General features: G+C 39.3%; 2 protein-coding genes across 2 annotated transcripts; one reads left to right on the top strand and one right to left on the bottom strand.

Moving 5' to 3' along the window:
- Positions 1–23,232: 23,232 nt before the first annotated feature.
- Positions 23,233–60,679, top strand: Frmd7 (FERM domain containing 7). The gene is given in 13 exon segments (XM_074062210.1): positions 23,233–23,385; positions 38,951–39,055; positions 39,830–39,872; positions 42,001–42,034; positions 44,443–44,540; positions 51,843–51,957; positions 52,130–52,277; positions 54,732–54,827; positions 56,204–56,367; positions 57,634–57,702; positions 57,795–57,870; positions 58,859–59,876; positions 59,879–60,679. Coding segments are annotated over 13 exon segments (2,184 nt in total). The 3' UTR covers positions 59,944–60,679.
- A 975-nt stretch (positions 60,680–61,654) lies between these two features.
- Stk26 (serine/threonine kinase 26) lies at positions 61,655–115,252 on the bottom strand. Its single transcript, XM_020151888.2, has 12 exons — positions 115,082–115,252; positions 114,824–114,974; positions 82,762–82,992; positions 75,543–75,599; positions 69,412–69,520; positions 69,167–69,324; positions 68,202–68,387; positions 66,839–66,987; positions 65,700–65,793; positions 65,225–65,287; positions 65,008–65,144; positions 61,655–63,476 (listed from the first exon to the last, which is right to left on the bottom strand). Exons 2-12 carry the CDS (start codon positions 114,863–114,865, stop codon positions 63,452–63,454), a joined length of 1,251 nt encoding a protein of 416 aa, XP_020007477.1. The 5' UTR covers positions 114,866–114,974; positions 115,082–115,252; the 3' UTR covers positions 61,655–63,451.
- Positions 115,253–144,179: the final 28,927 nt, after the last annotated feature.

Consider the following 144,179-nt stretch of genomic DNA (forward strand, 5'->3'; position numbering starts at 1 on the left):
ATATATTTTTCCATTATTTAAAGAACTTTCCACCTGTGTATGTATTTAACTCTAAGGTGTGTCTCATGTATATGGGATATGATTATGTCTTGCTTTTGTTTGTCTAGTTTGGTAATTTTTGCCTTCTGAGTGGGATGTCATGCTATATGTGTAGTCAATGTAATTATCAATATGGTTAGATTTGTATCTGCCAATTTCTCATATGCCTTCTAGTTTTCTCATTTTATTTATGCATATGTTGCCTTATTTGCCTTATCTAAGGTGAATAAATATTTTAGTGTACAATTATAATTAATATATTACTTTGCTTCTAATATGTTATTTTGCTAATGCTTATTCTAGGGTTTGCAACATGGATCTTATAATTTACTTCAGAATAATACTAACTTAATTTGAGTGAATTATAAAATAGAATAAATCTGGGAAAAAGTAACAAAATTACAGGAATCAGAAAACACTTCTCAAGAATAACCATAAATGTAAATGACCTTAAATCTCTAAATAAAAGATGCAATTTGGCTGATTAGATCAAAAGATAAGATCCAACTATTTGTTGTTTATAAGAAACACAACTCACTGACAAAGGTACATACAGGCTGACCGTGAAAGAATGGAAAACAATATACCAAGCAAGTGGAAGCTGAAAACAAGCAGGAGTAGCTATACTCATATCAGACAAAATAGATTTCAAGCCAAAATTAGAAGAAATAAAGAGGATCAAATACATATATATCTCTCTCTATATATTAGTAAAGTGAAAATTCATCAATATATAAGATATAATAATTTTAAATTTGTATTCACTAAACATTGGTGCAAAAAGTACTGGACATAAAAGGACAGATTGGTCTAGATACAGTAAGACTGTGTGACTTCAATACTCCAGGCTCATCAACATAGATCAACTATGCAAAAAGAATTAATAAAGAAAGTTCAGATTAATCTGTACCATAGACCAAATAGATTGAACAGACATCTGCAGAATTTTCCATACAACTGCTGTGAAATACACATTCTTCTCAGCAGCCCATGAAACTTTCTCTAAAATAGATTACATTTTAGGCCATAAAGCAAGTTGTAACAAGTACAAGAAAACTGGGTAATATTTTGTATCATATCAGATCATAATGGAATGAAATTAGCCATCAATAGCAAGAGAAACTACACAAGCACATGGAGATTCATCGATGCACTTTTGAATGATCATTGATCATTGAAGAAATCAGGGGGAAAATTAAAAATTCCTAGAATTAAATGAAAACACAACATACCAGAACCTATGGCATAAAGAAAAGGCAGTTCTAAGGTGGAAACTTATAGCTATGAGTCCCTGCATTTCAAAATGAGAGACATCTCAAATATATAACATAATAATAATGCACCTTGGAAAAACAAGAACAAGAAAGTCCCCAAATTGGTAGATGGAGAGAAATTAGAATCAATGAAACAAAGAGCTGGTGCTTTGAAAAAATTCAGATTGCTAAACCCTTAGTGAAACTAACCAAAAGCAAGAGAGAAGAGACCTAAATTCATATAATTAGAAATGAAAAGGGGACATATAACAGATGCCAATGTAATCCAGAGGCTCATAAGGGATTGGTTTAAAAAATTATATTCTAGTAAATTGGAAAATCTATAAGGGATGGATAAATTTCTAGACACATATGACCTACGAAAATTGAACGAAGAGGACATTAAAAAGAGCTAAACAGATCTATAGCAAGCGATGTTATTAAAGCGTATTAAAGAGTCTCTCAACAAAGAAAAGGCTCAGGACCTGACCGATTCACTGCTGAATTCTACCAGATCTTTAAAGAAGAAAGCAACATCAATACTACTGAAACTAGCCATTAAAAAGAAAGGAAATGAATGCTGCTAACACCATTCTACAAAGCCAATACTACCCAGATACCAAAACAAAATAAAGACATGACAAATATCCCTGAAATTTTGACCAATTTCCTTGATGAACATAGCTGCAAAAATTCTTGATACATTCTTGATAACACATTAGTAAGATCATACACTATGATCAAGCTGATTTCATCCTAGGGATGCAAAGATGGTTAAAATATGCAATTCAATAAATGTAATACAGCATAAAATAGAATAAAGTAAAAAAAACCACATGATTGTCTAATAGTTGCTGAAAAACTCTTTGACAAAATCCAACATTCCTTCATGATAAAACCCCCGAAGAAACTAGGAATAGAAGGAACATATCTCAACATAATAAAGGCTATATATGAGAAATCTATAGCCAACACTGTTCTGAATGGGAAAAAATTGGAAGCATTTCTCCTAGAATCAAGAGCAAGACAAGGATGCCCACTCTCTCCACTCTTACTTAATAGCAATCAAAATTTAGGAACAGGAATTAAGCCAAGAGAAAGAAATAAAAGAATTCAGGATGAAGTCAAATTATCCCTATTTGTAGATGACATGATCTTATACTTACAAGTCCCTAAAGACTCTATCAGGAAACATTTAAGAATTGATAAATGCTTTCAACAAAATAGCAATGTACAAAATCAATATACAAAAATATGTGGCCTAGGAAAGCCAACAATGAACATACTATGGAAGAAACCAAGAAAATTATTGAGTTTACATATTGTGAATATTTCAAATTCACAACAGCCTCAAAAAATACCTAGGAATAATCTTATTAAAGGAGGTGAAAGACCTCCATAATGAAAACACTGAAGAAAACCATTGAGAAAGACATTAGAAAATGGAAAGCCCTTCCACGTTCATGTGCATGAAAGCCATCTACTGATTCAATGCAATCCCCATCAAAATCCCAATGACATTCTTCACATAAATGGACAGAAATCCAAAAATTCATACTAAAGTACAAATGATCCAAAATTGCCAAAACAATTCTGAAAATAAACAGCAATACTGAAGGTATCGCAATACGTGACCTCAAATTATACTACAGAGTCACAGTAATAAAAACAGCATGGTACTGGCAAAAACAGAAATGTAGATCAATGGAACAGAATAAAGAACCCAGAAATAACCCTACACAGCTATGGCTATCTGATTCTTGACAAAGATACAAAACAAAACAAAACAAAACAAAACAAAACTATGTTTGACAAAAGACAGATTCTCCAACAAATGGTTTTGGGCAAACTAGAGCTCCACATGTAGAAGACTGAAATGAGATCCCTATCTCTCACCCTGCACAAAAGCCAGCGCAAAATAGATCAAAGGCCTTAATGTAAGATAAGGAATTTTGAAACTGCTATAGGAAAACATGGAGAAATCACTTCAAGATACAGGCACAGGCAGTTATTTCCTGAATAGGACTCCAGTAGCTCAGGAAATCCGAGCAAGAATTGACAAATGGGATTGCATCAAACTTAAAAGCTTCTGCACATCAAAGGAAGCAATTATCAGAGTGATAAGACAACTTATCAAATGGGAGAAAATCTCGCAAGCTATTCATCTGACAAGGGAATAGAATCCAGAATACAGATGTGTGTGTCACACTGTACCAAGCTTTAGACAAAATGTTTGTAATCTGTCACCCCAACAATGTGCAACCTCTGATATCTTTACTTAGTATTATTCCTCTTGTTTTTATTTTAAAACCGGGTTCCTTAGGAGCTGTTATCAGCTCTTTATAGCTTAGTGATCAGCCAAATATTGGTCAGAGGTTGTAATTCATGTCAGGAGGTCCTCCTCTCTCTGAGCATGGATCTGTGTGTGTTCAGGGGACACGCTCAGATGTCAGGCTGTTTTCAAGTCTTCCCAGATTTTCTTTTTGCTAGCCTTTCTTATGATTCCTCTGGGTGTATGTAGTCCCTGTCAGCCAGGAGCGTGTGGGTGGCTTAAGCCTGTTCTGATCCCTGCTGCATATGTGCACAACCTCCTATTAATTCAGGATATGTGGGAAACATATCAGCACCCTACATCCATGTCACTTCTACAAACACCTTATTACTTTCTTGGCTCGTCCACAAGTCTCTTGATTGCCCCAAATGGATGCATGACCTCAGTCTAAGGTATTCACTGGCTCTTCCTGTTCACTTGTTACTAAGTTTGTCGCATTTACTGAGAAGTTGCCAGCTCCATCCACTGAAGTAGCAAAACAGCTAGCTTGCACAGCCTGCCCTCCTGGGTTTATTAAGCCACCTACAGAATTTAGATATGGTGAGCTGAAATATGGTCAGGCAAAATCACCAGACATAAGTTGTTCTTACACAAAATTCAATAGTTTTCATGTTTGAATTCTAGAATTTTGAAATTTTTTTCCTAAATATCATTCCAGCTGATGAAAGGATTTCTTAATCTTCTGCCATGCCAGAATTCCCATCCTATAGTTAATATTTTTATAATGACTTTATTAAATTCAATTATTATTTCTCATATTGTTTGGTATACTAAAATGCTAAGCATTTTTATACACGCAATCATGTCATCTGCAAATTAGAAAATTTTACTTCCTCCTTTCCATTCTGCATGCTTTAATTTCTTTTTCTTGCCTTACTGTGCAAGCCAGGACCTTCTGTACAAAGCTGAATAGATGCAAGAGGAGGCAACCCTTCCTTTTTTTCTGATGTTAAGGAGAAAGAATCAATGTGTTATTTATTATGTCCTCTATATTTCTCATAGGTAAACAGACACATAATTCATGCATAATTGAAAGGAGATGCTGAGTGGAAAGAAATTAAATGGTTGATCCTTTAGTAGTCATCTCTTCTACTAATTAGCTAAATTACCTTGAACAAGTCACTTCCCTTCAGGTTCTTTTGCTCTAAAATGAGAGAGGATTTAGCAGACCACATGTTACCGGTAGTTTTAGAAATTTAAAAATATTCTCCTTTCATCTTATGGAGTGGCTCAAGTAGTACACCTAGCAAACATGAAAAATTGAGTTCAAATCCCAGTACCACCAAAAAAATTTCTTCTTTTTTACAAATGTTTTCTAAAGAATATGGAATAAAAGCTAAAGTATACAAATGAGATTATATCACACAATAAAGGAAGACTCAAGAGTGAACAGACATCTTACAAAGTGGGAGAAAATATTTGTCAGCATTCATCTAACCAAGGGTCAATATCCTGAACATATAAGCAACTCAAAAACCTTAATAACAAAACCCCAAATAAACCAATTTCTGAAATGGTCAAATGATCTGAATAGACTTTTCTCAAAAGAAAAGAACCAACAGACATATGAGGGAAAAAAAGCTCAATGTCACTAACTGTCAAAGGAAAAAACCACAATGAGATATCATTTTACCCCAATCATGATGGCTGTTATCAAAAAAAGCAAAACATTAACAAATGGTGGTGATATATAGGTATAGAGAAAAGGGCACACTTTATACACTGTTGGTGCCAATGTAAAAGAGTACAGCCATTATGGAAAACAGTATAAAGGATCCTCAGAAAACTAAAATGGTCTAGCTCTCTAATTTCTGGGTATATATCCAAGGGCAATTCTATCAGTACATCAAAGAGACACCTGCACTCCTGTGTTTATTGCAGCACTACTCACAACAGCCAAGACATGCAAATAGCTGAGGTGTCCATTAACAGATAAGTGGAGAAAGAAAATGTAGTACAGATACACAATGAAACATCATTCATCCGTAAAAAGTTCTATCACTTGTGGCAAAATGGATGGAACTGGAGGACATTATGTTAAGTGAAATAAGCCAGACACAGAAAGATGAATAAAAAAAAGCTATAACAGGTTGATATCATAGAAGAAGACAACAGAATAGTGAGTACTAGAGCAAGACAGAGTAGAGATTACGGGGTAGAAGGAGTTTGGATAATGGGTAGCTGGGTACAGTTAGGTAGGAGACCTAAGTTCTAGTGTTCTACACCACAGTTGAGTGGCTATAGTTTACAACAACCAATTATATGTTTTATGAAGAACTGAAAGAGAGGACTTTGAAGGTTTCCAACACAAAGGAATGAAAAATGATGGAAATGCTATTAGCTTGATTTAATCAGTAGACATGGAAATATCACACTGTACCCCATAAATATGGACAGTTATTATGTGTTGATTTAAAAGCAAAAAGTATTTTCTATAAAATTCTAACATTTGAAAAATAGGGCTTGGTGCTGGTACTTGCCCAGCATCTCAAAGTGCTGGGTTCTATCCCCAGCACTGCAAAAAGAAAAAAATTAGATAAGTAAATAAATAAAATAAAATAAAAAAATCTGATCTGGTCCAGTTGAAGTAGGACTGAAACTTAGGTCACTCATGTTCTCTGCCTGGTCCCTTACCCTGGTAGCAAGGTTCCATGAATGGAATAGTTTGAAAGGACACACATAGCATTATCAACATGATTCACTTGAAGAAGTAGAAGGGTAGAAGCAGCATAGGGATTGGCATCCATAATTAAGTAGCATATATTATATGTAAAACATATGTATATAATGGTTTTATATTTAGTGTGATACGTATTTATATACATACACATGTATGAATATGGTGTATATATCAATAAGATGTTAATGGTGGTTATTTCAGGAGTGCCTAATTTAATCTTAGGTGACTTTAATTCCTTCTTTAAGTTTTTCCTTTTTTGTGGTGCTAAGGATGGAACCCAGGGCCTGTCACATGGTAGGAAAGCACTCTACCACTGTTACATTCGCAATCCTGTTCTTTATATTTTTTTGTTAAACTTTTTTAAAGCGAGCTGTTTTTAAATTTTTGAGACAGGGTCTCGCTATGTAGTCTAGGTTGCTCTAGAACTGTTTATTTGCCCAGGCTGGCCTCCAAGTTACACTCCTCCTGCCTCAGCACCTGCAAGTGCTGGTTATGTGGGCACAAAGTGAACATTTATTTGTATAATCAGGGGAAAATAAAAGTTGTTTCGATGAAGAACATTAAGCAAAAAAAAAAATACACATAAGAAAATCTTTTAAGCCCTGATATTCTATTAAAACCACTGGTAAGTAACAAGATTGACGACATCCAAGAATATTGGCACTTTAGTAAGGGATCCTAAAATTAACAGGCTTTAATCCCAAAGCAATAAGGCAGTAATGACAAGATGCCAACAAGTGGGGCTATACTTTGGCCAGAAGTCTTCACTTCAATCTTGGTTCAACTTACATCACAGATCGCTCTTGAGATCTTGGGTTAAAAGCAGTTGTGTGGTGCCTTTTAGTTTTGTTAAATTTCATTTTATTTGTTTCAAAACAATGATGGTAAAATCTATGTCAACAGACTCCTCTGATTCTCTCCAGCTCACGAAGCCTGGAATCCACAGCCACTCTCCTTCTGCTCCTCTTCTGGCCTCCTGCCCAGCTCTCCCTCTCCACTTCCCTGTGCGTGGAGAGACTAAGTGAGGACAGACTGGCCAGGATCATGTTTCCAAGGGTGAGTTCAACTTTGGATTTTCACTTTAAAGTAGAATATGAAGTTTCCTTTCGAGCAGTTTCCTGTTTTGGATCACAGCATATTTGAAAAATTTTGCCAGTAAAAACTAAAGGAATAAAATCTAGGTGGAAAAAGAGAGAGGAAAAGAGATAATCAGTTCTTTATTTACCATTTTAAACCTCAGCAAAAAAAGTGACATATATGTTTATTTCCTTGGTATTCACTATTCAGTAAACTTTTTATTAAGGGCCTACTGTGTGTGTTCAGCTCTGGAATATATGACGTCACCAATCTGAGTCATTTCTTTTTTCCAATAACCCTGTGATTTAGAGTTGTCGCCTTACATTACAAGTTAGGAACTGAGGCACAGAGAGCTAAAGTGACCTGCCCCAGGTCACATTGCTGGTAAGATTCAAAATAGACTCTTTGGTCACCAGAGATACTGTTTTTATACCAGTCTTGCAGCTGCCTCTCCAGTTGGAGTTGTTGTGGAGACTGTGCAGTGAGCTGTCAAAATATTAGCAAAGGTATGCACCCTTGTCCATCAGACGACAGCATTTCATTGGTCTAATTTTACCAGCCTATTTATTTAGTGACATAGTATAAATTGGTTCAATATAGACAAAGGGTGGAATTTTTGGCTTCTTGCCTAATCTGGTTTAAATGTACTTTTAAAGATGTCTCCTTCAAAAACCACTGTTTTGCTTAATGAGGAGACACTAGAAGCTTTCCCACTAAAGTCATGAGAAAAAAGAGTACTCACTATTGAGCTAGTGTTATTTAACATCTCCTTGGGAATACTGGACAAGCAAATTGGACAAAAGAGAAAAATGAGTGTTATAAGAAGTGGAAAGGAAGAGAAAACACCATTGTTATGCACAAATAGAATTGTATTGCACCTGAAAATCTAAGAACCAAGTGAAAACTACTGCAAATATTTAAGAAAACTCAGTAGGTAAGATGTAAAATTAATGTGTAAAAATAAATCGCCTTCACATATGCAAGCAACTGTCCGTTAGAAGATGTAATAACAAGTAAGATCTCCATTTTACAAAGCAACAAGAAAGATTATATACCTAGGAGTTAAATACATACGGAATACAGAAAACCTACATGAGGAATTCTTTTAAACACTTTGATGTTCATCACCTAAACTCATTGATCAATCCCAGCATTGCTAAAAATGAAACAGCCAGACATACGCTTCCTGATGTAATACGATATGACGTACCCTTACTCAGAAAGTGTAACCTGAATCTGATCAGGCACTTATAAGATAAATGGAGAGTAGAAGGACAAATTATACCATAATGAAGCAAGCAGAAAAGTCCAGAACATGTGACATTACATAGGGCAATTGATTTATTCCTCAATAAATTGAAGGCATAAAAGGGAGAGGGATACTGCTATAGACGAAGAGATTTAACAAGCAAATGTAACGTGTGGATGTTGTTCGGATCCTGATTCGCACAATTTCAACTATAAAAAGTATTTTTGAGTCAACTGGGGAACTTTGAATATGGACTGTGTATTAAATGAGAATAAGAGGAAGAGTTTTGGTAGGTGTAATTATGGCTTTGAGGTAATACAAGAAAATATCCACATTTTTTAAAGAAATGCACATTAAATAAACGTAAAGGGTAAAATGAAATTATATTTGGGATTTACTTTATAATAACTCATGGGAAGTAGAGACAGAAAGAAGTGTCCAACTCTTAATATCGTTTGTATTAATTTTCTAGGGCTGCCCTAATAGGGTAGCATAAACAGAGAAAAATATTTCTCACTGTTTACAAGGCTAGGAGTTCAAGATTAAGGTATTAGCAGGTTAGTTTCTTCGGTGACCTCTCTCTTTGGCTTGCAGATGGCCACCTTCTCATTGTGTCCTCAATGGTTTTTCTCTGTGCCTACACATCCCTCGTGTTTCTTTGTCTTAATGTCCTCATATAAGAATACCAATCAGAAACTGGATGTGGTGATGTATGCCTGTAATCGCAGTACTTGGGAGGCTGAAGAAGTAGGCACTTGAGCTTGAGAGCAGCCTGGGCTACATAGTGAGACTGGTTTCAAAAGTAAAAACAAAACACCTGTCAGCTTGGATTAGAGCCCACCTTAAAGGTCTTCTTTTAGCTGAATTATCTCTTTAAAGGTCCTGGCTCCACATTCTGAGGCACTGAAGGTTAGAGCTTTGATATATCAATTTTAAATGATGAGTGTATGAGAGTTTGTCCTATTTGCTTTTATGGATCAAGAAAAATGTGTATTAGATACAACAGTCAAGAAGAAGACATGAAGGTAGACCTGAGCACATTGAAAAGCCTAGCTTGTCCATTGAATAAAAAGATTCACCATCAGAAAGACAGCAATTACCCCCAAGGGAACTTATGATTTTTAACACATCTCAGTCAATATACCAATATTCATTTCCTAGAACTGAACAAGATTATAGTATGTAGAAAAACAAGTAAACAAGAATAGTCAGGAAAACTGTAAAGGAAAACAATGGGGTACAAAGCAGACTTACTAATAATTAAAATAGCATGATGTATGTGCTTGATGGAAGAGCATAAAATCCCAAAATAGACCTAAGGACATATGGAAATTTAATATCTGATAAAAGCTGCTTCTCAAATCAATGGAAGTAGAAACGAACTTTCTATTCAATGATGTCTGGACAATGGGGAAGCCATTGGAGAAAGATTAAATTAGACTCATGCCATACATCAGTACAAAATTCTAATAGATCAGAGATTTAAGTTTTTTTAAACCCAGAAAACCATTTAAGTAATAAAGGAAAACCTTGCTGTAAAAAGCCTTTGTAACTATCACTCAAAATTCAGAGGCCTTTTTTTTTTTCTGAGAATGGAACTCACTCTGCAGCCTGGCCTTACTCATAGGCCAGGTTGGCCTTAAACTCATGGTCTTCCTAAGTGCCAGGATGACAGGTATCTACCGCCATGCCTGACAAGAGGCCATTTTTAATATGGTTGACTAATATCACAAATCAAAACCTTCTCATGATATTTGAGTGTGCATGTATCCATACACACACACACACACACACACACACACACACACACACAATAAGCAAGGTTAAAAGACAAAGGACAAATGAGTAAAAACATTTGTAACTCATCACAGACAAAGGACTAATTTATCTAATTTTATTTACTTCCTTGTTTATTTTTACTTATTTGCAGTGCTGGGGAATCAAACCCAGGGCCTCAAGTATGCTAGGCAGTTCCTGTATAACTGAGCCATGCCCCCAGCCCCTCCCTAATTTTTAAGAGTTCCTAGAAATCGAGGAAAGATAATAAGCAATGTTTTAAAAGGCAGTTGTGGAAGTACATGAACAGATTGCCCACAAAGAAAGAAATTCACATGGTCCTTAAACATAAAGAAATGTTCAACTTCTCTCAAAATATAAAAAATACAAATTTAAAACCACTTTGACCCTGAGCGCTAGTGGCTCACGCCTATAATCCTAGCTACTAGGAGGCAGAGATCACGAGGATCACAGTTCAAAGCCAGTCTGGGCAAATAGTTCCCAAGACCCTATCTCGAAAATATCCAACATACAAAAAAAGGGGTGGTGAAGTGGCTCAAGGACAAGTCCTGGAGTTTAAACCCCAGTACCGCAAAAAAAAAAAAAAAAAAGGCACACATGCTGAGGTTATTTTTTCTCCCCTATCAGTTTGGCCAAAGTTGAAAAGTGTGTTACCACACCCTGTCTAGCCTGGGGAGAAAATAGACATTCTTCTACATTACAGTCCCCATATTAATTTATTATGGTTGCCATAACAAAGTGCTACAGTACTACAAAAATTTATTTTCAAATATTCTGGAGTCTATAAGCTTAATTTTAAGGTGTTGGCAGGAATGGTTTCTTCTGTGGTCTCTCTCCATGGTCTGTAGACAGCCATTGTTTCCCTGTGTCTTCTATGGTCTCTTTATGTGTCTGTGTCTCACCCTAATAACTTCATTTCGGTTCAGTTACTTCTGAATTATCTCTTTAAAGACTAACCTTATCTCCAACTCTCCAAACGCATTCATATTTTGAGTGGGGGTTAGAATTGCAACCTAAGGGCTTTTTTTGGTGGTGGGACTGGGGTTTGAACTCAGAGCTTCACACTTGCTAGGCAGGAGCTCTTAATGTTTGAGCTCCCCCACCAGCCCTACAACCTAAGTTTTATGGGACACAATTCAACCCACAGCCCTGATGAAGGGAAATCTAAAAATAGTTATCAAAATCACCCATGCATTACCCTTGACCAGCCATGCCATTTCTGGAAATCTGTTCTACAGAAACACCTGCACACATAGGAACTGAAATACATATGAAGCTATTCATTCATTTCAGCCTTGTTGAGTTAGAAATATCCATTTCAGACTGGTTGAGAAGGCTATGGTTCATCTATGCAAAACAGTACAGCTGTAAAAAGCAACAAGGAAGCTCTCCTTGCACTGCTGATGGGAGGGCTTCATGATGTATCAAGTAAGAAAAGGCAGGTAGAAAACAATGCAATAGTGTGCTACTTAAATAAGATAAATCATTTTTTGAAGTACTGGGAATCGAACCCAGGGCCTCATACATGCTAGGGAAAGACTCAACCACTGAGCTAAATGCATTCATACAGTATTTGCATAAGGAAACACTAAAATCTAAACAACTACAACAAAAAAACAAATGAAATTGGTTACTGATAGGAATGTCATGGGATATAGAAAGAAGTGCACAGGAGTGGAGGAGAGGTTTTCTGTCTCCACAGACAGAAACATTTAGACATTCAGATGATGTCTAAATCATCTGAATTCAAAGTAATTTAATCAATATGGTTAAAATATAAGGATAAAGGATACTAGTTTTCACTTCTAAATCTTGTAAATTGAAAACAATTAAAAAGCTGTATATTTTAAAGGCTATATATATATATAGCTTCCTAGCTCAGCCACGGATTTGCTAGTACAATGAGCCCAGCTGTAATCTTTTTACTTTTCAGGATGGAATCATGATGCTTTCTTTCTTTCTCCTTGCAGAAAGGCACTGAGTTTAACGTCCAGTTGGATTTCCATTGACCACAGAAGAACCTGCCCAAATACTATGGAACCCCAGAACTCTGCTGCACAAAAGCTGTTGGTTGTGCAACATTTCAAGAATACAGGAGTGGGCCCTGCTGAAAGTAGGGATGCCTGGCTGGGGGTGGGGACACAAGTGCTCCCTCTGCATCCAGCTGCGAGTGAGATTCCTGAAGGAACCCCTTCCTGTCACAGCACCCACAGCACTCAGCCTGCTCGCAGCCCAAGGACCTCTCCGGGGATGCTACACTTAAAAGTGCAGTTTTTGGATGATTCTCAGAAGATTTTTGTGGTTGATGTAAGTGGAAATCACATCGCTATTGTTCCTTCATTATTCATTCAATAATAGTCATTGTGGACAGCCCATTAGCTGGCAATGTTGTGTCTTCTTTAGGACTGAAGGGAGGACTGTGGATTTTAGATTTGGAAAAGAAATCTGTATTTAATATCACAATGTAGCTCATATTTCCCCATTAACCTTTCTTCTAGAACATGTTCTTTTTTGTCAAGGGACAAAAAAAAAAAGCAGATTTTAAAGATACACTAAATATTTATAAAAAGGGAAGACAGTCATAACTTAGTTTTCTTACCCAATAAGGTATTATTATTGTTCATTGAAATTATTTGTGTGTGAGTCTCCCCCCTCCCCGGGTTCTGAGGGGGGGTTCTAAAGAAAGGTTTTTTGAAGAAAACCTATGGGCTTCAGGGTATAGAATTATGCAGTTCTACCAAGAAATTCAGGCAGTAATGATAAGTATGAAATAGAAAAATAGGATAAGAGGCGATTTAGTTTGATTTAGTACTTATAGTTCAGAGTTCTTAATATAATTCCTAGCTTCAAGATGATTGCATACAATTATACCTCATCTCTTCAAGAAAGAAGAGATGAATTAAGCTCGTCATTTGGTGGTCAGGTTCTAGCAACTTAAGATACGTATCATTTGATGTCAGGATTTATGTATGAGCATTTTGAAATGTTCGACATTTTTTTCGAAATCCAACCTGCTGTTTGCTCTGGTACTTACATTAGCTACTAACAAGGAACAAATAGTTCATTTTCCTGGAAATTCATATAAAATGTTGGTTGTTTTCTTTTTTACGTAAACTGACAAGTACTGTTGTTCAGCCGTGATATTGGGTGTGTGGGTAGCCCATTTTTTTAAATGAGTATTTCGTTTTTAGTTGAATCATGTGCTCTGAGAGTGATGACTTCCTGACTTTAACTGCTGTTTTGCTGTCTCTTCCTTTCAGTTTTCTGTGCAAAAGGCATTTCTAGGTCCACAGACCTGAATGATTTGTTTTTGTAGCAAATAGCTTCCATTAGAGGTATGAGACATTTCCTATTCTTTCTTGGAACTATATTTAAGTGGTGGAAAATGTCTTTTGAGTAGCTTATCCATTTGCAGGCTGGTGGTGGACACTCTCAGGGCTCCAATACCTGAATTAGTGTGCTGGGTATTCAAAAGACAGTGCTTTAGGCTAAGTTTTTAATAGACATTTCAAGCAACTCAAAGAGAAATCTTTGACAAAAAGTGACAAGAGTTTTCTGAATGTGCAGTTCTAATTCAGATCCAATTAGGTGGGGAGTGGGGAACACAGTACTGTCACTGCACAAAATTCACCTTCTTAAGAGCCAATTCCAGCAACTTGAAGCCAGCATGATTTGGCTTCAAGTCAGATTGTCTCTTTCCAGCTGCAGTGCTTTGTGTTCCGGAATGATAATGGGAGAGATTTGATACCCAGCAATTCCGGTGTCAAAGCACTGGATCCCTTTTGCTCTGTGGAAGGCTGCTTCTTCATAAGTAGCAATCATGGTGTTACCAAGAGTGGCAACAGTGCTGGCTGCAGTGCTGTAAGCATCTTTGTCCTGAGTGGATGGAACCTTGTCTTAGCTTCCAGTCACCAACAGCATCCTCGGTCCTTTACAATAGTGGGTAAAGGTGGTGATGATGATGATAGCAGGGGCGAGTCAGTGACTGGTGGATAGCATTTTAATATTTACGAAGCAATTTCACATCCATTAGTTCATTCGATCTTCCATTCCACTCTGCAAGTGAAGGTAGGAAAAAGATCTTTTTCCATATTGTAAATTAATAGATGGGACTCAAAGATCTTAAGTTGTTTGCGTAGGACCACAGAGCATATAAGTACAGAGCTGGGATTTCTAATCCAAACATTCTCCCCCTTGCTCCTCTATATGCAACTGGACCTGGAACACTTATCTCTCAGTAGATGTGTAGGCCTGAAATATTGCTTATACACATTTTTCTGTTGTCCCCCAAAAAGCATATTATTTGGCAAAAAGTGAACTTTGATGACTCTTGTGAACTAGTTAGTAGTTCTTTCTTTCCTTAACCATGGATTCTTGAGAAGCTATTTGGGAAAGTGGTTGCTAGAAGGCAGACAGGCCACAACTTGAATATTTTCACTGATTTAGACACTTAAAAAGTAACTGGAAAATGGCCTCTTTTGTTGATACTAACATCCTGAACAGGATGAAGAAATGCTTGGATTCACAGTGAAAAGAGCTCATCAGTGGCTAAAGAAAGCCACATGGAGGGGCTTCTGATACCAAACTGAAGTCTCAAGAAGTATGGATCATCCCTAGGGAGAATGGCCTAGAACACAAGATTCTAAAAAAACAAGTTGGCTGCATGAGGAACAATAGTGGACTTTCAGGCACTTCTGTTGATTTTATCAAAAGCACAGTGGTAGAAATATGAAAAGGATACATGATCAGACAGAATAATATCACCTTGGGAAGGTTGATTGACATCAGAACCCTTTATCCCACCTCCAGTTGATATTACCTGGATTAATTTGCCAGCATCCAAGATCTGGCTCAGACCTGCAGATTACGATGCCAGATTTGTCAAGCACTTCACAAGAACTGAAGTCAGAGACTGATTGGAAAAGCAGAATGCCAGGGTCAGCATTTAGAGTGGGATTAGGAATACTGGATTCCTATCATTAATTACATAGGTAGCCAAATGATGTCAGAAGAGCCAGATCTGAGAAATTAGATCTATAATGGCTTGATAAAGCATCCATATCCACAAAGCCATCAATGAGACCTTTTATTCACTTAGCCATTCATTTAGTCATTTAGTTAGCAAGTTGTTATTGAAGATCTAATATATCTCAGGCTATGTTCCTTCTACAGTTGACTGTACCATAGGGGGTAGGTAATTTTTTTTTTGGTGACACTGGGGTTTGAACTGAGGGCCTCACACTTTCTAGGCAGGTACTCTATCACTTGAACCACGCCTCCAGCCCAATAGGTAAAGTTCTTGAGCAAGATCACACTCTGGCCTGGGCAGTGCTAACTGGGCCTTGGTGATTCCTTCATCTTTCATTGCATGATTGACGTGATATGTGTGTGTGTGTATGTGTGTGTGTGTGTGTGGTTGTCCTATTCTGTCTTCAACTTATTAATAATACTGTCCGTTAGATTACTGGGAAGAATGTCTGGCTCCAGAGACATCCTGTTTGTTTGAAGTTTCTTTGCTCTGAGGCACTGTGTGTTGATTTTATAGATGAACTCTCTGAAAATATTAGTCAACCTTTTCCTTTGTGAATTTTCAAGAGTGTGTAGGGAGTGCAAGATAGGTATGGGACTTCAGAATTGTTGCAATGTGCCTACTAAAGTGTAATCAAATGAAGAGAACGAAATTAGTGAAAACTTCACCTTACTTTTCAAGCTCTCCTATTTATTTCATAAAACTGATCGTTGTCAAATCTCAACACCACCCTTAGTGCAGTTGTTCTCATAAACAGCATGAACAAGAAGGGCAGTATATCCTAGGTGACCAAGGAGGGCTTTCTAGAATGATGATGAGAGTGAATAGGCAGTAGGAAAAGCGGAGTAAGGTAATGATTTTAAAAAAGGTGCAGGTTTTAGTGTAAATTCAATTTTCCTTCTTCAACATGAGGACCAGGAATTATCTCAATAGGAAAAGAGAGGACAAGACTAAATCTAAGGCTTTCTGAGATCTTAGAGTCAAAAGATTAAGGTTTTTACCTTGACTATGAATCCCCTGACCTCTCTTCCACACACACACATACACACACACACACACACACACACATACACACAAACACACACGTACACACCAGTAGTAGTGATAAGTGTCTTTGTCATTTTAAGCCAGAGCTATTTGCTCATCTCAGGTTTAGATGGAGAGTTTCATGAAACAGTAATCCCTTCACCATACTGACACAGTTTAGTCAACATCTGCCCCCACCCTTGACCGCTGCCTTTCTGTCTTTGTAGAAGATATTATTTCCTAATTTCTGAAACCACATTTCCCTTTGATAGGCACTGGAGGCAAAAGTCAAAACAAGAGATCGAAACTTCTCTACTCTTCTGTTTATCTGATTGCTAAGTGATTGTACTGGTCATGCAGTGATTACCCAGTGTGATAACACAGTGAGTCAGCTCACCTGATTCCCCTGGGAGTCCATCAGAAAGGCCACTAGGTCTCATTTGCTGACCAAGACGAGAGGAAGTTGTGTCCAGATTGAACATTATTAAGCTAAATAGGACAGCCGCCATGAGTTGTTTCTTTGATCAGTGGTAGTATTTACCTTAGGGATGTTGGTCCAAGAGTTTGTTTTTCAATTTGTAATGATGAGGGGTCTTCTGTAGTTTGGTCAATAGTGAATTAGATAACCTCTTTCCTCACCTCATAAGGCTAAGTTCTTCCACCTCCCATGAGCGGAATCGCTTGGGTGTAATAGAATGCTTCTGGATTAGGAGCCACAAAATTGCACCATGTTAGCTGTGCAATCTTGAATCCTATAGCTTCCTGGGTTGTCGTGAGGAGTAACATAAATAAGATAATATTTGTTTGAAGTCTGATAAACTAGGGTAAATTTGACTCTGCCACTTACAAGCTGTGGGGCCTTGGGGATCTTATTTGAGTCTTAGTTCTGTCAACTGTAAAAACCTAGACTTAAGATATCAGGAAAACCTTCCCAAAGAATAAACTGTTGAAGTTGCTGCCTAAGAACTAAAGTGAAGAATGGGAGCTGGAATGTGGGGGTGGAATGGTGATCTGTGCAAAGGAAAGTACGAAGGCCAAAACATAATAAGAGATAGACAAAAAGGTCAATCTGAGTGAAGATGGGAGTTGAAAGAAACATGGAGAGTGGCTAAAAATCAAGGCTCAATAAGAGAGTCAACAACTAAATTATTCAGGCAATGTATTCTATTATTTATTTATTTTGGGTGATGGCACTGGGGTTTGAACTGAGGGCCTCACATTTGCTAGGCAAGCAGTCTACCACTTGACCCACTCCACCAGCTCTAGGCAGTGTATTCTACACAGAAGAAGTCTGGTCTGCATTCTGAAGGTAGTTTACAGAGCTCTAGGGGGACATTAGCACCACTTCCTGATTTATTAATTCATGTATTCATTCACTTAAGCAATATTTAATGATGTATGTGTTCTAGGTGCTGGAAATTCAGGTAGAACCTGCTTAATAACATCAAGTTTAGTTGCTCCAATTTTAGATAACCAAACTACCTTCTCACACATATGCCCGGACACCAATCTGCTTGCAAGGGGTTGAAGAAGTTCAGGAGGCACCACCTCAAATATGCTATTGCTTATTTCTAGCATAACTGCAGAAGGGCCATTTGGCCTGTGTATTCCTCCATGAAACCAGCTGATAAAGATTCTGTCAGGAGGGATGTCTCTCACGTACCGAGCCTGGAACATACCCTTGTCACGAGACTGGTCAGTAGAGCTGCAGTGAACCTGAGTAAACAAACTCTTATCCTCCACTGTGTCTACAGCCCACACCACCGCCATCAATCTCTTAGTGACATCCCTAGCATTTACTGCCCAAAGCCATGTATACATTTATTCTGCCATTCCTTAAAAAATTTGTTGTTCTTTCTCTAAAAAGTAAATAAGAGTCATGCTTGGTCCATTTCTATGGACTTCACTTTCTTTGAAGATCCCCATGTATGTGTAAAATTAATAAAAACTTTTGTGCTTTTCTCTTGTTAATCAGTTCTTATTAACTGGGCTCTTTGATGTGGCCAAAGAGCCCACACAAGAGCTACAGAATATAAATTTAGTCAATGGTGAATACAGATAAAGGAGATGCTAATGAGGTGGAATTTTGAGAACCATTTTATGGCCTTCTTTGGGACATGAGGGCCAAGTGCAAAGAAATGATCTTCAGCTTCCTGCTTAAGGTAACTGACCATCAGGCTGGAGAATGGAGCAGAAGCAGCAAGTTGAGGGGGTTAGTGATCAGTTTGGCTTGGAATTTATAGATAGGGTATGGAAAATAATACATCTGGGGTTGGGCAGATCTTAATTCTAGTTCCCTTCTCTGACAATTTTAAGATGTGGTACCTCAAGAGGGTTGCTTCACCTCTTTGAGCCTGTGCTCTCATCAGTGTAATGGGACTAGTCACAGCACCTACTTTAGGAGGACATTGCAAAGATAAGTGGGGTAGCAGAAGTAAGGTTCTGGACACAAAGTAGGTGCTTAAAGCTTATTAATTCCCCCTCGCTTGCTAACAGACCTCTTTATCTCTACATTTTACAAACCAACATAGAGCACTCTTTCGTCCTCAGCTTGGAGGGTTTTTTTTTTGTGGGACTGGAGTTTGAACGCTTCACATTTGCAAAGCAGGCACTCTACACTAGAGCCACACCTCTAGCCCTGGAGTTTCTTTTGATGATGCTTGGTTTTACAACCCACCTCCATGCAAGGATCTGTGTTCCCCCAGTTCTTCACTTCCTCTGGGGCTTCTTGGGGTTAATTTATCCTGGCTTTCTGTAGGGGTGGGCTTCTGCTTAGTCAGCAGCCCCAGGGAATTTGGTCTCTGTTCTTCCCCTCCCCCCCAGAGTCATTAATCCTGGGAGGGTCCATAATAACTGTCTAGAGTTACCTAAAATAATGTAGGGTTGGTTTCCTTTAAGGAAGTTGATAGAAACAGCCAAACCCCTTGCATCTGACTACGTTGTAAATTACTCTGTGGTTACTACTCATAGGAATGCTAACACGGTTAATAACAGCAACAGTATTACCAAAATAGTCATCAGAAATAGTATTTATCTCTCTTACATTATTCTTACACAAATCAAATAAGTGAATGTCATACATAACATAGAATAGTGCCATTTTAGATGGCAAGCACATCCCCTGGTGCTTATGTCCAAGCTAATGGGGCCTAAAATATTATGTTTATCTCTATTTGTACAGGCATGTAAACTGAAGCACAGAGAGGTTGGCTTATCCAAGATCTATCGCTATTTAAGTTAGTGGGTGAGCTGGAGTTCAAGCCACAGTCTACCTACCTTCAAAACCCTGGCTGGTCTTCGTTTAGGCAGGGGGATTATAACTCAAGTGGGATTGCTTTGTGTGCAGCAAAGCTTCCTGGTTTTCCAGGACTCCATAATATATCCTTTAGTTCCATACAACCTGCCCTCCCTGGGTACAGGATCAATGTTTGTTGATAGGCCAAAAAACCAACCAGAGCAGCTCACCACCACCCCTGGCTTGTACCAAGAAGGCCGACTGGAGGAACTCTGAAACCAGCCCAGAAAAATCAGCCTGGAATCATTAGGTCCCAGCCTAATGATTCAATGTTGGCTGTCTCTTTGCCAGGGATTTATTTGTCATTGCAGGGGGCCCATGTTGCCTGGTGAATGCTTTTGTTTAAACTGAGTTTGCTCTGTCACATCCTAAGGTGTGTTGATTTGAGGAATAAATTGAACCAAAAAAGAAAGAGAGTGCTTGTGCTTTGTCTGGCCCCAGGCCAGGCAGTGCAGTGAGCCAGGTGTAGTTTGGGTGCTGCTCCCTTGTCCCATCACCCTTTTGGGGGTCCCCTCATCTTCTGCTGTCACCTGGCTGGCAGACTGCCTCCTTGCTGGAGGTTAAAGGAGAGGCCTCCAGCCTTCTCACTCCACCCCTACCCTGCTTCTTCTTTCCCTATCCCACAGCTGAAAGGAGGAGGGAACCAAACCCAAGAATATTTGAAGCTCTGAAGGGAGGAGACTGGGGAACTGGCTTTGGAGCCAGGTGGGTGGCAGTTGGGTATTTTGCTCAAGTGTGCATTCGTGGGAATGTCTGTGGAGGGTTGCAGTGAGTCGGGGCCTTGCCATCCCTTCACCTTTCATCACTGAGCTCCTAGGAAGGCCTAGCTCAGTCTCCCTGCTCTGTGGCCAGAGCTCTTTTCCTAAAGAGCGAGGTTCCTCTGAACTCTATAGGCATTTGTCACTTTCTTCTCACTACAGTTATCTTGTGTTTGCATCATTGTCTGACCTGTGCAAACACAAATGCATTGCATTCTTAAGAGCTTAGCCTTAGCTTGTGTTTTAACAGAATGAAGTTGTCAGTTGTAACTTAGAGAAAGAGAAATTCTTCAAGGTAGTCCAATGTCTTGGGGTCAAAAGGGTATGGCCTGAGGGGCAGAACTACCTGGGAGGTGGCAGGACTGGCCCAGCTCTTTCCTAAAAGGGCCTGGAACCTGTCAGCCCACCTCAGAGAGTAGTGCTAGCCTTCATGATATTTGGTGACACGCCACAGCTTGGTGTCAGGCTATCAGAACTGGAAAGACACTCCTTTAGACCTGTTCTACTGCACAGAGATCAACCCCTCAGTGTTGATTTGCACCCCAGGAGGTAGTGCAGAGTTGGCCAATGAGGCATGAGAGCAAGGCACCCCTGGAAGATCTGCTGAAGGCTGCAAGGCTCAGGAAGAATGGAAGGTGACAAGTGCTCAAGGAGACACTTCTCAAGGGGCTGTGGAACTCTCTGATGTATAGCTTATCTGGTTCTAAACACAGCTGCTGTGCAAAAGCTACAATTATTTCCCCCCACGGAATCTTATTCCAGTCCCCTTTTCTTTATTCCCTTTCTTCTTCTTTTCCCACTTCCTCCTTCTCTTCTGGGTCCAAGGTGTGGGGCCAGAAAGGGAGGTCTGTCTGGGTGAGCTGACCCCAGGCCCTGGAAGCACTTAGGCATGGCGCCTTACCACTAATCGCAGGGCTTAGCTGTCTTAAACAAGAGGTCCTTTGTCCTCTGAGATTCCTTCTATGATGATGAAATTCACCTTTCAACAGACTTAAACAAAGACAAAGGTTCTCCAGAACTTCACACTCAACATTTGAAGTGATTGAAAGAGTTCTGTCACAGAGTGACTGTCAATTGCCTTTAAAGCTAGGGACACCATTTCCTGACCTAACTCGCTCCAGGAACTTCAACTTATCTTATTTCACAGGATCATTAGTTAATAAGTTTGTGAGATGATATGGTAATGCTTCTTCATTCATTCTTCACTCATTTAGCAAATTCTTAGGGTTGTCACTGCTTCCACACGGTGTGTTGGCTGTGGAGGATGCAGAGAGGAAAAGAAAATTGCACCCATCGTCCAAAAGCTCACAGTCTAGAAGGAAGAATCAGAAATGTGGACAGGTACTTACATAACAGTGTGGAGTATGCACACAACAGCAGCCAGGGTGCTTTTTTCTGGCGCAGTGGAAAAGGGGCACCTAACTCAAATTGAAGTGTGTTTCGGGAGGAGGGTGGGCACATACAGTTTTCTGAAGGAGGCCATGTGTGATCTGAGCCCTAAATGACCACTACTAATTAAAATTTAGACATGTGTTGGGGAGTTGGTGGATGGGGGTGGAGAACAGAGTTGAAGTTTGGTCCAGACAAAGAGAAAAGCAGGGATAGGTATGTGGAATAGCTCAGCCTGATTGTATCTTAAAATTGAGGGGAGAGGGTGTTGAGAGAGTGGTGAGAGACTTAGAGCTGAGACAGGAGAGACCAAGCAGGAGCCAAGTCAGAAATGGGGCTTTTTATAGGAAGAAATGAAGAGTCAGCAAGGTTAAATAGGAGCCCAAGGTCATCCAACTGCAAGTAGGTACTTGAGTCAGGAATTAGATGACTCCAGGGCGCAGCTCTCTCTCCTGTAGCCTGCTGCCTCCTGACTTCCAGTTTGGGTTCAGAATATCTTTTCACTGTTTCAGTGAGCAGAGGCAGTCACTGTCATGAATTCTTCCTACAATTCATATCAAATTTCAGTATTTAATTAAAAATTGTCACAAAAATTCATGAAGCATTTTAGTATTTAATGAGAAGCCTCAAACAAAAATAAAAACAACAATGTGGCCTCAATGAGCTGGGGAAATTCACTTTCTAGAAAAATGTGGGTGCATTACAACCCACATTGGTTCATCTCTACCAGACCTCTTCACTACTTCCCAGTCACCTTCTCATAGTGGCTTCTGGACTGACTATCTCTTGATGGTAGAATTACAGGTACTTTTTTCCTTCTTTCTGCTTTTTTTGTGTGTGTGTGTGTGTGTGTGTGGGATCGGTCTCACTGTGTTGCCTAGGCTCGTCTCCAATTCAAGTAACCCTGAATGCAAGTGATCCTCCCATGTCAGGGAGGATGAAAGGTACGTACCACAGTGCCTGACTCCCTGATTTTTTTAATGAGCACATATTGCTTTGGAGTAAGGCCAAACACCCTCCCCCCAAACAAACAGTAAAAGAAACATCATTTTCAAACGTTGCCCCAATGATAAATATGTGTGGTAATACATACGCTAATTAGCTCAATTTAGCCATTCCACAATCTGTACATATCTTTAAATGTCCTACTGTACATAATAAATACAAATCATTTTTATTGACTCATTTCAAAATAATACATTGAAAACAAAACCAGTTACAGAATAAGGTCCATTTCCTGCATAAGCAATCGAAATAGGAAATTCCTCTCAAAATAGCAGTGCCAGAATTTCCAAGCTGCTTGGAGCCATGTTACGTGCCATGCAGAGGTTACAGGCACCTGGCTCCAAATATGAAGACTACATTGCCCACTGGCTCACAATCACCACTCAGCAACTTCCCAACCTAAAGCAACGAGTCGAGCGAAGAGCTAATGTGTGTCCAAATATTTATGTGTGCCGGGTACGTGCATTTTATTCTTTCACTGTGTGAGCACATTGACATCCTTAATAAGGTAGGTTTTCTCACTACTCCTAACTGACAGACGAGCACCTGGGAAGAAAGTTGAAGTAACTTGCTCAAAGTTGCAGACTAGGGCTGGGGATATGGCTCAAGTGCTAGAGTACCTGCCTAGCAAGTACAAGGCCCTGAGTTCAAACCTCAAAAAAAAATCACAGACAAGGAAGGGGTAGAAACAATATTTGAATGGAGCAGTCTTTATGGCTTGTCTTTCTAGTGCCACTGCGCTACAGTTACCTCAGCGTTTCACACCTTAACATTATTTTATTTTTTTGGTAGTACTGGGGTTTGAACTCAGTGCCTCACGCTTGCTAAGCAGGTGCTCTACCACTTGGGCTACTCCACCAGCAGTGTTTCACATCTTAAACAACTCTCATGTGTGCAGAAAATGGTCAGCAGTTGGGGAGGGAAACTAACTTGGTGAAGCAGGACCTCCATGAGCTGTTGGGGAAGCATGCATGGGACAGATGGACAATGGCAATGGTTCAGAGAAATTGACAAGGCTAGAAAGGTCTGTGGCTTCTAAGGATTCCATGAAGCCAAAAAGAAAAGCCATTTTTTTAGCTCAATGGCTTGGATTGAGTCCCAAACACAGAGTGAGTTCTGTTAATTCTACGAAGGCAAGAGATGCCTGTTGAATAAGTTAGCGCTTTGCCTGAGACATAGTAGAAGGTCAATAAATTTGGGTTGAATCAATGAAAAAAATGCATTCTGTTCTCACTCTCAGCTGCCAGGCAGCTAATCCCTGCTCAAAGGAATTAGCTGATAAAATATCAGTTTGCTGATAAAACCAGGAAGTAAAATCTTAAGTCAGGAGGGATGTGGCACAAGCTTTTCAGGTATTACATTAACAATTTTTTCTCTGGACCCATCCTGTACACATGTATGGTCACAGGAAGCCCTGTGGTAATTTCACTATTTGAAATGGGGTTGCCAGAAATGGGAAATGCCCCATGTTGGATTCCAGACCATAAATAGGAGAGGCCGTTTCTACACTTTCTACACTACCAGGGCTCCCCAGGCTGTATGTGGATACCTCCAAGAACATGTTTGCTTGTTTCTACATTTGGAGGAATGTGGATGAAAGCCTCATAAATTGGGGAAAACAAATGTCAAATTCAACATTCAGAAGAGAGGAATATCTTCGGTTTTGATTTCTACATAGCAACGACTCACTTAACCAGTTTCTCTACACAAATAATTTCACTTAGGCAGTTAAAGAAGAAAGGTATTGGAAAAGCTTGCATTGGGAGTGAGCAATGAATTTTAAGACACAAAGGTTAGTATCTTGTGGGACCACGTTTACCACTGAAGATTGCTGATAATTTACAAATCCTACTTCCTTCTTCTAGGTTCCCCACAATTCTATATTTTGCAAGTTAAACCAGGTTTTCTCTTTCTTTCCAGTACAATAGTATTTTAGAAGTATAGTAGGAAATATGTGGATTAAGATGTTCTGGCTTGACTATGTTTGCACCTGGGTATAGCTATTTTAAGTTGTGTTGCACATCCTAACAATGGAGCTGCCATATTGAAATCGTCTTGAGGAGGGAAGATGGAAGATGGCAGAGGTCCTCAGACTGAGAAGAATATGTAACTCCTAAACTTTGGTTGAACAGTCCAGATTACTTCAAAACTCTCACGTATGTGAGTTAGTACCCAGGACTTGTATGGTTATATGCCAGAACAGGATAGAAGGAAAGGGGCAGACAGCTACAAGCAAATCCAGAAGTTAAATTATACTGCTGAGTCACAGGTTCAGCAGATCTTTATGAAGCACCTCTGGTGTGCACAACAAATGTGACAATCAGTCAAGAGGGAGAGTAGAGGTAAGTGGGTTCTAACTGGCTTCCAGGAGGCCCAAGTCAGTACCAAGTAGCAGGAAGCCAAATGAGGAGACCATGGGAATCAGGGCAAGGAACTCAGATGTCTGGATGGGGAAGGATAAATGAGATGACAGGTCCTAAGCCACTGCCACAAATGTTGAGCTTGGCAAGAAGCCAAGTGAGACTGAAGCAGGGGCCCCTTAGAGACTTCCTGCTCCAGGGCAGGAATGGTCCCTTAGTGTAGTGCACAGGTGTCAAAAACAAACACACCTGGCTAACAAGAGGGTGACGGAATGACACTTCATGGCAGGGAGTGTCGCATGAGTGATAGCTCCCCTGACTTCTCTGTGTGCTAAACAGAAGCCCCTAGAGGTCTGCTGTGTTTTTTTCTTTTTTTGGTGGGAGTGGGGTTTGAACTCAGGGCTTTGCACTTGCAAAGCAGGCACTCTACTGTTTGAGCCACACCTCTAGTCCATTTTGCTCTATTTTGGAGATGGAGGGGTCTAGTGAACTATTTGGCTAGGCTGGCCTCTAACTGTGATCTTCCTGATCTCAGCCTCCCAAGTAGCTAGGATTATAGGTGAGAGCCACCAGCATCCAGCTTATGGATTGATTTTTAATTTTTTGTATCTGGCTTCAATAAATGATGGAACCTAAGCTAATCATAAATAAATGAGAAATTTCTGGTAGGCAAAAAAAATCAGCTATGATCCCTTTACCCAGGCTTTAACATGGTGGTATATACTTTATATGTCAAAATACCACTTTCTACAAACCCTAAACTCCCATTCCATTTAGTCTGGAATGGTTTCCTGAATGTAGTGAGAAGATTTTCTATTCAGTCAAAGCAGTAACCTTAATATGCTAAGTTTCATGGCCTCTTTTTAAGTAGATGCTTCAAAAGGCATTATTCCTTAAAGACTTCTTTATAGGGTTTCTGTGAAAGTCACAACCTGTCAGAAGAGAGTGGCTCCCTACCTGCTCACAGTCCGGCTGGGCAACTGAGTGTTTTCTAAATGAGGCAAAGCCAATTCCAGGAAGGAAGAGATGGGAACCAGGAGCGAGGGAGAAAAGGGAGGCTAATGAGAGAAAAGAGAGTCGACAATACAAGCCAAAGATGATGGTGCCAGGGAAACACAGACTGAAGAAGAAAGGAAAGAGTGAATCAAAAGAATGACTTTTAGGGGTTGGGCTTGGTGTATAGCTCACTGGTAGAGCACACACTTAGTATGTGTGAGACCCCAGATTCATCCCCAGCACCGCATAAAAATTTGCCCTTATTTTTTTTATCCTTCATATACCTAGATATTAATACTAGATATTAATTTGCCCTTCCTACTTAAGGACAGCCTAGTGTAATGAAGTGAGCCCATTAGTGGAGCCAAAAGATCTGGGTTCCATTCCTCCTGAAAGACACCAGGCAAGTGTCTTACCTGCTCTGAATCTCAGTCTCCACACTTGTAAAATGATGGGCTTGGAGTGCGTGACATTTAATTCATCTCTATTGTGTCTCCACTGCTAGATATATACAGAATCGATTTCAAGTTTAGAAGAAAATTCCCAAGTACCATTTAGAATCTGGTGTGCACCACGCACACCACATGGATTTAGTGCTAAAGCATTACGTGGAAACAAACAATTATAATTGTTTTAATTACCCAGAGTAGCTAGTAATTTTGACAAGACTTGGGAGTACTGTCTTGCGAATGCTGTTATTACCTTGTCACCTTGCAACACTCTTTCCAGTATAGGCAGGATAATTTCAGTGTCCCAGGAGTGGAGGCAAGATTGCTATTAGGGTGGTAATCTTGTGGTTCCCCCTCCCTTTTCCCTCTAGTATAAAGGGTAACTGAGTAGTGAGAGTCTCTTAGACACCATCCAACTAATCTAGCAGAGAGCATGAATCAGATCCATCCTCTCCAGGTCATTGCCAGGCCTCCGAAGGCCCCAGGCAATGACCCATTATCATTCCCTGTAGCTTTGAAAAGGTGTCTGCCAGAAAGTATCACCTATCACATCCTAGACTAGCTATGTAATTCCGGAGTTCTCTTGCTAATTTGGTTTCCTCATTATCAATATAGCCGAGGGTAAAGGGCTGGTGGTCAGACAGCTACTTACTCAGTTTGATTCCCCAGGACCCCCCAGGACAGTCACGGTCACTTGGGCCGGAAATCATTCTTAGCAGCTGGTCTCAACCAACTTCAAGCCTCCCATCTTTCACACATGCAGCACTTTGAACTGGCTTTATGTTTTCAGAAAGAAAATAAAAACCAGTTGTAATGTGGTGTGAATTTCACACATTCAGAAGCAACTGAAGGGTTGTTCTCCCCGTTTAGGCTAAGTACCCAGTTAAACCAGGCTGCCCTCCCAGGTTTATGGCTGAGTCCTATGGGTGGTGGGGAAAGGGCCTCCAGTTGACTTCCTACTTAGTCTTTGTTGTTTTACGTGTGACTGCACCTTGCTTTCCACTAGATGCTAAAAGCTTAGACTGCCTGAAGAGAGCTCCCTGTTTTAGAAGAAAGTGCCAGTGCCTAGTAATTAGTGTCTCAGGCTCTGTGCAGTTTTCTTCTTGGTGACAGCTCACTCAGTGAAGTTCTTCTGTCATGCATTTCCTAGTCCCCTGGACAGTTACCCAGTGGACAGTTCCAATTTATGCTCAGTTTAGTTCAGAACATAATTGAGTTGTGCCCGACTATATTGGTAAATGTGTAAGATGTGTACTTTCTTTTCTTGCGATGTTAGAATGTCTTTTTTTTTGTAGCGCTGGGGTTTGAACTCAGGGCCTCACGCTTACTAGGCAGGTGCTCTCACTGCTTGAGCCACTCCACCAGCCCAGAATATTTCATTTTTTGATGAAAAATAAAGCAGTCTTATAAAAAAAAAAAGCTGGTCTAGTGTTTAATCCCCAAGAAGTTCCAGGGTGCCTGGATGTAGGCCATGGATGACCAGAAAAGAGAAAAGCTTGCCTTCAGGGAGTCCCAGCTCTCTGTAAATGAGTCACTATGGTTGCTTTTTATAATTAGGGAGTCAGACTGAAGAGGAGAAATTTTATTTCACTGAGACTCAGCTTTGTCATCTGTAAAATGGGAAAAATAAAACTTGTTTTTAATAATGGTTAGGGAAAAAAGGAAATACCGTGTATAAAAATTATTTTGGAGACTATAAACCTCATAGACATGAAAACATTCATCAGTATTGTCACAGATTTTAATTTAAAAACTTCTTTGTGTGCTGGGTGCTGGTGGCTCATGCCTACCAACCTAGTTACTTGGGAAGCTGAGATGAGGAGGATTGTGGTTTGAGGCCAGCCCAGTCAAATAGTTTGTGAGCCCCCATCTCCAAAAATAACCAGAGGCAAATGGACTGGAAATGTGGCTCAAGCAGTAGAGCACCTGCTTTGAAAGCATGAAGCCTTGAGTTCAAACACCAGGAATGCCAAAAAAAAAAAAAGAAAGAAAGAAAGAAACAGTGAACACATGAGAGGTGGAGTGTCAAAAGGCTATTTTATCAGCTTATGCCAGCAGAGGGCTTTAGATATGACAAGCTGTGATTTTCTTTTCAGTCCTGTGCAGAGTAGGGCATGCTAAAGGAGGGACTCAACTACTAGCAGGGATTGGTGAGGGAGGTTTGCAAATCCCTACTTGTAGCTTGGTCATTGTGGAAAGAATTCAGTAATGGGGCGAGTAGCAGTGAGACACACTGTTTGGGTAGCCCCTCATTGTATGTGTGGTTGATAGGCCAACTGGTAAACAAAGAAATGGCAGGAATGAGCAAAGGGGTGAATAAAAGTGAATCAAAGACTGCAAAGTCACCAGGCTTCTCCCTTGTCCTACCTGCCTCTGGTCTACCGCACCTGCTAGGAGAAATGTCTCACATTTCAACTGTATTTTTTAGTATACATTCACAATACAAAGGAGTTTCGTTATAATTCCATGGATGCGTATAGTGTACTTTGAACACGTTACTCCTTCTTGTATTTCCTTAGCTTCTTCTCCCCCTCCACGTTTTCAAACAGTGTTCAGTGGGTTTTATTACATCTTACCTTTTCTTTTGGTGGTACTGAGATTTGAACTCAGGGCCTCACACTTGCTAAGCAGGTGCTCTACCACTGAGCCAATCCGCCAGCCCATCTTACCTTTCCCTATTGTTATTACTACTGCTTTAGCTCAGGCTACCATCTTTTTTTTTTTTTCTTTTATTATTCATATGTGCATACAAGGCTTGGTTTATTTCTCCCCCCTGCCCCCACCCCCTCCCTTACCACCCACTCCACCCCCTCCCGCTCCCCCCCCAATACCCAGCAGAAACTATTTTGCCCTTATCTCTAATTTTGTTGTAGAGAGAGTATAAGCAATAATAGGAAGGAACAAGGGGTTTTGCTGGTTGAGATAAGGATAGCTATACAGGGCATTGACTCACATTGATTTCCTGTGCGTGGGTGTTACCTTCTAGGTTAATTCTTTTTAATCTAACCTTTTCTCTAGTTCCTGGTCCCCTTTTCCTATTGGCCTCAGTTGCTTTAAGGTATCTGCTTTAGTTTCTCTGCATTAAGGGCAACAAGTGCTAGCTAGTTTTTTAGGTGTCTTACCTATCCTCACCCCTCCCTTGTGTGCTCTCGCTTTTATCATGTGCTCATAGTCCAATCCCCTTGTTGTGTTTGCCCTTGATCTAATGTCCACATATGAGGGAGAACATACGATTTTTGGTCTTTTGAGCCAGGCTAACCTCACTCAGAATGATGTTCTCCAATTCCATCCATTTACCAGCGAATGATAACATTTCGTTCTTCTTCATGGCTGCATAAAATTCCATTGTGTATAGATACCACATTTTCTTAATCCATTCGTCAGTGCTGGGGCATCTTGGCTGTTTCCATAACTTGGCTATTGTGAATAGTGCTGCAATAAACATGGATGTGCAGGTGCCTCTGGAGTAACAGTCTTTTGGGTATATCCCCAAGAGTCAGGCTACCATCTTCACACACCCGAACTGCAACAGCAGCCCCAAATTGTCTGCTTGTTACCTGTTTTGTCCCTTCCCCCACTCACCCTTGTTGATTGCAGTTTTGTTCACAATAGCCAAATTGTGGGAATAGCCAAGGTGCCCAACAACCGATGAACTGATCATAGAATATTACTCAAACATAAAGAAAAATGAAATTATGTCATTTGCAGGAAAATGACATCATCATGCTGAGCAAAATAAACCAAATACATTTGGTTCAAAAAGCCAAGTATCATGTTTTTGCTTATTTGTGGAAAAGAGGCCTAAAATGATGGTGCTCAAATATGGTGATGATAATGATGATAAGACATGCGTGGAGGAATATGTGTGTGGGGGGACCAGTGACTGGGGAAGGAGGAAGAGAAAGGGTACAGAGGGGTGAAGAGGATGGAAGTACACTGCATATATACATAAATATAAAGTCAGTGTAATGAAAGCACCAAACACTGTTTGAAAAAGGATAGAGGAGGAGGGAGGGAGGGAGGGGGCAGGAATACAATGGAGGGTGTGAAGTCGTGCAAAGTACACTGTGTGTACAGAATTACCACAATGAACTCCCCTTGTATTATTAATGTATGCTAATTCAAAAATAAAGTGAAATTTAAAAAGCAAGCAAACAAAACAACTCCAACTCCCAACTCTGACCATGTCAGTTCCCTGCTTGAAACCATTCAGTTACCCCACTCCCACCTGGCCCCCCACCTATGGGCACACAGCTTCCTATGACACAAAATCGACTTCTTTGGTACATAGGGCTCCTTTGCACTCTTCCTGGTTGTTGTATCTCTCTTTCTCCCTCAGCAGTGCACTCACAGGTTCATTGTCCATACGAGGTGTCCTAAGGTTTTCTGCCCCTGACACTCTTCTTTTGTTCTCTTTACCTGGCTAACTCCACCTTTTGCTTCAAGCCTTGTTAGGTGTTCCCTCCATTAGAAATCCCCATGCTCCCCTCTTGCCCATCTTTTTGGGTTAGGTGCCCTTTAGCTGAGGTCTCATGTTACCCCTGCATACATACCTCAGCGAAGGCACTTGGGCTTTGGAATGGCTTTGATTAACCATAGATGTGACTGCCAGCCTAGTGCTTCTTCATGGGAATGCCTGTGTCTTGTTCACTTCAGTTTCCTTGAAGAGCAGGAAAGTACCTGGCACGGAGTAGGTCCTCAATACAATATTGAATTGAAGGGGTGGAAGAAAGGGTCACAAAAGTGTAAAGCCGTATACAGAAGGACAAAGGCAGTTGTATCAAAATTAATGTGAGAGTATGGGTGGGTGAAGATCGTGTCAGGCAAACAAAAAGAATTCAGAAAAGAGAATAAAGAATTTTGGAGAAAACCTGCTAACAGAGTGAGGGTGAGCTTTTAAAGTGTTTATTAAGGAGAAGGTTTAGACTAAAATAGTTCTCTGCTTCCGTCCTTCTGTGGAGCTGTTATGGCTGTCCTTCCTATGAAAATGGAATCAGAGCGTTCCAATGACCTAAGGTAACCCACTCAATTGCCACTGGAGCAATGACCAGCTCCATAGAAATCAGTGCTGACTTCTTTGAGGAGAAACTAATAATCATAATTATGATTATTATATTATAAACCCTAATATTCCAGATCTTGTTATTGAACACAAATACTGCCCTTGTTAAAACAGATCCTGTAGGTGGTTCAAAAGCTAATTAATAGCTAGGTGACCACTCAGTAGAATTTATCCAAGACTGTCCTGGTTTATATCTGCTGTGACAATATAATTATAATTAGTGCCACCTGTTACCCCCAAAAGTGCCCAGGTTTGGTTGCTAATTGATATGGTCAGTTTACAAATAGTCAATACTCACTGAGTTCTTCCTTTGGGACAGACACCACGTAAAGTCCTGTACTTGAATATTCATAGTAGGTGCTCACTATGACCTTATCTGAAATTGGGATACAGTTCACATACCAGAAAATTCATCCTTTTAAATATACAACTAACAGGATTGTAGCATTTCACCATGTTGTGCAACCATCACAACTAATTCCAGAATATTTTCATCCCCAGTAGAAAGTCCACACTAATTAGCAGTCACTTTCCATCCCTTGCCCGCTGCCACCAGCTCCTAGAAACCATTAATTTGCTTTCTGTCTACGTGGATTTACCAATTCTGGATGTTTCATATAAAGTAACCATACAGTATGTGGCCATTTGTGGTTAGCTTCTGGCCATCCTATTTTATAATTGAGGAAACTGAGGCTCAAAGCGATGAACCAGCCGGCCCACGATCACCCTTTTAGTGAGTGGGTAGAGATGTCAGAAATAGACCCAGGTGTATCTTGCTCTATGCAGAGCCCACATTCTTAGCCACCGTGGTGTGCTGCCTTCTCATATTCGTTGCCGGTGTTCGGCACATTCTTGGAACTCCTCTTTGGCCTTCTGTAACTAGATGCATTCTTTACAAAATACCTCACAAGTATTCATTATCTGAGAATGGATTTAATTTTTGGAAAAGACCAAACATGAAGTTGGGTATGGTAACATATGCCTGTAATCCAGCACTCAGGAGACTGAGACAGGAAGATCGAAAATTTGAGGACAGCCTGGTCCACCTAGAGAAAGCCTGTCTCAAAACAAATAATAAAAGCCAAAAATGATAAATAAATATGCTAACTAAAGTGACTTATCAAGTTAGGTCATTGCTATGGGCTGGCTTGTGTCCTTCCAAAATTCATACGTTGAAACTCTCACCCTCAATGTGACTGCATTTGGAGATAGGATTTTTATTTATTTATTTTCCTTTTTTCATTATTGCTGTGCTGGGGGCATATTGTGACATTTACAAAAGTCTTATACTATATCATAGTTGAATTCACGCCCTTCATCATTCTTGGAGATAGGATTTTTAGAAGTTGATGAAAGTTGACATTAGGAACTAGAGAAAAGGTTAGTTCGAGAAGAATTAATTTAGAAAGTAACACATATGTACATAGAAGCAAAACTAGGAATCTCCCTATATAGCTATCCTTACCTCAACTAGTAAAAAACCCTGGTCCTCCTTATTAATGTTTATAGTCTCTCTTCAACAAAATTAGAGATAAGGGCAAAACAGTTTCTGCCTGGAAGCGAGGGGGTGGGGGGGAGAGGGAGGGGGTGGGGGAAAGGGAGGAGGCAGGTGGTAGTGGGGGAGAAATGACCCAATCATTGTATGCACATATGAATAGAGGAAATTAAAAAAAAAAAGAAAGTTGACATCATAAGGATGGGGTCCTTATCCAATACTATTGATATAAGAAGAGGAAGATCTCTCTCTCTCTCTCTCTCTCTCTCACACACACACACACACACACACACACACACACACACGAAGATATAGTGAGATGGGGCTGTCCACAAGCCAAGAAGAGAGCCCTCACCAGAACCTGACCATGCTGACACCTTCATGTCAGATTTCCAGCCTCTAGAACTGTAAGAAAATTAATTTCTACTGTTTGAGTGCCCCAGTCTATGGTACTTCGTTCTAACAACCCAAGTTGACTAAGTCCTATTGTGGGATAACCATAAAGGAAGATGAGTGATTATCAACTCTGACACCAAGAACAATATCCTAAGGAAAGTGCTAGAAATATTTTGAATGGCAGAATCAACAATGGAAATCAGACACTTTGTGTGGCATGCTATTAACTTTTATACCTATTGCATTTCTCTGGAAATTATAACAAGTGTCAGGAAATCTGTAAATACCATATTATGCTACTATTTTAATATGCTATATTTTGTTCTAATCTATCCTTTTCTGAAACCTTAATTATATAGTCTGGATTTTTTAAAAGTATGTACTCAACATTTGTATATATTAGAATCTCTTTCCTAATGCTGTTCAATGGCCAGTTAGTTGATAAAATTTATAGAAGCAAGAATCCAGAATAAATCATATATAATACACACAAATCTTAAATTATTAATTTATTTATTCTTTTTGGAGGGCCAGTATTGGCGTTTGAACTCAGGGCTTTGTGTTTGCTAGGCAGGTCTCTACCACTGGAGTCACGTCTCCAGCTAAATTATTTGTTTTAACATAAAAGCATACATTTGTATTCAAATGTCCATCTTTTGATGTAGGGCCAAGATCTTCTTTTTTTTAATGTATGGCCTTCTGATCCCATTCTTCTATATATTCTTCCCATAAATCATACCCTTAATGCATCTGTGACTTCCAATATTGGTATACTTGACATGGAAAAGTATTGCAGATGTGTGGGAAACAATTTGAGTACAGAATTCTTTCAGATTTTGGTATATTTTCTTCTCCAATATTTTACAACTGTTATACCCCAAACCAACCTGATGACACATTTGGAAGGATTCTCCCTTATTGAGTCTTTACAAAGATATCAAATTAATTTTCATAGAAACAACTCTTGTTTTTATTCATAATAATTTTCAATATGCATTTAATTGTGGATTTATAATGACAAGTAGAACTATCAAAAATACATTCGTGAAAATATTTATTGGTGAATATGCACTCAGTCTTTGGATGTCAAGGCACGCAATCATACTAGAGTGACCTACTTACTAGCTACCAGCTGGCATGTGCCAGTTTTTTAAAGAGGGAACGGAGCCAGATGCCAGTGGCTCGTGCCGGTAATCATAGCTACTTGGAAGGTTGAGATTGAGAGGATTGTGGTTCAACCACAACCTGGGCAAAAAGTTAGTGAGACCCGATCTTGACCAATACTTGAGCGCAATGGTGCATGCTTGTCATGTAAGCTACATGGGAAGATTGTGCGTTCCAGGCCAGCAAGGGCAAAAAAAAAAAAAAAGAGTTGACCAGACCTCATCACAACAGAGAACAGCTGCCATCATCCCAGTGATGGCAGGAAGCATAAAATAGAAGAATCACGGTCAAGACTGACTTGAGCAAAATGGGCATCCATTTTATCTGTTATCTCCAAAATAACAGAGCAAAAGGAGCTAGAGGTGTGGCTCAAGCAGTAGAGTACAAAGCCCTGTGTTCAAACCCCAGAATCATAAAATAAAATCATATAAAATCAAGAGGTACTGTATGCATCATTGAGTGGAATTTGGTTAGGAGACGTTCTACTGTCCTTGCTTATTTAAAAATATCCAGACACGTACAGAGTGAAAAGCTAAAGTCCCCTTATGCTATCCCTGGGCAGACGATACTGTTAAGAGTTTGTTGTGTTTCATTCCAGGCTGACTTCATTGCATTTATCTATCCTTGTGCATTGCTTACATCTTTTGATGTGCCAGACATCAGACTAAGACCTTAATGTGAGTTAGCTCATTTAATCTTCACAACAGCCCTATGAGATAATACCACTTTTATCTCTATTTCATAGTCGAGTAAATCGAGGCTCAGAAAGTTTCTTCAATTTTCCCACAGTCATACACTGATTGTTTTTCCTGCTGAAAGAACTATCATACTAATGTGCATGAATCAAGTTAAACGTTTGGTTCAATTCATCTGTTTATTCTGTAGACATCTAATTGAATGTCCACTCCTTGCCAAGCTTAATGGCAGGTTTGGCTTTTGTCTTCAGGTACCTGCAAAAGGTAGATCAATTTGTGAATTACATAATTTCCCCCAATTAATTCTGTTAGAAAGTGAGTAGAGAAAGATTACAAGTCTATTTTAACAAATTGGTATATGACAGCTCTAGGGGCATAGAAAGTTGGGTAGATTGATTTTCAGAGCTAGTCTCTTTGAATATTAAGTACTGCTTTCATGAGATAACATTGAATCTTCCAAGAATCAGTGTCTAATGGTTAATGACCCAGTAAACTGGACATTATAAATACAAGCTTCGAAAGATTTCTTTAAATAATGAGGGCTGGGGATATAGATCGGTGGTAGCTTGTGTAACATACACAAAGCACTAGGTTTGATTCCTAGCACCATGAAATAAAATATGACATATAAATAGATACATACATATATATTGGTTTTTGTATTTGAAAATATATATCTTTTTTAAAAAAACAGATACTGCTCTACTGTAATCCAAGGGAGATGAGGACAAACAGGATTAGGATTGCAGTTTAAATTCCTGGAGTAGGAGGACTGACTGGGGGTAGAGACTTTAGATCTGCTAAGAGCTGGATTAGAAGGTTGAACCGTGCTAACTTAAATAGAAGCAAACAATTGTACTGAGAATCAGAAGTCCAGAAAAAGAAGAGTTTTATGTAAGGAGATATTACGAGAAAGACAATCATAACTTAAAAATTGAGAAATTGGATCATGATGGTAGAAAAACATAAAGGCTGCGTGTTGAGACAGAACCAAGACTGTATCTATTATGCAATACATTCCACAAGGCTGGGTAATTTCAATGTACACTATGGAGGACAGAAGGGAAATGCCTATCCAGGAGCTGGGGGTGGAGGGCCTGAGCCACATGAGCGCCTGACCTCCAGCTGGCACGAATGCCAAAGGCTTCCAGAGCTATTTGGCCACATTTACATGAATGGAAGAATCAGGGGATTATTCCTATAAACATGGTATGGGATTTTTACAGAAGGGAGCAAAAAGCAAACCTTGGTGTAAAATCTTCCAAGAATGGCTACAGATTTTGTGACTACAGAAACATTTACATATACAAACACATGGAATGTGACAGCCTTGATAGAGAGGATTAAGTGCCCGGATGGAAAATAATAAAAATGAAGAGGAAAATGGAAAATCTTGAGCTTCTTAGATTTGTTTGCAAAGAAACTGGAGTCTGTGATGGAATTTGGTGCTCGTGACTGAAATGTTTCTTTGGTGTTGGAAAAAGTATTGCTGTCATCCCCCTCTCTTTAGAAATTCTTTTTTTTAATAATAAAAATCCCGTGGCAGCTCCTTGTCTGGAGGACTTTAAAAATAGGAGAGATTTCATCTGTCTGGAATGGTCTGTGTCAGCACTTGCCCTAGGCTAGGTTGCCACATAGGCAAAAAACGCCCCTGCTCCATTCCCCCAGCCGGCGCCCCCTCCCTCAGACCCCCATGCTCTTTGTGCCCCCACCCCCACTTCCAGCTCTAGCTCCCTTTTCCTGGGCTGTAGCTCCAATGCCATCTCCCACATCAAACCAAACCCCTCTTCTGCAGTGCAGCAGCTCTCTGTCCAGGTGCTAGGGATGCCATAGGTTTTGCCCTTTGTGGCTTATTTGCTTTTAAAAATAGGACCCTGGTTAACCCAAATGGCTTTTGATTTGGTGGAGCTCTGGGCAGTGTAACCAAGTGAAGGCAAGTCCAAGGGGAGAGGGGCGTATTTTTGGTCAGTGAGGGAAAGAGGGAGGTGGGCCGCCTTCCTGGAAGCTATTAAATCCCAGATGTGGGCTCCATTCAGTGTAGTACTGCCTTGGGGTTGGGGGGGGCGATGGACTCTCTGACCTCTCAAGGTTGCTGTTAATTCTATAGGTTGGTGATTTCCAGCTTGGTTTCCCCACACCCAGCTTCCTTTGCAGCATTCTGAGGACCTTGTGACTCGGCTTTAACTAGGGGTTTTCAGCAGCATGGCTTTGTGCCTATCAGCCAGGGCCCAATTTTCCCATCACATCCAACCTGCAACAGCAGCTCATGGGTTCAGCAGTGGTGGTGGCTGAAGATCAGCCCCAGCTCCACTGAGCTCAAAGAGATTTTCCCAGAGCACTCTTCAAAGCTCTTGTTCTCAGAGGAGCCTAAGAAAGACACTGCTTTGTGCTCACAGTGTGGGGGGGCTTTATCAAGAAAAAATATGTGTGGCTTTTGTGAACAGAGCATGCCACATGCAGATTTGGTGGGCAAAGCTCAGAATAAAATCTGTTCAAGGAGCTCATAGGATTCATTTGGTCAGTTTCCTGTTGGATCAACAAGCATTCAAGAGCTGCTGGGCTCTGAGTTAGACCTGGGGTATAAGAAGAAATAGCAAGGCCTGTCCCCACTATGGAGGAATTCAGTGTGAGGGGGAAGATAGACACGCAATGCAAGAAATGCCTCGTTTGAAGTAAGCCAGGGTGTTTTGGAGCACCAACCAGGCCTGTCCTCAACCCTGAACTGATAACATCAGGGAAAGCTCCCTGGGGAGATGACATCCCAGCTAAGTAAGAGGAAGGCAACAAGGGCAGGCTGTGGAGAAGGAATGACACAAACAGAGGCATAGAGATATGAAGCATGTGTAAGGAGCCGTAGACAGCCTGCAGTTATTAAAGATGAAAGTGTCAGGAAGAGGAGGCAGGACACAGGAATGCAGAGGTAGTCAGGGCCAAAAAAGTGAGGGAGACCCTGGCCTCTCTGGCTATGGGGTGAAGCTTTATCCTCAGGAGAATCCCTGAAGGATTTGAGGCAGGAAAGTAGTAGGGGTAAGGGAGACTTACATCTTGATTAAACTGTCAATTGGGGGAGAATCATTCAAATTGCTTGTGAAACAGATTGATGAAAGATTTCCACTGAAAGGGGAAATTTGCAGGCCTAGCCATAGTTAAGTACTCTCTTTTTTCAAAAGGGTCCAATATTAGTCTGAGGATTTTTTTTAGGGGTGTCCCTAAAACCACCTGGAGATAAGATGCATGTGTCTGTCTCTAAAGCTCTCAACATCATTTAGGGGAGTGCAGGCCCTCTGAGGGTGCTTAAAGGAAGTGGGGCCTTTCCGGACCGTCTTGTTGCTGCCACCTTTTATTGCAGTGACAATATCAGGTTAGGAACGCAAACTGTGCTGTGATCTGTTTGTTTTATTTAGCAAAAGTCATGTGGAAAGGCACTGTTTAACCTGAGTTGCAGTCAACTAAATCTTGCTGAAAAGGAATATTTTGGATTAGAATTCTGCAGCCATTCCGGAAATAACGTAAGTTGATTTTATTCTTCGTGTCTTGAATTTCTTCTAACTACAGTTTGCATGTAGGTAGGTAGGGCCGAACCCCAACCCCCCTGATTGAAAAATTAAAACATTTCTACCCTTGCAAAATAACTGAATTTAATACCTATTTTCCCTCTTCCCTCCTTGTTCATTGACAGTTATCTCAGTTTGCCAAACACAAACTCTTCTGTGCCCACACTTCTGTTTTGTCACTCTCAACAGCTATCCACACTTCATCCGGAATGAAGACTCCCGACCTCACGTGAATACTGAGGGCATTTCCTTTGCTGTTTCTCAGGCCCTTATGCTCCCGAGGTCCTTCTGTTACATCCTGCTGTGGCCTTATCTGTAGTCTGTTACCTTCCCAGAAAGGCTCATTAGCTCTATTAAGCTGGCACTTGGGGGACTGCATGATTCAAATGTAGAGCCAAATGCCTTCATTAGTCTTTGTAGCCACTAATAAGCCTCGTATGTGACACCTCTGTCATCCTACTGAGGCAGGGGAGCAGTGATTCAAATGTCAACAACAAAGAGTTTATAGATCAACAGTGTTCACTGTCTTGGGAAAAAAGGAGCGACTGATGGAGTGTGGTGGAGGGACGTCATGTCTTGGACAGTCTTGTTTGTTTCCAACTATCTTTAGAAATCTAAATAGTCCTGGTATTTGTTCATTTCATGTTGACCTTTATCTGGTACAAAAAGGGCAAAAATCTGCACTCCACTGCCACCTTCTACCAATTTTTTTCCTCAATGTTATTACAGGTTTGGTTGGAACTTCTGAAGCCCATAACAAAACAAGTAAAAAGTAAGTATGGAAAATCATTTAAGGAACATAGTTCTCCGTTCACACTTGAAAAATATTTCAGGAACCCCTCACAATTCCTCACCTTAATATTAAGGGACAAAGGGCCTTGGATAGATGATTGCAATCCTTTACACATCCAGTAAATTTAGCAGTTGAGAAAATTGTCTTAATTTGGCCTGAGATGAAGCAGCTCACGTTGCTGGGGAACGCGGGTAATTACAGCACTCTGTGGATTGGCTCTAGGATTATTCCTCTTGCTCTAGCCTGTAAGTCTTCAAGCACCCTTAATGTCAATCTGCGATGCCACTCACCTCCCTCCTGAACATCTCTGCTTTTATCCTGTCACAGGCATTGCCTGTTGGCTTCTGTTCATGTTTGAGTGCCTCCTGTGAATGAAAGAGTGCCCCCTGAATTCCACGATCTTGTGTGCTGGTTCTCAAAATTCAAGATGCGTTATGATCCCCTGTGGTTCTGGCTAAAATGCAGGTTCCTGGACCTCATTTCTGGGTTGGGGGGCCAGAAACCTACATGTTTCACAAATTCCATAGGTGTTTCTGAGACAGGTGGAGTTCAATCAACACTTTCTTTGTTTGAGACAGGGTCTCAGGATGTCGCCGAGACTGTCCTTGGAATTGGCAATCCTCCTGCCTGGCCTCCCAAGTGCTGGGATTACAGAAGTGCCATACCATACCCCATTCAATCAACACTTTGAGCAACACCATTTCATTGTCTCTTCCTGGTTCCACTCCCCCACCCCCCAAGCATGTTACATGTTGATGCTTCCCACAGTTCTGTTTGTCCCCGCTGTGTAAAATCATTTGTCACATTATTCCAGCAGCCTTTGAACTGATTCTCCCCAATCTGTCATCAACACAACTCTCAGGGATTAATTGAAAATAGAACCCTGACCATATCTTCCTCCTGCTTAAAATCTTTCCTTGACTCCCTGTTACCCTCAAAGTCCAATCTTCTATTCAAAAGATGTTCTAAGCACTGGAGTCTGACTATTTTCTAGCTCCACCCCTGCTACTAACCATTTATATTCCTCTTCTGTTGCCTTTAACAAAACTAATCTCACAGCTAAAATGTAGGATGCCCTATCGAACTGGAATTTCAGATAAACAAAGAAAACTTTTGTATAAGTACATCCCAGGCAATTGCTAACTGAAATCCAAATTGAACTGGGAGTCCTGCATTTTTATTTGCTAAATCTGGCAGCCTTACTCAGATGTCAGCTCCTCTAAGCAAGACTTCCTTGATCTTCTCCAAACCCTTTTGTCTGTCTGGTGTTACCCCTGTTTTCAGGGCTTTGTAGTGGTGTCTGGTGGCATCTTTCCTACCAGATTGGCAGCTATTAGCTGTGTTTTTACTCCCAGTATCTCCCTGGTACAATACTCAGCTCATGATAGGCACCAGCAAGTATTTGCTGAATGAATGGTGCTAATGCTGAGTGTATGTGGTTACTTCTGATGCAAACAGTTACCTCTTCATTCTCCTCTTTCTCTTCCCCCTCCTCCTTTCCATGCTGGGGATGGAACCCAGGGCCTTGTTCATGCTAGGCAAGTGCTCTACCACTGAGCTACATCCCCAGCCCCAAATTTCTTATTTTCAAATGCAAGAAGGTGGGCAAATAAGTAGATGTGGTTTTTTAGATGTATATTTTAAGGTAGAGACATTGGTCTTTATGAGGTCCTGAAGCCAGGTGATACTGATCTGCCCAAGTGAAATTGACCATCTCTCAGGCAGGAATGCAGAATTCCAGGTAGCGAGTGGTTTATTTTTCTGGGTGGGACACTTCTTAGGAGAGGGCATAGTAGGTCCCAAAGAGGCACATGGTTATAAAAAGAAACTCAAAGGGAGAAAGGGTGGGAGGAGGGATGGGAGAACTTTCCCAATTGGTATCCACATGGGGACATAAGACTATACATGTGAAAAATTGAAATACAAAATAATTAAAGTCTGTTGGAAGGAGTAATGGAGAGGGGAGGGGAGGGAAGAGAAGGTGTGTGTGTGTGTGTGTTTAAGACCTGTAACTGTTGTGATGGACATTTAAATAAAACTTATGGAGATATTGTGTTTTAAGATCCTAAGGAAGTTGTTTTCAAATTTATGGTGAAATTTTTCCCAGTGGATCCTGGACATCTTCGGGAAGAACTCACAAGGTATGGTTCTTACCTGTGTGTCTGCTGCATGACCTCACCTGAGAATCCTTATTCTCTCTCAATCAAGGAAGGGACTCTGGCTTGGCTTTAAGTCACTCTCTGGGAGATGGTGTGGGACTTGAGAGAGGGAGGGCCTGGTTGATTCCCAAGTGTTAATCTTCCAAAAGTTTGGAATCTCAGGAGAAGGAAGGGTAGCATTCTAGAAGTGGTAACAAACCTGGGTGACTCCTTGGCGGTTAAGCCATCAACTGTCACAGCCATAAGCATGACATCTGTGTTTTGATCAGCATAGGAAGATGCCAATAGATTCCCATGGTCATTGAAAATGTGTGTGTGTGTGTGTGTGTGTGTGTGTGTGTGTGTGTGTGTATCCTATAGGCAGAAAGTGAAACATTCTGTAATGATGACATGTACTTACAATTATGTAGACCTACTCTTGCAAAGATACATTGTTAATAGAACACTCCCCCAAACCTTACTCTGCTTTCTAGATGTACACTCTTTCTCACACATAGAATTGATCTCATCTAGCTCAGCCCTTTGGTTTACAGATGTGGAAATATCTCTTGGGAGGTAGAGTGACTTGGCCAAGATCACAGAATTTTGGCAGTTATTCCTCCTAATGTCTCTCCTCCTACAGGGTTCATGGATAGTTCATCCTCACCCCTTTAGTACAAGGGACTTTTCTGAAGTCTTTCAGAAGGGATATTTGTAGAAGTCACTTTTTTACAAGATCCCTTTCAGCTCTTTCCACATTTGTGAGTTACAGTCCATTTTCCCAGATTACTTGCTATCTTGACATCAGTATCACCTGCATTTGCTACCCTGTTTCAGTTGAGTTTTAAATTGTGACCAATTTTGATGGAGATAAACTTTCTCAAAAATATGAGAAAATCAATGTGATGATAAATGATTCATCAGCCACTCGGAGCAAGGATTTAGTATTTGCAGTAGGCAACTGCCTTCTTAACAGCAAGGACTGTGTCAAATGACAGGAAGTTTCTTTTCTTTTGGCAAAGAGCAAAATGAAATACATGGTCCCTTTTGTAACTGAACTCATTATTGTCATTTACACCTACACTTGAAAACATTCAATGGCAAAGGTTAGGCTTCCTTTAAATTTTCCCTCATTGGTCATTTCAGAATACTTGATGTAGCTGAGTTTTTACAAGGATGCTCTCTGTTTGAAGCAGGTACATGGATTTGTGAGAGTGGTGTTCAAATACAGCTTTTCTACTTGAATAAATTCTAATGCATTAGGAGTGTTCACAATTTGAAGGGTTGTAATGATTACTGCTTTTGTAAGCTTAATAACCACCTGCTAAGTGTTCTCAGTCTGGATTTTTTTCTATCACCTGCAATTAATTTTGATCTATCATGTTGCATTCAAGGCCTTAGTTACTAAAACATTCTACATAGAACTTTATTTAGAAAAATCACATTTTACATAGAGAAATGCCCACAGTAGATACTCAATAAATGCTTTAATATATAAAGTAAAACATTGTAATCAATTTTTGTACTGTGAAAGAAAGCAGTCAGCAGTAGGATCTTCAATATACATATTTTCCCCCAAAAGTTGATTCTTTTTTGATAAGACCTTAAAGATTGGGAGAAATGCTACCTGTTTGGCAGAGCCCTAACTACCAACCTGCATTTGATGGGTTCCTGATGAGGCTTTGGTGACAAAAGTGGAGATGTGGTTGAGTTCCATTCAGTAACCATTGATTCCATACCTACTTGTTTAAGCACTGAACTGGGCTTTGGTGACATGGATTTAGCAGTCCAGGAGAAGGGAATAGCACAGGCCCAAGCATGGCTCCACTGCCTCGATTCCTAAAACACACTCTTTTGGATAGGAGGACTATCCAAATAGCCTGGACTCAGTGGCAGACCTGAGTTGTAGCCACAGTTTCAGTATCTTTGGGTGATATGGCCTTGTCAAAACTGCCTAATCCCTCTGTTTGCAGAATTGTAAAATGGGTTGATGGCTTCTGCTCCACCTGCCCCCTGAGTTGTTCCTGCAGTGCTTGACCAAGCTTTGTGAACAGTGCAGTGCTGGCCTCCCGAGTGCAGTCATGCTTGCAAGGGCTCTTGTTCTCTCTAGTTTGGGATGTGGCTTGTTCCATGGCAGAAACCAGCAGAGGAAGATTGCCCAAGTCCCTCCAGTTGGTGACAAGCTTTGGCCAGGGCAATTCCTAAGGGTTCCAAAACCTGCCAAAATGCTGGATCAGCTGAGTTGTGGGCTAGGGCTGGTCTGGGGCTGAAGCAAAACCTATGCATTAGTCACCACCCCCCAAAAAGGCATCTCACTGGCTGGGGTGCTGTTCCTTCCTTGAATTGTCTTGAATCTGGGAGAAGTGTATTCCTGCTTCTTTGTCAAGAGATTTTTCCTAACTTCTTTGAAGGTATCTTTTTACTCTTCAAATAAAGAAGGATTTGGCTCTGGGACGGCTTCCATGCAGTGACAACTGTACAGCATTGATGGTGTCTCACATCTTACAATGTAAGTAAAACCTGTGTACTTTGGGGCCTATCAACCAGGTAGAGAATCAAACAAAGGAGGTGAACATCTCCATTGGACCTGGCACTATGCTAGCCTAAGAGGAGAGAAGGCCAGGAGGAGATACAGAGGAGTGACATGGTCCAGCAGAACAAGGCTGCATCACTGCAGTAATTGAGATTTGGATCAGATCCTATTTCTACTACCTCCAAACAGTTGTAGGACAAGTCCCCTAACTTCTCTGACTCTGAATGTCCTTGTCTTTCAAATATTGACAAGTGTACCTTCTCACGGGGTGGTTCTGAAGATTAAACGTAAATGCTGATTTTTGTCTAACAGTTCACTTCTCCTTACTGCCCCTGAGTTTGCTGTTCAGGAGCTGGTTTAGGCAAATCTGGGCATGGACTTGGCCAGGCAGGCCCTGACTCCCTGCACTTGGCCCAGAATGTCTGTGCTACTTGCTCTTTGCAGTACAGTGTCACATTCAGTGTGATTTCTGTGTTACTGTTCATCACGGTTGCAGAGAACAAAGCACAGAATCCATCAGGTAGAGAGAGGCTAAGAGGGAAAAAGGCCTCAGGCATCTATTAGTGCTCCTTATATCCCTGCAGCCAAGTAATTGGACTGCTTTGAAAAAGTAGACAGTAGGAGGCCTGGGGAATAGTGGGGGCCTGCCTTGGCGGGGGGACACTTAGCAGGCCAGAGGGTAGGGTCTAGGCAGCTGGAGATAGCATCTGTTCTTCTAAGGCCAGCTGGACTTTCTCTTTCTCTTAGAGAGGCCTCCCAAGAATACATTGTTCCTTACTAATCCTGAAGGATCATAACCACTTCTTTGTTTATTTCATAAGTTCGTTTTTGACCTCTGTTCCTTACCTTCCTACCAGTCCATAAATGGTAAATTTCTAATTTCACTGGGAGCTCCAGAATGAAGTGTTTGGATAGGGACAGTGTCTGAATCAATGTTTATCAAGTGACTCCTAGCTGGGACAAGTAAAGAGAGCCCCAGGATCTTAGAAAGGCAGTGAGCAGTAAGAGCAATAGTAATCGGGAAAGACTGATAGAGAAGGTGGCTTTAGTTCTGGGCCTTGAAGGGACATATAGGAATTGGATAGGTAATGGTAGATAGAAAACAGCATAAACAGCAAGAAAGAAATGGAACAAGAAACAGCTTAGATAGAGGATGCAGAATGGTCCCACATTGGTCAGGCATAGTGTCCATTTAGAAGGGGTAGTGGAAATTGAAGCATCATTTTGAAGGGTCTTAAGTGCCAAGTTCATTAATCATGCATCCAAAATTGTACTTGGCACTGAGGTATGGAGAGCGGAGTAGAGCAGATTGAGAAAACATCCTTCTCCAATAGCTACCCTCTTAAAGTGGCAGTCAGAGATGTGAGGCTCCTAGAAGACTTCCTTTGTTGGGCAAGTGAATGGATTTTTGTTGTTGCTGTTTTGGTTTGATTTTTGGCTGTGCCAGGGTTTGAACTGAGGGCCTTGTGCTTGCTAGACAGGTGCTCTACCACTTGAGCCACTTCACCAACCAAGGGGTCTTTCTTTGGGGGAGCCCAATTTCATTCTTAACAGTTCAGCCTTATGAGGTGGAGCATTCCCTAGTGGCCATTCCAGGCATAGCACAGAGCTCTTCAGCTTTTCCAAGGAAAATTTTGTCAATAAAAGCTCATTCCAATGTATCAACTATATCATACTTGAATTCATCCCCTCCACTGTCTTCTTTCATTGTAAGAACCCTTGTAAATGCTACAATGTATTCCCACCTAGCACAACAACAATAAAAAAAACCCTTGAAATTCCAAAAAATAAAACAAACATAAAAAAAAAAGTTCATTCCATGGAAAAACAGCTAAAGCTCCATTGAGTTAGGTTTACTCAATGCATACAGGTTAGACTCATGCTCTAAGGTCATGTTTGTAGTACAATCAGATTGCTCATGTATCTGCTAATTCACTGATTTATCCAGTATTTCTTGAATGCCTGCTATATTCTAAACATTCAGAAACCCCCACCTTCTGATCTCCTTTGCTTATGTCTCTCTTACTCACCTGAATGTCAACGGTAGGCAGAAGGAGGCCTGCTCTAGGCAGACACTCCCCTCCAAAGCCAATTTGTACACTTCGACAATTTCTTTTTGGCAGTAGTGGGGTTTGAATTCAGTGCCTCGTGCTTGCTAGGCAGGCACTCTACCACTTTAGCCACTCCACCAGTCCCAATTTGTACATTCCAAATGAAGCTTCCCTCTTATAAACTCCCTTTGTAATTCATTTGATACAATGTTATGCTGGCTACTGTTGTAGAGATCATAGCAGTGAAGTAAGACAAAAATCCTTGCCCTCATGAAGCTCACCTTTGGTCATTGTTGGCCAACATAAGACAAATTGTATGATAACCATTAGAAGGTGAATAGAGCAATGGGGAAAAGGAAAGCATGGAAGGGAGATGGGAATTCTGGGGGTAGGTACTGAATAAAGTTAAAGTGGTGAGAGTAAGCTTAGTGTGAAGGTGGTAGTTGAACAAAGACTTAAAAGAGGTGGGAGAGCAAGCCATGCAGCAAAATCCAGGCAGAGAAAACACTCAGTGCAAATACCTGGAGTGGGAACATGTCGGGATGTTCCAGAAACATCAGAAAGACTTTTGTGGCTGGTTGGAGCTGAGTGAGAAAGAGAGAACCAAATCATGGAGGGCCTTAAAAGCATACTAAAGACCTAGAGCATGACTCTAGTTGAAGTGGGAAGCCATTGAAACAGAGAGGTGAAATCATCCAAATTGGATTTCAAGAGAAGCATGTTAGTTGCTGTATGAAAATAGACCTTAAGAGGGAATGGTAGAAGTGGGGAGACCAGATAAGAGGAAATTGCAGAAGAGAGAGCTGATGGGAGTTTGAATCAACATGGTAACGGTCAAAGCGCTCATAACATCTGTTACCTTCTGTCTCTGGTAATGTTGACTCATTTGTATATCACACTTTTCTTCCTAGAGTGTCATAGTGTTACATAGACAGAAAAATAAGGATGGTCTTAAGTGTTCTTATGTTTTCCATGGGGCTAATGTGAACTCTTGTACTTAGTGTGTTGTGTGTGTGTGATTTTAAAATAATTCTATTGAGGTAAAATTTACCCATTTGAAATGCATAGCACAATGATTTCAGTAAATTTATAAAATCATGCAACCGTTACCACAATCCAGTTTTAGAACATTTCTATAACATCAAAAGAAATCTCTTGGGCCCACTTGCAATCACACTGTTCCTATGTTAAGCTCCAGGCAACCACAAATTTACTTTCTGTTTCTATACATTTGTCTCTTTTAGACATTTCATGTAAAATGGAATCATAAGATATTTTGAGATTCATACATGTTCCAGATAGTTCCTTGCTATTGCTAAGTAGTATTCCATTTTATGGATTTAGCACACTTTGTTCATCTATTCACCTGGTCATGGATTGTTTTCAGTTTAGCCATTAAGAATAATGCTACAGGGCTGGAGGTGTGACTCAAATGGTAGAGTGCCTGCCTAACATGTGCAAGACCCTGACTTCAGCCCCCAGTACCACAAAAAAAAGAAGAAAGAAAACGAATCATGCTATAAACACTGGCGTACGATATTTGTGCCAATGCCCATTTTCTTTCTCTTGTGTATGTTCCTAGGAGTGTGAGTGCTCATTCTTGTGAAAAACTATGTTGAACATTTTAGGAAGCTGCTCAACTGTTGTCCAAATTCTTACAGTAATACCAGAAATGTACGACGCTTTCAATTTTTCTATACCCTCACTGACACTTGTCTAACTTTTTAAATTACATTCTAGTAGGTATCAACAGTCAGCGCACAGCAATTATGATTACCATTTTCTCAGTGGTTAGTAGTGCTGAACACTTTTTCATGCTTATTTCTGTTTTCTTTGGTAAAATGCCTATTTAAACCTTTTGCCATTTTCAAATGAGTTACCGTATTATTAAGTTTTAAAAGATTTTTTAAATGTTCTGATTTATATGATATGTAATTTGCAAATTTCTCTCCCAAGCTGTGCCTTGTCTTTTCATTTTATAATGATGTCCTTTCATTTTAAATTGTCTTTTGAGATACAACATATTATTATTTTAATGGAATTCTACTTTCTAAATATTTTTTAGTGTTAATGTTAATGTTTTCAGTATTGTATCTAAGAATTCTTTGCTTAACTTAAGAACATAAAAGAATTTTTTCTACTTAGTTTTCTTCTAGAACTTTCATAGGTTTATCTCTTAGTGTAGGTTCATAACCCATTTTGAGTAAATTTTTGTATACTTGGTGTGTGGTAGTGGTCCAACTTCATGTTTTTGCATGGGATGTCCATTTGTCCCCAAACCATTTGTTGAAAAGACTATTGTTCTCTTATTGATTTATCTTGGCACCTTTGTCAAAAACCAGTTGTAAGGGTTTGTGTCCAGACACTCAATTATGTTCTAATGATCTGTCTGTTCTTTGTCCATTACTACACAGTCTTCATTGTGGTAGCTTCAGAGTAAGTTTTGAAATAGGAACGTGTACATCCTCCAAATTGACTTTTTCTTTTCAAAATTGTTTTGCTTATTCTGTATCCTGTGCATTTTCTTATAAAATTTAAGATTATTTGTCAATTATTACACAAATGTCTGCTTGGATTTTGAGGGGGATTATGTTAAATTTATAGACCTACTTTGGAAAAATTCACCATCTTAACAATATTGAGTGTTTTATTTTTTCTCACCCACCCTCAACAATATTGAGATTTTAAATTTATAAACCTGAAATATCTCTCCACTCATGTAGATCTTTTAAAAATTTCTCGAGGCCACATTTTATAGTTTTCAATCTACAAGTGTTACATTTCTTTTGTTAAATTTATTCCCTGGTATTTTGTTCTTTTTGATGTTATTACAAATAGAACTGTTTTCTTAATTTGAGTTTTGGATTGCTCATTACTAGGATAGACAAGTACATCTACTTTCTGCATATTGATCTTTTTCTTGCTGCCTTCCTGAGCCAGTGTGTTAGTTCTGATAGTTTTTGTGGATTTCCTTAGGACTTTATACATGCAGGATCATGTTGACTCCAAGTAAAGAGAGTTTATCTTTTGCTCTTTAGTGCAAATTCCTTACATATCTTCTTTCCTGATTACACTTACTGGAATCACCAGTAAGATGTTGGTTGATATCTTTGTATTTTTACTGGTTTTAAGGGAAAGCATTTAAATTTCTTACTATGTGGTATGATTGTGATGTTAAGCTATAGGTTTTTCATAGATAGCCTTCATCGGATTCAAGAAGTCAATTTCGTGTTTGTTGAATGTTCTTAACATTGTCCATGTATTTTACTCAATAGGAGAGTGCCATGGGAGTCCATGGAGAGTTTATGTACTCTTACAGAACATATACAGCTAACAGGTGTGGCTATCACTGTTTTCATTTTATCTGAGATTAGAAGTCACAATTTAGAACAAAGTGTTTCAAACTTTGACTTCGGGGAAGTCAATGACCAGGAAGTAACTCAGAGAAGTCTGATAAGGAGAGAAGAAACATAACAACTACAAAGAAGACCAAAGAATTCAAAAGTCAAAGCAGTCTGAGGCCACTTAAGCCAGGGCAGATAATCCAAAATACCTCGGTTGCAGTGTAGGCACAATGCTATAGTGGATGTTTACAGCAATAAGCTGGAGACATCTAGAAAAGAGTAAATTATGATCTTGGATAAACTGCCAGCTCTTTGGAACTGCCAACTGATTTCAAAAATGATTCATCTACTGAGGATTCCAGATAGCTGGGGATTTACTGGGCTCTCAATGTACAGAGTGATGATGACTTGGCTGTGCCTGGCTTGCATTATATTTAGCATTTTTATTCCCTTACTTGATAAAAGATGATCAGGGTGGAGGGAGGTTGGGGGTGTCATAGGAAAATATCAGAATGGTGTGGCTTAAATGAGAGAAATTTGTTTCTCAGCATTCTGGAGGTTAAAGTCCAAGAGATCAAAGTGTTGGCAGGATTGGATTGTTCTGAGGCCTCTCTCCTTGGCTATCTCCTTGTTGTGTCTTCACATAGTCCTTTTACAGTGTGCTCACATCCCCAGCATCTTTCTGTGGGTCCAAATTTCTTCATTTTATATGGACACTAGTCAGACTGGAGTTCAAGTCCCCTCCCCAGTATTCTTAATTTAAATATAACTACTCTTTAAAAATTCTCTTTCCAAATTGAGTTGTTACCAGAGAAAGGTGAGGGGGTTCCCACAGCTTCCAAGTTTGCATACAAAATTACAGGTCCTTGAGATCCACTTGTGAAAAGCATTTCAAGGTGTCTAACAAGGAGACTCACAAGGTGGAAATTTTAGCAAGGACTTATTTTAGTATAACCGAATAAAGTAGGGAGAAGTGTGTGCGGGTGGGGTCAGGGGAAGATGGAGAAACATTTCCTGGTCCCTATGGAGGAAATGGGAGTAAAGACTCAAATATGTATCTGTAGTCTTATACTTTCTGAGCTGGGAGAATACACGCCATCGAGTCCAAGTCTAGCAACCCTAGTCATTAGACAATGGATCTGGGTGGCCAAGATGGGAGTTAAAACATGGAGATGTCATTTAAGCCTACTCAAAACACAGGGAAAGAAAGTGAGTTTTAGGTCTTCTTTTGCCAGACATGACTTTTATTTTTTTTTCTGTCTCTCTGCCCATTCAAGGAACCTTGCAGCTTGTTAACATCTCAAAGAGGAAGGCAGATGCAGATAGTCACTGAAAGTCTCCCTGTTCTCATCTAAAAGAAGATGAGAGGGGACTAGCTGCTCTGGCTTTTCAGTTTTTGCTTTCTCATTCCAATGTCTGAGCCTGGCCCTTTCACTGTTTATTAATAATATAATTTTATTGCTTTCTCATCTATGTATCCTGCCTCAAAGTCACCTTTGGTAGTACTGGGGGTTAGGAGTTCAACATATGAATTTTGAGGAGACAAAATTCAACCTATAACAGGCATTAATTGGAAGGTTGTTGGGGGAGAAGGAAACCCTAACAAAATATGCAACTGTGATCTTAAAGCCTTTAAGATCTGTAGTGGGTCTGGAGCTTACTACACAGAGACTTCATAGCAACCTACTGCTCCTGATTCAAAAAATAGCCAGTTGATTTTCCCCTATAGAAATACAAATATACAGAAAGTCCATGGTGGAAGCACAGAGCTACAGTGGTTACAAAGAAAGGACTGTTTGGTGGAGATCAGAAGGTTTGCCAGGTGCTCTATTGCTAAACTCTTCAATAGAAATGTGAAAAATGTCACTTTTTCTGTCATGCAGCAGAACTGGGAGACTTTCATGAAGAAACAGTTAGGAAACATCTGGCACAAGCCCGGTACTTACCAAATCAAGACTGTTTAGAGAGCAAGATCATGCACTTTCATCGGCAGCACATGTAAGTACTTTTGCTGGCCACCTGCTTCCCTGGTGGAGAATGCTAAAGCTGGATCTGCCTCTGAAGCTTCAGCTTCAGGTTGAAGAAAACACTGAGCTCCTCCTGGAACTCTCAGGAAGGAAGCATCATTCTTACTGCATTTATTAAGCTCATAAATCCTTTCCCCTTGCAGTGGCAGGAGCCCAGCTGAATCAGACATTCTGCTATTGGACATAGCGAGGAAGCTGGATATGTATGGCATCAGGCCTCAGCCCGCCAGTGACGGTGAAGGGACGCAGATTCACCTGGCTGTTGCTCACATGGGAGTACTGGTGTTACGGGTAATGACTCTTGGGTGGGTGGTTATCTTGAGTCAAACATAGGCATCGGTTCCCAAGGAGATCACAATGCATGGTCTTACTACTAGTTAGAAAGGGAAGTAATGGTTGCAAACGTTTTTGGGGTGAGTTCTGTCCCCTTAATGTGCTTTGCTTTCATGTGCAATCTATAATCAGCTGTCTTGATTCTGAGGACTTCACACATCAAAGGCCAGCATGGTGGGGCAATAATGTGAAGAGGTTCTTTGGAAATTCTGGACCAGAACGTTTGTGCATCCAAAAAGCTTAGGCTGTGACATTGTCCCTCCAGAGAAACCCTGAGGGGGTTCAAAATATGGTGTACTGTTCTTTGTTACTTTTTGAGGTGTCCAGTGCTGGCTGGTAGGGAATTAGTGCCCAACCCTGCCAGCAACTGTTGCTGTTTCCTGGTTCATTCTTTACACAAAACTTTGTTTTTCCAGGTTAAAAAAATCAACTCATGGCTCTCTTGTCTTCCAACATCATTAATCCTCACTCCAGGGAACTTTGCCAGAAGTTATTTTTTCAGCAGGCTTTTGGTCTACTAGATATCTTCCCATTTTTGTACTTTTAATGAATTTAGGTCCAAGTTGCCCAACCGTCAAAAATGATTTTAAAATGTATGATAGGCAGATCCCTGGGTAAGTTTGCAAATATATCACTTGTGAGAGAGAAGGGAATGACCTCAGGTATACTGATCAATAAGACCAAGTTAGAGAATTGAAGTCACAAAACAAGACGGGTAAGGACTCAGCTAAGAGATTCTTGGCCTTTTTCATTTATTTCATTGTAAACTTTTCAGCATCAGAGTCACATCAATGGGCAAAAGACACAATGGATCACAAGCATACCTTTTCTCCCAGGAGGGGCTTATTACCCATTGCACTCCAACCCCTGATCCTTGCCATTTCCTACTGCATGAGAGAAGTGGGGAGGGGAGGGGAGCAAGGCTATCCTGTTGCTTGTGATTTCCTTCAGTGTGAATACTTCTGTGGACAGTTCAGAGCAATATAGCTGATCTTAGTTAGATGATAACTGTTTTCCCTAGCCCAAATTCAGTCAAATAGACATTTATGTATTGAGTACCTTTTATGTATTTTTCATTATATTCTTTTTTCTAAAAAAATCAGATTTCTTGAGGTATAAGTTTCATACCATAAAATTCACCAGTTCTAAACTGTCCAAGTCAATGCTTTTTAGTATAGTCACACAGCTGGGCAGCTGCCTATTCATTCATCCTGTTTCCATATATTTATTGTGTATCAGAGGTAAATAAGAATGAGCCTGACTTCCTGGAACTTAAATTCTACTAGGGAAAAGACAATTAGATAAGTAATTACAAACAAATTTGATGTGCTTTGTGTTAAAAATATGGGGTGCTGAGGTGATACAGATCCAAGGGGCTTAACATTTAAGCTAAGAAGTAGGGAAGTTATCCAGGCCAAAGGGATGGGGTTGAGAGATGAGGAAAAGTGTTCCAAAGAAAAAGAATAAAGCGTGACAAACATCATGAAACTAACATTGAGAGAGACATGGCTCCTGCCATTAAAATATTTGCAATTTATTTGGAGAATCTAGAGAAAAAGCGTTCAATATCAGCCTTGTCTATCAGCAGCTAGTCTATCATATGTACTTGTGTTCACATGGCAAGTATATGTGAGCATGCAGAGAATGATAGATGGGGGACAGAAGTAGGGATGACCCAGTGGGAGTGAGACTTCTCGATACTACATATCTGTTTGCATACCTTGGATTTTTGGACAATGTGAATGGATTACCTATTGAACAACAAACAAAAAATAAGCAAGCAAACCAAAAATGCTAAGCTGTTTGGGCAGACCAGGGAAGCAACAGGAATTTAGGGGAGTTAGAAACGGATATAGACCACAGGAATTAGAATATCCTAGGGAAGGCGCTGTCAGAGCTGTTAAGAAGGCTTGGCTATGTGGAAGGCATTATGGGTAAGGAGAATGGGGAGACTATAGGAGGGAAAGTATGGATTTGGGCAGAAGGGCATTTTGGGGGAGCAGTGAGAGAGGAGGCCATAGATTCAATATAGAAGGGGCACCAACATCTCACTCAGATTTGATGATGCTGGCAGTGAGGAGCTATTGAAGGTATTTGAGAAAAGGTGATGTCAGTATTCTTACTTAGGCTTTTTATTTAGCATTTGGATCTGGAAACATGGGGAAGGAGTGAGATTAGAGAAGCCAAAACAGTGATCCCACTGTCCTGGCTTAAACTTTTGCCAGGCATACCCCTTCTGTCTAAGATTTCAGCTTAGCATGTGACCCACCTGAGATACTTGGCTACAGCTTCTGCTTAGCTGGTCAGGATCAACCTGTGCAAAAGATGGGTCAAAAATGATCTGATTCCTGAAGGACATTTTCTATCATAACTGCTGATGCATTCTGAAATCAACCATGTCTTCCATTGTAGGGAAATACAAAGATTAATACTTTCAATTGGGCTAAAATCCGCAAGTTGAGTTTTAAGAGAAAACATTTTCTCATCAAACTTCACGCCAATATTTTGGTAAGTAGGATTCTAACAAATTCTTACTTTCTGTTCACTTGGAGTTTCTTGGTTGTTTCTGCAAATGGTTTGAATATGAGTGGTGAAAGTTGGTTGGCCCTTGGGGGGGATGTACCCCTCTTTTGTCTCTACATAGATGAACCAGAGCTTTAGTCACATTTCTGCTAAAGATAAAACACCAAGAACTCTGATTTGAAGTTCATAATAAATAAAGTAACAGGAAAATGGGGCAGCTGGAATCAAAGGCAAATCTCCGAGGAAACTACTTTTGAGGGATTTGATGAGTCAAAATGGGAGTAACCAGACCTAGGAATATAGAAATAAATCATTTGATTGTCTCTTCTCCACTTTAAAAAGTATTTTCACTTACTTCCCTTAAGCAAAAATTATTAAAACCTTAATACATGCCTAAGTCAGGCAGGATGTAGAAAGTGGGTAGACATGTAAGCAAGTTCAGGGTGAGACAAAGGTGCCAGAAAGGATGCTATTTTAGGACCATGAAGGAAAAGAAACCTGTGTATGAACTAATTTTTGTTCTCCAGAAGACTCAATTTGACCTTCCATCTCTGGATCTTGAAGTTATATAAAAGCATTCATCAAAAGTGTTCATCTGCAGTTCAGGGGGTCTACTGTGAAACTCATGGAGAGCCCCAGGGGCTGCAAGTAGGAACCTGGAAAGGAATTGGGCGGAGCAGGGGGGGAGGTCAGTGCAGTGGGTTGGTGGGGCTGCTGAAAACAGGACTATGAGCATGCCATGTACCCTTGGGCTAGTGGGGGTATGTAGTGAGTCAGGGGATGGGAAAAACTTGAGGTTTAGGTCGGGAAAGCCAAGGTTCCCTAGGACAGATTCAAATGTGCTAAAATAGCAAAACACAACATCATAGAACATGAGAGCATATAGAGGAAGTATTTCTACCTGGTACATTAAAAAGACCTGTGTACATGTAATTATCCTATAAACCCTTCCATCTGCAAGGAAATCTCCTCCTCCCTCCCCTTTCCTGTTGGTCATTTGTAACTTCTTGTCACCTTGAAAGGATGCCCTTTGATGTTCATTTTAACCTAATTTACAACTTCATGAAAATGTTCCTGGCAGAGAAGAAGCAGGGCAAAAAAAAAGCGTTTAAGGCAAGGGGAGTGTGCAAAAAAAGACTGGCTTCGTAGAGAAGGCTCTGTTTGTGAGCAGTGGCCCTGTCTGCTCCTCGGAAGGTTGCCAATCATTTGGTCTCAGTAGGTGTGAAGCCTATGGGGAGCCAAGTGGAAAATCAGAAGCTGCCTGGGCCACTGGATCCATAGCTTAGAAAGAAGGCGTTGAGAATTGAAGGTCTTTGATAATCTGGAAGGATGTTTTGCTTGATGGAAATTGGTTTATACAGGTGCTGTGCAAGGATACTTTGGAGTTCACCATGGCCAGCCGAGATGCCTGCAAGGCTTTCTGGAAGACTTGTGTGGAGTACCATGCTTTCTTCAGACTTTCGGAAGAGCCCAAATCAAAGCCCAAAACCCTACTCTGCAGCAAGGGCTCCAGTTTCCGCTACAGGTAATTGCATCCTGCATATAGGAAAACTATGCGCACTACTTCTTTTCAATAACACGGGAAGCAAAAGGAAGAGTGTGAATTCCAGAAGCAATAAAGAATCCATTGCAGTCACTTGAAAGATTATGCCTATTACTGCTCATTCTTGGTATGGTGCATTTATTCAGTATATCCTAACTGGGAGGCTAGGAGGAGAGGCCACCCTACCAAAGGGGTTGGGTCAGAGTCACAGCAAGGACAGGGGGACACAAGCAGTTTGAGAACATGTACTCAGCGAACCTATTGTTTCTCTTATATGCACTTCACATGCAAGCCATGGAAAAGAAAGCTCAGTAACATCCTTTGGGTGGTGGCTAGGAAAGGTGGAATGAGAAGGCACTGGAATGGATAAGGAGGAGTTAAAAGGATTGAGACAGTACACCGGAAGCTTCTCACTACAGGTCACACCTTGGAGGAATGGAAGCAAGGTCAAATTAAGATCTTGTTTTTACTTGAACACACCAACCTTGGAATTCATTGGAAGAAGCTTTCAAAACTCAGCTAAGTTAAAAAAAAAATCTAATCAAATGCTTCCACATAAGGGATTTTTCAAATCATGGAAGCCTGCCACGGTAAGAGTTGAGATATTTTTTAAAAACATGTTTTGATGGAATCTTTCCAAAGTGTATTTGCAAATCCCTCCTTCTTAAGCAGATGACACTAGCATATTTTGCCCTTTTCTTAATGACCTGAGTTATTATAAACATCACTTATTATCCTCTGCAGCCAGCTGTAGTACAGTGATGGCCTCAGGGCGGGGGAGGCATGTCAGGTTTTGCACTTCAGTGATAAATAGCCCAGACTTTGGGGATTTTATTATTCTTGCGATTTCTTTGTTGGTGCTTATGTTTCTCCCCAAAGTCAGCTGCATTTCTTTGCTAGTGTATGTCTGGTTGGAGCAATCCTCTTCTACTGCTTAGTTAGTTGCTTTTCTTCTGCCATGGATTGGTAAACCAGTTAAGTAGCTTCATAAGGACTAGTGTGTAAAATAAGGTCAGTTGGATCTTTAAAATTTTAAAATAATTTCTGGGTTCTGTTTTGTTGCAGTCGCTCTATTCCTGGTTCTTGGATAAATGGGTATTAACATTAATGTGATAGTCAGTGATTCAGCACATAGGTCACTCATCCAGATGCTTTTGGTTTCAACAATAAACGGGACTTTCAAGTTTGAATAGCCTATTGACTTATGGTGGAATTTTTTTTTTTTTTTTTTGCTTATCTTTATGACAGTGGAAGAACTCAAAGGCAACTTTTGGAATATGGGAAAAAAGGGAGGTTAAAGAGTTTGCCATTTGAAAGGTATATGCTTTTGTTTCTCTCTCATGTTGGTTTTAAGTTGAATTTAGAGATTTATATTCATTTCAATGACTTCTCTGTTTGGGGGATTTCAGGAAACATTACCCATCTCAGTACCATGAACGACAGTGCAGGTCGTCGCCAGACATCCTCTCAGATGTGTCAAAACAAGTAAGGTTTCTGAAAAATTCCTCCTTCTTTAGATAAATGTACTTTGTCCCAATTTCAAATGCTTCCAAGAATTGATTCTGCCAGAATCTCCCAGTGTGTATAAAGGTTACTCTGTTCGAGTAAGTTAGCCTCCCAGGGAGGTCTGCTGTCTCAATCTTTCCTGCCAATAGACCATTTAGTAAACTAGCACTGGTGTGTATCTTATAGACTGGAAGAGTCTGACACCCCTTCAAATTGCAACCTGTATTGTTAACATCTTGCAAAAAAAACCCCAAAAACAGACCCAAAGAAATTTCTCTGACTTTATATTTCTAAAAATAAAGGCTCTACTATTTTATCTGTGGAAATCAGAAGGCTCAGAGGAAGTATAAGGTCTTGTGTTAAGGTTTTAAAGTATTTTTTTTTGCTACTTAATTGTGTAACTTAATTTCAGGAGGAAGTATTGTTGCCCTGGAAATGAGATGATGGCTTCATTTGAGTTTTATAGTATGAACCTTGTTAATCATTTTTCTTTGGATCTCTCTATAAAAATTAAAGAACTTGCATGCCTTCATTCAATGCACAGTTTTTATCCAAAAAGTATCAGAGGTGTAATGATGAATGGTAAACTCTCATGCCCTTCAGAACCCTCCTCTTCATCTTTTTGCAGAAAATAGAGCAGCAAGGTTAGGAAACTTGCCTAAGGTCACACAGCAAGTAAAAGGCAGAGGTGCCAGGATTCATGGATAACTTGGAGGCTGGAAATGGGACGTCGCAGAGAAAGAATAGTGCTGCATGTGCTTTAACGTAGGATAGGACATGGTGCAAATTATTACCCTTTCCATATATATGTATATATACATTTATCAACCCTGGAATGGAACATGGATTGAAATAATTTTGTGAAATCTACTTTATATAACTCAAGCCTAACTTAAGCCCCTGCTCCCATGCTAACTAAATGATTTTTTTTCCTTCTTTCACCAATGATCTTTTCTTTTCTTTCAAGGTAGAAGATTTGAGACTAGCATATGGTGGTGGGTACTACCGAAATGTGAACGGAGTGCACGCATCCGAGCCTATGTTAGATAGTAGGAGGAGGAACTCTGCAGTGGAGGTGACCTTTGCGGCTGAGCTGGAACGTTCCAAACCAGAGGCAGATCCCACATTGTTACACCAGTCTCAGAGCAGTTCCTCTTTCCCCTTTATTTATTCAGAGCCTGTCTTTAACCCTGACCCTGATCCAGATCCCACAGACTTCTTTGAGGAGAGGAGTCCTCTAAGCTCCTTCCAAACGAGCTCCCGGTGTGCTGACAATCACGTCAGCACATCTTCAGGCCTCACAAGCAAAGTGAGTCCAGCAAGGCAGCTAATGTACACAGATGTGCCCTATATTCCTCATACTACTCAGCAGGTTGACATTATGCCTCCCCAAGTCTTTTTTTATGTGGACAAGCCACCCCAGGGACCCAGACGGTCTCCAGTCATGGCAGAAGAAAGGCCAAGACCAGACAGCTATATAGAGCCCACTGCAATAAGGCCAGCCAAAAGAAGCCCAAGAAATATCAGAATGAAGACCTTTCAGCGGGACCTTCAAGAACTTCAAGAAGCCATGGCCAGGACTAGTGGTAGGAGCAATGTCAGTGTAAATCTAGAAGAGGAAGACCCAAATTTAGAAGATGCATTTGCACATAACTTTCAAGAGCAAACCCCAAAAAGGTCCCAGAGCCAATCTGACATGAAAACTATCCGTTTTCCTTTTGGGTCAGAATTTAGGCCTTTAGGGCCTTGTCCTGCTCTGAGTCGTAAAGCAGACCTATTTACATGTCTGTTTGCAGAGCAGGAGTTCCGAGCAGTTCTAATGGATCAGAGTACAGCAGAGAGGTATGTAGCCAGTGAATCCAGTGATTCTGAACCAGAGATTCTGAAGCCAGACAACTACTCTTTGTATGGCAAACGGACAAAATCACCCATGGCCAGAATCCGCTTGTCTTCTGGTAGCCTACAGCTAGATGAAGAAGATGAAGATGTTTCAACATACCAGCTACTGAAGACAGGACTTCGCTAGAACCATGCAATTACCTCTTAGCTTAAAAGTGTGAACTCAGTGAACATTTGTGAACCAGGTCCATGTTACTATTTTAGGTATGAAATAAGGTACTTTTAAATAAGCCTTTTCTTGGACACTCTTAATTGATATTGAGGGAATCGTCTAATTTTGGGCACCAAACTTAGGTGCCTCATTCCCTAAGCTATACTCGTCTGTTTCCTCTGAACAGATTCTGGAAAATGCCTTCTCCTCCCCAGCAATGTGCAGGGAGAGGGAAGTAAATACGTTTCTTTATACACACATTATAGATGAAGGGTATGCATTGAAGAACGTTGACGATATAGGTTGGCGTATGGAATTGGCTTCTGATGTCATTTTGCGAGTTTTATACTTATATAATACTAAACAATGATTTCAGTCTTCTTATTTGTATGTGCCCCAGTAAAAACAGGTTTTTTTGGTGGTACTGTAGGGGGCGTCCGGCCCTCCCACAGCCTCAGGAACAAGGTGGTAGTATAGATTCTCCCAAGAAACACATATTTAAAATTAATATAGGACTTGGCAGAATTCTAAACCCAGGAAATTAATTAGGCTAATTTGTATATTCCTAATGAGGATGTTATGATGTTTGATTTATAACTTCTCTATTCTTAACTCTTATATGTAGTGAGATGAAATTAATGTTAGTTTGTTTATCGAATCTCTCCTGCCAGAATTTATTTTTGCCTTATCTTTGTTGCATGTATGTAGGCAAGAAAGTGAGATGTTATTTTAATAAAGAGTGATGGAAAATTCATTCAATTGAAAAAGCTGTAAGTATGGTCTTCCTTTTGTTTTAATCAATTTCAGAAGTGCTTGGCTCTGGCTTATTACTAAGGAGCAGAACAAGGAAAAGGAGGGTTAAGTAAAGATGTATGGTCAGGGATGAAGTGGAATTGATGGGTAGGTGAAAAAGGAAATGACATTACTGACACTAAGCTGTGTTAATGATTCAAAATTCTATTCTTGACCCATTCAAAATTTCTCTACCAGTTCTCCTGGGAGATATATTTGAGAACTTTATTTTGCTTACTGATCATATTGTTAAGTCTAACATATTTCCAAGACAATGTTAAATACAAATTTCAAAGAAATGAAGGAATCAAAAAACTATTTTTATATATGACTTAATGGGGAAAAGATGGGTGAAATAGTTTTACTCTCCTAGTCCTTACATCAGAAAAATCCCTTGTGCTATACCTCATTGCACCCGTGGGTGCATATGTAGTAACACACAGGTCTAGAGTATGGATTTAATACTAAGAATATATTGAAGCCCAATCACCTATACATTAATTCTACAGATTCTTGAAGGTATTTAGACTTTACCTCAACCTTCTCACTAGGAAAAACTCAAACTCCTATTTCTCATTTCATCTCAATTTCTGGAAATCTTTACCAGATGTATAATTTTCCACAAGAACTCTAGGGTTCAAATGTGTATGCAATCTTTTAATAAAATGGTAATTAGGGAGGCCATATATTGTCTAACCAAGGACATTTTTGAAGGGAACTTTATTAATAATTTTGTCAAGATAGGAGACAGAAATTAGGACCTATGTTTAGTTAGCTATACTCAATTCTAAACATGTGAAGACTATTTGCTAGTTTACAACAGAAAGTTTGGTTATTTTGTTTCAATAATAAATTAAGACAAAGGAGCAATATTGTGAAACAATAAAAATAATACACCATACCCTCCCAAGAAAACAAACATTGAGGATCACGAAATTTAAATATTTATTTTTAAAACCCGAAACACTGGCGTATGCTTCAACTAAAAAACAGTTTGCAGGACTAATAACAATAACGAATAAGCAGTGCAATTCGCATTTGTGATGCAGTTATGTTTTAAAGTTTCATGTAATCAGTTTATAAACTTGTTGCTTTCACTTTTACAAAAATACTCATCTAATCTATGAAATGAGTTGCAAAATTATTTCCAGAACCCTACAGATAACAAACTTGTTACTGAGTTTCAGTTACACAGCAGATGAAAACTCTAACTGAACCATTATTTCAAAATACAATGCATTAAAAGTAATTGTTACAGTGTAGGCACCAATGAAAAGAAGTTTCTTGGCATATGACACCACAAGTTTCTCAAGTGTTTGCATTTAAAAAAAGAGGATATAATGGCCACTTTGACTAAAAACTGCATTTTTTACTTGTAGAACATTTTTCTTCTAATATTTGGCAATTATTCAGATTAAAAAAAAACTACTTGTGCAAAAACCAAATGTGCAGATCCAAACAATAAAACATTAACTATCAAAAGTAATTAATATCAATAATTCTACATCCACTAAAATATAGCTCCAGTTCAGCACTTAGGCAAGCATAATATATATACTGGGCTTAAAAGAAAAGGGTATTACCCACTTAACAGTACCATAAATATAATTGAAAATTAACTGTACAGTCTAACTTACCTTTTCATGGACAGAAATCATCCTGTACTATGATTATTTTCATATGAACTGTGAAATGTTCATTTAAATACCCTTTCAAAAGTGAACACGCAATGCTTATGTACTGATAATTATGAAGAAGAAAAATGTATAAATAGTTATAGGACAATTTACTACCATGACAAAAAGATGCTGGTGTTAACTTATATTCATACCTGTTGATCAGGTATTTAATCATCTCACATGACAGTCAGCTTTTTGAAAGCTCTTTAAATCCAAGCATATAACAAATGTAAGGTTTTCCCAAAACTATAGGGCTCAAATCTGTTGAGTTGAAGATTTAAAGAATGAAGCCAGACTAACTCCTCCAGTATAACCAAAATCCCATCCTTGGCTAAATGATACTGCTTTAAATGTCTAAGCATATTAAATAAGGGTTAATTGCCTCTTCCATTTAAAAGAGAAGATAAATACTGCACACCAAGAGGTACTTCTGTTGCTACATGTTGCCTGTAAATGCTTCAAACACAGGGCTCTCAAATATGATAATCACTGAGCTGCCTGGAATTTATGGCAACTTGGTGGAAGAGTCAATACTTTTCTAGATTTCATTTGCAAGAGCTTATTAAAAGCTTTTGTTGTAAGAAGGTATGTACTATTTCTACCGCTCCACAAATAGTCTACTTAGGAACATGCTTGTGTAAAAAAATGTTCTTTGAAGTTTGATGATTTACAAATGGCGAATATTTATGATGACTTTGAAAGACCTGTATGTTTCATGAGTGTAAAATTAATTGAAGTTTAAAATGCAAAAAGGTATTTACTCTAGTAACTTAAGAAATAATGATACCTAAAAGCAAAACTGTATCTCAACATTTACTACAACTATAGTATTAAAAGTTATTCCTTACAAAATCATCTTTTTAAGATACAAAATGATAAACACCATCGCAAAATCATTGAATAGCTTCTTCCAAATCTTCAATGTTGCAAAGATCCAAAAGGCACATGGAGCTCATGAATTAAGCATTGTTAAGCTTGAAGTAGCTTTGGTGGGTTTCTCTGGGTCCACATGAAACAGAAGCCAACGATAAGAAATTTCTCAGGAGGATTCATTTGCAGAACAGCTAGAAAATTCAGAAAAACTTAAATTTGATGTACAATTATGCTTGTTTATATTTATCACATTTATGAACTCTGTAATGGAGGAATGGATTCAGTAAAGATGATAAATTCTTTTGATTGACTCTCATGTAGATGTTAAACTATAAAAGTCCCTTCTGCATCTGATTTTACAACTTCCAATTGATTTGCTTGTAAATTAGAAAACAGATGGGAATTTTCCATTAGAATCTAAGGGATTTGTTTTTTTTTTTTTGTAGTGAAACTAATAGCAAAGTTTATTAGAAAAGGAATATAGTATAATAGGATAAAAGTACGTAGAGGAATGGGAGTAAAGACTTCTAGAATCTAAAGGATTTTATTAAGACAACTTTATCTTAGGAGTACAGGTGGGCTTTTTTGGATAGAAAGAGTTTTTAGAGTGTTGGATTTTACAGGATATATAGTTTGTTCCACCTGGATCCCAGCTGGCATGATGAATACACGGAAATCTAAAGATGCACTGAGAATAGATATAATGGGTTTAAAGTTAAAATCTGTATCACTTTTTAACTTGCTAAAGCTAATGTCTGTGCATGCCTACAAAAGTCTTGTTTCAGAAAATAATTTTAAAATTAAACATAAGAACTTTTTTGAACTAAATCAAACAAATAGTTCAAGGACAGTACGGAAACTGAAGTACAACATAATGGACTGAGATCCTCTACCTAAAAATCTTTTCCTTAACTTTTTATTTTGAGACAGGCCATCTTGGCCTGAACTGGCGATCCTCTGCCTCCCAAGTACTGGGATTAGAGGTATGCACCAACATGCCTGGTTCCTTAGCTTTTCATAAGAGTTCAAACTCAGGAATTTTAGCACTGGAAACTATACAGACAGTGGTGTTTCTGCAAACGCTGAGGGAATGAAAGCATTCCTAAATAATGTTTACAAGTGCCCAAATAAGAACATGGTCATGACCTTTTGTCTATACTTATACTAGTGGAGGTGGGGAGAGGGGTAGGGGTAGAGAGAGAGAGAAAGAGAGAGAAGAAGAAGCTTTCTTTTATTCAGTGGAAAGCTACTTTACAGGGAGGTAAAACAGGTCCTATCTAGGGGTTGGTACCAGTGTGAGGGGGAAGATATAAGGAAAGGGTGAATATGCTGGAAATATATGTACTCATGTATGAAAATGGAAAAATGAGACCTGTTGAAACTATTCTAAGAGAGGGTAAAGGAAAATGATGGAGGGTGTGAATTAAATTAAAATATATCGTAAGCACTTTTGTAAATGTCATAATCTACCCCCAATACAACAATAATATGATAATAAAAATTAAAAAATTTTAAAAAAGAAAACTACCTTGTGTCTAAACATAGTAATTCTAAAAGTTAACGTTTAAAGATGGGCAATCAGCAAAATTTTTCAAACATACAATTATGAAAAAATGATTTCATAGGAATAATTTAAATGATTGCATCTAAATAATTGTATTGTAAATTAACATCCAACAAAAACATTAATATGATTCTTTAAGAATGACAATTTATGCTTACTTCTGAAATTTTTCAATCAATTTCTTCACCATTTTATCCGTGATGCCAGGACAGGTGGCTTCGGCCACAGCAATACTTTTCTCAAGTTCTTCAATTGCCTGGTTCCTGCTTGCATTATTCTCATCCTGCTGCTTAAGCTGAGACAGATTGTTTGCATAACATTTAATATATGACATTACTACAAAGAGGCGGCCAATGCTAAGGAAGCAGCACTTACTTCAGCAAAGGCAGGTGTGATGATCATAGACAAACAGCTCAGGGTTTGCACAAGGTCTTGCTCCTTTGAATAAATAATACAGATTGCACACATAAAATTATCATAAATCCTTCATGGATTTTCAGTTATTCTATAATGAATGTGAATTAATTTGAATTCCTCCTTCAAAAGACCCTAATAAGGCAAGTCCTTATGCTTTCTTTCTGTTACTAATCCCATCCATTTACCTGAAGCCCCCAAACTTTCAAAAGATATCTATGATTCCTTGGGCTTATGAAATGCGCTTTAAAAATACCAGTGGCTACTTAAGTGAATTCTATTATCTTTTCTTCATTAGTTCAAAACTAATGATGAGTGTACATAGTGAGGCAGACAGGCCTGCAGGGCTATTAAATTCTAACGATTGTGCCCATTATAACCTTGCTACATAGTTTAAAAGTCTATCAAGAGGAAGTGACGGTCTCCATGTACATACGGCCCCATTCTGTAGTTTCTTGGGATCAGGCTTCTTTCTCACAGTGGTGAAACTCCATTCAGGATGAGTATTATTTTCTCTGCTGGTGGATTCCCTAAAGAGATTGCCAAAGATACTTTTATAAACTCCTAAATAATTCAGCATGGTAAAAACACCATATCAATGCAGGCAGAATCTGAAGAGATAATTATCCCAATGTTTAAAATCTCATAGTAGAAAAGAGCATTTGATCTCAAGTTCAGGTGGATACTGCATTTTACTAAAGAGTAGCAGTGTTTCTCAACTTTAGGTGTGTATCAGAATCCCATGGGGAACCTCCTACATATATAAACACCTGTCTTCCACCATTCCTCAGTGACTCAGTCAAGATCTCCAGCAGTGTGGCTTGTGCCTTAAGGCTCCATTGGGTGACTTCCATGAGCAGCTAAGGCTACCATTAGAATAGGTATCGACTACCCTGGTATATTTTATCTACTTCAAATATTGGGCAATTTCTTATAAATGTAGGAATCTGAGAGTATTATCTAAAGAAATTTGGTGTTGCCTCGGTGCCAATTCACCTACTAGAAGAGTAAATTCTGGTATAGCCTACAGACTCTCCTAGTCAAAATTAAGATAGGAAACTAGAGGTTGAATTATTAATATAAATACTGTCATTAAAAACACTATCTTTTTTAAGGGGTGAAAAATCACACATAAATGAATATTTCAATGTACCAGTTTGATCATGGTTTGGTACATGGCCAAGAGGAAGGAAAGGCCTGGAGGTCATGCTTCCAGAGGGATTCTGCAGGCTGTTGTCAAAGTATGAGAAAATATAGCTTCTCATTACTTTTTGGATAATGGATACAACACCTTTAATTAAATTTTATTCCCAAATTTTGTAATATACGCAAGTATCCACTAGGGGTTAGACCAAGACCATTTAAAACTAGAGCTATTCACTTCTGAGAAAAGCATGCTTCCAAAATTCACTGTATTCCACAGACTGTGACTAAAAAGGAATTTCACAGATTGTGAGGTGAAACCTCAGAATATGGTTCATACTTTATGCTACAGTAAGCACGCGGGATCATTGCTAAAAGATATAACATATTAAAATAGGCCACCTACATAAAAATGAGAGAATGTGTACATACGAATCAGAGCCCTCGGAATCAGACTCATCATCACTGTGTCCTTCTGCCTTCCATCTCTTAAACCGATCTATCAGTTCAGTCAGATAAGAAGTCTTCTTTGAATTTTTAACAATGAATTTATGTTTCAAAAGTTCTTTAGCTGTAGGACGCTAAGGCAGAAAATGAAGGATGCATGACTATTTCAAGGCTCTTTATGATTGCAAGGGGTGGTAAAAATCATTGGAATTACTAAGCTGAAATGTATAAAAGTATGTCTAGTGACACGAGGACAATTAAAGTGTTGTAGAAAAATACCTACTTCTATTTTTGAGGTGGCTCCAAGCAACCACATTAAATGTAGTACTGTGGTGCCCAGTTTGTTAAAACCCAATGGGCAGAGAGTAGCTTATCTACCAGCAAACCAGCAGACAAAATCTTCTTAAAAGCAAAGTAATAAATGGTAGGATTTAGAAAGTAAACACTTAAAAATATTTCTGAAGTGTTTTTTGTTGTTGTTGTTGTTGTTTCTTTCTTTTTGGTATGAGGTTTAAACTCATGGCCTCAGGCTTTCTAGGCAGGCACTCTACCACTTGAGCCACTCTGCTGGCCCCTTAAAAATATTTCAAAATAATGCTTTTAAACTTTTACCACATTTACTGTATATCAAAAAAATCACAGAAAGTAGTAAGGTTGTAATTTTGTTGTCATCTGCATGCAACTTATGAACTCCTGCTTTTGTTCTTATCTGCCCACAACTTATAATCTCTATCAAGCATGAATTCCTATTGCATCTAAATGCAAACATCAGGTGCAGTGGAGATATTTTCCTTCCAGTATTTTATTAATATCAGAATGTTCATTATCAATGTAAAAATAGTTATATCAAGCTTAGATAGTTCTTACATAGTTGAAATCTCTGGAAAACAACCATAATAAAATTTCCTGGAAGGAGCTTACTAGACCAGTAAAAGTACACAACTTCATGATGGAGTTAAATACTAAATAAAAGCAGTTAAATATAAGCACAGCTTTCATGAAAAATGAATATATATTTGAAAAAATCATGAATATTTATATATGTACTTAATAATTAAATAATCTAAAATGAATTTTGTTTCTCAAAATTTTCTCCTTGAAATAGGAAATGCTTAACAGAATAAGTAGGAAGCTGGGAATCTAGACATAGATGCCAGGGAAGGAGAAAAGGAACTAAGGATCCGGTTAAGAACTGAATAGAATTAGCAACTCAGAGGAGAAAACCAGGTTCCTAGATGGATCTCAGATGGTTTTCACACATTGTTTTCTCCATGGTAGGAAAAGCTACCCTTGTTCTAAGTAGATCTATAACAGAAAACAAATAGCAGTAATAGCAATGTGTACTCACAAATGATGGATCTTTATTCAGGCAAGCATCAATAAACTCCTTAAAAGACTTAGTAAAGTCTCCAACAAGAGTTGGAGGATTGTTCTTTGGAATAAGAAACAGAACTCTCATTGGATGCATATCAGAGTTAGGTGGCTCTCCTTTGGCTAACTCAATAGCAGTGATACCCAGTGACCAAATGTCAGCCTAAAGTAAGAGAAAGAAAAAAGTACATTACCTTGAAACCCAATTTCAACATACTGCCAAAAGTCTATAGAATGGAATGGGCAGATTGTATAAAAGTCTCTCAAGAAATGTGGTGTTAATACATATTTATTAATATAGTCCACTTATTTAAAATTATTGCATTCTGTGCCAGGCACCATTTTAGGTATGGAAGAGTCAGGTGGTGAGCAAGCCAGACAAAAATCTAATAAGATTGACAGATAAATAACTAATAGAATGTCAGATGGTGCAAAATTCTATGAAGAAAAACGATAAAGCAGAGTAAGGGAATAATGAATGCCAGGGTGACGAGAGTTGCAAATATACACAGGGGAAGCTAGGGAAGACATCTCTCTGCAGACAGTGTGCAAATGGAGACTTGATTGGGAGAAAAGTTATTTCTGACAAAAGGAAAGACCAGAGCAAAGGTTCTGAGGCTAGAGTGTACTTGCTGTGTTTGAGGAACAACAATGAGGCCACTAGGGTTAAAGCAGAGAGTACAGAACAGAGTGGTAGGATATGAAGCTGGTGAGGCAGGCAATGGCCGCATCATTTGGCACCTTGTATGTCTCAGAAAGAACTTTGGATTTTATTCCAAGTGGGACAGAAAGTTGAAATCAATAGGGTCAAACTGTTACCAGTATGACATAAGACTTCCTTAAGAAATACTCGAAAAATAAGGACAAATAAAGTATATTAACTAAGATACCACACTGTATAAAATTTATTAATAAAAACAGTCTATCTAGGTAATACTTTACTTTTGAGTCATAAGCTGACTGTTGAATAACTTCAGGAGCCATCCAAAACGGAGTTCCCACAAAGGTGTTTCTTTTAATTTGTGTATCTGTCAGCTGGCCAGCAACTCCAAAGTCAGCAAGTTTAACCTCTCCTTGTTCGGACAGCAACACATTGGCAGCTGGGAGGTAGTGAAAAAGGAAAAGCAAACCTCAGATTCTGCAGAATGCATTCATTTTTCTCAGGCTCAGATCAGACTGCTGTATACCTTTTATGTCTCGGTGAATTTTCTTTTCCGAATGCAGATAGTCCAGACCTTTCAAAATTTCCTTTAGCATGGTAGCAATCTGGAACTCATCAAATGGGCCAGCTCTCAGCTTAAGGAGAAAAACACACAGACACACATGCTTAAAAGTTTGCAAAAATAAAATTCAAAACTGGGGTCTTTGAAATAAGGGACTCACTTAGACAAAAGAAAGCTATTCTGTTTATTAAACCAACATTTGAACAAATGATGACAAAATTTTAAAAGGGAGGGAAGAAAGCAAAGAATTGTATCAAAGCGCTGGAAAAATTTCTAAATGGTTAAACTTAATCTTAAAAGATGATACAAGCACTTTTACCTAGACACTAACTCTACATTCTGAGGTTTCTAAAATTTACAAGAAAGAGTTAAGAAATATGTGCAAATAATGACAATGTATCTTTTTTCCACATGGGAAAAACAAATCATCTACTTAAATTCTGGCATTTGCTATTAAAAGTCACTAAATAATTGACACTGAGCTGATTTTTTGATCAGACAACCCATAAGATTTCCATAGCAACTATTTGGTCATATAGCTCAACTGTGGCATAGTTTTTAATATTTTTGTGAGTCAATAATACTATAAAGAATGGAGCCTTTTTGAAAGACTCAAAAGTTAAATCTAGCCCACGAATATAATAATTAAACTATTCAGACTTTCATTGTAAAAAAAAAAACCTAAAATCATGGAGAAATGATACTTTTCAAATAAATGTAACACATTTTCCTTTCTTTCCCCATCCCTGTACCACAGCCAATAGCTCCAACTGGAATACAAGGAAAGCAATGACTGGGTTTCAGAAGAACTTATAATGGAATATCTGAAAATCTCTCTTTAAAATAAATGGTTATTTTAAAATTCTGGTACCTCATAAAGCACAAACAGTGGACTGTACAATATTATTACAGGAAAGGGTGGGGAATCCAGAGTCAGAGCAGAGGTTGAGTTCTGTTTGCTGGAAGGAGGGAAGAGGTGGTGAAAATCAAACATCGCCCACTCTGCCTCATACTGGGAGGGATTCACAGCTCTTTGGCACCTTGTGTATTTCATCTTTCATGAATGCTGTATTTATGCTGAATAAAGGGCACTTTCATGTTGAAATGTAATAGCTTAAAATAGAAGCCATGTTTTGGTCTCACCATTTCATACTGACTGTGGTCTGGGTATATAGTATACTCCAGGGATGTCTATAATTCAATAGGTCCCTTCCCTAAGTAACACTATCTATTTACTTTCAAATCTATCAACTTCCACCTCAAAAAGTTTCTATTTAAACAGTAGTGATTAAAGGCATTCTTAAGGTGAAAACGAGATACTTTATGGGGGCCTACCAATGAAATGCTGAGGTACTACCAAAGAACTGAAGGACAAACATCACATTACTTAAGACCTGTACTTCGTATCACCTGACCAGCAAACATTGGGAGGGCCCAAAGGAGGCATACCCTTGGTACTTGTGAACTTGGGCAAGATCCACTTAAGGCAGGACTAGCTATCAATCTGAAGGATTTCTAAATGTGGCATGGACAAGCCAGTATGCTACCTAATACAGAAATTTTAAAGTATTCAGTAAGAACAACAAAAAGGAGGGTGTCCTAAAGACTCATTAGCTTGTCTTCTATATTTTAGATTTAGTTGAAAATTCAATAAAAGTAAAATCTCAATTGGGTGTTGAAAGGGGATGGGAAGGAAGACTCTGTGGCAGGGAAATGGGCAAAGGGAGGTGGTGCAGATGGGTTTTTCTGGTTCCTTATCACACAGAAAACTCAGACTTTGTGGTTAAAATGTTTCTTTAGGCATGCTGGTAGTGATGAGAAAAGAACAGCAAAGGGCTTAGAAAGAGCAGGAAAGTAACATAAATGGAACACAAGGCTTTGGTTTTCCTTTTAAATTTCAAATAAGACCTTTGGAGAGATAATGGCAAGTTCTTGATGTACTTTTCTAGGAATGCATAACTGAACTTCTGTCCAGTGACTAAAGACCAAGCCTCCAATAGGTAACACCTCTGCTCCAGGGCAGTGTGCTGTCCTTGTGTAATTTACCTTGGTTGTCAAGTGAGAGTATGCAAAAGAGGGACATTTGCTCTTTTAAAGACCATTGGAAGTCCTGAGTTCAAGGCCCAGCACTGCTTAAAAAAAAAAAAGACCAGTGCACACTTGTGGGAGTGTGGATTTCCCCCCCCCCACTCCTTTCAGTCTAGCAAGTCCTTAATGTAGTATGCTATGCCTTTTTTTAATTTGCTGATACGTATTTTTGTTGTAAGCTACTATACTCTTTTGGAAAGAAATGAGGCATAATAAATTAAATAAAATAACATAATACACTCGAAATCTGTTCCCATGCAAAAAATGATTTTTTAAGAATGAGACTCTTGCGGTAGATACTATATAGCATGGACACAAATTGCAGGTCATGATTTCATGTTATTCTATTAGTTAGGCCCCAGTTTAAAGTGAAAGACACTGTGTGACATCATTTTTCTCTTTTTCCTCTGTACTCAATTCTTTCTTAGATTCCCACAATGGAAGCATTCATTCATAGTTGATTACACATGACAAGAGAATAGCACATTTTTGTTGGGCACTGGTGGCTCACACCTGTAATCCTAGCTCCTCAGGAGGTAGAGATCAGGAGGATCACAGTTTAAAGTCAGCCCCCGAAATAGTTCACTAGACCCTATCTCTAAAACATCCATCACAAAAAAGGGCTAGTGGAGTGACTCAAGGTGTAGGCCCCGAGTTCAAGCCCCAGTACCTCCAAAAAAAAAGCACATTTTGTCAGCATTTGTTATTCTTCTAATGTCCAGATAAATGAGGTTTACAATTAAATCAAATATTATTGAGTTTTATTTATTTATATTGGTGGCACTGGGGTTTGAACTCAAGGCCTCACACTTGCTAAGCAGGCACTCTTTTTTTTCATTGTTTTTATTAATTTTTATTATTGTTGTGTTGGGTGGGGGTACATTGCAGTATTTACAAAAGTTCTTACAATATATCAAATATATCATACTTGAATTCACCCCCTCCACTGCTCGCTTTCATCCCCACTCCCCCAATTACTGGAACAGTTTCAATAGGTATCATTTTTGCATATGCTTACATGTGTACACATATTTTGTGCCACCTCCCCCTCCCCTCCTTGTCACTTCCCCCCAACAGAATCTGTTCCGCCCTTCTGTTCTCTGATTCTGCAGAAGAAAAAACATAAAAGATAATAAGAAAAACATAGTGTCTTTTGCTAGTTTGAAATAAAGATAGCTATACAAAGAGATTCCTAGTGTTGCTTCCATGCACTTGTGTATTACAACCAGAATTGGTTCATCTCTACCAGACCTCTTCAGTCCTTCCTGGTCACCTTCCCATAGTGGCCTCTTCCAGTTTAAGATTACTTTATTCGCTCCTCCACAGTGAGCACATCAACCACATTCAAGTTTTAAGTTTCCTTCCCTTTCCCTATTCCTCCCATGCACATTCTCCCCTTAGAGTGTGACCCATGTCCAATAATATTACTGCATTTGTTTTAGGTCTATAATCCACATATGAGGGAGAACACGTGATTTTTTTGGCCTTCTGAGCCTGGCTAACTTCGCTTAAGATGACATTCTCCAGTTCCATCCATTTACCAGGAGTGACCGCTTGAGTCACTCCACCAGTCCAATTATTGAATTTTAGAGCTAGGGAAACAGCAGTAGACATTTCTAACCCAATTTCTTGATTTAACATTTGAGAAACTGAGGCACAAAGTAGTTGGCTTCCTCAGTATTAGCCAACTAGCCAGTGGCAAAGTTAGGACTAAGACTTCGGTCTCTAGATTCTGAGCCAATACAATGCTGATAACATTTTAATCCATTGAATTTATACTATTTGTTATTTTTTAGTAGGTAGAGAGAGTGGCAGGATGAGATTAAGAAATGATATTTCACTCACAGATTTCGTAAAACTCACCAAACTACCAGTAGGGGCTACAGATTAGGGTTGTTAGCTGTGGTTATGCCAAGTGTGAGATGTCTAATGTTGTTATTAGTGATCCTGAAAGAGTGGATTATCTTTGCCAGTGCCTACAAAATGGAGACATGGTGGGTGAGCATCTTGGGAGACAAAACAAGCAAAGGGCTCTCAGTATTTAAGAAGTGAAAGGAGGATTACAGAGCAATGATGAGGCTTCTTGTAGAGTTAATGAACAAACTATTACATAATAAGACCCTGTGAAAGGAAAACAGAAATGAAATCAGTTAACTTCAAGAATAGAATGAAGCCTGGTTCATATTTGTTAGCAATTACTATGGAAAGAAATACCAGTGATGTTCTCTCACTAGAGAGGAGAAAGAAAAAAATATAACAGAGTATACACAAAGAAGGATTACCAAACTCAGCAACTGTTTAAACTGCCATGACTTCTTAGAAGCAGAGGAGGTTCTCCATCAGATTTAGTTACCATTTCTTTAGAATAGAACTTAAGTTCTGCCTAAAGAAAAGACAGTCTCTTATGGTCATTTCCGTTCACAAGATTTTTTTGAAACTTTGAATCATTGGCAGTCATAGGGTTAAAGTCTTTTAAAATTAATTACTTTCAGTTAGGAAAACTAATGTCTACTGAAAAAATAAGAATTAAAATATTATGTGATGATTTCAATCAAAACACTTTTTCTTAGAAATAGCATGCTTTATAATTTCAAAGGCACGAATGTGTAAATAAAATACAAGTCATATAATATTAAAGCTGAAAGAGAACATAGAAATAATTTAGTGCAACTTACACCCAAATCCACGGAGTTTATGTGTCTGGTTCACAGTCACATTTAGTTGAGTAGAGCCAGCCCTATAATTTCAAACTCCCATAGGCCAGCCCAGTGGTCATTCTACTATAGGAAGTTATCTTTTATAATTCTTATTGCGTTGAAAATATGCCATATTAATAAGGGCCTTAAAGGGGAAAATGACATTGATAATATCACAAAACTTGGGGAAAACAGTGTTTTTTAAAGCATTCTGTATGTGAACACATCTTCATTGGGTATAATTTTTCCTGCACAGTGCAGGATTTTTGCATTCTAATACCTGCCCATTAAAGTGGCAGTAGCACTTTCAAGCCATTTTAGCAACCAAAAATGCCATCACATTCCTAAATGACTTATAGAGGGACAGAAAGAACTCTAGAGAACTATATCTGTAGGCCTTCTTGGTTCAAACTCCAGACCCACTGTCTTAGTCAGCTCAGGGTGCTTAAAAAGCAAACCACATATTGTGCCATTTAAACAAGACTCATTTCTCACAGTTTTGCAGGTTGGCAAGCCCAAGCTCAGGGTGCCAGCACATTGGTGTTGGGTGAAAGTACTCCTCTTGGTTTTCACTTGGCCATCTTCTCGTTGTACCCTTATATGGTGGAAGAGAACTAGAAAACTCTCTGGAATCTCCTTGATAAAAACATTAATGCTTTTCCTGAGGGCTCTATCCTCGTGACCTAATTATCTTCCAAAGGCCTCACTTTTAATACCATCATATCGGGGACTAGAATTTCAACAATGAATTGGAGTGGGGGCACAAATCTTCAGTTCGTGATCACGTTAGTGGCAGTTATCCAAATCATGTATTTTTAAAAATCAGAGAACATTCAGTCTAAAGAGAAGCTTGCAAAAGTCAGACTCAAAACTGACAACAATTGACACACATGTCCTCCTCATTCATTAAGCTATTTGCTTTTCTTATATCCTTTTAAACTCTCAGCAATATGCTTAAATCTACAATGCCGGTGATGTACATAAGAGCAATGGTCTGAAAAAAGAGTTTAATTAAAATGTAAACATATTAAGTAACAACTTAGCTTGTCCAAAAGTCACTGCTTACTTCAATTAAAAGAAAAAAGTTAGAGATCAGGAGGATCACAGTTCAAGATCATGCCCAGGCAAATAGTTTGCAAGACCCTTTCTCAAAAATACACGACACAAAAAAGGGCTGGTGGAGAGGCTCAAGTGGTAGAGCACCTGCCTAGCAAGTGTGAGACCCTGAGTTCAAATCTCACTACCATCAAGAAAGAAAAAAGAAAGGATAAAGTTAGTGTGTGTGTGTGTAATTATTTTTAAAATACTCACAAGATCTAGTGCTGAACCTCCACCCAGGTATTCCATTATAATCCATAATTTTGAACCCTGTAAAGTCACAAAACAATTGAATAGTTATAAATGACCCAAAATAACACGCTAGCAAAAATGTTAAATTTTACATACTAGAACAATGATTATAAAATAGAGATTTAAAAGTGGTTGCTTGGAATCCAAAATATACTTTTTCCACAGAACATTTCAAAAGTGGAAAGTAAAGTTCTGAGTATAGAATTCTGAAAGAGTATTGGGGTTATTTTTCTTCTGATGTAAACAGATAAGAAAATAGGATGCACAGTTTATTCCAGGTGAAATGAATTTCGTTGTGAGTGAAACAAGAGGAAATGAAGCTTGGAGGGGGTAATACATGTAAACGAATTCTAAAACAAGTGTACACACACACACACACACACACACACACACACACACCCCATTCTGCTGTATAAGATAAACATTGGAGGGCTGGGGATGTAGCAGTACCATGCCCTTCCTACTGCAAAAAAAAAAAAAAAAACCTACAAAAAAAGCTAGCTAAAGGAAAAAATTGGAATAAACCACTAACCTCCCCTTTTATCAGCCATAGCTTCACACACTAGGGACACCTCTGTCTCCACATTCATTTCATGAATGGTATTCTCAGAAATTTTGTGAGACCACAGAGCTGACTGGAAGTAGAAAGGTTGGTTTTACTGGCGGAAGTCAAGTTGTGAATGAATTGTATTGTGAAAGTCCATTTGTAAAGTAGATATTTGGAATTTTAAAGCAAGCATTTTCCCATAAAAATTATATCTAGCTTCCTGGGATATCCCCTCAAACACAATTTTAACACAAATATATCCATAATACAGCATGCAGAGTTTCAGAGAAAGTCACTGTGATTTTATATCTTAATCATTTCTGTAGAGGAAAAATATACTCATTGTGTAGTTAACTTGCATCACCAATAAAATTTTTTCACCTTACAGCCCCAGCTATTGAATGAAGATACTCAAGCCCTCAAATTCTAAAATCCCTGGCAAGTAGTCAGGAATTCAATAAAAAATTCCAAGCACCTCCATGAAGCCAGGACTTTTCAAGGCAGGGTATGGACTCCTGTGACATGACAATGAAGTACTCAGGGATGGAAGAAGGTTGAGGAAACAGATGAGTTGACTTTGGAATGGGAGAGTAGGATGCAACCTAGGGTTAGGGATTGGGGACGGTCAGTTAGATTAAGAAGATACTTCTTTCTCAATGCCGTTACTCTGTAGGATGTATCATGAAAGGATGAGAGGAACAGTCTTTTCCCACCCTGTTCACTCTCCCCACTAATCCCCTGCCTCAGTCTCTTGAGTGCTGGGATTAAAGGTAAGTACCACCATATCCAGCCCTTCATTAATCTTGACATCCCTTGTGTCCTGCCATAGTGGGCCAGCTTGAACTGAGAAAAGAAAGGGCTGAGAGTCATGTGTCTACAGAGGGAAGGAAGAAATAAATCCCCACAAGAGAGGAGAGGGAAAAAGAGTTTGAGGAGTGGGTCATACAACTTGCATTCATGTACAGAAATTAGGCACTCAAAACCTGCCAGCAGAGAAACAGGGGAGAAACAAAATGTTTCTTACAACAACTTACAGACTAAGAACTTTTTCCTTTACCATCATTTTGTTTTGTAAGTACTCTATCATATGAGTTCAGAAACCTTCCTATATACCTGATATTTAAAAAGAAAAACATCTTATAAAACATGTTTATCTGTGTTGCAGTTCCTAAGGAATGAAAGCACCTGTTTTCCAAGTTAAAAAGCCAATGTGTGTCTTTTGTTTGTATCAATTCAAAACAGTGACTTATCAAACCTCTGCTCGTCACCAAAAAGTATTCCTAGAAAAGTAAGCTTGAAATATAATTCTACAAAACAGTATATACCGCAGACTTATTAAAGTTAAGACTAAGAAACTTCTATATCTGAGAATAAAGCTTCCTATCCGTAAGTGAGCTGTTTGGCTGACTCTTCTGAGACAGGCAGGGGAAGTGATAGCTTTTGTGGCTGTCTCATTTTGATGTCCACTTCTGGAGACAAGCCTCCAGAAGGATGGTGAAGATTGCTAGGCAGGCATGAGCCTGAAGCAAGGCCTGGTGAAGCAAGGGAAGAATGGCAAGCTCAAGGAAGCTTAATCCACAGAGACAGAAAGGAGGATACTGGTGGCCAAGGAGAGGGGAATGGGAAGTTATTGTTTGGTGCTACAGAGTTTCAATTGGTAAAGATGCTCTGGAAATGGATGGTGGTGATGGTTGCACCGGTCAATGTACTTAACATCAAATAACTGTATACTTAAAATGGCTACAATGGTAAATTTTACATTTTGTCTATTTTACCACAATTAAAAACCACAGTACATAAGATTTTATAGAACCACAAGGGACAGTAGAGGTTATCTTGCCTTGAGTATGGCTAGCTACTTTATCACTTCTGGACTGTTTTGCTTGAGTTTGGAATGCTTTGTGCAAAATCATGCTCGAGACCTAGTTCAAATGCTCCCTCCCCAGCTTTAGGTCAGTGCACTTGACATAGCCAGTCATAGTCATAGTTGAGACAATTTAGAAATACATATCTGAAACTGAGGAGAGAGGCTGGGACCAGAGACATGAATTTAGAAGTTGTCAGAATAAAGTAGATGAGACTGAGCAGGGTAAACATGCAGAATGAGAAGAATACTTCTAGTAGGCACTTTAAAAACATAAATCTGCTGAAATATGGCTATTCTAGGAGATTATATTAAGCTTACAGCTATTCTTATTTTGAGAAAAACATTTCGAAAGGAGAAAATTTTTGTCCTCAATTTTCTTCAAGTTTTATAAGAAAACACCAATCGAGTATTTAAATGAAAGAATATTCCAGAAACAGCAAGCATACTGTAAAGTCAAGCTTTAAGGAAAAAAATAATGAGAAGGCCACAAAATGTACAGACTCTGTTCTGGAACATTTTACTTTGTTCATTCAATTTTTAAAACAAATACTGGTGGTGGTATATATAGAGGGGTGTGTGTGTGTGTGTGTGTGTGTGTGTGTGTGTGGTGATATTTCCTTAATATAAGCAGAAACCTAAAGGCAGTTTCAGTAGCAAAGAAAGGCATGATGCAATTTCTACTCAATGCTTGAGTGAGTTTCATTTTAAGATTTACACTGAACTAGCAAAATATTTAAAGATTATAAAAGATTCTTCTAATCATATGAGATCAGAAAGGAAGGGTTTGCTTATTTTAGCACTCTTCATAAAGACTAACTTTGTCTGTCAAGAAAATCTGCAATGAATTCAAATGAAAGGAAAACACTGTGGTTACCCTGATGTGTTTGTCTGGATTTTACTCTTGTTTTTAAAAATGAAGTTATACAGTGAGCTCAGTCAAAATGAATACCGAGGGCATTTTTGCATGTCTTAAGGAAATCACTACAACTGCATACAGTTTTAGAGAACATATAATTTTCTCTCAAATGCAATAACCTTTTTCTCCTGCTTACAGTGAGGTCTTGGTTATGTATGATATCCTGGGTAATGACAACCTGAGAAAAACCTGTATCCTACATTACTCAATTAACTTGAATTGTCAAATCCCCTGTCACTGAAATGCAAGGATGGCCAGAATGTGTATGCTGAGTTGATGGACAATGCCATTCCCCGAGGGTACTAACACTATGGTGACTGTATTCAACAGAATCTTCTGTATTTGATGTGATTTCAATTTTTTTAGAAAAAAATTGCAAACTCACATAGTCACACTATGGTTTAATATAAATGGAAAATAAACAAATCGGTCAATTTAAGAAAGTGATTTAAGCAATAGTATTAATAGGTTATAAATTCATAGGTTTTTTTGTGTGTGTACATCTATCTATCTATCTATCCATATATATACTTCAAAAAGATTCAGGATACAAATAATATCAGGCAACTATGCATTTCTCTAATTTTATCATAATGCAGTATGTTCTTCAAAGCAGTCTTTCAATCAGACATCAATTAATGAAAGATAAAGGAGATAAAAATATTTCAGTTTTATCCTTTAAGAACCATCGTAGGTAATGGTTCTGTACCACTGACTGGTCTGAGTATACTTTACAATTTTGGGGACAAAATTAAAAATTAGTTTGCATTTATTCAAACCTTAAGCAATTACTGGATGACTAGTCCATGTATACCACTGTGCTAGATTTACCACTGTGCTAGGCTTTGAAGGGAATTAACTTGAAAAATTAGAAATGCAACCACAAAGTTGTAATACATTTTCCATGGGCAAACTGATTATGAATGAACAAAAGCTATAAGCAGCCACTAAAAATGTCTGATAGTATATTAGTACTGATTTTCAATAGAATATAGAATATTCATTTAAATAGGGCTTATTTAAGTCAGTCACCAAAAATAGCTTATCTGTTACAAAGTGTCTAAAAATAGCAAGGATTCAGGTTTACTCTAGAGTAGGTCTGGAATTACCAGGATTCCAGAAAAAGTAGAGCAGAATGAGCAAATAACAGATACACACACACACACACACACACACACACACAGAGCAACAACAACAAATTCCCAGGGCTGACACCAGCAAGTCTGCTGGGAGAATTAGGGGGTGACCTAAAAGTATTGAGATTGAATGATCACTCATGAGATTTCTATAAAGGAATATGACCTGCTAAATTAGATTTGTAGAAATGAAAATGAAGAAAATGCAGTAAAATGCAGTGAGAGCTAACCCTTCGAAATGCTGAAATTGAACAAAAACTACCAGCATTGTAGTCTGGAGGTCTTTTTTCTTATCACCCTTGCAAAAAAAAAAAAAGGATATAAGTGACCACTTGCTTATTTGTAGTTATTAATCATGAAATCTGCACCAGTGTAGAGCAATGCTAGAATGCGAACACCTTGGTGGCACTTCTTGGTTTACTTTTTTTTTTATTTTTAGCACCTAATACATTGCATGCCACACAGTGACTGGTTGTTTAAATGACTCATTCTTTGTCCATTATTCTGCCAATTTGTATAATATTAGGATCAATCAGACTTCGTAGGCAGGAAATGAAATTGATGAAGCACTTCTGTGTTGCTATTAAGAGATACTTAGTGTTGAACATGTAACAAGAACAAAAGCATAAACATATCCACAAACCAAAGTCATCCTGGGAGGGCTTAAGGATCCATTTAAGAATCTAAGAGGGAGCTCCACAAAATGCACCTATATGGATCCCCCAGGCAGCCCCAGAGGATTCTGGAGAATTATAGAAACAGATTCTCAGATTCGGGGGTTTCATGAAAGGTCTTTATTTTAACCATGCATACAATCCTTTGTTTTACGGCTTCTGTCACCCAGGTCTTCTTTACATGGGTCCCAAATCTGCCTGTCTATAATAATTCACAAAAAAATTTACAGAATCTTAAAAAAAAAAAAGAACCTAAGAGGGAGAGACGATGGGACAATGTAAATAATGTACAATATACGTCTAATCGGAATTGCCACTACAAATCCCCTCATATATAATGAATATTTCCTAAGAAAAATTGTATATATAAAAAGAATATGCAGTAACACAGGAAAAATGGAGCACAGATTATGACCACAAAAGGGCTCGCTGGTGAGTTCGCCATACCTGAGATGCCAGACTAAAGAAGAAAGGTGCCGCTGTGGGCTTCACCATAACCTCGCGGTGGGACCCCTTGTGGTCCCCAGTGGCCTTCTCCAGCAGAAGAAGACCTAACATCTGCTGCTGAGTCACCAGGCAGAGGGCAGCTCAGAGGCTCAAAGAAGGCACTCGGGACAAGGAGCCTACATGCTGCCACAGCGTGCCAGCTCCGGAGCCCAGCGCCGTGACAGCTGGCCGGAGCCAAGGTGTCTCCATGGGCCCACGCTCCACACACCAGCTCGGTGACCACGGAGAGCCAGCCTGCACGTGGGTCCCTGAACTGTCTCTGTAGCCACCATGCCCCAGAGGAGTCCTCACAATAACAAATGACCGATCGCTCTTCTCGCTCACACAGGAACAGCGCCAGTGTCTCTCCGCGCATGCACAGACATGGCTCAGCTGCCACCGATGAAGCCTGTGCCTGTACACCATCCCGGTGGTGCCACTGCCCATAGACTTGCACCCGAGCCACCAGAGGCACCACCTGGCTCGTGCTCCCCTCATCAAGGCTTCCAGCAGAGTATGGTGGTCTAGCACTCGGGAGGCAGAGGCAGTTCGAGGCCACCCTGGGGCTACATAGTGAGCCCCTGTCTCGGAAAATAAATTAATAAATAAAAGGCAAGGGATGTAGTTCAGTCGTGGAGCGCTTGCCTAGCATGCATAAGGCCCTGGGTTCCATCTCTAGCATTGCAAAACTACATAAATAAATAATAAATAAAACCAATTTTTTTGGAGGGGGGACACAGATGTTATTGCATTTTAACAAATAATTGGTCCTCTATATCCATGGATTGCACATTCAAAGACTCAATTGTGGATCGAAAATATTTATAAAAAAACTTTGCATCTGTACAGACATTTTTTCTTGTCATTATTTCCTAGATAATACAGTATAACATCTATTAACGGTGCATTTAACATTATAATAGATATTTAAAGTAATCTAAAGCTCATTAAAAGCACACAAAAGGATATGCCTAGGTTCAATATAAAAACTGTATGATTTTATATAAGGCACTTAGTCAACAGATTTGGGGGTCCTAGAAGAGGGGGCCTGGAACCAACCCCCTGAGGATGGGGGGGCGCAACTGTGTGCAATACTCTGTGCTAAGTGATATGAATAATAAGACTGCTTCTGGTAAATTACCTGCAATGGAGGCTCTAACATTGTGCTGGAAGACAGAAATATCTAACTAACCATCATCACTCAGTGGAATAAATGACAGACTTACATAGTCTGTCAAGTCCAAGGTTCAGACAGACTGCACTATTGAGAAGAGCTTGTGGAAATCCACAGGGATTCTCTCTTTCCTGACAAATGATGTGACCAGCTGCTTTTCTGCTCCTCCACTGAACCAAAAGTTCAGGTGTGGGAAAGGGCACAGCTGAACACTGGGATGCTTTCAGGATACAGCTGCTAACGGATCTAGATTCTGTCTGGAAGCCAAAGACTGCCAAACCCTAATTTAAGATATTGTCTTTCAAAAAACAGAATTAGAAAAAGAAAGGAAAACATAATGAAAATATCTTGTGACTTAGCTAATACAGCACACACATTACCTTTAAATAGGACCCATAGTATTTTGTTACATAGGAGCTGTCACACTGACTCAAAACGGTTATTTCTTGTTGAATGTCTTCAATTTCATCTTCTGCTTCCTCAAGGTCTATAATTTTAATGGCAACCACCTGCTGAGTACGGTTATCAATGCCTTTGAAGACTTCTCCGAATGAGCCTTTTCCAATGCGTTCTAATTTTGTGAACAGCTCTTCTGGATCTGCAATATTATTCTAAGAGGGGGAGGGAGGAAGAGAGAAAGAAAGAGTACAAGTGTTTTGAATCAATTTTTTTTAACGAATGAAAATAAATCACATAAGACAATAACATTTTGGTATACAAGTTTGGTTTTAGTATTTTAAATTATAAGTGTTTATTGGGTACAGGGTGATAATTTGATACATGCATACACAATGTGCCAGGAATAAATTCAAGTACTGAACATTTAGCATTTCTTAAAGTCTAAGAAGCACACATTTGCCTTGTGAGAACAGTTGTAATCCTGAACAGTCCATCAGTCCATATTTTATTGGGTCACACACACTAAATAGGCTTAGCTGTTCCTGCTACCCAAACAACCCCATAGAGCAAATGTCGCTGGGGCCTGCCAAAGGATCAGGCACTTAAAAAAAAATAAGACAGCTGATTATATACAGTTTGTACATAAATGCAAATGTGGCAAAAGCATGAAAACACCTTACTTAAGCTAGGATGAAACACTGACAATTCAAACACTTCTCTGTCTCCAAACCAGATATCACAATTACCATAGATCCATTTCCAAATTACCATCTAAACAGTACAAAACAGAAAATACTCAAGGATACACAATGCTTTTGTCTTTACTTGGGATCCTATCTGCATATAGTATTCTCATCAGTGGCTGAAATAAGAGTCTATACCTTTATTAAAAACTTCCCCCAGGCAGGCATGGTGGCACATGCTTGTATTCCCCGCGTTCAGGAGGCTGAGGCAGGAGAACAGCAAGTTCAAGGCCAGCCTGGGACACATAGGGAGACCCTCCTCAGAAAACAACAAAACGAAAATTGAAAAAACAAAACAAAACAAAAACAAAACACTTTCTCCCAAAGCACAGAAAACAAAAGTAAAATTAGACACATAGGAGAAAATGTTTGCCAGCTATTCCACTGACAAGGGATTAATACCCAGAGTACTAAAAACTCAATAACAAAGATCAAATAATCCAATTAAAAATGGGCAAAGGGTAGGGTATGAAGAGACACATCTCAAAAAAAAATTCAGAGTCAGGTGCTGGTAGCTCACGCCTGTAATCCTAGCTACTCAGGAAGCAGAGATCAGGAGCCTCACAGTTCGAAGCTAACCTAGGCAAATAGTTTGTGAGACCTTATCTTGAAAACACCCATCACAAAAAAAGGGCTGGTGTAGTGACTTGAGGTTTAGGCCCTGAGTTCAAACCCCAAAACCGGAAAGAAAAAAAAAACCCTCAGGCTAGTGGCTTGCCTAGTAAGTGCAAGGCCCTAAGTTCAAAGCCAGTAGGAAAGAGGAGGAAGAGGAGGAGGAAGAGGAGAAGTAGTAGCTGTTCAAATGGCCAACAAACTTTTGAAAAAATTCTCCATATAATTAGCGAGGAAAATGCAAGTCAAAACTACAATGAGGTATCATTTCACCCCAGTTAGAACAGCTATTATCAAAAGGACAAAAAATAAGAAATGTCAAGGATGTAGACAAAGGGAAATTCTCATACACTGTTGGTAGGAATGTAAACTAGTACAATCACATGCAAATCAGTATGGAGGTTCCTCAAGAAACTAAAAACAGAGCTACCATATGATCCAGTTGTTCCACTCCTACACCTGAAGGAAATGAAGTCAGCATATCAGAGAGACACCATGTGGGTTCCTATTCACAATAGTTAAGATATGGAAGCAACCTAGCTGCCCATCAACAAATGAATGGATGAAGAAAATGTGATATATGAACAAAGGGAGTATTATTCACCTATAAAAAGAATCCCATCCCATTGTTTGCAGCAAAATGGATGGAACTAGAGGACACTGTGTTAAGTAAAATGGCAAATGCAAAAAGACAAATTCCAATTGCTCTTTCTCATATGTAAATGTTTAAATTATGCAACTGGGATGTATAATAGTGACAAGTAGAGGCTGGAAAGAGTGGACGAGGGGAGATTATGGGAAGCTGGGTAACAGATACCCTAACACAGATAAGAAAGAAGTCATTAGTTCCAGTGTTCTACACCACAGTGGGGGAACTACAGTTCACAGCAACCTAATACCTGTTTTATAAATAACGAGAGAGGAACTTAAATGCTCCAAAGACAAATTAATGATAAGGAGACAGGAGCGTTAATTACTCTGATTTGATCAGTACATACTGTAGACACGTATTGAAATATCACAATGTACCACATAAATATGAATAATTATTATGCGCTAATCAAAAAGTAAAAAAATGTTTAAGGAGATGGAAATGTTAACTACCCTCATGTCTAGACAGTCCTAGCTGTTCAGGAGGCAGAGATCAAGAAGATCAAACTTTGAGTTCGGCTGGGTAAAAAGTTTTTTTTATTTCTAATGCCCTCCACTTTATTTTATTTTTAAAAAATTTTTTATTATTCATTTATTCACATGTGCATACATTGTTTGGGTCATTTCTCCCCCCTTCCCCCCTTCCCCACCCTTTCCTCCCTTCCCCCCCCTCACTTCCAGGCAGAACCTGTTCTGCCCTTGTCTCTAATTTTGTTGAGGAGAAGACTTAAGTATAATAAGGAAGACAAAGTGTTTTTGCTAGTTAAGGGTAGCTATACAGAAATATTCCTAGCATTGCTTTCATGTACACATGTGTTACAATCCAAGTTGAGTCATCTCTAACTGATCTTTACACTGGTTCCTGATCTCCCTCTCATGTTAACCTCTGTCGCTTTAAGGTTTCTGTATTAGTTCCTCTGGAGTGGGGACATCAAATGCTTTTATGTTTTGGGTTTTCTACCTATTCCTATATCTCCCGTATGTGCTCTTTCCTTGTCATGTGATCCAAGTCTGGGTAAAAAGTTGGCAAGACCCCATCTCAACTAATAAAAACTGAGCATGGTGGCATATGCCTGTTATCCCAGCTACATAGGAGGCCTAAGTAGGAGGATCGAGATCCAGGCCAGCCAGCCCTGGCATAAACCTGAGACTCTTATCTCAAAAATAACCAAAGCAAAAACAGGGCTGGCAGACTGGCTCAAGTGATAGAGCCTAGCAAGTGTGAGGCCCTGAGTTCAAACTCCAGTACTGGAAAGCAAAAAACATAGGATGTACCTTCTGATAACACAGTCTGAAAAGTACATATTCACTAATTTACTAAGAATCTTCTTTTGTTAAGAAGCAAAATTAAATCCTTGTCTTCTTAATTGGTGTTTTGAAAGGATTTAACTGGAACGATCAACCCTGAGGAGGATACAGCTGTTCATTGCTTCTATAATAAATGGGTTCCTGCAAATCAGTAAATAAAGGATTTGAAAACCAAGTCATGTTTTGCATTTTAAGGAAGCTCTGAAGTGAACCCTAACATTAATATAGTTAAGATTTTAAATCAGGGAATAACAAGTTGAAGTTAAAGAAAGAGAAAGAATCACCATTTACACAACGTTTGTACTTCTTACTCTTTTACGCTCTAACACTTAGGTAAAATATCAACTTTCAGAGTGGAAGAAATCACAAAACCAGGTTTTCACCAGTACAAGCTCATTTCCCTTACTAGCTGAAGGATAGAGATCTCTGCCCCATTTACCAATTCTTGAATCCCTGGTAAGTAATGCCCAAGTGCTAAATTGCCCTTCAACATCTTAAACCAAGGTTCTCTAGGACTGAAGGTGGGACTCAAGTAGTAGTGCACCTGCCTCACAAACACAAAGCCCCAAGTTCAAACCTCAGTACCACCCCCCCCAAAATATTCCCAAGGTATTCTAAGTCTCCTTAAGAAAGACATATTCCTTTTTGTTTTTAGTAGAAGGGCAAAAATCAAGTAAATAAATGGCAAACATCCCTAAGTAATGCAATTAAAACCCAGAAATAAAGGAGCTGTCCAGGGCTGAGGCTGATAAGTGCTGTGGTACAGCACTTATCTAGATATGCAAGAGGTCCTGGGTTCAATTCCCAGAACCACCAAAAAAAAAAAAACCAAATAAACAAAAAAGGCTACCCAATCAACCCCATTGTTCTTTGAAGACTGTAAGAAAATCAAGACAAACCAGTTAAATCCCCACCCAAATAAAAATATTCTTTTAGAATATTAGAATTTCTAGCTGGGCACCAGTGGCTCATGCCTATAATCCTAGCTACTCAGGAGGCAGAAATCAGCAGGACTGTGGTTCAAAGCCAGCCCCAGGAAATAGTTTGTGAGACCCTATCTTGGGAAAAAAAAAAACCTTCACAAAAAAGGGCTGGTGGAATGGCGCAAGATGAAGGCCCTGAGTTCAAACTCTAGTACCACAAAAAAAAATTAGAATCTCTAAATGTTTCTAGCTCTATTGAAAAATTTTTATTTTCTAATATATCTGTGTTTGCATTGTTTTCTCAAAATCATAGCCCAGGAAGGAGTTCTATGTTCTGAATCAGCAAATAGGAACTGCTGAATTAACTTCATGTTGACTTACAACCACTGGTGGATAATTTCTACATGACCCACAAAAATGGGTCTGTGAAAAAGAACCCTTAAGGAACCACTTGAGTACATGCACATAAATCCCTGGAGTGCTTTGACTATTCTTTGGTTTCCATCAGCATCCTTCCCCTATAGGGAGACTGTTGCAAATAGAAGTCTTAGAAAGCGTTACCACTAAGCAATGGTAATTACTCAGTCTGGAAATACTCTCAGGGACTCAAAAGGGAAAAAGAATTTAAGGTGACCATCATGCTTTCTCCTGTGAAAGACAGGGGTAGGTGGAAGGCTTTTTTACATCCTCATGGACACAAACAGAGGACTGGAAGAACTCTTAACCTTACCATACATTGGGATTACCCACATAACTTAAAAAATGCAGACACCTACACCTCATCCCAGAACTGATTTGGAATATCTGAGATTAGGGTTCTAGACTCAGAATTTTTTTAAAAGCACCCCGAAATGACTCTGAAGTAAGCATTTTATCATCAGTCTTGAGATCAGCATTTGGGAGCTACTGAGCACACAGATGGGACATTTGTATTCTTCATTCCAGGGAACTCATTTTCCCTGTTTCCCCAGGCAAGCATATGGGTCTCATCTTATTCTGTATACCAAAAGTGAACAACTTGAAAATCAAAATAAAACCAAGAACACTGTGTTACCTACATATATGTACCTATGCATTAAAAATTAAGTCTGGCAAAGGCTGCATGTTTTCTCACATACGTGGAAGATAGGTCCAAAAGATAAACATATACACAAAAACAAGCATGATCATATACAAACTCATATGTAGAACATGTTTCTAACAGTGGAACTACTCTGTGGAACTTGGGGAAGGAGAGGAAGGAAAAGAAAATGATAGAGCATCAACAATATCATAAAACAGAACATCTGTGAAGGTAGAGGATATAAAGGTGTGCATTAAAAACTGTTGAAAAATGAGAGGTGGGGGGGAGGAGGTAAGGGAGAGCAATACAAGGGGTTGAGCATACCAAAGTAAAGCACACCCACAGTGGGGACACTTTGAGAAACTCCTTTGAACATTGACTTAAATATTAATAATGAAACACAGGACTGTATAATAGGTACAGTGTGTGGGGGGTATAAATAGGAGGAGGAGGGTAAATGAAGGAGATTAAGGTGAGAGTATATAGTTGATGGACTTCATATGCTTAATATGAAATAGAACAAATAAACTTCTTGCAATTTCTTCAAGTAGGGCAGGAGGGGGACGAGGGGAAGAAACAGTGGGGGTGATTTAACCAATGTACAATATAATCCTATTTGGAATTGTTACAATGAATCCCACCTGTACAGCAAATATATCCCCATAAAAAAGTACAAAAAAAAATAAGCCTGGACCTGGCTCTGGTGGCTCACACCTGTACTCCTAGCTACTTGAGAGGCTGAGATTGGGAGGATCTTGGTTCCAGGCCGACTCAGGCAAAGAGTTCATGAGACCCTATCTCCAAAACAACCAGAGGAAAATGGACTGGAGGTGTGGCTCAAGTGGTAGAGTGCCTGCTTTACAAACACAAAGCCCCAAGTTCAAATTCCATCCCACAAAAAAAAAAGAACTTTCAAGAACCAAAATCCAAACTGAGACCTGAGCAAGGCGGAATTCATTGTTTTGCATTCAACTTTCCACTTAAATGGAGCCCATACTCTGAATGCTCTCAGCTGTAACTTTCTGCACTCCACAAAGGCTGGCTGTGTGCAGGCCAATCACTGATTTTCTGATGAGTAGGGATATTACAGGAAATGATGAGTAAAAAAGGCACAGTGATATCAAGGCTTAGAAAAGACCTACTGCCTGTCTCAAATTAAATGACTATTCATAGTCATGTTAAAAGTTTTCATCTTCCTTTTGAATGTTGTCTAAAAAGTTTGTCAAGTGTATTCTATTTAAAATACTGCCAGAAAAAGTTTAAAAATCAACAGATATACTTCTCAGCACTGCTGAGTTCCAGACCACACGACCTTTTTCAAATGCTAGATGTCATCCAAGCACAACTGACTTCTCCCTTAGTCACAGGCTTTTAGAGCTGGAAAGAAATACAAAGGTCATTCAATCCGATCCCTTGTCATCACCATCCACAATAAGCATTTATTATATGCCTGTTGTGACCTAAATTAATATCACCAAATACAAGCTATGAAAGTTAAGGGCATTTATGTCAAAATGATGGTACAGGTAGAGAGAAGTTAAGAAGGTATATGGCAGGCCTGAAGTGCCAAAGTATTGAACCATCAATATACACTTTTTAAAAATGAAGGATAGGAGGGTAAAATAGGTCTTTTCCAGGGGTGAATACCAGTGGGAGGGGTGGGCATAAGGAAAGGGTGAATGGGGGTAAATATGGTGGATGTATTTTGTATCCATATATGAAAATAGAAGAATGAAACCTGTTGAAATTGCTCTAAGAAGGGGAGGGAGAGGGGAGTAGGAACAATGATGGAGGGGCTAAGTCTAAGGTATATTGTAAGCACATATGTAAATATCACAATGTATCCCCCCGTACAACTATTATATGCACATAAAAATTTTAAAATAGAAGGTATATGGGCTCTGGGAATTAAAAGAATTACAGGACATTTGAGATGAATAGGACCTAGAAGTAGAGCCTAGAGCCTGGCGTGGTGGCTCACGCCTGTAATCCTAGCTATTTGGGAGGGAGATATGGGGAGGATCAGGGTTCTAGGCCAGGCCTGGCAAAAAGTTCTGGAGACCCTATCTCAACCAATAAGAACTGGGCACAATGGCACATGCCTGTCATTCCAGTTACACAGGAAACATAAATAGAAGGGTCTCGGTCCAGGCCAACCAGGACATAAATGTGAAACCCTATTTCAGAAAAATAACTAAGGTAAAAAGGGCTGGGGGTGTGGGGCAAGTGGTAGAGTTGCTTGCCTAGCAAGCACAAAGGCCCTGAGCGTAAATCCCAGTACTGCAAAAAAAAAAAAAAGAAAAAGAAAAAAAGAAAAAAGAAAAGAAAAGAAAGAAAGAACTATACCCTAGAGAGGTTACAAATTCTTAGAGTACAGGGGACTGGTAATGTAGCTCAGTGGTACAGTGCTTGCCCAGTGAGTTTGATCCCAGTCTAGCACCATTCATAAACAAACAAACAAATAAATAAACAACTAGTTCAAGAATATAGGATAGTTATCAAGCAGCAAAGCTCAAACTTGAACCCAGATTTCCTGACTCTTATGTGTAAAGTTCCTTCACTATGTCTTTGATTTATTTGTAACTTAAATTATACTTCCACTTGCTATAAAACCAAAATTATTTCCATTATAAACAGATTACACCATTGTCTAATGCTTACTTTGTAATATTCCAAAATTTAAACAAGTTTTAAAAAATTAAATTTATAAGAATTAAAAAAAAAACTTACAATAGGATTTTCCTATTTTCCAAATGATGTAATTTATTTTTAAGTGATAAAATTGCACACATTTATCACAATGTTTACAAGTATATAGACATCTTAGAATTACTAAATCTAGATAATTAACATATGCATTACCTCATGTAGTTACCATTTTGTGGTCAGAATATACAACATCCATTGAGCATTTTTCAAGATTACACTATATTGTTATTAGGTATAGTTACCATGCTGTAAAATAGATATCATGAACTTATTCCTCCTAACTGAAATTTTGTATCCATTAATCAACCATTTGCCACAACATGGATGACTCTGCAGGACACTGTATTAAGTGAAATAAGCCAGAAAGAGAAAAACAAATACTGCACGATCTCACTCATATGTAAAATTAAAAGAAAAAAGTTGATCTCACAGAACTAAAGAGAATAGTGGTTACCAGGATCTGGGGCACTTGGTGGGAGTAGGGGTGGATATCAGGGAGAAGATGGTCAAAAAAATACAATTCCTTATAATTTTGAACCACTATAAAATAGTGGGTTCTACATAGTGGTTGCTATACCGCTATAAAATAGGGGTATAGCAATTGCTTGACTCCTGTACCTATGCACAACAACCACATGTAAGATATTAGACTCTTAAAGAACGGGGTTTGTAAATAATCTTGACATTCTGTCAAGGTTACTGTACGTGGCCCATTTTTTTCCTGTGTCAATAGGTACGCTGGAATTGACCAGCCTCTAGAGTGTGGGAAGGAAAGTGGCGATGTCATTCCATGTCACGAGTCCCATAGGATCCAATGTCAGCAAGCCTCAGCTCCAATTCCACATGTATTAGTGATTTATTGTGGACTTCAGCAACCCTTTAATGCTAAGGTTTTTACTTCTGTTTACAAAAAGAGCCCTAAATTAATGAATTTATTTAATAAAGATAATATTAACATCAATTTTTAATTTTGTGCTAGGTTTTATATAGGTCTAAAATTGTTCAAATGACCATGTGGATACTCAGATTACTTTAATAATGAGAAGGATAAAACAAACTCCCCATAAATTTGTCTAAACTCTTGAAGAATGTGGTGTTAGCTGAGTATTTTTCTACTTTGCACAACCTCAGGTTCATATTACAAGTATCTGATAAAATTTTATGGAATACTTAAGAGACTTCCATGATTTATATTTCTGAAGTAAAATACTTAGTTTCACTATATTTTGTGGAGGACAGAATAAGAACTAAGATAAAATTAAGTATGTCTGTATATGTTTCAAATTAAACAAAGAATTTGGCTTGAGGTCAGATTCCTTCAAGTGGTCAGTCATTAAGTTTGTATTTCCATGTTTATAAGAGCTCAAAATATTTAAATAAGTGCATAAAGAAAATGTTCTTAGTTTATCTATTTGTATAACATACTCACAGTTTTACATCTCTCTCAAAGGTTATTATAATTTGCTATTACAACACAGAGTAGCAGTCAAATCACCAGACTCCACATGTGTGTAGTGAGATAAATGAAATGTAGTCAGAATTACAAAAACTCTGGATCCTTGTGGTCATAGGATAGCATTTGATCAGCTCACAGTTGACCTGATTACTTTACCCACCACTTAAAAGGCAGTTTTTTTTTTCCAGTACTGGAGTTTGAACTCAGGGCTTTGCACTTATTAGGCAGGTGCTCTACCGTTTGACCCACTCTGCCAGCCCCTTTTTGTGTGTATTTTTGAAATAGGGTTTTGTTTTATGGCCTAGGCTGGCCTTGACCATGATCCTTCTGATCTCTGCTTTCTAAGTAGCTCGGATTACAGGTATGAGCCACGGGTGCCCAGCAAAAAAGCTGTTTTGAGATGGATGAGGGCAGCTCTGCCACCGTGGTCTTAGTGGCAAAGAGTGAACTCGAAGGTCTCACACAGTACTATTTTGCATCATTAAGGAAACCATTTAAACTTTTAGCAATATTGTGCATAGCAACAAGAAAAATGTGTTCATAAAACAAATAAAATTAAACTTATAAGTACTTTTTCATCTCCCCTTTTATTGTATTACTTCTATTTTTAAATGCATCTCATTAGTAAAAATACTTAGAATGCAAATATTTTAGTAAAGGATAACTTCATTAAAATTATTACAAAAGGTTTTGACATAACTGCAAGAATAACATTGTAATTTGAGGAGTTTCTCTTGATCAGCAATTTTTCATCTACTTCATCTTTAAGAACAAAAGAATAATTGATAATATTCCTTCATCTCAATTCCTCCTACTCAAGAGAGAGTAGGAGAAGAGCTTTCTCTGCCTACTAACTTGCATTCTTCTCTGTACCTGGGCTCTGATCACAAGAATAATGAAGCAAGCAGGACTCACTTTGGGAGGTGAAGAATGAAATTCTTTACATATGTTTGTGAGACAGTTCTATGGGGTGAAAAAGAATGAGATGTTTCTTTGATTCTATTGTCACTTTACCACATATCACATTTTTTCTAAAATAAGATAAAATAAAGAATGAGAAGAAATTTAACCCTATCTATCCCATCTTAGAATTCCCTAAGCAAAGTCAAAGTCATAATAGGCAGCATTTTTTAGCTCCATTTCCAAGAAAATGGAAGTCTTTGCATTCCTGTTATTTTAATTAAGAATACAAATTTCAAATTATTTTGTTCAGCCAGGTATATCATCCTTGGATCTAAGACATCTTAAATTAAAGGAAATAACTAATTTTGTCTTTTTGACTAACTCTAGGATCTGACGTTCTCTTAAACCTTTAATTATAGCCATGGGTATGGGAAAGGAACATCCTGCAAACAATCACATTCTTTTCTCAGTAAACCAAAAGTCAAGGCTATCATCACAATAAATGCTGGATGCAAATTCCTTTGCATCATTTAGCTCGTTTCTGTCTGACCTTACAGCCATTCCAAAGGGAAAAGGAGGTCTGGTTTCTCATAAGTATTACAGAGGTAAAGAGAGCAGAGAGGTCAACGCAAAATTGGCTTAATTTTGCTTATCCTGGAAATTACAAGAAATGTATGATTAAATGTCGGCTTTACCATCTGTTTAATGAGGGAGAGAGGTGGACACAATGATCTCTAAATTCCTTACTGTTCTGACACTCTGTGACTCTTTGACGTATTAGAAGCCAAGTTCCTTTGTTCTCCGTCACTTGGAGAACTGAAATGTAAGTAAGGGATGAATTGGAATTGGCCACACAGCCAATTGTACATCTGTACCAGAGGCTGAAATGAACAGTATTTAGTAACTCATGTGCCAGTAAGAAAACCAGAATTAGTAGTAGACTGCATTCAGGTCCCTTCTCTGACAGTGTAAGGAAGCAGGCCTAGAAACCAAGAATAAGTAAAGAGCAGGGGAGTGAGTCACTCTCCACAAGGATCTCTGCCCCTCACTCTGGCCATGTCCTATTACATATGACTGACTGTCCTCAAGGAAGTTAAGGAGGGTCAGTAGTTCAACAGACATAGAACCTAAGGTTCTATCACTCTTCTTTAATTATGAAATAAATTCTTCAAGAAAGTAAAGTACTCCAACGATCACATAATTATGCTTCACCATAAATAGAACTTGAACATCCAACAAAAGTGCCCAAAAGGAAAATTCCCGGGATATCTTACCATATTGCAAGCCCAGTGCTTCAGTAGGTAGTAACTTAGACACACACACTTAAATGCAATGCTCCATTAGTGAATGAATCTACTTTCATATTTTTTGAGCCTTTGACTCATGCAATTTTCTCAGTGAACTATATCCTGCCTGTCCTCCATCTCTGGATATCCCAGTATCTTTAATTAAAACAACACCGACAACAAAAACCTTCTCAACTCCCTAAGAGAACCTTACTGCTTCATCCGCTGCCACCTCACAGGCCTTCCCTTGCACCTCCATTAGAGCACACTTTTTATTATGTTTGCCATCTCTTTTCATTGCCATGACCTTTGTAAGCTCATTAAGGATACTGCTCTGTGTTACTCAGCACCAAGAATCCTCACAGCACTATTTTATACATTGTGGTCCTCAGATATTCACAAGATATTTACCCAGGGGACCAGTAGGATAAAGTCTTTGACATGAAGTTATATTGGCATTTGCCATTTGCTGTCTGACTTTGGGTGCAAGGGAGATTACATTTGATAAACTGAAGGCTGTTAAAATGCATATGAAATTTTAAGCCAATTTCTCTTCTCCCGTGATTAACATAATAAAAGCTGGAGAGTTCATTAGGCTGAGAAACAGCAGTTTTTGAAATAACGTGGAATTATCCCCAAAGAAGAGTTGGTAGAAACCATACAAACAAGGATGCCTATCAGTGGATATGCAAAATCTGATTCTAGAAGTACATCTGCTATCACCATCAGCCAGAGCACGTGACTACTGAATGCCCTGGGCCAGGCTTGGATTTCATACTCAAATGTAAGGATTAGTGACCTCCAAGAGCCACAATTTGTATTATTGCTATGCTGCACATCTCTTTTCATTTAGTAGGACTAAACACATATAGAAATTCACAATTCAACCAGGGGTCAGGTTTAACCATGAGCATTAATGTTCAAATTAGAGGGATTATTACTGACTAGACAGGATGTTCCATAAATATGGCTTGGGATTGATAATAAGCCCAAACTATCAAATATTCATTCAGAAAGGGGAAAAGGCCATACAATGAAAGGAAGACAAAGACTCTTTTAATATATAAATGGTAAGACAGGTATCCTAATTTATTCAGGCCATTATTTAATCAAACCCACACAAAGCACTTTAAAATGAAGGACAATGGGAGCCTCATTTATGCTCTCCATATTGGAGGTAAAATAAAAGGATGCCATTCTAGGACTTTCAGAAATAAGCCCCTTTGGTTAGAATCTAAGGCAGCTCCCCATTATAGCAAATATCGAACTATCACGGGTTATGTTCTGGTGAATCTTTAGCACACTTATTAAAATGCATTGGATTAAAACAAAATTGATTTGCTCACTGCCTATCTTCCTTTTAGATGCGGAACTCCAATTAAAATCAATAGGTTTGAAGCTGGTAAGCACAGCACTAAATTATTAACACTATGCATTCTTTAGAAAATTAACACTGATTGAAAAAGTGGAATTTTACATAGACTTACCTTTTCGTTGTTAATGAGAAAGTGGCTGCAGAATAATTTCCCTCCAACATTTTCCTCCTTAATCAAATCTATGCTCTGAACGAATTTAATCAAATAGTCTCTGCAAGGAGTTACCCAATGGAAGCTTAGGACTAAGGAAAGTGATCTCTTGGGTCCTGCTGGCTTTACACACAAGAAAGTGATACCTATGGCATGATGGCATCGATAGCAAATGATTTTAATCCTGGCAGGCACTAGGAAGGAGCAGAGGGGAGATTATAAAAGACCCTAAAAGAATGGTTTCTAATATGGTTACCAATCCACTTTCGTTTCCCCAAAATGAAAAATATCATCAGAATGTGTTTATGTGTGCATGAATGTATGTAGAGTTAAAAGAACGTTTATTGTTACTTTTATACCCTTCTTTAAAAGATTTGGAACTGCTCATCAACAAATAATACACTCAGCAGCCAAGTAAGATGGTGTTTGTGTGTGTCTACGTGAAATAATGATGCCTGAAAACCTAAGCTAAGAAGTACTACAAATGAACATAAAAGTTATTCAGCACTGAGAAAGTAGCTTTCATGAGAAAGGCAGGGCTGCCTGGATTTCAGATCCTCACTGGTGATCATTATTGTTTCCTTTCCTTTGAATAGGAGAATGCCTTAAATATATATTGTCATATTTCCATTTTCCCAAAACATTGCAACTTAGAAAACTCTTCTGCTTTTTATTGTGAATGACCCTCTTCTCAAAGCTTCACAGAAGACTTCCTGAGCTTTTTCACAGCTATGTCCTTGCCCTGGTTATCAGTAGCATTTTGAATATTCTAACCACTGGACCTCCCTATACAGATTCACCAGTTTTTACACCCACAGAGCTTGCTAACATTGCTACAGTCTGTGCATATTACCAAAGCACAAAGTAAATGTTTGACAAACGAAATGTTCAAATAAAGGGGGAAATGGTACTGAATAATGAGTTATCAACTAATGAGTTGAATCTTCAAATTTTTAACAAATTAATTATAAACATAGAGCTATTTCCATGTTTTCTACACAAATATGACCAATATATACCAACGTGTGTACAAACCATTTTATTAGTTGAAATTTATAGTCCTTGTCTATTTAGCAATCAAGTCAATAAACCTGTATTTTTCCAATTAAGATAATCAGCATCCAATGCCAAATTTGCATATATGTAAAAATTAGATATTTTTTCCTTCAAAAATGCTTAATAGTCTATTCAGGAACTGTAAAGAGTGATATGATTGGAAAGCTGGACATGTCCCTTATAAAACACTGAAGTTATTTTGATTTTATGATGAGTGATTTCTAGCTGGGGGTGAGGTAGGGAGGGCAATGACAAACAAGTGACCTCAGGATAGACACAAATGACAAAGTCCTTAATTAGTTCTTGAATGGCTATCACCAAAATAAGCTTGATGACCAAGTCAACATAATTTAAATGCTTTGAACACTGTCTATCCAAAAAGATCTTGAACTCACTTCTACCCTATCATTTAACAGCTCTACCCAGAGAAAGTACCATTCAAAGAAATCCTCACTGCCTACCCCAAAAGGACATAAAAAATTATGAAAAATACAACCTTAGACCTCCCTTTGTCCCTTGTTGCCTCAGCTAATTTCTTTCCTTCCCTTTCTTTCCCTTCCTCACACCTAGTCTTTAAGCCAGCCTGGCAACCCAGCAAGACCTTTCCTATCTCTGCAGCCTGGCTTGACTTGTATTTCCTCAGAATTTCTGATCAGGCCAGTAGGGAGCCACTGACAGCCTTCAGCAGATGAGTAAAAAAATAAATGCTGTGTTTCAGGTAACTCCATCATGTCTGCACACAGCCTTGAGTCTACTTAGTGACAAAGGCCAGGATGGCATGATAAAAGAAGGGTTTGATGTCTGACACTTTCTGGAAAAAAATCCTGCTGATAGAGCTTCATGATTAAATGTGGGGACAAAGGAATTCAGCAGCACATTACAAATAATGCCTGCTGGTCTTGATGATTTTGTGATTTACCAATACACGCTTTAGAGCTGATGGCACCTATCCCATTAAATCAAGTAGTTAAGTGGCATTTGGTAGAGCTTGATTATTTCATATGCTATGATCTAATAATTTTAATGTAGTTTTTGATTAAGTATTATTCTCCTTACTGCTGACAAGGTACCTGAGATGTTAATTATAGGGTGAAGACACTTGGTGCAAGGAGGAAACAAGTGGATTATATCTGATACTTACCACTCGCTATTCACTTTCCTTCTCTAATAGATATGGCTGTTTAATTTTAAATACTGATAAAAAGCAATTCATGCTCTCGCCTGCCCTCCCTTAAATTCCTTTATGAAATTCACTCACTTTTATTTTCATTCTCTAGAAACTGAGAAAAATATGACAGTGTATCCAAACACAAACATACACAATTTATGATGCATTATTATTACCAGTACAACTTTCCGTGTAATTCAGTGGCTAAATTTTATTTTTAAAAAATGAACAAAAATATGTCTATGTAATTACTATAATCTGAGGTCTTTCCTTGAATTCAGCATTACAGTAATGGGACCAACATACAAGTCAGTTGTCTTAGCAAAGAGAACTTTTCTCTTTTCATACTATATCCCCAACCTCAGTGGAAACCCCTCAAAGTTCTTCCTTTCTTTAGATCAGCAATTCTTAGTGGGCTTCTAGATCCTAAGGCAGAGTTGGGAAACTTTCTGAAAAGGCCAGATAATAAATATTTTAGACTGTGTGGGTCAGGTACACTCTGCAGTCTCTGAGTGTCTTCTTTTTCTTCCTCCTCTGAATAATTCTTTAAAAATGTGAAAAAATATTTTTAACTTTCAGGCCAAACACAAATAAGCTTCAGGCAGAATTTGGCCCTTATGCCAACTGTTGTCCTAAGGAATTTATTGTATGTAATAAACTAACTGCTCTCAAGTGCAAATAGAATTAGTTAAATGTTCTTCTTGGGAGAACTGAGAAAAGAATAACTCAAATCATTTTCTCTGCCTTATGGTTCAGATGAAGAACCCAGTTGAGAAAGGCTGCATTGGATTAAAAAGCTCAAAAATACTATTGAGAGGAGGTTGATGATTATTATAGGCATTCAGAAATATTTACTAAGGAAGATTTAAACATCTAAAACTTTAAGCAACTTTCCTTTTGTCTGAAGCATAAGGCAAACATTTTAGCCTGACTACCTATTAGTAGAAAATTAATTACATATAGTCAAAAAGTAATTACACATTAACTACCCCAGTAGAAAATGAATTATATTTAATTCAAAATTTGTTTGAAATGGGTACCCAATCCTTTTGATATATAAGTAGTTGTATATGTCCCAGTTTTACAAATAACAACCCAGTCCTAATTTGGGACATGAACCCACAACTCATAACGGTTACCTATGCAATCACCTCACTTTACAACTGAGGAGACACTTGCAAGCATTATTTCATAGACAATATTCTTCATCTGAGTAGGTAGGAGGAAATGATTTAGTGACCTTCCAGGGGAAAAAAATTAAATGTTCAAAAAGAACAATACTTTTTCACAATGACCACATTAACTTTTCAGCTAGCAAGAGTTTTTTTTTAAGTCTCAAACTGTGCCTTATCTCTCAACTAGTACTATCCTTTACAGTATAATTGCATGTCACACTGCCATCAAAAAAATACACACCAGAGTAATCTCCACACTGACCCAGACCCAGACATGTAGGTGGCCGTGGGGAGAGAGCAGTCTCTACCCTGGATCTTGAGGATGGGGCAGAAAGTAGTGGGTTTTGGCTTGTCTTTTTTTTCAAACTATGAAGATATTTATACCTTTTAAACTAGTAGAAAGTTAGTAACAGAAACAACACAGTATTTAGTATTTATAAATGTTCTTACAAAATACTGGAGTACTACTACCTAGAATTCTCCCAGTCAAAATACAAATCAAGTGGTACTAAAAAGTCATTAGGCAAACTTATTTTAAAGTATATCTGAGATGCTACTCAGCCTTAAAATGCTCCAAAGCACTATTTTAATCATTCCCTGAGGGAGACCTGTAATGCCAGAACCTACTGGAAAAATAATAATGATATTACGTCCAGTCATTTGAAAGTGAGTGTCCTCTTTTGCCTCCCTCCCCACAAAACAGCAGTCCAAATTAGCCAAATAAAATCCAGTAGTATTCTGGTATTTTACCTCTTTAATGAAAAGTATTTCTTTGGCTATAGAGGGAAAAAAGGCTGCCCAAAATGATTCTGAGTGTCTAGAAACAATTTATTGGACCAGTACACATACCACCAAAATTGCACATCTCAAACAGAAAAGCAATTCAAATCAGCATGCTCATGTTGGTAGTCTTCCCTCTGATCTTTCAGGAGCTTTCTCCCAACCAAAAAAAAAAAAACACTCTTTACATACATTTTCTTGCCAACAAATTAATTATGCAAATGCAACTTTAATCACAGAAGTCATAAGCAACAAGAAAGAAATGAATTACTATTACCTCCCCAATTTCCTTTTCTGTTAGTTTTTTCTCCTCTCTGCAGAAAGTAGAGAAATTTCCCATTCTCAAAAAATAGAGAATTCTCAATCTTTAAAGAAAAAGACTATTTTTCCCTTTCCTTAGAAATCCTGTCTTTCTTTTCCTCCAGAGTCCAACACCTTTTCCCTCACCTACATTTTCTGTTTGCTCATGAGGTAGCAGTAATCCTCTGGAATTATGAAATTCTACTTTCTCTAAGCAGAGTTTATACGGCAGCCTCCAAAAAACGATGCCTGAACCTCAGCAGATAGATCCATAGCAACAGCGGAAATAGTATTTTTCACTTGCTATTACCAGAAGTCACAGTCCAAAAAGACTACCATGGAGGTGTCACCTATGCTAAAACCTCAAAATTGATTCATTATTTAACTAGTTGAATCCCACATTTTCATTTTCTGTGCCCTTTGGGAAGCTTGCAACAGAGTGAAAAAGATCTTTCAGTGACAGTCACCATTTTTCATAAAGAGATAAATAGTTAAAAGAAAAAGCAGCTCTCTGGTTACAAGATTTTGTTTGTCACTGAAACACAGTCCAATGCCTGGTCCCCTCCATTCCCTATCACCTTAGAATCTGTAGTGAAGTACCCATAGTTTCAAAATAAGAACTTAGACAATGACAGCAACTTTCTGTTAACTAGAAGTCATTTGTATACTGTTCAATATCTCTGATTTTACTACAAGGTAAACAGATACATATTTATCAAAGCAATTCCTTGGATGAACCGATTCTCTGTAAAACTATTCTATGGGAGAATTCAATTCTAATTCACTAAAACTGCCTAACATTGGTATTGGATTTCATAAAAAGTCATTTCCCATGATTTGTCCCCTGTATGGAATAGACTGCTGTGAGTTTCATTTCTTCAAGAATAATAGGAGTTTAAATATCAAAGGCAGAAAGAACTGCCATGATAACAGTGCACACACATGCATCACAAGAAAAGTGCAATGTGTAAAATCCTCATAAATTTATTTAGACATGGGGCCACATATACCTCAGAGTAACTATTTTACATGAGCTATTCTACCATATTTACTCTCTATTTTTCATATAAAATATATAGCAACTTTGTGGATGCCACAGCTTTTACTGTATATATAATTTGTGCGTAACTTTTACTAGCTTACTTGTACATGCAGACCTTCTTCAGTGACATTGTCCTAGCATAGTTTTTCTGCATTTTGAACTTAATGCCAATGCTATCTTTGACCAATTCTTATTTGACAATGTGTTTTTCTACAATGTAAAAATGGTTATATCTACAATTTGGACAGTTGATTAAATAGGTAAAGGTTGAGCCTTAGTTTTTGAATACATTAAAAGTGTTTTCAAGTGGAAAATATACTTCCTGTGCCACACATTGTGTACACACGTATGCACATATCCACCCATCTGTCTGCCCATTCTTCTATCATTTTCACCAACAGAAACTTCATCTACCATTTTTTACAGAAAAATGGTTCACAAGACTAAGTATCCCAGAAAAGAGACAATTACCCGAAAAGGGTGAGGTGTAAAGTAACCTGTTTAAATTTTTACATCCAAACAAATTCTATTCCCTAAAGGGGAAACAGCTGGCACGTGTGAGGGGCCCTAGGTTCAATTCCCAGTGCCACATACATACACACTCACTCACTCATCTATCTACGCAAAAGCTAGGTGTGGAACACGATCGTAATCCCAGCACTCAGGAGTTAGAAGCAAGAGAATCATGAGTTCGAGGCCAGCCTGGTACACATAGAGTTCCAGGCCAGGCCAGTCTGGGCTGCATAGTGAGACCTGGTCTCGAAGAACAAACAAAAAAGACGTGGCTGAAGAGGTAGAGTATCTGCTTTATAAGCATGAAGCCCTGAGTTCAAGCCCTAGTGCCACCACAAGAAAAAAGAAAACAATATTTTGAGAGAACATTTCTGTTCATACTCTTTAATATCCTTATTGGTATAAATCTTTGATTCTGAAGAACGACTGTTTTTGTGGTCTGTGTGTTCATTATAGACATTGAGAAGTGATCTAGAACAAGGCTGGTAAACGAGTTGAGGGATCAAGTTTGCTCACACTGGTGATGGCACACTCGTTAAATATTTGCTTCTCTTATTTTCAGTTCTAATCCTTTGTTTGAACTGAACTCTGAGTTTTACTACATGGTACCTGTTGGTAAATGCTAACATAGTAATCTGACAGACATGGGGCAAGGTTTTAGAGACCAGAGAGGCCATTTAGGAAGTGGTTTGATATTTCCTTAAAGATTCAGAATTAACTTCCTCTCCCTTCCAGGAATTTACATATGTAATCACAAGTTTGCTTCAGAATATTAGGATTGTAAATGAGTGTTTTTTAATATAATAGCAATGCAGAAATACTATATCAAGTGTGTTTGATTTGGGGGGGAGATTATGAATAATGAAAACTGGTGGGATGTATCAAAATTGGGAAAGGTCTTGAAACTCTCTAACTTTGGAGAAATATTGCCACTTATTGGCTTATTCTGACATTTTACTTTATTTTAGCTAAGCTGTATTTTTGCAACTGTGTGCATAAACAGATTTCATTTTTTTTTGGCACTGGGATTTGAACTCATGGCCTTCACCTTGAGCCACTCTGCCAGCCCTTTTTAGTGTTGGGTATTTTTAAGATATGGTCTCCCGAACTATTTGCCTGGGCTGGCTTCAAACTGTGATCCTCCTGATCTCCGACTCCTGAGTAGCTAGGATTACAGGCGTGAGCCACCAGGGCCCAGAAAATTTCATATTCTTAATAAGTGCTTGCATTTGAAGGTAAGAGCATTTACTGAGCTGTTTGCTGTAGTAAACACCTAACCATACTGAATACAATAACAGAATTCCACAGGAAGCTTCCATTTGTAAGAATTTGTTATCTAAGGGGTTTACCCCGAAAGAAGAATTTAAAAGGTATATGTAACAAAATTAAAATATTAAATCAACATCCAAAACCACAAGTACTTCACTTACAGCGACCATGGGTCAATGATAAATAATAAGAACTGACACTTCGTCTAAGTTGCAAACCTACCTTAATCAAGAAAAACAAGAATGGGTGAGAGTGAGTTTTGGGAAGCTGGAGAACTTGACACACAGTTGTCTTCAACTTCAAGAATAATTGGAACTCTTGATATTTTCATCTCTCACGTTTGCATTTATTATCTATGTCCACACAGAACTCTCCAGTCTCCATTTTATGTTCCTGAACAAGCATGTTACAAATTGCTTCTGCTTGGATGTGTGACCAGCACTTCAAATTTAACATTTCTAAAACTGAACCCATTTTCTTCAAAACACAGCCACATCTTTGACTCTTCCTCTATTCAGTTAGTTACCACCAAGGTCTTTTGAAGCCTTCCTTGAGTGGTGTTCAAACTGGTCCCCGAACCAACAGAGCAGCTGGGAACTCAGCTCATTAGAAATGCAAATTCAGATTCCACCCCAGACCTCATGAATCAGAACCTAAATCAAACCCTCAGCAACCAAAGCCTCTAAGCCTTCACCTATCTCCAACCCAGCCAGATGGGTTGGGGAAGCTTTTATACAATCTTTGAAAACAAACAAAACACATTCTTCCATCATTTCACCATCTTGCCGAAAAACTCCTTATTTTGTGGCATTCAAGGCCTTTTACAATCTGGCAGAAACACAGTTTATGTCAATAGGCATCTACTTCAAACCTCTGATATGAAGTGTAGGGTACTAAGTGTGAGACAGACAGACAGACAGTCAGACAGACACACATACCTGTTCTTTGTGCCTTTTCTTCCACTTGTCTTTCATTCTCTTTTTAAGGTCTGTTGAAGGCTGTCCTGCCTAGAAGCAATGCAGTGCCTTGGCAAAAAGTGAGTGCTGCCAGGCGCTGGTGGCTCACTAATTTAGCTACTTTAGGAGGATCTAGGTTCCAGGTCAGCCCAGGCAAACAAACAAAAAAAAAAAAGAAGAAAGAGAAGAAAAGAACAAGGTTTGCTAGACTCCATCTCAAGGGAAAAAAGCTGGGCATGGTGGTGTGAGCCCATTATCCCAATAACATCGGGAAACCTAAAACAGATGGTCCAGGACGGCCAGGACAGAAAACATCAAGAACCTATTTCCAAAATAACCAGAGTATAAAGGGCTGGGCACCTGCCTACCAAGCAATAAGCCCGGAGTTCAGTATTGAAAAAAACAAAAACCAACTAGCTACCCTAAATGTATTCTATACCAGTAAGTCCAGTCTTACTTGGGATGCTTTTCTATCAAATTCTAATTTGGAATTCATCCCTTTTGATCTGTATTGTAGAATCCCTAAATGTTTGGGTGGCTAGTTATTCCAGTTAGAGTATAAAATTCTTGAGGTCAGACTCTCCTATACCTTTCGTATCTCAAAAATGAGCACTGAATCCTATATCAAAATAAGCCTTCCAAGCTATGCATGGTAGTATACGCCTGTAGTCCCAGAACAGGGGAGACTGAGGTAGGAGGATTATGACTTCCAGACTGGTTTGGGCTACCTAGCAAGACCCTGATTCAACTAAAACAAAGCAAAGCAAAACAAAACAAGATAAGAAAAAAACAAAAAGCTTTCCAAAGTCAACTGCTAACTTTCTAGCTTAAGTTAGACCCAGTTGTTTCACAAAGAGGGGTAAATATGACCAAAGTATATTATATGCATGTATGGAAATATGACCATGAAAACCCCCACATTATACAATTAATATGCAGTAATAAAAAATTTGGAAACCCCTCCCCCAAAAAACCATGAAATGTAGGTCACCACCATCCAACTTGGGAAAGTCTAGTATGTTAGCGTTTATTGACCAGCATATAGAAGGCTCAGATGTAAGTTCAAACAAAGGATTTTAACTAAAACTAGAAAGGCAAATAGGACCTAGTTAATGGGGTTTCTAACCGTTCTTCCCATGGGGTCAGTAGCATTAAAAAGCATACATTTGAAATATGCTTCTTTCCCCGAGGCTGCCAGACACACTGACTATAGTCTCTTTAACCACAAGAGGTCAAAGTTTGATTTTCTATCACCATACTTAGTAGCATGTGTGCATGCTTTACTGATTGGTTTCTTTTGTGCTTCTGCTTAAAGTTAAGGCAGACAGCAGGAAATTGAAACCAGGGACTCCAGCAACTTTCCCAGCTCTAGTGGGCAGCAGTAATGATGAGGCAGAGGCTTGGGGAAGACATTTTGACTTTATGGTTTCTACTGGCTTGGCTACCCCAAATTTTCTTGCATTAATAACAACTTACACCCCACCTGATTGTCTGTGTTGCCTGTCCCTCCCCCCATCATCCACTGTTCTGTTACTTACACTATACTGCATCAAATAGTTAAGCTAGCTCAGTATATATACTGTAAAGTGATATGCCCCAAAGCCAATGATTTAATGGAAATCTGGGAGTGGAGAGGGGATTAAAATGCACTAACAGAGCAACTAAAAAAATACATTTTCAAAGAAAAATCTGGATGCTTCTAGATGTCCTTGAAGTATTTCCTCCACCTGCCAAAACTTCACTCCTAGGATTATGTTACCAGGCACTATTGAAATCTGGTAGAGTAATTCACTAGTATGCTCAGAAATGTCCTAACACATCTAGTGTGGTATAGATTTCAAATCCAGGAAAACTTCATGGAGTTGATGCTAGGAAGCTGTTTCTATAATCCAAAGCAACTGTTATTCTTTGGCTAGACCCCCTATTGTTCTGTAATAAACAAACTGAAAAACAACCAATGATGGTTGATTTGCTTCCGTTCTTTGAATTTTAAATTAATAGAATTTTACAGATTTTCTCCCACTTTTTCTTTCACAGATGAATGGAGAGGGGGAAAAAAAGCCATCAATACAATACACAATCTCTGTTACAAGGATTACAAAGAAAGGTTGAAAAGTTTTTCTGTATACATTTTTTTTCAATGAGAAAAATACAAAAACACAATGCCTTGGATTTCTCAACACGTTTTTGAAGTTACTTGACCAAAACAAGGGGGAAAGTGATCACATACAAAAAAGCTAATTAGGGGCTGGGTATACAGCTCAGTGGTAGAGAGCTTGCCTAGCATGCACAAGGCCCTGGGTTCCATCCTCAACACTGCACACAAAAAGGATAATTAGAACATTTTCAACCCTTTCATCTAAGCTGTCTGCAATTTTGTTTACTCTGAGGCTCAGGAAGTATGAACCACAATTTTGTTCTAATTTTGCTAGGCTATCCAAAACGATGTCACACTAATGGCTAATCTGATATTTTGGGATATGAATCATTTAGGTCCCTGATTTTATGATAAATGAAGGATAAGAAAGGCCAGCAGGCTGCTGTCAGGGGGATGCTGGAACAGGTCCAGGAAAGGCTGACAGAGAGTTCTGAGCAGCATCTTGCAGCTCTATCCCCAGTACAGAGATGCTGGCCAGGGGGGTGGGAGAGGCAGGCAGAAATACAGGACAAGATCTGCTACATGCATAGGTTTCATGAGTGGTCATTCAAGGTCCAGTCCTGTGCGGTCTCTAGAGGTTTCTAAGACTTAAGCAAACCTCTTTATAAAGAGATGTTATCTGGTCCTTGTAGCTGGGCCAGGTGATGCTGCCTTGGCACCATGCCCGTGGCTACTGTGGGGACAGACGCCATGATAGGCACTGAGGGTCACAACATCTGTAATTGTCTCCAAGTCACACCAAGTTTTGAAACTCAGCATTCTGGTTTAGCTGTGACACAGGGTCTACTCTAGCTGACTTTTGTTGGTATTATAACATGGAATTTCCCATACTTTGTGCACCTGGATCTTAATAGGAATTCACTTCTGTGCCCAAATACAGATGTGTATCCCCCTGCCATCCACAGTGAGCATCTGTTGGGTTGGTGTTGTAAAGAATAGACACTGTGCTTCTGGTACTGTCCTGAGGCATTTTGATGAATGTGTGGCACATTCATTCACTTAAGTGCTTCTGGGAGAGACCACTTTGTGTGATCCTTGCTCCTGACTTTAATTTTTTAAAGAGTGCTTTTAACCCTTGAAAACAAAATCCATCTTGTTTTATATACAAGGACTGATTTTTTTAATGAATAAATCAAGCACTACTCACAAAACAAAAAAGGAAAAAAAACACAGGAGGACAGGCTCTGCTCCATGCATAGGTTTCCTGAGCGTGCACATAAGCTGATTTGCCCAAGTCATATATTTTTGGGGAAAGATAACAAAGAGGATCATGGGTAGTGTTGAGCAGCAATATGGCGATAGTCTTATTTTTAAATTCAATTCTGAAGGCATTTTCCTATGCAATCATTCTTCTTATTTTATAAGATTGTTGAGAAGAATGAGTTAATATCCTTAAAAATATATGGTTTCTATAAACATTAAATCAAAGATGTGGTCCCTACCATATAACATGTTAGTCAAAATGGCAGATGACCAAGTGAGAAATGTACCTAAGATGCAGTCAAAATTTTAATTATATTTTATTGCTTTTCGTTCCCTTAAAAATGAGGGACTGAGGGTGTAGTTTAGTGGTAGAGCATTTGCCTACCCCAGCACTACAAAAATAAATAAATAAAATGAGTTGCTTCATGAAATTTCTCCAAAGACACTGCTTTTTTTTTTCCACCTGTGGCAGAATGTCTTTGAGTCTTAATTACTAGAAATGAAAAGGAATTTGTTGCAACACACCTAATAATAGTATTAATTTTTATTATCCTGACTCCATTTTTATCAACAAATGAAACCAGTTAAACCACCACTCTTTCAAGACACAACTCAGTCAAAAACTATTTTTGAGATGCTTGAAATTCTATTAGATTTCCATTTCTTTAAAGACATTATTTCCTGTGAAATGTGAACATCCTGAGAGGGTTCACACGCTGAGCCATTATTCAAAAACATCTTAATATGAATGAAATGATCAGATTCAAATGTGACAGCTGGGACAGAGAAATAAAGAAGCCTTTAAAAAGTGTTTGGCGGGGGTGGACAGAGGGAAGGGACAAATGGTAGGTAGGTCCTAGTGACCAGGGAAAGAATCCATAAAAGCCTATGGAAACTGCACCTAAATCAAAGGAGAGAGGAGGGGAGGAAGCAGAGCCTCAGTGTGTGGACCATTGATTAGTTCACAAGTGGATTATGCTAGACATAGTATGATGTTGCAAAATCATTTTAATAAGTATGGAAAGTCTATATTGTACACATAGAAATTTGTCTTCATGAGCCCCAGAATTTAAGCATTACACAACATATTTTAAGAGTCAGAAAGAAGCTAGATGTGTAACTCTACATGTGTAATTCTTACATAATGATATAAAGAAAGGAAAATGCATGGTTCCTGCCTTTAACAAATTTACAGCATAGTTTGAGACATGTATAACATGAATATTTTGAGAAAATCTAAGGCAGTCTATAACTGTCTTAGACTGTCTGCTGTTGACAATAATACTTGGAAATCGAAATGATTTTTGAGTCAGGAACATTCAGAGAAAGTAAGACTGCAACCTTAAAAATGAGGTAGGATTTGACCGATTAATGATTATTGAATTATAATGGACATGGTAGAGCAAAATGGATTTCTTGTTGGGAAGTAGTGAGAACTAAGTTTAGATCTATAGAGAGGAGTCAAATAGCAGAAAGTATAGAAAGCCACGAAGAGGGCTTTGGATATGATTGGAGCAGTGGGGTGGTTTGGACCGAGTGTCAATAAAAAAAAAATGTGGGTTATCAATCGGAAGAGACATGAGACAATGACAGTGTTTTCATGTGATTAGCCTATCATTGTTTGGCAGTAGGAACTGCCCAACGAAGCTCAAAATATACTCCCCAGATGAAAGTTAATTCATCATAATAACCTCTCATTGATGCAAAGGAAATGCAGCTTTTATTATCCCTAGTTTTATAGATGATTTGTGCAAGGTCACTAACTAAATGAAAGCCAGAATAAAAAAATGCAGTACCACAATGTCTGATGGTTCCTAAGTAGCAGTGAAATTGTATGCTGTCATTTTCTATGAGTCAAGCAAGGGCGGTACATGATAGACCTTTGTACTCAATTACCATTTCTAGACCCTCCTTACCATTCAAGTCACATGGCCTTCTATACCTAGTTCCTATCTACTCTCCCTTCTGGTCCCCAGCCCCTAGCTTTGAACCTCTCAACTACCCCTCCTCTCCAACCTAAGAGTAGCTTTGGATTATTTTGTTCTGCCATTATTGTTGGCATATTCGACACCTCTGCACCAACCACTCAAGAAAAGGGATCATGGTCTAGGTTCATCAGTTCAAGACAATGCTTTCCACCTTCTTCTCCCTCAAACTGCAAATCTGATTAGTCCCTTAGGAAGGAGTAAGGGAGATAACAACTCCATACACTGGGTTCTGGCACCAAACAAAATCCCTCCAACTTAGGTTCCTGATGACAGTTAACTCCCTCTCTGTCTTTTCACATTTCTTCATCCTCCATTGCATCTTTTGTTGTTGTTGTTGCTGTTTATTTATTTATTTAAATTTTAGACTCAGGGCCTCACACTTTCTAGGCAGGCACTCCTTGCTGGGGGCTGGCTTTGAACCTGATCTCTGCCTCCTGGGTAGTTAGGATTACAGGTGTGTGTGAGCCACCGGTGCCCGGCAGGACTGAGTTTTTGAGGTTTATATTCTCATACATCAAATAAGTACAGCATGTTCAGTACTGTCGTAAGAAATCAGAGATGATCCAGGCACCATTGGCTCATCCCTGTAATCCTAGTTACTCAGGAGGCAGAGATCAGCTGCATCTTTTTTTGTTTGTTTGTTTGTTTGTGGTACTGTGGTTTTGAACTCAGGGCTTTGCCCTTGCTAAGCAGGCACTCTACTGCTTGAGCCATACCTCCAGCCCCCTCCCTTGCATCTTAAAGGCACACTTCCTTTTCTTAGAACCTGCATTTCCTGGCTCATGAAGGCCCCACTTACACTTATTCTTTCTATATTATGAACCTCCCCCCACCCTCACTGTTCATTTTCAAGTGCAGTGCCTGGCATATAGTATGTGCTCAGTCAATGTTTTATTATTGGTAAAGTTCCAACTACTTGTTGGACATGTTTACTTTGTCATCCCATTATTATGGTAAAAATCTCAAGTCTAGGACAGAAACCATTAGCTTCCTATGAGATCTTTAAGATCTAGGGCACACTCTCCCAGTTCACCACCTCAACTCCTTCTAGCCAATTATTAGGTCTAGTAATTTCTTTTTCTTCATAGTCGCAGGCATATGGAAGACAATCTGTCAATGTAAGCCCCACTGCATCTGTGTAGCTGCAACTGACCCAATGAAATAACCTTCATAGATCAAATTGCCTTAAATATCTCAACTCAGCTGAGTACCAGTGGCTCATTCCTGTAATCCTCACTACATGAGAGGCTGAGATCCTGAGGATCATGGCTCAAGGGCAGCCCTGGCAAAAAAGTTAGTGAGATCCTCATCTCAACAGAAAAAAGCTGTTCATGGTGGTACACACCTGTCATCCTAGTGATGGCAGGAAGCTTAAAATAGGAGGGTCACAGTCCAGGCCAGCCTGGGCAAAAAGCAAGATCCTAGCTCTAAAATAACCAGACCAAAAGGGGCTTGAGGTATGGTTCAAGTGATAGAGCACCTACCTAGTAAACACAAAGCCCTGAGTTCAAACTATAGTGCTGACACCACCAAAAAAAATCTCTTAACTTTCTAGCACATGTGTTCATACAATATTGATATAACTTTGTTCATGGAGTCTCCTTTACTCCGAAATGTTCAATGGCACTTCAAAGGCTGAAATCTTTCCCTAACACTCAAGGCCCACCATGATCTGGACCCAATCCAGTTTTCCAATCTTATCTCTTATTAGTTATCTAGAGAAATAGTTCATCATAGCTGAAGTGAGTTAATCCCACTTTTGAAGATTGTGCTGTGTGTGCTTACACACACAGCTGTACCCTTCCCTATCTACCTGTACAAAACTTTGCAAATGATATTTCTTTGCTAGTAAATGCCCTCCCCAGTACAGATTCTCACAACATTTTGGGGTCAGTTTACCTAGTTTACCTTCTGGAACACTTCAACTCCACCAGTAAGAAAATTCTATTATACTTACAGTAAGTTCACACATTGGCCACTGTTTGATATTTCATGTGTTACTTTTAACAATCTTTAAGGGTAGATCATATACTGTTCATAAAGTATACTATATCCTTCCCAGAACTCAGTACTAGATTCGTCACTAGGCAATGTTTTCTACCCCTTAGTTAAAGCCTCCAATAAAGTGTTCATCAGTCCTAAAATTTCTCTTCAGTTCATATCTCAGATAACAACCATTGTTAAACTCTACTACCTTGATCACATTTAAAGGCCAATGAAAGCTAACTTTAAAATTCTTTAGCAGGAAGTTTAAGAAATTCTTTTATGAGAGGTATAAAATAAAGCAATAATAAACAATAATATTTAGTATTCTAATTTAACACTTAACTTTATTCTCCACTTAAATTTTATGAAAGATTTTAAAATCCATTTAAAATGTAATACTAATGCAAATACTTCAAACTTTTAAGTATGATTTTTTGCTGAAAACTTCAAAGACAAAAATAGATTTAAAATCATTAAAAATGTGGGTAAAAAACCCCAGGTTTATTACTTTTTAAAGGTGTACTTTAAATATTGTTCAAGAGTTCAGCTCCTGGGATGGAAAATTCCTTTAGTTAAATACTAAAGACGCAAGTACAAATTAAATACAAAAATTCATATTCTTGACATTTGGTGAATAGGGCAAAAATGGTCGTTACCACACTATTAAGAAATATCAACAATATAAGTCTGAATAACTAATTCATAAGGAAGAGTTTGAATTGGACCAAGTCCTGAGTTTGCTTTCTTCACTCCAAGTTTCTATTCTATTTTAAACTAGTGACAACAGAAATTTCTTTGTTTGAAAGTCAGGAATGCTGAAGTCTTAAGTGATAGAACAGGTAGCTCAGCCTCTACTTCAGGCCTCTACTTTCACGTCTTTCCTCAAAGGGAGAAAAACCTTGTAGATAAAGTAATTTTGTTTTTAGTTTCTGGAAAACATTATTTTGTCCATCAATCTTCATAATTCTCTAAAATAAACAGTTAAAAACGTACAAACCAGTCACCCTGATTTGTGGAAACACTGTATACTAATTTCAGGGACATATGGCTAATTCGAATTTTCTTACCATTCTAAAGGTCTAAAAGTTACTTTCTCCTAACTCTGAGGAAGCACTAGGAGAATTTTATGAGCTCAAGGTATACTTCTACATGTCATCTGTCATATTTTTGCAAAGGAATAATAAAAGTAGTCCAGGCTCAAAGGTCACACTGCATGGCCTGCCATCAAGTTTGTTTTTAGGGTATTGTACAATTTTAACGATGGAAAAAACTTTTTTGTGTTGCACCAAGTGCTTAAGAACCACATTTAGAAAGATGGAAATAAGAAGTCAAACACATACTATTTCCTTAAGATGGACAAAATGACAAATAGTTCTCTCTGCTACTATTGAGATGACTGTCCTATGCAAATTAGGTTGGACAAAGTAATCACAGTTTTTGAGGGCATAACATGCTAGGCAAAATTTATAATTTAAAATATGTGATTCACATTCTAACCCACCTTAATTAAGATTTAAAAATTCAAGAGCTAGCCAACTCTGATAATTAACCGAAGTAGGGAGCAATAAGAAATACTCAACAGCAAGCACTTCCTAAGCTGTATAAATCAAAAAAGGCCAGAAACCATTTTCGCCTCAGCACACAGTGTTCTCCAGAATCACAAACTTGATGAGCAGTGATAGGTATGGCGGAAGCACGCATGCAGACGCGCACACACAATGGCGCTACAGAAGCATGGAGACCTTTGGCGACAAACTTTATGTATGTCATGTTCTCTTCTCTACCTAATGAAAAAGAGTGCAGGGTGGGGAAAACTCACACCTTCTTCCAGATCAGCCAGGGCAAAACGGTAGTTAGTGTTGCAAACTACTAATTCTGTGGATCGAATGAAAGGCAGAAATGAATGGATGGGGTGTACAGCAAAGGTGGGTGGAGGAAAGAGAGCGAGGGAACAGAGTGGGGAGAGAGCCCCAGGAGAAGAAAGTCTGAGACCTTTTGCAGAGCTTGAAAGCACTAACCTCTAAAAAAAAAAAAAGCCCTACTGTTTCCTATTTCACATTTCCCTTCCTCTCCTCTCCTTGTTGAGTTTTTATTAAATAGATACGAACTTTCTGGGACTAGACCCAGACTTGTTCGAAATTGCAGCTGAAAAGCCTGCTGTCCTCAGGGGCACACCAGGGGTCCCAAGCTAGATACAGTTCCCACACAAATAGCTCTTTGCAGTAAAAGGATTTTAAAAATCACTTTTGTGCTTTAAAAAAGACGCATCAGTGAGTAAATTCCGGCTCCGGTCCAAAGCGCTTTAATTTTCTACGGATACATAAGCCATGTGGACTACTCCCGATATTTTTTTTAACTTGTAAAAAGTTTGTTTTCAGTGTTTAGACGATCATGGGGGACTGAAGCATTAGTGGTTTTAGCTTCTGACCTGTTCTATTCTTAAATGGTTAGGAATATCTTAGGGGGAAAAAGGGGAGTATGCTTTAAAAAGTTACACTGATACAAAAACCTAATCGCATAAAAAGTTTCTTGACAAAGCTTTTCTTTAATAATAGAAAAATATAATGGGGGGGGGCTGGGTAGACCTTGAAGAAGTTGGTCCCACGAAGCTGCACAGGATAAAAAGCCTCCTTTGGCCACAGTAGCAATCGCCTTAGGGGGACAGGCACGGAGAGGGGGCTAGGAAGTCATCACCTCGGCCACTCAGAAGAGGACCCTGCCTTTCACACGCTACTATGGGCTGGGCCAGGTGGGGGAGCGAGAGGCAACTTCGCTCTTATGCAGCACCAAAGGGGAAAAGAAGTCATCTCGCTCTTTGCTCCACGCACACAGGAAGAACCCAATTCAATGTCACCGCCACCGCCACCCCTTTGGCTCGCTCCGCCCCAACTTGTGAGTGTTGGGGGGCACGACTTGCGTTTTTACCCTTCACAAATTCTAAGGCACCTCCATCGCTTCCAGGTTAAGTTCCCCCACCCCTAGCCCCCAACCATGCAAGCGCAGGTGTCTGTGGTTCTGGCCTATTTTTACAGCCCCCTTCCAGCCGCCTCCAGCCCCATCTAGTTGCGCGCCCCAGTCCCTCCGTGGCAGTCCCCGTGCCTGGACGCCAGGAAACTCCTCGAGCCCCACTCCGGGTCACCTGGCCGCAGCGCTGGGCCCTGCCTTCAGGGGAGCCCTGGGGCCGCCCCTCGTTGCCGGTGCCCAGCGCTGGGCGCGCTCGCGCTCCTGAGCAGTCACGTGGGCGGCAGGGGCGGCCTGGGCTGCCTCACCTGCATCCCGGGCACTTGGACTGCCACCGGTGAGTGGGCCATGGAGGCGACTGCTGCTGCGCAGGGCTTCTGCGGCGGTGGCGCCTTGGGCTCAGACTGGCTCCTCCTACGGGGGTAGCTCGGCGGCCCTCCCAGGCTTTTCGATCGGGGCCTGGAAGGACACAGAGAAGTGGGGTTATGGGGCTGGTGGTCTGTGGGAGGCCCCCCCAAGCTGAGAGGTAGGCGGTTCGCGGCGCGGCTGTCCGGGACTCAGTCTACCTTGCTGGCACCCGCCCGCTGTGATCGCCGCGGGCTCCGCTGCTGCTCCTCGTCCTGAGCAGTGCAGGGCGCGCTGTGTGCTGGTGGCTGGGACCTGAGCTCCAGTGATGCCGCCTGTCTGCGCCTCGCCGCTTTAGGAAGAGGAGGTGGAGGCACCCCAGCAACCCGCCCGTTCGGCCGGCCTGGGAGGCGGTTGGGGGCGGTTCCGCCGTTGGCCCGGCCCCCACCCAGCTGCCGGGCGGTGTAAGGGTTGCTAACGCTTCAGGCAGCGGAGAGCTTAGGCTTGCGTTGCTGGAGAAGTGGGACACTGTCCTGGCACGTGGAGAGCAGAATCCCGGGACTGGGAGACAAGAAACACCGCTGGGCCTGCAGAGAGAATGCAAGAGTTTGGGAGAGCCTGCAAGGAGGGCATCCCGGACGCGGCCACGTTGCAGGCAGGCGGGCGACGCTGGGGCGCAAGCAGCCTCGCAGATGTCAGGAGTTGAAACTTGGGGAATGTTGGAAGTTTTGCTTGATTTCCCCACCTGGCCGAGGGTGGGGCCACAGAGAGCCACCGAGTTGCTGGACCCCAGCTCCTTCCCGCTGTCCTGTCCCCACAGCCAGGGGCCAAGCCACAGGGCCAATCCATATAGCCACTCTCCTGCTTTTTTGGTTTTCCAGGCCCCACACATGCTTCAGGTGACTTCAACCTGAGGCTACCCCTACCTCTTGGACTATCAGTTGAGGGACGGCCTGGCTGGGGCTTCCCTCCACCCGCCCCAAGTTCTGCACCGGTACCAGATGGTATATCTGCAGAAAAATTAATGAGGATAAGAGACGCAAGGGAAATGAGATTGGAGCGCTAGCAGTACATATTATTGAATTCAGCACACGTAGCAGTGGCTTCTGCAACTCTGGCTTTGTCCCATTTTAAGTGATACTCCAGGGAGGGAAATGAACTCTTCTGAGAGTACCCTAAAAAACAACAGTGATAATGATAGCAGGTACAGGAATTTCATTATGAAAGCACCTGTGGGAACACACAGGGGTTAATTATATTTTTTAAAAAAGTAATATCCAAGTGCCAGTTTAAAGTGAGGATGAAGTTCCCTACCTGTTAGGGGTCTGTGCACCCAACACACTGTTTAGGGGGGCACTGTGGGAGACTCCCACTAAATGTTATTCTTCCTTTTTAATCTTGCTCCAAGAATAGCCTCTAATGATTATCAATATCGTTATTAATAATAATAGATGTCATTGTCGTTGTGACAGGGACTGCTAGGTACTTTGTATGTGTTATCTTACTGAATCTTGATAAGGGCCTTCTGGGGTTGTACTGCTTGTCGTTCCCCGCCCCCATTTTACAAATAATGAAAAAGTCTCAGTCAAATTGAGTCAAGTATCACACAACTAAGAAGTGGTAGAGCTGGGAATTCTAACCCAGGTCCCCCTGGCTGGCGATCAGCTTACTACTTCCTGTATGGTTTCTGTTTGTTTTTAAAGATGATAAAGGATGTAATTGCATTTTCCTTACTTCTACTTGGCTCAAGTCCAAGTCCTCACTCTTTCTAACCTGATGGAAGTCCCCAGTTAGTTCTACTTCCCTTTAATGCCAACCTAAGCAGAAACCTGAGTGTCACCTAAAGTGTAATGTCCATAGAAATCACGGAGGGTTCTTCATGAAGTGAAAGTTTGACCCCACAAGTCTGCTTTGCTAAGAAACTCCCAGGTGGATCTGAATGGAACTCCATCCTCTAAGACCTACCTTAAGTGGCTCCACTGAGCTCTCAGGGTCTCAGACCATTGAGCCTTCCTAGCTGCTCCAAGCCTGCATTCAAACTCTCTTTTACTGCATGTCAGTAGAGCCAACTCCCCATGGCAGTTCTTTCTTCTTACTTCATGTATTTCTTTTTTCAGTACTGGGGTTTGAACTCAGGACCTACACCTTGAGCCACTCCACCAGCTCTTTTTTTGTGATGGGCTTTTTTGAGATAGAATCTTGTGAACTGTTTGCCTGGGCAGGCTTGGAACCATGATCCTCCTGATCTCTGCCTCCTGAGTAGCTAGGATCACAAGCGTGAGCTACCAGGGCTGGCTACTTCATGTAGTTCATGTGTCTTGTCCGCCCAGCAAGACTGTTAGGTCCTTGAGACCAGAGATCCAGCTTCTCTTATGTGACCATTATTCAGGTAGAATGCTAGCTCTTTGAGGGCAAGCTTTTTGTTTATTTTGCTCACTGCTGTATCCCCAGAGCCTAGGATGGTGTGTGGCACATAGTAGGCCTGCAGTAAATATGTGTTGAATGAATGAATGCACTTCCTTTGAATTCTTCAATGACGTTACTAGGTTTACTGTGTACAATGTACGTTTTATGGATGTCAGACCAAATTCCTAGGCACTGCTCTTGTGAAAATTGGTCACTTTATTATGTGTCACTCTGTTCGTATTTTTTTGTCTCCTAGGTTCTTTCCAGTTAATTTAATTTCACAACTACCCAAGAGCAAGTTGTGTGATTTTATTAAATAAGTAAATTAAATATATCAGAGAAGTGACTTTCTTTAACATCATTCTTGGCCAGAGTTATGTAGCAAAATGAATGCTAAAATTTGAGGTATGGATTATTGAGGCATTTCCTGAGAGACAGTGCTTAGTAAAAGTTTTTACCTCATTTAGGTCAATTGATAATAAATAAACCATCTGTTGTTACCGATGCAGACCACTTGAGTTTTTACTTGGGGTTCCTTGTGGCTTTGCTTATGCTTTTTCCATTGTTTGTGTGTTGTGCATGTATGTATATTTGTGTAAAATCTTATGAAGGTGACAGATGGAGGCATGGCTCAAGCTGTGGAGTGCATGCCTAGTATGAAGCCCTGAGTTCAAACTCCAGTATTGCCCCCCAAAAATCTTGTAAAGGTGTCAACATTTCGATTTCATGAGCACCAGGAACTCCCCTCCCCAACTTTGTTACTTCTCAAATTCTTAATTTATATACATGACAAATTAAAGTTTGCATTTTTTAATCCACCCCACAGACACAATTATTCCAGGGTCTAATTATATAGAGTATCTCTTATCTGAAATATTTGAGACCAGAAGTGTTTCACATTTCAGAGTTTTTCAGATTTGAGGTTTTCTGCATAGACTTTAATCCCTCCTATGAAAATCCAAAACCTGAAATGCTCAAAATCCAAAATATTTGAGCGTAATGTTGGTGCTCCAAAAGGTCATGATTTCAGAGTGTTTGGGATTTTTAATTTTCACATTAACAATGCTCAATCTGTACATTAGAATATATGTCCACAGCTTGCGAGAAGTTCCTTGAGGGTAGACACCTCATCTTATGGTTTGTGTTAGCCTCATAATGTATAGCATAGCATGTCACTTACAGTTTGGGACTTGCTTCATTCATGTGACCTCGGTGGCTATGAATATTAATAACTATATAAGTAACAATGGTTATATGCAGATTCAGTAAAGTTAGTGTCCCTAAGATCCCCCTTCAAAAAACTTTATAATTCCAATGTAGCATCTGTGGTTTAAATATCCTGATATTTGTCATAGCCTCAAATATTTAACTTTACCTGTGTTTATAAATATTTACTGAACGGGCTGGATCATAGCAAATGTGTATGTGGATGGAAATGACCAACCTTTAATGTGGAGAACAGTGAAATGATACTTTTAGGTCATGGCTGTCAACCAGAAGCAATTTTACCTCCTGAAGAATATTTTTGGGTGTCATAAATTGGGAGGGGGTGCTACTAGTATCTAATGGGTAGAGGCCAGGGGTGCTAACCATCTTATGCACAGGACAGTCATAAGAAAGAATTATCTAGACCAAAATGTAGGTGGTGCCAAAGCTTAAGAAACCATGCTCTCTATTCTATTTGTATTAGGGGCTACTAAACAAGACTTGAAAGTCACTGTTCAAATCTCAAGAAACAGACTTGAGAGTCACTGTTCTTTGAGGATTTTAGTGCAATGTGGTGTCTGTGGCAAAAAGAAAAAAATACCCACAAGATAATGGGCCACTCAAATGGTCGCTGAAAACAAAGCAATATTGTTGTTACCTTTGTACTAAACTGTAGATCACCTGCTCCCAAAGAGTGAGTATAATGACTTTTGCTATCCACTACCCCCATACTCAAAGGACACTTGAATATTTTTACTTCAAAGTAGGATTGAACAGAAAATAACTTTAAGGAAAAAATTTGATTCATTTAAAAGTAGTCATTGAGCATGTTCTAATGCACGAGGCATTACCTAAGAGTCTTCAAACGTTAACTCCTCAAGGTAAATGAGATCTGAGATCTCTTACTGCACAGAATTTAAAGATAGGGCTTCACAGTTTGGATTCTCACATTTTGAGCCTAATGCTTATGTTGAAATATATCAAATGTATAAAGATAATGGCAAAGTGATACAATTAAATTAATTTCATACAATTTCCACAATATTTCAAACTAAAGGAAATTAGCTGGGTACTTCTAGAAGCTCTCCATCCAGTAATAAGAACATTTTGACCCAGGCTACAAGACTGTATGGTGATAGTTGGAAGAACAGCATTCAAGGATCCTTTTCTTCTTTTTTTAGTAGTAAAGCAAGCACAAAGTTTACTGAAATGATAGCAAAACAATCTGATGGTTGGGACTAAGTAAAAGAGCTAAGCCAAACAATGGCTGAAGTCTAGGAGATGATCTAGGGCACTAACTGATTTAGGTCCAATTATTCTACTCAAGGATCCTTTAAAAAAAAAAGTATATGTGATCCCTCTAATCTCCTGTACCCTCTGTGGGTATCAAATTGGAAACTATGATATAATAGTTCTTGCAGGTGTCGTATGCTTGCTACTGCTCCAGCAAAACATCCTAAGGAAAAACCTATTGAATCAGTTTTTGGTCAGGGAACATTAAACCTGTGTAATTGCTGAATTCTCCGGAATAACCTTGTACCTTTTGGGGCTTGCACAATACTCTATCACAGTATCATTATAACAGACACTATAGTATCTAAGACTCTGCACAGCTGAATTTTCTCACAAGCTTTACTTCCTGACCCTGGTGAGGGGAATAGAGCAACAGAGGAGGTGGGTGGATGCAGATATGGCTTGAGTGGTTTCCGGCTCACAGCATTTCTTTACATATATGCTCACTTGCTTTGAAACCATTGCATTTAGATACTGAAACAGTTGAGCTCATTGCTTCTTGCCTACACCAACTGGCTCCAGAACTGAGAGAGGTCAATGTGGCCTGAATGGTTTTCTGCACAAGTAAAGGTATGGGTTGAAAGATAGGATGTTCAGATCTCCTTTCCTGGTTCCAGTTATTACGCTACCTGCCTAAACTCTCAGGTACAGACTTTCAGATACCTTGGGCCCAAGTGAAGGGCCCTCAGAGCCTGCACAAGCTCAGTTTCTGATCTTAGTGCCAAGAGAAGCACTGCTTGCTTCACCGGTCATTCCATAACGACAGTTTTGTCTTGCCACACGAGTATGTGAGGACACTTTCTTCTGTGGAAGGAGTTTGAAGGGCATTTTTTGGGGGGAGAGTTTCTTTGCAAGACTGGGCTCTTTGTGATGACTTCAGGTAACCTGTCTGTGTTTCCCAGGGTGCAGTTTTTAGTCACAGGATAGCCTTTTCATGAGTTTCCATGAAACAATGCTTCACAACCCATGTGGGTGACATTTTTTTCCTCTGAGTTAACTTTTTAAAAATGTATTGAACTGACCAGTTGTTGTTTAATTTGTAGGCTTCTCAAGAGCACAGTTCTAGTTAAAGGTGGCAGTTTAAAACAGAAAAAAAATTGGCAGTTGAGTCCAAATAGGAAGTGACTATGCCATCAGCCCACAGTGAGGAAAAGGAAGTTGTTGCCAGGACCTCTAAGAAAGGCAGTTGTGTGCAATTACCACTATTCAACTGGCTGAGCCGAGCTTCTGTCGCCCTGTGGCAAAAACGTCCACGGTTTTGTTACTGCTGTACTCAAGAGAACTCTAACAAAGTAAGGGAATGACAGGCACCCCTTGCCGGACTGTTATCAGGGACTAGCAGAAGTTTGTGGGAGGCAGAAGTTGAACCTCGTAAACAAGCAAAGTTCCCATCGTACTCCTTATTTTCCCAGGTTGCATTGATATTTTAAGATGAGATAGCATTCAGTGTGCTATAATGGTGAGGTCTGCCACGATGAGCCAACTCTAGATCATAATGGAATTTCTACTGAGAAATAGAAGACAGAGTATCTTTTTATACTTTCACTTTGGCCCCAGATCCAGCCTAAGCCATGCCACCTTTCCCTTTTTTTATTTGCGTTTTCCTCCAGTCCTTTCCTTCTCACTCACATGTATATTGAGCATATGCTGAGAATACAAAGCAAGGCAAAGAGTTTGCTTTCTCATGGGACAATGCCATGAAACACAAGGAACATTCAGGGTAGCAATCTATTACAAATACTACAGCAACAAGGCACTAGAGACCAATTCATTTTACCTGTGCAGGACCTGGAAGGCTTTATAGAGGAGGTGATATTTTCTCTAAGCCTTGAAAAATGAACAGGAGGTAGGCAGGTAGAGAATTGAGGAGAGGAGGTGAAAAAGAGCGACCATTCCAGACAGAAGGAGCAGCATGGATAAAAAACTAAACCAAGCATGTGCATGCCGCATCACCTATGACCCACTTAAAATACAGATTGTGCTGTCCGTTAATACAGATTCTGAATTTGATAGGTCTCAAATGGAAAAAGGGCACTTGTATTTGTTTTTTTTGGCAGCACTGGAATTTGAACTCAGATCCTCATGCTTGCTAAGTAGGTGCCCTTACTGCTTGAGTCCCTCAGTCAGCCCTATTTCTTTTAAAACTATGATAATGTGTACTCTGGGTTAAGAGCAGCTAGCTTAGAGAGATGGCAAGCTTTCTTTGAGGACTAGCTGAGATTTCCTTTCTAACCAGGCGGAAACACAGAGTCTGTGAGGCATCCCAGCAATGAGTCTACAAGGATAAGTTAGGAGCGGACTGTGAGCCTTGTATGCCATCCGCAGAGTTTAGACTTGATCCCATAAGCTTCTAGGAGTCCTGAAGGGTTTTAAAGAAGAGAGGAATTCGAGCCAGCTTTGTTTTTTCAAAAGAAAGCTCTGCTTAGCACATAAAAGCTAGATTGGATCTGGGAGAGAGTAGAAGCAGAGGGAACTATTAAGAGGCCATTAGGAGGTCATCATAAAAGTACAGAAGAGAGACTGAACTAAATTAATGGCCGTGAGAATAAAGAGGAAGGGATAAATTCCAGAAACAATCTGAAGGTGGAATGAACAGCATTCCATTGCTCAAGTGTGGACAGGGCCAGAGGGAGAGGTTTAAATTCCAGAAACTTCTAGCTTAGGGCACTGGGTAAATGATGCCCTCAACTGAGCCAGGGAGAATAGGAGGACCAGGATTGAGGAAGACAGATATTCAGCCTGGATACCCTGAGTTTGAAATTGACTGTATGACATCTAAGTTGAGATGTCCAGAAGGCAGTCGAAAATAGCAAGAGGTCAAGTTGCGAATATAGATTTGACAACTGCAGAGATAAATCCTTTGTAACCTCATGGCAAGGTGTCAATAAAGGGCAGAAAAAATAGAAACCAAGTTCACTTCCCATTTAGAAAACCACTTCTTGAATAATGGGCCTGTGATTGGGGCCAGTCAAATGCTGCCCATGTCTACTGGCATCATATCTATCTGCAGAAGTTACCATCTTCTTCAAAGTAGTGATTGCTAAACTTGTGTCCCCAAGATTGTATTACTAAATATTTCTGTCATGTACTTGCACAAATAAATTGCCCCTTTGATGCATGATAATGACAGTAAAGAAAGGAGCAATAGTGGAGGGCAGAAATGATGTGAAGGGATCTGAATACTATGTTGCAAGGTTTTCTGGGATGGTTTTCTTGCATGCAACTGTAAAACAGATTATTGTGAGCCAGAACTGTTTGTATTATATTTCCCCTCCTACACGCAAAAGAAAATGAGGTGGGAGATGACATTCGTGCCTGGTTTCATGAAGTCAAGTTACTGTCTTCTACAATGGAAAGAAAAACAGGAACAATTTATTGCGATCTAAAGCACAGATTACTGGTAAAATCATGATATTTGCCTGCTCTGAAAGTACACCACAACGTTAGTTAATAATTCTCCATTTTTTCAGAACCATCCTCACTGTTCCGGTTCTTTCATTCTTTCTGTGGTATTGACCTTTGATGAATCTTCTTACAGCCCTAGAGTTTACTATATGTGACGGTAAGGATTCAAATGCTTTCCACATAACTTGTGAAAATAGGGGCAGACATGTACAAACTCAGATCATGACACAAATAAGTTATATTTTTGATGCTTTGTATATTACATTTTATTATGTGTTTGAGGTTTTCTTCAGGTGTTGCGAGAACCTGAAATATACCAGCTCTTAAATTTAAATGCTTGTTTTGCATCTAACAATATATAGAGTCCTGCTATGCAAATATAGAGAAATGGATGCTTACTATATCATGAAGGATGGATTTAGTGCATGAAATATACTTTTTAAAGAGATAGATTTTCTTAGTTTTCCAGACTCTAAAAGCATAAAAAGGTTATTGCTGTATGGAAAGGTCATTTATATCAACAATAGCAACAGAAACTGTGTCTGGGTTGTAAAATGCTGGGGTATTGAATGTATTTCCTAGCTAAATGTAAGGTATTCAAAGTGAGTATGCTTAGCAGAGTGTTTCATTCACACTCCTCTACATTGGTTCTGCACATAGTAAATGAGGTATAAAGAAATTCTTTTGTAGTCCTTAATGCAGAAACCCAAGCCAAACTTGAATTAAAGTAACTGGAGGAACTAGTTAATTATAATAGCTATCATTTATATTGTGATACTCAGTGTGAGGCATGACTTCAATTTATATGCATTCTCATTTAATTCTCACCATAATTGCATCATATCATCCCCATTTTACAGATGAGGACACTGAATCACAGACAGATTAAGTAACTCATCTAAGACAGAATGAGAGTTCAATTTGAATTTTAGATAAATGATGAATAATTTATTTTTGGTGGCACTGGGGTTTGAACTCAGGGCTTCACTCTTGCAAAACAGGTACTCTACCACTTGAGCCATGCCTCCAGTCCAGTAAGAGCTTTTTAAATGAAAAAGTGATGAATATATACATATATATTCTTTTCTTTCAATATTTTTAACTCTAAAAACAGACAATGAGACATCTAATTTTTGGATGGGGCCCCATTAGCTGTGTGAACTTACTGTCCAAGCCTCATTTTCTTCATCCACAAAATGGTGATTGTTAATATCTATATCAAATGGTGATGGCGAAGAGGAAACAGACAGTGAACAGAAATGGCTCTAATGCATTATTTGGTATGGAACTGATAATTCACAACAAATGGTAGCTCTTCTCTCCTGTCCACTTGTCTCTTCCCCTGGGCTTCTAGGACTCTGAGTAACTCCATGAACCTTTGAAAAGTTAACCCTTATTTACAAAAGCATTTTGACTTGCCCAGATGTCACACGACAGTTAAGGGTAGAGCTGACTGGAGTCCACAAAGCTTAAAATGCTTTCCCTCCTTCCATGATTTTCAGAATCCCTAAAATGTTTAAGTTACAACAAAAGACTACAATGTCATTTCTGCTCTTTTTAAAGGTACCTTTATGAGGTTTTTTGTTTTGTTTTCTGGGCAGTAATGAGGGTTGAACTCAGGGCCTTGCACTTGCTAGGCATGTGCTCCAAGCCCTCCAGCCCTTTTGGCTTCAGTTATTTTTCAGATAGGGTCTCACTCTTTTGCCCAGGCTGGCCTCAGACCACATCTCCCCCATACCTGGGATCACAGATGTGCACCACTATACCCAGCTTATTGATTGAGACTGGGTCTCACTAACTGTTTGCCCAGGCTGGCCTCAAGTGCAATGCTCCTGATCTCTGCTTCCTCAGTAGCTGGGATTGCAGGCATGAGCCACCGTACCTGGCTGCCTTTTTGTTTTGTTTTTAGATTGAGACTGCTCTTAAGTGTCTGGTTGGGGTTTATATACTTAATGTACTTCAAGTGACACAGGGGCACACAAAAATAGATGACAAAGACAGAGATATTGTCATTAAAGTGTTTCTCTTTTTTATACACGCTCTAAGTGTGTGTGTGCACTGAACCGAGGAATTGTGATATATAATGAGGGGGAAATACAGAAGCAAATTCAGATAGGACCAAATAAAAAGGTATAGGATTAGAAAACAAATAACCTTGCTACTGAGACAAAAAGTTAATTCTGAGAAGTGGTATGTGGTGTATTAGTTAGGAACACAGACTCTACAAACTACTTAGGGTCAAGTACTACTTCTGTCTATATGCTACCACTGTGACCTTCAGCAAGGTAGTTTTCCTGTGCCTCAGTTTCCTCATTTGTCAAAAAAAGGAGACAAAATATACCTAATCAAGTTGATTTAAAGGCATATATGCATGATTTTTTCTCTAAACTTTCATTATGTATGAAATACCTACAGAAAGCTGCACAAATCCTGTGTCCAACAGCTCAGCAAGCTTTGACAAAGTTAACCCATTCATGAATTTATCACCTAGATCGAGACAAAGTGTACTACCTGCCTCCCAGATGTCATGTTGATCCAGTCACTACCACGCCCAACCAGAGTTATGTACTCCCTTGTCTTCAAAAACTGTAAATTCACATTACCTACACTTGAACTTCCAGTGAGGAGCTACATAAAGTGATTAGGACAGTACCTGGCACATAGTAAATGCTAGGTGAATTTGACAATGTCATTTTGGTAAGAAGAAAGAAGGTATGTTTTGGGGATAGAATTCTTAAAAGGAATAAGAAAATAAAAGGCAAAGTTGTGAGGCAAATCAAATGACAATGAAATTAAATGTAACAAGCTAATTTTTAAAAACTGGAGTTCTTAGAGACATTATTTTTCCATAAATTATATCTGTTGTATATTCTATGGGAAGAAAAATGCATCCCAGTTGTGGCACTAGAGAGAATATATTCCCAAACATTTCAGTAAAATAAGCATTTTACTGAAATTGTTAAAAAGACTATGGGCTGGTGAAGTGGTTCCAGTGGTAGAGCGCCTGCCTAGCAAGCATGAAGCCCTGAGTTCAAACTCCAGCACCAGCAAAAATTAAATAAATAAATAAAAATAAAAGTCTAATAGAGGAAATCTGAGTTTGGAGGTTGGGTACTGGTGGCCCATGCCTGTAATCCTAGCTACTTGGAGGCTGAGATCAGAAGGATTGTGGTTTGAGGCTAGCCCAGACAAATAGTTCACAAGATCCCATCTCTATAATAACCACAGCAAAATGGACAGGAGGTGTGGCTCAAGTGGTAGAGAGCCTGTGCTGCAAGTGGGAAGCCCTGAGTTCAAACCCCAGTCCCACCAAAACCAAAATGAGTTTGGAGCATTTGGAGGCCTCAGTTTCCTTATTGTAGCATGAAAGGAATTAGGCTATCTCCAAGGTTCTTTGCAGCACTGACATTTACTGATCCTACAAAAACATATCCTAAAAAGCAAAATCTGGAAATCTCTGAGCCATTATTTTATAGCCAAATAATCAAACTAGAGTTACAGTCAAACATGACCTTTGGGGGGAAAAATGCAGAAGAGTTTCTGTGAGGTAAACTCATGTCTCACTAATCTGTCAGTGTTTCCCAAGAGAGTAAATAACATGGACAGAAGCAAGTGAGGGATAGAATTTACAAAGACTTTTTTAAAAGCCGGTGACAAGCATCCATATCATTGGGTTTTTGTTGTTCTTAAATGAGTCCCTGTGGGATTTGGAGAAACTGAGCTAACTTACATAGTGAATTGGAGTGTAGGAAAAAGTGGGTGAGTCTTTGGGTGGAGAAATGTCAGCACTAAGATTCCCATGGGCCCTGGCTTCTTTAGATAACCAACCTTTATCTTTATCATTAGATAACCAATAAGCTAGACACGCTGTTTGTAGTTGGCACTAAGCTTTTGTCAGTGGCAAAATGCCACATTCATGTAGGATAAATGACAAAAAACAAAAGGGCTCAAATTGGAAGAGTGGAAAAAAAAAGAATAAAGAAACGAGAGATCTTCTCAGTGAGGTAAAACATTTTTTTAGGCAGAGCCTCACTGTGCAGCCCAAGCTGGCATCTAACTTGTGGTCCTCTTGCCTCTGCCTCCTGAGTGCTGGGATGACAGGCATGCACCACCACACCTAGGTAATATAAAACATTTATAGAAAAAATTAACTCTACAATAGAAATAACTAAACGTTTTCCTTCCACAGGTAGCATATCTGGAAAGGGATCTAGAAGTTGAAAGTTATTTCTGCAACAATTTCAGCTCACTGTGCCATTTTGGCCAGAAAAGCCGACAAAATTCTGTGCAATGATAGAAAATAGACTAGAAATAAAAATAATGTGTTAGTCCATTTCTGACAAAATATTAAAAACTTGTTGCAACTATATCTGAAACATAACGATTAATTCAAGAGATCATGAATCAAGAAAGACAAAATGGAGCTCAAGGTGGTATAGAAAAGGGCAGCAAGAATGAAGGAATTTGCTGGGCACCTGTGACTCACGCCTATAATCCCAGCTACGTAGGAGGCTGAGATCAGGAAGATCATGGTTTGAGGTCAACCCAGGGCAAATAGTTTGTGAGATCCTATCTCCAAAAATAATCAAAGCAAAATGGACTGGTGGTGTAGCTCAAGTGGTAGAGCGCTTGCTTGGTAAGCATAAAGCCCTGAGTTCAAACACAGTCCCACCAAAAAAAAAAAAAAATGAAGGAATGAGGAGTTACAGAGAAGCAGACTCAAAGTATTATCATTCATTACCCCCAAAAGATGAAAATGCAAGCAGTGGCCAAAGTTAATACTAATACCAGTGCTTTTAATAATGATCACTTATTTAAGACCCTGTGCCCAGCTCATGTCTAAACACATTACAGACACTGAATCATTCAGTACTTACTAACCTAAGAGGTTGGTCCCACTACTTTCCTCATTATAAAAACATCAAGAAGACTATGTACAGAGTAAATAGTGATCAAAGCTATTTACTGGCTGGAGCTTAGCACAGACCTTTAAACTCAAAAGAGTCAAATCCAAGACAAACAAAAGGAAGTGAGACTTTATACAGTGGACAGTAAAAACTGTAAGAACTTCCCACCTTAAACAACAGTACAAACTGGATGTAACAAGATTCAAGAGGGATTTAAGCTACATTTGTGGAAGATGAACCCTAGGTATCTTACTAAGAGAATCTTGTGACTTGTTTTAAACCTGTGAGGTTGTCACTGTGGTGGACAACCACATCTTCTCCACTGCTGCTGCCAACATGTCTCTGAGACCCCTTTAAAAATTCTGGGCTGGATGGACCAGAAATTTGGCCAAGTGGGGTTTTTCCTTTTTACTTATGACTTAAGTGGGGGAATGGTACATAAATTCTTTGTGGCTATATCAGGATGGTTGCAATTTATACTATAGTTGAATCTGTTTTAATTGATAGCCTGAATTACACAAAATCTTATTTAAAGCAAAGCTTCATACCCTGTGGAAATAGAGTCTTTTTGAAAAATTACTTTCTGAAGAATGAATTACCACAAAGAGAGCCGGTAGAACTTTTCCCTTTAACATCTATCATCTAGTCAGCATTTATTTTGGGTTATTTCATGCCAACATATTTTTTTTGTGTGTTGGGTATTTTCTTTTTTTTTAATTATTCATTTATTCACATGTACATACATTGTTTGGGTCATTTCTCCCCCCTGCCCCCGCCCCCACCCTTTCCTCCTTCCCCCCCTCCCCTCCAGGCAGGTCCTGTTCTGCCCTTATCACTAATTTTGTTGAAGAAAAGACATAAGCTTAATAAGGAAGGCAAAGCATTTTTGCTAGTTGAGTTAAGGCTATCTATACAGAAATATTCCTAGCATTGATTAGGTGTACACATGTGTTACAACCCAAGTTGATTCATCTCTAACTGATCTTTACACTGGTTCCTGATCCCCTTCTCATGTTAACCTCTGTTGCTTTAAGGTTTCTGTATTAGTTCCTCTGGAGTAGGGACAACAAACGCTTTCATGTTTTTGGGTTTTCTACCTATTCCTATATCTCCCGTATGTGCTCTCCCCTTGTCATGTGATCCAAGTTCGACCACATTGCTGCATTTGCCCTAGATCTAAAGTCCACATATGCAATATTTATTTTAAAAATACATTTCAGAGCAACAACTTTTTCATGCAAAGAACAACAAGAAATTAGCTTATAAGTGAATCCCCAAAAGAACTTACATAGTGGCTTCTCGGTCACCTCAATTCTCAGGCCACCCAGTGATAGATGCCTTCAGTGTTGCTCAGAATGTCTTCCCTTTTGTTGTTGTAACACTGATGTGTTCCACAAAACGCATCAGCATCCAGCTTTGCCTTTTGTGACCTCTACCCTAACTGAAACACTGTATGTGCTCTGGGCACACCATGGATAAAAACAGAGAAGAAAAGAAAGTCTGGGAATGACCATCTAGTTCTTGAAGAACTAGTCTTATCAACAGGGAGGAAATATGAAAAGTTAGAACAACTTGTTGAGCTGACGAACAAAGGAAGGTGAAAGGGACAAAAGAAAAGATAGGATTGCCTTGTAAGTATTTATGCTTAAATTTAAAAGTTGTTTAAAAAGAGAGAGAGGACTAAATGTGGTTTTAAATGGTAATATGAATAATTGGGCCACAAGCAAAATAGTGACAGCTGATTTAGACTTTGAGCTCCCCTACTTCTCATGGAAAAGTCTCATCCCTCCTCTTAGCCCTTTACCCTGACCCTGTGTCCTTTGGGTGCCCAAAGCCCATAGCTGAAGCCGGAGGAGCAGTCAGTACTCCCCCAGGGAGTGCCCTGGTTCTCGCCTCACTTGATCTTAATGTTTCTGTGTTGTGCCCATTCGTTACCCTGGCCTGAGAACACTTTCTTCTTAGTAAAAAATAAGGTCATAGTTATTAAATATGGCTCTCTACTTCTGTTGCCAGTGGAGACATCTTGGAAGCAGAAATCTCCTCATACCCTCAAGGAACAGTGAAAAGGCAGTAGTTTCTTCTAAGTCAGGTAACCACTTGGAACTTATATGTTCTCACCTGTAAAATGTAGATAACACCTTTCATTTCTATTACACAGTTTAGAACATGTTCACATCTGTTCTCGTATTTGATCCTTGAAGCCACCCTCTAAGATTCCATTTTACAGATGGGAACTGAGGCTCCTGAAGGTGAAATATCTGAAAGGGCCAGTGCATGAAGAGACTAGTCAGCCCTCCAAGATAGGGTGTTGACATGCAATTACAGAAGCTGCCTGGGTCATGGGGCCAGTCACAGGAGCCATAGATCTGTGTTAGTCAAGTTTATGAATATGGATTTAGAGCCACAGAAACCTAGGTAGAAATCCTGGCTCTTCCCCCTATTACCTGAATCCTTTGGAAAAGTCATCTTCTCTCATTTCTAAGATGAGGAGAATAAGGCCACCTTACTGAGCTGTTGTGAGAATCAAGTGAAACAGTGAACAAATTGTGCTTAGTATGGTGCAAAGCACATGAGAAACGGGCAAACATGAAGAAGTTACTGGAGTGATTATTAGTAGTAATGTTTGGTGTACGTGTTAGCTTAGGGCATGAAGTCCACTGTCTCAAAAGGAGAGCTAGCCACCATGACTAGGCCATACACAAATCAAACCAAACATGACCGATACAAGGAAAGAAACAGGAGGCTTTGTGCTTTGCAACACGAGACCAGTCAAAGCAAGTGGTTCTCAAACTTGAACATACATCAGACTCTTCTGGAGAGCTTGCTAAAAGAAAGGTGGCTGAGCCCTACTTCCAAAATTTCTAATTCACTAGGTCTGGGGTGGGGCCTGAGAAATTGCATGTCTAATGAGTTCTCTAGTGTTGCTGATGCTTCTGGTTTAGTGAGGAAACCTTCCTTGAGGTCATTATCTTGGAACAAAGGATCCCAGAACTTTGGTCCTTTCTAGTTCTAGAAATCAGAGTTTCCTTGCTTTTATACACTCTTTCCTTAGTGAAAATCCACTTGAAAAATGCCATCCCTGTTTTGCTAGAACAAAGAGAATTGTCCATAACTGGTCCAGGAAAGCTAGGACAGTCAGACTGCTGGAAACTAGGGTTGGTGGAGAAAAGAGGGGGGAGAGGTCTTAGACTAGAACAAAGGTCAATACCAGGGCTGGAAAGAGTCAGAGACAGCTGGGATTAGTGACCCTTTGCCAGCTGAGATTTTCCCTCACAAGCTTTTTCTTGCTTAAACATTTGATCCCTTTTACAATCACTACTATATTTGGTACAAGTAGGGGTACAAGAAGGATTCACTTCATTTTGCATTTTTCTTACTCTCTTGATTTAGTCTTTGTCCAGCACAAGGCCAACATGTACCTTTTGGTGAGCCTGAAGCAGCAGCAAAGATTATGGAAATCTGAGCAAAAAGCTCAACAAAATTAAACATCTCTTGAGGTAAAGTGTGTGCTCCATGCTCTGTATCATGTTACAACAAATTTGGAAACCAAAGGCTGTGTTCCAAGTTACCGCCTGGCAGTTGTCAGTAACTAAGCCTCTGCTACCTGTTAAGCGCAGTTAATGAAGCAGTCTGTGTTTATAAATTAGAGGATTTGTCTTTGAAAACAGTATCACAGTAGAATGAGAAAGATAGCCTTGGATTTAGATGTCTGGATTTGAAATCATCTGACCCACCAATTTCAGAGGGGTGAAAGAACTTGTGGTCTTACTTATAAATGAGGTTCTATATTTAAATGGCAAATCTTAGGCAACTGAAACACAAGCACGAAAACTCTGCTGTAACTGTAAGAATGGAAGTTTCTTGAACTCCTGCGGTAGAGATACTTGGCTTACAGATTCCATGTAGGGTGTCTGGACCTGCTCAGAGCTGTTAAGCTATCAGGTATTTGCCTGTACCAACCTGCCCACATGACATGAAAACAGGCCTCCCTCATTCTTTCAGAATTCATGGCTTCTTTCCTGAACCATTCACCCCAGCTTATCTCAGACTCCAATTCCTAAGTCTCCTTCAGTCTGTTCTAATTTCTGACTGTGTGACTCATTTTTCCTCTTACCGCCTTGCCTCACCCTAGGACCTGGCACTTGGAATTACTTCTCTGACTTGAACCTTTTGCAGGCCTCTGGGGCGAATCATCAGAATGTCTGTTTGGCTACACTTCTCTCACTCATGAGAGAGAGTCCCGGGGAGGGAACCGACCTTTTCCCTAAGATTTAATACTTTCCCACAGCCACCTGTGGAAGGTACCCCTGCCCCATGTACCCAGTTCTGGGAGCAGAACTCATACTGGAGAGATTTGTGGGTCCTTGATACCACTCTCTGAAGGAACAGAAAAACAAATGGAAAGAAAAGAATTTGGTTGCCCAGTCACTACATACGGAAGGGCCAACTGGATTTCTATGTTGTCTAAAGTATAAAAGGAAGAAAAATGGTGCATTGTAGTGTATAATATTTAGTAGTTCTTACTTCTCAAATTTGAAGAATTACTATTTATTTCTCCCTCTCCATCCTATCAAACTCTCACCAACAGCTCACCCATTGATTGATTGCCATGACTTAGTAATTCTGCCCTCCATATGTCTCTTGAATCCATCTTCTTGTGGGAGCTGTTTGCAACAGTATCTGAATAATTGGTGCCGTGTCTCCAGTGTCTCCATCTTCTCCATCTTGCTGTTCTAGGACCCTCAACCTCTGCCAATCCATTCTCCACACCACCAGCAAAGAACACTTTCTAAAACAGGTCTGATCACGGCCCTCCCCTTCTTAACACTTTTCCTCCCTGTGTATGCTACTCATTGCTGTGCATATGATCTGAGTTTTCTGCAATATAGGCTTTCCTAATTAGAACAATAATATCAACCTACTACATCTGTATTTCACTGTAGAGTAGTTTTATAGCTACTGTAACTTTTTTACAGCAACCCTATCACTTACACATTTTAATTTCTGTATTTGAGAAGTATACTTTTTACTTACAGTGAAAGAAACATACTATGAGGTAGATATAGTAAAAATTAAATCTATTTGGATCAATTTGGCCAAGTGAATAGATTAGGGAATCCTAAAGAAAATCCAAACTTTCACATCCACAAAATGCACTCATTAAGTCTTACTTGGATGCTAGTACATTTCGGTTATTTAGACCATGCAATTACTGAGGTCAAAGTTGGTGGTTTAATTCCCATTTGTTTAATTTAGCCTCATTGAGTTTCATGGACATAGTCTGTAACCCTAACTCAGTCAGTTCTTTCACAATTGCAGGTCCCAATGGAACATGGATTAAAGAGTCTGGATAAATCTATACTCTGACGCCATCCTTATTACTTGAAATGTAAATAAACTGATAGCTCCACGGTGTTATATAGGTTTTTGTATTGCAATTACACAAAGAATTTTTACTAACAATAATTTAGATCAAGAGACAATATGCTTTTCCAAAATGGTACTATAAGGACTCTAAAGGATACTGTATAAATATTTAATTCTAATAATGGTTTTCTAGTTAAACAATTTTAGTCTAATAATGCTAGTTCCGTCTCTATGGATAACTTAGGTATCCATAGCTTCATATAAATCCCAAATAATTCCACTTATTAATTTCTACACTCTCTCTGTAATGAATAAAGCAATATTAACTAGCTTTCTAATTTATGGAGATGTGATGAGCATCAGGTTCAAACTTATGTACAGGAGGCATTGCAAGATGCCAACATGGAAGCAGTGAGAAGACCTTGACCTGGACTTTTCAGATTCCCATTACTTACTCTGGGTCAAGGCAAGAATCCATTGCTAATATGCCAATATTTATGAAAGGAGTAACAAATCATTGTCACTTGTTAGCAACTAGGTATGAATTAATTTATCCAATGTCTTCCACCTAGGTGCCATAAGGAATTAGAGCTGACTGGTGTATTTGAAAGGGAAAACAGTGGAGCAAAGGTTCATATTCTCAAAGGACAGACTAAGGGTACATCCACGGATGCAACAAAGCTGGAAAAGAAGCAAAATTTACCTGCTCTGTTAGGAAGTATGTGTGATCTTTGAGTGACTATAAAAACTTTATGTAGTGTCCTTCACCAAAATGACTTCGAGGAAGAAGATATGGTGTATTTCCCTTTTCAGGATAAGATTTGAGGACAAGATGTCACCGATGGCCAATTCAGAGGTCATGTTTATTATTATTTGTGTAGAACTTTAATTGACTGCTCAGAGAAGATGTCCTCCTTGAACTGGGAACAGTTTTCTTGCTATGAGTCTGCTGATTAGCAAGTATAAACAAATCTCAAATCACTGAGTTATAACTGTTGCTTGTTCAGAACATAAACAATGAGTCCTTACCTGTGTGACTGAATGCAGGATAAAACACCAGGTTTGATGAACTGTTAAAAGTATGGCTGTTAACTGTCACCGGCACAATGATCCCTGACAGCCATTTCCTGCTTGACAGCATTGGGGAGAGGGTTGGGGAGTGTGCATGATTGATTTGTCATATTGACTCCTCATTATGACTTGAACAATCCTTTTTGTCTACCTGTTCTGCACAAATAATATGGCCTTTAATTATGAGAATAGCTGATTCTAAGGAGCAGAGCTACAGTTTGGTTCTGCTAGATTTAAGACTTATAAGTTTTTAGGGGCTGGGCATTTAGCTAAGTAGTACAGCGTGGGCTTAGCATGCATAAGGCCCTGGGTTCAATCCCCAGCACCACACACACACCCCAAAAAGAAATGTAAGTTTTCAAGTCAACAGAATAATGGTTAGCATTTGTACATAGCACCTTCTAACATAAATGCATGCTTACTTACACATCGCATTCAATTCCTACAGCAGACCTGTGAGGTAAATTGTAGCTATTTTTTGCTTCTGCTGTTGCTAAGGTTGAGAAGACTTGCTCCAAACCTGACACCTGATAAGTGGTAAGCATTCCAGCCTGGATTCGAAATTCAAGATTTTTGGCCTCACACCTAATATATAACTACCATCTACCAGGGCTCCCAGCCTAAAATTCTTGTGTCTCACCTCTCCTTCAAACTCTTTCTTTTATTAGTCATGGGATGCTATTTTCTTTGCTTCCATGGTGGTTCTCAAATCTATCTACTATTGAGCTTCCCGCCTGTACTTCCGTGTCCCTAGTGGAGGCCACCATTAATTGCAAATGTCTCTTAATTGCCCTGCACATGATCTTTTGATCTGTGCTCCATGTTGCTGCTGAAGTGGAAGGTTTGAAGTGAAGATGTGATCATGAGGTCCCATGCGTAAAACCTTTCAGTGGTGCCCCAACACCTTCAGAATGAAATCCCGCCTTTAATATAGCCCTGCAGTGTACCTTTCCCCTTCCTTTTGTTACAGACCCTACGCTCTAACAAGAACTTGTTCTTTTCCTTGAACAACTCATGACTTTTTGAGTTCCATTGGTAAAACTTCATCCTCATATTGTCTACCTTATTATGTAGGAACAGCTTATAGCAAATGCCTTCAGTGAAATTTTTTCACCCTCGTGTAATGCCTCCATTTGTTTGCATGTAAGTTCCTACTGTGCTTAATAGGTTTACTTGTAATCATTGATTTACATATTCATCTGACCCAGTAGACTGAGAAAAGAGTAAAAGACATGTTTCACAAAATGCATACTCAGCCTTTTTGCCTACTGCTGTATTTGTAACATAGTAGAGGGTTAAAAATGTCATTTATATCAAACCCATAAGCAATCATTAATTATCTACTAGCTGCCCAGCCTTATGAAATGTAGTAAGGTACTTAGGTCCAAACCTTACTGAAAAGAGAATTGTGAAATTAATTTTGCTAAGAAACAACAAAACATTTTATAATTGACTGAAAGCCTATAGCAGTTCAGAAAATTTGAAACTGGGGAGGCACCTCTTTCTTTTAGAAATGATGATTACTTATGAAGGGTCAACAGCAATTGGATATTTACCATCTGGCAACTGTCATAGTACTCATTGTAAATCAGATTTAATAAACTCAGGCCCTTTTAAGGATGAAGGTGTTCTGTGTTATTTGGGGAGAAATACCATCCCCCTAGAGAGTGATTCAAGAAAAGTATTTAGAAACTGAAACTAAATGCCTCCTAGAGTCGGGAGGCGGAATTCTACCTGGCTGGGATGTGATATGGTTGAAATACCTTCATTAAGGAATTCATATCCTTTACTTCTATTGAGGAGAATAATACATGCTTGCTTTTCATTTAACCAGGCAGCTTGAAGGAGATAGGGTGGACATTTGGTGCTACCCATTGAGCTGTGTCTCCTAGGGCAGTGCTGCCACTCTACTCAAACAGAATGTGTGCCAGAAGTTTCCCTGCTTCTGCCATTCGCCCTGTGTAAGAATACAGAGCCACGTGTATTAATGCTTTCCTCCATTATCAGGTAACCAACTAACTGGGAAGATGTAGCCCCCTCAAAAGAGATTTTGAACAGCCAAACAACTACTGCAGCAGAGAGTTGGAAGAAGTTATTTTCAGGTACAAGCGTGGGACCTTGACTATTTTCCTGTAAAGTTTAAATAAATTGGAATTATCTTCAAAATATGCATGTATAGCTGGGAGCATGGCTCAAGTGGTAGAGCACTTGCCTTGTACAGACACAAGGCCCTAAGTTCAAACCCAGTGCCACAAAAAATAAGTGAAAATGTATAATGTCACTAATCATCAGAGACATGTAAATCAAAACCACAAAAAGCTATCCCCTCACACCTGTCAGAAATAAATTTCTGTACACATGTATGTAAACGCAAAAATGATACCTGCCAAAACTATTCCAGGAATGGAGGAGGGGGAGGAAAGGAGAATGGTAGAGGGGCTGAATTCAAGAGTATGATATGTTTGATACATTGTAAGAACCTTTATAAATGCCACAATGTACCCCCACCCAACACAACAATAAAGGAGAAAAAAAGTAAATATTGTTTGGCAGCACCATAGTTTGAACTCAGGGCTTCATGCTTGCTAAGCAGACAGTGTGCCACTTGAGCCATTCCACCAGCCAACACCTGTCAAGATGGCTATTATCATAGAAACAAAAGGCAACAATGTTGAAGAAGATGCATAACCCTTATACACTGTTGGTGGGAATGCAAAATGGTGAAACCTCTATGGAACATAGTCTGGAGGGTCTTCAAAAAATTAAAACTAGGATTGAACTTGTAGCTCACTGGTAGAGTGCTTGCCAAGCATGTACATGACCTTGGGTTTGATCCTCAGCATCTCAAAAAATTAAAAATAAAGCCACTTTATTATCTATTGGTCCCACTTTTGGGTATTTATCTAGAACATTTGAAATCAGGAGATATTAGCATTCCTGTGTTCTTTGCAGCATTATGCACAATAACCAAGACATGGAAACAAAGCGCCCATGGACAAATGAATAAAGAAGAAGTAACAAATATACACAGGAGAAATCCTGCTATTTCAAAAGGGCAAACTATGAGTATATCTTGCTAAGTGAAATAAGGGTAATACTACATGATTTTCCTTCCTCCCTCCCTCTCTGCCTTCCTCCTTTCTTTCTTTCTCCCTTTTCTTCTTGCTTAATTTGCTAAAGTGAAAAATGTGTTCCCAAATTATGGAAAATGTCATTTTTCTTCTGATATTTTTCCCATTTAACCTCATTCAACACTTTGAAAATGTCAACTTTTAATAAATGTTTGGTATATATCAAATAATTGTTTCAAATTCTATAGAAATTAAAAACTGCCTTGATTCATATTCATTTTCATGTATTCATTATTTCTGTTAACATTTGTGTCTTGAATATGAGGCATAGTTTGGATTGGTAAATTCTATCACTAAGCTCTTTAGGCAATTGATAAGTCTTTTTTTGTGATACTGAGGCTTGAACTCAGGGCCTTCACCTTGAGCCATTCCACCAGCCCAATTTTTTTGTGATAGGGTTTTTTGAGATAGGATCTCTTGGAACTATTTGCCCAGGTTGGCTTCAAACTGCGATCCTCCTGATCTCTGCCTCCTGAGTAGCTAGGATTATAGGTGTGAGTCACTGGCACCTGGCTGGATAAGTCTTGAGTAAAGATAGGAGAGTGGGAATATTAAGAGATTAATTTAATGTACAGTAAAAGGTAAAGAGCACTTGCTTAACTGTTTTGCTTTCTTCACAATTATTAATTTTCTTATACATTACTTATATGTGTCATAAATTTCCCTTATACAGAAGTAAACATATATGTATATGTGTATATATAGACATAGACATGTTATACACACACACACACACGTATATATATACATGTATGTATCACAAAATCAGATACCAGGAATCAAAGCCATTTTGATGCAATGAACATTAAGTCATAGAGAATATTTTGACCTCCCAATCAAATTGAATTCCTCACACCATCAAAACCCTACCATGTACCACACACAGTTTTCTTGAATGTCTAGTATATTTTCCAAGATTCAAAACAATATCTATGACACAAATCTGCTAAACCAAGAAGTGTCAACTCTTTAGACTGAGAGCATGGAGTAGCATGGAGTAGAGGAATGTCTCATTCATTTGCATTCTTGAAAGGCCTTCTAACTGTTGCTGGAGCACTGACAGAAATGAAGTGAGATGGAGCCAAGGAGTGCAGACACCTGACTATTGTAGTTATCCAGGAAAGATCAGAATGATTTGCACATGAGTACTACAGCTGGAGCTGAAAAGGAGGAGTACTTAAGAGTGAAAATTGTAATGTAGAAAGCACTTGCTGAATGTTTTTCATTTGGGCACATGATAGGAATAGAGGAATGAATTTATCGGGGCCCTAGATTTCTGGCTTGAGAAACTGAGTAACATCTGGATTCAATTTCTATAATAAATCATTTGGAATATGAAACCATTTTTTGAATGTCTGCACTGATTTTCCTCCCCCATTATCACTAGTTTGAAATCCTGTATTAAGCACCTGGTGCAAACAGCGTTAAATCCATAGAGGGGAGAAGAAAGTAAAAGATGTCCTGAAAAAAAACCCACAAATGTGTATTGTGAAAATCTATATAGGGAACATTATTCAAGAAAACTAAATGAACAAGACTTTATGGAGTACTGGCTATGCATGCAACTCTGTGCTTATTGTGATGGAGGGCACATAGATGCATAAAACATAGCCCTTCTCTTAAGCTGTCTGTTTATGTTATAGGTATTCTTTCACTAGATCAAGAGTAGGAGAAGCTGGGCATGGTGGCATATACCTATAATTTCAGCTATTCAGAAGGCAGAGATCAGGAGGCTCTTAGTTGAAGACCAGCCAGGGAAAAAAATTAGTAAGACCACATCTCAATAAATAAGCTGGGCATGGTGGCATTCTTTTGTTAAATTGTCCCAGCTATGTGGGAGGCATAAGTAGGAAGATCACAGTCCAAGGCTTGCCCCAGGCAAAAACAAGAGACCCTATCGAAAATTTAACTAAAGCAAAATTTAACAAAAGCAAAATTTAAAAATAAAATAAAAAGAAAGGGAGGAGGAGGTGATATTAACCTTCACTTGGTACATCATGAAGAATTAATTGAGGCATTTTAAGAAAACTAACAGAGCAGATGAGCTATGGTAGGAGTATGTAGGCTGGTGAACACAGATTGGCTGAGAGCTCAGAAGGGAGAAAAGAAAGATCCAAAGCAGAGAATGCTAGTTGCATGACAGTGATGCTGGGAAGAACATTCTAAGATAGAAAGCACACAATACTTAGGAAAGTTCATGGAGAGAGCAAGGCCTGTGTCATGGTTTGGGGCAGGAAGGTCAAAAGAAATTTCAGGAAGCAGAGTGGAGAGAATGGAACAGCTGTGGTGGTGATGAAGGGGCAGACCATGTAGACAGAAATGGGTTTTATTGGAAGCGAATGTGTTCCGTGTAGAGTTGAAACATAATAGTCCCTTACTTCTATGGGAACCAGCGTCAGAACCAAAGATAGTAGTTTCACCCTGGGCTGGGGGCAGAGAGGTGAAACGAAAGTGAACCATCCAGAATCCTGGCTACTCTGAGTCCAGTGATTAAATAGGGATGCCAGGCGACAGGTCCTTAGAGCTTATCTCTAAGTAAAGTGAGTCACATGAACTGTACTGGAGAGAAAGGTTAGTGGTAACAGTACATAGTTTGACTTTCTTTGTATTGCAGAGAAGTTTAGTTAGAAATCTAAATTATTTGTTTCGCTGATTCTCCATAAACAAGATGAAAGGAAAGGAATGCTACTGGAAATTCCAGACAGTCAAGTGAAAATGGGGAACCCACAAATTCGAGCTAAAAAAAAAATCTTCAGTCCCACCACACATAGCATTTTAAGAATCCGAGATATTCCAAAGTGTAGCAGCCATTCTTCCAGGGCTGAAATTCCCACCATTAGATTCTATCTAATGGCTTTGTGGAGACAGCATTGTAATTGAAGTGAAATATTATTACCTGAAATGAATAATGCATTATCTGTTCTCTAGCTTTGCTTCCAAATATTGAGGACCAGGCGCTGTGTGAGGGGGTGCACATATGTGTAAAACCTAATGCTCGCACTCAGAGAGCTTGCAGGTTTTTTGAGTCCAGGGCCTTAGATAAGGATGGAATTGGAAATTCGTCTAATGAGAAAGTTGGCTAAGGTAAGATGATAAAGAGAACAGAATTTGATAGAGGCTTAGAAAATTCAGAGCCTAGACCTCAGTGGGGAGGGACAATTTAAAAATCTAACCCCCTCTGGAGAGGTGAAAGGAAGATGTCAACAGAAGGGCTGGGGTGGAAGACAGTATATTCTGTTCATTAGAAGATAAAGAACAAAGTATATGAGAAGAAGAGAGGGGAAAAGTCCCAAGTATAGGGAAACTACTATAAGTGTGTGTGTGTGTGTGTGTGTGTGTATGTGAAAGAGAGAGAGAGAGAGAGACTTGAGGTTCTGTCAACCCTCTTTTAACCATTGCTGACAGGATGGAGAATGTACCCACTAAAACAAAAGCAACTAGATCAGTGAGCCTAATTGAATTTTAAAAAAGAGGAAGTGAGGAAAGTTTTTGAGCTCTGGTGGCAGGAAATCCTGTGACTAACCTTATTTCACACATCTCAGATTATTCAAAGGGATCCTAACTTTCTTAAGAGCAGTAACTTAAAATGAAAGGGGTTGTCTCAGAGGCACTGATGTCTGGAGAGCTGACAGCCTTGCCAAATAAATGAATGCAATTGGAGTTGCCCTTTACTGGTGGGAAGGGATGCTTTAGGGAACATGGCCCCCTGGCATTTTCAATCAATAGAGTAATGCAACATTTAACAAATGGATTCGACTGTATTGAAGAAAAATGCCAACATATTGGAAGCCAATGAAATCAACAGGCTATCCTCCTTTCACCTGTAGAATTGGTTTTTCAGGACTGAGAGCAGCCGCTACACTTGAGCTACAATCATTTTCAGCAGAATTGGTGGGAGTATGGAGTGTGATGAGGGCTGCAGGGGGCTGAAGAGGGGGTGGGGAGGCAGCCAATGATGGTCGATCAGGCAATCACAAAACCACAGCAGCCAGGCAAGTGATGACATGTATTCCTTCAAGGGCACAATAATGGGAAGGAGCCCCTCTGCTGGGCTAGGCTGGCCGATTAGCCAGAGGACTTAGGGTTGTAACCACCTGAAGCTCTAAATTCCAGCTGAAGGTGTGATTGTGGCAAGAAGGGGGTCTCAGACTTATCTTCCACCAACCACGGGAGAAAATATACCACAGACAAACACACAAGCACTTTGCTTTTTATATTCTAGAAGTGTATAGAAAGCAGGCCAACTGAATGGATTTTCTAAATAGCCACATCTAGCGACACCTGCGTTATGTCACATCACTGCTCTTCTTGATGGAGTCAACAGGACTCTCACCAAGAGTTTAGGCTCCCCTTCAGATAGAATTGCTATGTAGAGGCTCACAAGTCATGTCAAAACTCATCTTCCTGCTCCCATCCAGGCCATGTGTCTCTGTGGGGTGTTCTGCAAGCTGCCTGTCTCTACAGGCAGCTGGGCCTCACAAAAGGACACAATCCTATTTACAGGCCTGACTTGCCATTTCACTCCATGGACTGGTGAAGGCAGGGTTCTTCCCTGTCTGAAATTATTTGGAGGAACCTGCTGTGTTCAAAGAAGTCAAACAAAAAACAGGATGAGTAAATAAGCTTGATATTTGCAGGCATATGCAAGAAAGCAGGCCTCCAGCTGACACACACAGACTGGTGGAAACCGCTCCAGGCTCGCTATCCCCTTATCAGTTTCACACTGGCCAGCCACCAGATTTGGGGGTAGGGGCAGGTCAAGGCTGGAGACCCCAGTAGCCTGAAATAACTCCTCCCAGTTGGAGTGCAGAACTGGGACTACAGAATTTCTGCAGAATTTCTTCTGCACCTGGTTTAGGCAGACATGGAGGAGGAGGCATCCCAAACCAAGGGAATACTGTGAACAAAGGCAAAGGGACAGGAAGGCATGGGGCACGCCTGACAGATAAGGAGGATCTGTTGGCTGTTCCCAGAAACTAGGCCAACATTTTGACCCGATGACCTAGAAATCAAGGTTCCAGACTTGAGCTTAACCCCTTGCAAATAATCTAAGACTGGGGACATGAGGAGGGAGAGAAGGAAAAAGCTGAGCATCTTATCATTGACTAAGGTGGAAGACACAATGACCTTAAATATTGGTGACCTTGTCAACTGCAGTTTGAAGCTTAAGTAAGGGTCTTGGGCCTGGACAGCAGTCAGAAGGAAATTTGGGGTCTCAGTTCAATACATTTGTTTCAACTAATTTCTTGAGAAACTGCTATTTGCAGGGCATCCTGAATCAAGAATTGTGACCATTTGAAATGCAAAAGTCCTATAAAGAGAGTAAAGCATACCAGATTTCACTGTGTCAAAAAGCCAAGGATATGATACCTCCAGACCTGAGTGGGCACGTGAGGTACTATTGACTCATTATAATTATAACAATTATATCTTATTAAGGTTAGATTAGACACATGACCTGTGAAATTTTTTTCCTCATAGCTGAATTTATTTACATATAGTCATTGAAATAATCATACTTAGTTCTACATTTTTGTCAAAAGCCACAAGCATAAATGAAGCTTACAAAATACAGCAATAAAAGTTTGTGTGAAAGTAGAAAACGCAGAAGCTCAAAAGTCAGGATAACATGATTTCAAATCCTAGCTATGTGACCCTGGAAGAATTATCTAACCTTTCTGTGCCAGTTTTCTCAAGAGTAAAACGGGGATAAACAATAATACTTTTCAGTGTTTGTGAGGCTCAAATGAGAATATGTAGCAAATTGTCTGAACTCGAAACCTAAAATGATAGTTTTTAATCCTTGCTGCTAATTTTGTTATTCATTTGTAGTTGGAGCTGATAGTATATCATTCCATTTATACTTTTTGAATATATTCAGTTTCTTCCTGAAATCTTTGTCCTTAATTTTTAAAAATGTCTTCAACTTGATCCAAAAATCATTGTCCTTAATTTAAAAAAAAAAAAACAAAGTATCCAGCTTATTCCAGAAATCTTTCTCCTTAATTTTTCAAATAACCTTGTCAAGCAATTTGTGGCAAACATTTGAGCATTCATTTGGATTTATGCAAAGGAAGTTTACACTTTTCAACAACCCAGAGTGTTTTTCTTACCCCCCTGATTTGATTTGTCAACTTGTAAAAATGGTCCTTGATCCCAAATTCCCATTTCACACTAAGATGAGGATTTCCCTTTACATTCAGAAGACTGATATCCTCAAGAGGAAAATATTTAAGTACATTCTGCTATCTCTGATCTATAGTTACTCTATCTGTTTCCTATTTGGTTAAGTCCCCAATGGGTTATGATTTAAAAAACAAAAGTTTGTTATACAGATTATTGTAAGATAAAATGGCAAAAATAAAACCACTTTAGAAAAGCCTCATTCAGGACTCTTTATCAACTGACTCAAGGATTATCATGGAATTTAGCTTGGGCTCCTCTTAGACAGGAATTCACATAAAAGTGGCTTGTCTGGGAATTGCAGGTAACAACTCTAAGGCAGTAGAGGACTTATAAAGAAAATGAAGGTT

Source organism: Castor canadensis, chromosome X (genome assembly GCF_047511655.1).
Source record: "Castor canadensis chromosome X, mCasCan1.hap1v2, whole genome shotgun sequence".
NCBI classification, from domain to species: domain Eukaryota; kingdom Metazoa; phylum Chordata; class Mammalia; order Rodentia; family Castoridae; genus Castor; species Castor canadensis.

Coding starts and splice junctions, on each gene's coding strand:
- Stk26 (XM_020151888.2), bottom strand. CDS start 114,865: ATGGCCCACTCACCGGTGGCAGTCCAAGTGCCCGGGATGCAG. Junction 82,993..114,823: donor TCCAAGTGCCCGGGATGCAG/GTGAGGCAGCCC, acceptor TCCCCCTCTTAG/AATAATATTGCAGATCCAGA. Junction 75,600..82,761: donor ACTATGGGTCCTATTTAAAG/GTAATGTGTGTG, acceptor GTGACTTTACAG/GGTTCAAAATTATGGATTAT.